The sequence below is a fragment of the Pipistrellus kuhlii genome, unplaced genomic scaffold (assembly GCF_014108245.1).
Source record: "Pipistrellus kuhlii isolate mPipKuh1 unplaced genomic scaffold, mPipKuh1.p scaffold_m20_p_3, whole genome shotgun sequence".
Taxonomy (NCBI): Eukaryota; Metazoa; Chordata; class Mammalia; order Chiroptera; family Vespertilionidae; genus Pipistrellus; species Pipistrellus kuhlii.
Genome location: NW_023425529.1, coordinates 16,839,007 through 16,983,185, shown reverse-complemented (window position 1 = coordinate 16,983,185; position 144,179 = coordinate 16,839,007). Strand labels below are relative to the sequence as shown.

Genomic DNA, 144,179 nt, shown 5'->3' with positions numbered 1-144,179 from the left:
GAGTCCCCAGTGTGGGGCATGCAGGAGGTAGCCAATCAATGACTCTCTCTTATCATTGATGTTTTTATCTCTCTCCCCCTCTCCATTCCTCTATGAAATCAATAAAAATATTTATTTATTTATTTATTTATTTATATTATTTTTTATAAACAAAAGCCAAGTTTATTTGTTAATTTCTTGCATTTGAAGTACTCCTCGATGATATCCTTTGCCTGAGACTCTTTGCCATAGTCCTTCACCACCACAAACTGCAGCCAACCACTTTACAGGGTTTTCCCTCCCTGTCGATTTTACAGAGGCCTACCCATTCCCCTAGTTTCTTGTTGTCAACCTTACTGAGGTGGATTTGGTGTTCAGCACAAAGAGCCTCCACCAACTTGACGTACATGGGCTCATCACAGTTGGATGCAAGTATATAAAGGTGGGCTTGGCGCTTGTCTAAGGCGTTGGCGGCTTCGTGAATTCCCCACGCGAGGCCGTCGTGGATGAGGGCGGTCTTCAGCACCTCTTGCAAAGCAGCGTTAACGTCCATTACAAGGCCTTCCTCGGCCACGCGGTGGGTTATGGGTAGAGCCGAATCTTGAACGCACCCAAGACTCCGCCTCCGCGCCACTCCGTGGCAGCAGAGAAAGAGCTAAAAATATTTTTTTTTAAAAAGAAGCAACTGGCTGAAACCGGTTTGGTTCAGTGGATAGAGCATCGGCCTGCGGACTGAAGGGTCCCAGGTTCAATTCCGGTCTAGGGCATGTACATTGGTTGTGGGAACATCCCTGGTAGGGGGTGTGCAAGAGGCAGCTGGTTGATATTTCTCGCTCATCAACGTTTCTAGCTCTCTATTCCCTCTCTCCTCCTCTATGTAAAAAAATCAATAAAATATATTTTAAAAAAAAGAAGAAGAAGAAGAAGCAACTGGATTCTAGATATATTTTGATGCCTAGTAAACAAAGATGGTTTTATGATTTTGGCCTGAGCAACTAAACAGACAGAATTTGTCATACACTGATGGAGAAGGCTATAGGAAGAACTTGTGTTCTTGGTGGTCATTGTGCGTCATAGTTACCAGTGGGACAGTCGGATTGTAGCACAGTTGCTTAGACTTTTATATATATAGATAGGATCAGAGTAATCCTAGTTCCCTGAAACTATTTCTCACATGTTCAGGGCTAACACTAAAGTGACAAAGGAATGACATGTTTTCATCAAAGTTTGCTTCTTCCTTTTCAATATGGGGAGGAATATTGGAAGTTTGGTTTGGAAATATTAATTTTGTGCTGCTTATTAGAAATTCAAGTGAAGATATTAAGTAAGGAGTTGGATGTATGAGACTTGAATAGGGGAATAGGTCTAGGATAAAGATATACATTTGAAAGTCCAAAGTATATGCTGTAGATGGCATTTAAAGTTCTATGGCAGAATGAGATCATCAATGTAGTGTGTGTAAATAGAAAAAAGGTTTGAGCCGAAACCGGTTTGGCTCAGTGGATAGAGCGTCGGTCTGCAGACTGAAGGGTCCCAGGTTCGATTCCGGTCGGGGGCATGTACATTGGTTGTAGGCACACCCCCAGTAGGGGGTGTGCAGGAGGCAGCTGGTCGATGTTTCTCTCTCATCGACGTTTCTAGCTCTCTATCCCTCTCCCTTCTTCTCTGTGGAAAATCAATAAAATATATTTAAAAGAAAAAAGGTTTGAGAACTAAACTTTTCAGTATATCGGGGATAAGGAGGAATCAGAAAGGAAACTCAGAGAGAACCACCAGGTTAGTAGGGGGAACATCAGGACTGCAGAATAACTACAAAAGGAGATTAAATTAAAGACTTACAGGTATTTTTTTACTCCTGGTCACTTCTTTACTTCTTGGGCCTCTCGACTATAATTTCAAAAAATAAGCAATAAATAAATAAATATCTCCTGGCCAATAGATGTTTGCTAAATCACAAAATATATATCCACATATGTGTGTACATATATCAGCCAGGAACTGTTAGTTACTTATTGAATGAGCTTAGTAGGTGGAGTGAAATAATGTAAAGAAGATAGACGTAGGATAAAGGGGCTCAATTGTACCAGTATGATGATGGATAGAAAATAGATTTTTGATAGTGAGCATGACATAAAACACATAGATGTTCAATTATAATGTTGAAGACCTGAACCTTGTGTACTGTTTTAAACCAATGTTACTTCAATAAAAAATAAATTTTTAAAGAATTTTAAAAATAGATTATGACTCGCTGAACACTCATATGATGGTTACCATTGTTAGCAAAAACGCATTTTACATTAATGTAAGTATACTGTATTTTGCATGGAATGCTATTGCACCCTTAACGGGTGACAGTGGCATAAATGTAACATTTATGTGCACTGAGAAACAAAAAAAAAATGTGTGTGACTCGTGTTCTTACGGTATTTGTTTCGTTGTGGCGGTCTGGAATGGTACCCCGCATTCTTTCCGATGTGTGCCCATATAAAACCTAAAATAAGGGTTTAATTGAGTCCCTTACACTCGCAGCCCTGGACTCTAGCACTTTGCAACACCCCCCTCCCCCCACCCATCCTGTCTACCCAAACAAACCCAAGGTCCCCGGCAGCTTCTGAAGCATTCTCTGCTTTATTCAAATTGCTTTCCTGGGCCAAGAATGTTGTAAGTCTGCCTTCTAGCTACCACCCCCTCCCTTTGTGGTTTTCATCCCGGAGGCTCTTGCACTGGATACAATGGAACCCGGGTCCGGGGGGTGGGGTAGGGTGGAGTAGGGTGGGGTGAATTTGTCCCCGGCTTTCTGGCAGAGACCCCCATCAACCAAGAACAAAGCTGCTGGTACCCGCAGTTTAGAGAGCTGCGGGAACATTAGGCCTGGTGGCCTTGATCGTGCTCATTTACCAAACTGCTAATGGAGAGCCAGGAAGTCAGGTGCTCCTCTTTATTTATTTTCCCCCTCCGTTTTATTGAGATGTAAACTGGCATATGACATTGAATTAGTTTAAAGTTTACAACATAATCATTTGATATATGTCCGTGTCACGAAATGATTACCATATTAAGTTAACATCTATTACCTCACATTCTCTTTTCTTAGAGAAACCCTACTTTTTTTTAAATGAGACACAGGCCATCTGCCTGAAGCACCATGTCTTTCTACACCCCCCACCCCACCCCCACCCCCTGTGTACTGGATTCCCCTATGCCTAACCTTCTTGCTCCAAAATAGTGGTCTGCAGAGACAAAGAAAGGTTACGAAGAATTTCCACCTCCTTGCTTGAATTCGGCAATATTTCTAGGCTCACAAATTGGCATCTTTGAATTGTGAGGGGGAAAAACAACAACAACAACAAAAAGCAAACAAACAAAAAACACCCAGCTTGCACACACTCAACACCAGCAGCTCTAGGTGGAGACCCATGTAGCAGAGTGCATGGGGCAATTAGTCAAGAGTTGTATTTTAGGAAAATAAATGCTTGCGATTCGCTAAGGGTTTATTGTAGGGGTGGGAGATTGAAAGGGGGAAAGAAATCTTAAATTTCTTGGATGTTGAGTTTGGAAATGGGGAGGAAAGTTGAAAGCTGTAGACTGTTATTATCGTTGTCATGAATGTACTAGTGCTGGAACCCAGCTCTACAGCCTGTCCCTTCGGAAGGCAAATGGAAAAGCACAGTGTGGGGAAGGAGTATGGGTTGGAGGACATGACCAGATTGCCAGGCCAGAGGAGAAAAAGCTGATTTAGAAAGAGCCATTGGAGAGGAAAGCCAGAAGATGATGACTGGGCAAAAGGAGTAGAGAGGAGAGCAACCATTGACTCTAAAAGGAACCTTTCAGAAACACTTCGGCAAGTCCACCATAGGACTATCCTTTGCCTACAGATTGTTCTTTATCTCCTTTCCATTGGGGTGGTCAATACATTTCGTTATTTTGCATTTAGTAATTCCCCAGGCAAAATTAAAAGGTGGAGCTCTCATTCTATCACCTTGCCTACTGGGTGAATATAAAAGGCGTGACCACAAAAGGTAATTTGATGTTGAAGGTCATGGGCGTAAGATCCTGCTGCAATTTCTATTAGCGGCCACCGTAATAGTGCATTTAGCATTTTATTTCCTTTAATTCTTACAACAGCACAAAGAAGGTACTTTCGTTCCTATTGATGGATAAGGAAACTGAGACTTTTTAAAGTCTCTGAACCAAGATTCTATCCAGGAACGCGTGTAAAGAAACAAAAAATCTTCCCTCGTCATAGTATGTGCACAGTTACTAACAGGGCACCAGAGTGTCTTAGCAGTTTGCAGCTTCTTTCCTCTGGCTTTTGGTGAGAACAGGACAGCACTCTAGTTGGGAAGACTAGGTCGGTCTTTCTGAAAGCTGAAAAACAAGAAGCAACTTCAGTGGAAGTTGCAGACGAGTACTATTTTTTGACATCCATTTAACACACAATGTGTGTTTTATTGTGGCCTCAGGGTGAGTCCAAGAGGAAGACGGAGCCGGTTGCAGCTTCTGCATATCTAGCCCAATTTCTAGGGGGTCTCGAGAGCAAGAAATTGATTGTCCTGGTGGGAGTTTCATTCACCTGAGGTGCATCTTTGATTTTAAAAGGTAGAAACGGGATGAACCCAGAAGCATAGGATTGTTGGGTTTATGGCCGTCGGTGGCCCCAGAGTCCTGGTTCCCCTCCCAGTCTGAGTTATTCCGCAGCTACCTTTTGCATTACAATGGCCGTGGTGAGCCTGGCAGACAGGATTAACTGAGAATTCGCTAGGGTGTGTGTGTGGGTGTGGGGCTGCCAGAGGGCGGGCCTACATTGGGTTGAGCCTCCTTTATAAATCCAGAGCCTCCAAAAGTTTTCATCTTTTTGCAAAATTGACTGGTTGGGTCCTGTCCCTGCAACACTGACCCATTTCCTCCTCCTTTTTTTTAATTTTAATTTTTATACTTTTATCTCTGGAGCTTTTCATATTTCTCTATGCTCTTCTAGCTAAATACTTAAGCCCGGCTCTTCCTTACAATCTACCTTTTTGGTGTTTTGTTTTGTTTTTCCTCTCTCCTTCCACTCAGCAACGTGAGTATGGATTCGGCATATCCCCGGAGCCTGCCCTGCTCCGAACCATCCGATTCTAGGGAGCCTGCACCAGTGCCTGAGACTTATGAGCCTGAAGAAAACTCTGCATCCGACTCCAGGGAGCCCTCACCAGTGCCTGAGAGTTATGAGCCTGAAGAAAACTCTGCATCCCACCCCAGGGAGCCCTCACCAGTGCCTGAGAGTTATGAGCCTGAAGAAAACTATGCATCCTTGCAAATATCATCTGCTGAAACATTCCACACGGAGACTGGTAAGGAAAAATGGAATCCTCAAAAGTCTTGAGTTCCTGAAGGGAGAGGGGAAGGAAGAAAGGGTGGCGGGTAAGGGTCATTCTTTTGCCTCTTGAGCAATCACAGCCCATTTATGTATAACTTATAGAGAGACAGGTGTCATTATCTACTAATCCTGGCAACTCCTCTTTTTCCGTGGTAACTTGGTGGTGCGCGCCCGTTCACCTGCGTGCCAGGTGTTGGCTTGTGGGATGCAACTGGGGACGTGGAGCTCAGATCAACTGTATACTGTACAGTTAAGCCTTCTTTATAAATCCGGAGCCTCTACTCCAGACTTTGTGAGCAGACACACAGCGAAAACAAATGTGTCAAGGTGGATAAGCTGATGTTTATGTCTTAACACACATTAAGAGTAAACACTACTAAGCGGTAACAGCACAGCTTGGGGTTTGGGGGGCAGGGTGTCTGCTGGCGAGCATCACCTCCCAGGCCCGTCTCCTCCTGGAATGCCAGGAATGGCGCGGCTCATTATACCAACGCCACCTGGTTGAAACATTTCCCCTTTCCACAGCTCTGTGAGCACAGGCGATGCTCCGATCTCCTCAGTCCCAGGGAAGTGTCCGTTCCTCTTTGTGGTGGATCATTTCAGGAGGTTTCGTTTAATCTGCTGACAGTCAAAGTGGCCAGAATTTGTAATTGATACCCAGTTTGGGTATCAATTAAAAACTTCAAAACCTGCCAGGACCGGTCTGGCTCAGTGGATAGAGTGTTGGCCTGCGGACTGAAGGGTCCTGGGTTCCGATTCCCGTCAAGGGCATGTGCCTGGGTTGCGGGCACATCCCCAGTGGGGAGTGTGTAGGAGGCAGCTGATGGATGATTCTCTCTCACTGATGTTTCTAACTTTCTATCCCTCTCTCTTCCTCTCTGTAAAAAATCAATAAAATATATATATATTTTTTAAAAAAAATTCAAAACCTGTACTCTAGCACACAGGCTTCTGAATAATGACTGCGAGCACTGGGGGATACTTAAAGCCAGTACCATTTTATTTTATTTTTTTAGAGATTAGTTTTTTAAAAATGAAAAAGTAAGCCAACTTTTACCCAAGAGTGCCACTTTTAACATAGTGCAAAACAATAGCTTAGCCTTGCCTTGCGTGTTCAGTGGTTAGAGCGTTCTGGTACCTGTAGGAGGCAACGGATCCATGTTTTTCTGTTGTTGTTTTTCTCCATGTCTCTCTCATCACTGAAGAATAAAAGTCTTTGAGTGAGGATTTAAAAAAATAAGAGCTTTAAAAACTGTAAGTGAGGGAGGAATAATTTTGGAAATGAGGTTTCAGAGCTAATAAAGAAGAGGGCAAATGAGGGGAAAAATCCAAGAAGACATCTGTAATACTTTCAACAATAAAGATACATTTTTAAAAAGGCCAAAGTCTGGGGATTGAAATGGAAGCCTATTGAAAGTCATGTCCTGGTAGTCCTAGTATTTAGACATGGTAAACTGTTGACTCTAGGATGGATTTTCAGAATTGAATCATCAGTTTATATTCTCATTTATTTTATTTTTTAGAATAAACCCCTGTACTACATGAGCTAAGATGGGAAGAAGGCTTTGTTTGCCTTTCTGAGTCTTGATTTTCCTCAGCGGCAGCTCCAGCTCCTGGCCCCCCAGCACGGAGCCTTCTGCGCGGCGCGCCTGCCTGCTCCTGGGGTGATGCGTGAGGAGCTGGCCTGCGGGAACCGCTCTCCGGAAGACTAAGATTCTGGCATTCTTTTTCCTTTCACCATGTTTCTTCTGCATTTCCTCTGATTGTGTCTTTTTAAAAATTCTCTTCCTCCTTAACGTGGCCCCCTAATTCCGGGTCCAGGGGCGGCGCCTAGGGGTACCCGTACCACTTGCCGTGTGAGGTGCTGTAGTGAGCACCGTGCATTTCTTCCCTAAGCTCTTGGTGTGTGGGTACCAGCTCCTTGGTGGGATGTGTTGTAGACGACATCAGTAATCCTTTGTTTTTCGCGTACAACACCCCGAGTCGCAGGAGAAGTTGCCCGTGTCCAGCCTCAAGGTGCGCACTTGCTGCTGCTGCTGCCTCCCCAGGTGGAGTGGTGTGTTTACTGCGGTGGGGTGGGGTGGGGAGGAGGCAATCTTAGTGCTGGCAGCAAGGCGTCTCAGCTCCTATTTTGACTTCCTATGGTGGAGCTTCCTCTTGCTTGCCCCCTGTCTTGGGGTGCTTGTGCACGTTGTCCTGAGAGATGTCCATGGCCCAGTGCTGGCTGGAAAGAGCTGATCATCAGTTTAAACAATTATGTAGATAATCATTAAAATTAGGAAAGGAAGGCCAAAGCCGGTTTGGCTCAGTGGATATAGAGCATCAGCCTGCGGACTGAAGTGTCCCCGGTTTGATTCCGTTCAAGGGCATGTACGTACCTTGGTTGCGGCCACATCCCCAGTGGGGGGCGGGGGGAGGTGCAGGAGGCAGCTGATCGATGTACTCTCTCATCAATATTTCTAACTATTCCTTTCCCTTCCTCTCTGCAAAAATCAATTAAAAATGTATTTAAAATTACAAAAGGAAGTTACCATGGGACATGTAGGTGGGAGTCAAGTAATCTGTTTTGACTTTTTTTTGAAGAGCCAGGGTGTTGTCAAAGAGGCTGGAGTCCCACTCTGTTCCCCGGCAATATTAGCCACGTCCTTCGTATTGGCCTTAGCCATGTCCACTGTGTGTATACGTGGTGACACTGGTAACACGTACTGGATTGTACAAAGGTTGGCAAGTTATTATTCAGGTTGCTTAGGAATTGTTATTAGCTCTGCGGTTGTGAGGACTTGGAAAATGCTTTGAAAATAATAAATTTGTCCTCAGCCAGTGTTGCTCGGTGGTTGAACATTGTTCTATGAACCTGGAGGTCATGATTCGATTCCCCGTCAGGGCACGTGTGCAGATTGTCGGCTTGATCCCAATATGGAATGTGCAGAAGGCAGCCGATCGATGATTCTCTCTTATCATTGCTGTTTCTATTTCTCCCTCTCCCTTCCTCTCTGAAATAAAAAAAATAAAAAAATAAAAATAAATTTGCATATTTAAGAAGCTTTAGAGGAAAGTGTCGTTTTTATTCCCAGCAGTCTCTCCTCTTCCTTCCTCCATGGACCTGCTTATTCAGAACAGCCCTGATTCTTCCACCAGTCCCAGCGCAACACTCCCCGCCTCTGCAGAGAACGGGGCCCGGAAGGAGGAGCAACCCCAGGCCAAGAAACAGAAGATCCGAACTGTCTTCTCACAGACCCAGCTCTGTGTGCTCAATGAGAGATTCCAAAGGCAGAAGTACCTCAGCCTCCAGCAGATGCAAGAACTTTCCAGCATCCTGAACCTCAGCTACAAACAGGTGAGGCTGTTTTGTTGTCTTTGCAATAAGAAATTTAAACACACACACACACACACACACACACACACACACACACACACTAATTTGCAGATAAGCATTGCTAACATCTTTCTATGCACTGTTTCTATGTAACCCCCTCCTCCCCAATAATTTAACATGAAAATGGGATTTTTTGGTAATAACCATCTTTCATTAAATAATCTACTGTGTAACTGTGTCTCAATTTATTTAATATTGTTCCCTGTTGCATAAATCAAAACATTGTGAGAATGTTTCCAATTTTGCCTTAATCAAAAGAGGCATAGACTCCCACCTTCCGGGTTAGGAGTCAACACTGGTTCTTATTAAAGTAAAAATTGCATCTTTTGTTTTTCATCTGTGTGCCTTAGGTTACTAATGAGATTTATCATTTTTCATACACTTCTATTTTTTCATACATTTATTGGTATTATATTCAGTGAAATTTTTTTTTTTTTTTTTTTTTTTTTTTACCATTGGTGCCATACTTTGAAAGTTGTCTATTCCATGATTTAATAACAGGTATATATATTCTTGTTCCTCTGTGATCTCATTTTCTAACTTAAGTTTATAAACAACATGGACATTTTAGTTTATTGTGTGCTGCAATATAATGGAGTGTTTTCTAAATAATTGCATGTTTCATAATTCTGAATTAAAATACCACTATTTTTTTTTTATTTTTTTTTTTTAAGGCTTCTGTGTGGGATGGTTGATCTTGAGCCTGCAGGGAGCAAGCTGGCTCCAGACTTCTCCAAGTCCACATTTCTTTGCCTCCAATTCTTACGTGTCCAAAGACAGGGAACCACAGACACGCCTTTGTAGGAGGGTTAAAATACCACTATTATGAACTATGTAATGTGCTCATATTGGGGGCACATTATATTACAAACAGATTACCATTAACTATAACCAATGGCATGGGTAAACCAAAGGGAGATGAATAGACCCTTAAAGGTGCATTGCACTTTCTGGTTTAGTAGTGTTGCACTCTGACTGGTTAGGTTTTGTTTTGTTTTTAAATATATTGTATTGATTTTTTACAGAGAGGAAAACAGAGGGATAGAGTTAGAAACATCAATGAGAGAGAATCATCGACCAGCTGCCTCCTGCACAACCCCCCACTGGGGATGTGCACGCAACCAAGGTACATGCACTTGACTAGAATTGAACCTGGGACCTTTCAGTCCATAGACCGACGCTCTATCCACTGAGCCAAACTGGTTTTGGCCTGGTTAGGTTTATAAATACAAAAAGCAACCAACTGATTTGAGGGGCATAGGATATTAGATTAGTTTATGATTTTTAAAAAGACACTAGAAATCCAAATTTTGTTTCTGAGCTTTAGGTGGTTGTAAATGTCAGGGGGGGAAATGTTAACAATATTCTTTGGTCCCTAGCCTTATCTGCATTATTATTATTTTATGCTTTTTTACAGATTAAGACGTGGTTCCAGAACCAGAGGATGAAATGTAAGAGGTGGCAGAAATACAACTGGCCAAAGTATAGCCACCGTATGTCCCAGGTAACAGGAAATGTTATTTATTCTGCTCTTTCCTTTCAATGGCTTTCTAGTTTTGTCTGTTGCTGAAACATAAAACTCCAGCCACAGACAATGCCGATGGCCCTGTACCCTTTCGGCTCACCCATCCTTCTCTTTCAGATGAACTCGGCAACTACAGAGTACCTGGGCCTCTCCTCCTGCCACCAGGGATGCTTGCTGAACACGAACGCTTCTGGGAACCTTTCCATATGGAGCAACCATTCCTGGACCAGCCCGTCTTGGAACTACCCTGCCTGGAATAGCCAGACCTGGTGTCCCCAATCCTGGAACAACCAGGCGTGGAACAACCAGGCCTGGAACAACCAGTTCTGTGGTTATGGAGAGGAATCCCTGCAGCCCCAGATCCAATTCCAGCAAAATCCTGTCAGTGATTTGGAGGCCTCCTTGGAAATGGCTGGGGAAGCCTATGATGCAATCCTGCAAGCCCCTATATATTATGGTGCCCAGCAGTCTGCGGATTTATTCTCAGATTTTTCTGTGAACATAGTGTGATGATGGGTGTATGACTCAATCTCGGTTTGGGCAGTGGCTGCATTACCTCTCTTAGGATTTTTCTAGGCATCTCTGCCTTGATATGCTGCTTCTCATTATGCCTACTGTGCCAATTGGAGGGTGGTGGGAGGGTTGGGTATGACTGGAGTCTTAAGTTAAAGAGGCTCCTAGAATCTTGCTGCTATTAGACAAATGATAAAAGATGCTTCTGGCTATAGATAATTAGATATAATACTAGATCTAGCATTTGGATGACGCTAGATCTAGAATCTTAACCTCAAAAATAGAAGGTAAAAGTACAAAGGTGTGTAATGAAGGATTCATGTTTCCTGGGGTTGGGAGGCTTGTTAAAAGCCTCAGTTCAGGTGAATGGTTAAGCTAGGATATGCTTCACTGATTTCCCTTTTGCTGTTTTACTACCTTTAATTTGTTTATTACTCAAGTATTTGTAAAAGATGTCTTTTGTACTTTGCTGACATGACAATAGTACCAGTTTGGCTGGTTGGTTTACAAGTTTACATTCAAATAAATAAAACGTCCATTTTACCATTAGTTGGCTCTACCCTGATTTCACCCAGTGGTCTAATAATTTGCTAAACGTGGGTATTTAATGGATTTTTTTATGGGGGGGAGGGGAGGTTTAACGGAAATCTTCTCTAGACCTTGGGGAGATTACCATCTTAGAAATGAGCAAAGGAAAGGCCATGAGGATATGATGCAGGGGCTGATTGATTAGACCTGAACAAACTTAGTCCTCCTTGTGTGTGAAACTACAATTTGTGGTCACTTTCAGTTATGAGAAGAGGGACCCATCTGGAACGTGATGAGCAGAGCTCCTGGGTCTGCAAAGGGCAGCAGAGGGGGGAGGCAAATGCTAGAATGTCAACTTGAAACGCATGAGTAGTTCTGTGATTGCTCTTCTGTGTAATTATACCCTGCCACAAATAAGTTTATATTTTTTAAAAATATATTTTTATTGATATCAGAAAAAAATAGAAAGAATCAATGATGAGAGACTCATTGATCTGCTGCCTCCTGCACACGCACACTAGGGATTGATCCTGAAACCTGGACATGTGCCTTGACAGGAAATTGAACCATGACCTCCTGGTTCATAGGTCGACACAACCACTGAGCCATGCCTGCCAGAAATAAGCTTATTTTTATTTTTTTTAAAAATATATATATTTTTAATTGTTTATTAAATTATTATCTTTGTACTTTTAAAATATATTGATTTTATACAGAGAGGAAGGGAGAGGGATAGAGAGCTAGAAAATCGATGAGAGAGAAACCTACCAGCTGCCTCTTGCACACCCCCTTTTGGGGATGTGCCTGCAACCAATGTACATGCCCTTGTCCGGAATCGAATCTGGGACCCTGGGGTCTGCAGACCGACGCTCTATTTACTGAGCCAAACTAGTTTAGGCTATAAGCTTATTTTTAAACATTTAAAAAATAAAGTGCTTTTGTCTATTTATTTTTGGTTAATCCTCACCTGAGAACATCCTTTCCATTGATTCCTAGAGAGAGCTGAAGGGAGAAAGAAACATCCATAGGTTGCCTGGTTCGAGGTAAGTGCCCTTGACTGCGACCTTCAGTCCATCTGCTGACACTAATCATTGAGCCAAATCAGATAAGGCAAAATACTTTTACCTGACTAAGGTTAAAGCACAATTTAACATGCCATTTTAATGTAAGGCTCTATAAGTGTATTGATAACACTGAAGAAAAAAGGATCAAAGACCAATAGATATGTAAATTCTAGGGCTAATTTGAAATAGATTATTTTTTCAGGTAAACTATGTTCTTGCCTTATAGGATCTAAGCAGGCCTCTAAAAAGTTTGCAGATAATCCCCCTTTTACTGTCCTTTTCCCATCCAGGCTTGCCCCAAGTTTATTGGTTAGGGGCACTTTCATTCACTACTCTGCCTTTTGCTCCTTGGAAACCTCCAGCTCTCTGAGGCATCAGAGATGCAGAGAATAGCCAGGGTAGTTTTCTTGATCATTTTCCTCGTGGTGTCCCCAATTGTCCAGTGTTCTCTAATCTCATCCAATCCAGTTGTCTAGACAATTGACAGAAGAAGGCAGGGATAATTAACTTCTGCCAAGACCTAAGGACAACACGCTATTCCTGTAAGCTGTCCGATTTTTTAGTTGTGTGCCAAGTGCTCTATTATGGACAAGGAGATAACTGAAATGGAAAGCATTCATTGGACAATGAAAATGCCATTCTCTAAGTTACTGCTACTCAAGCAGATTTTATTCTGACTTTGAAAATAATTGATCTGTTCCTGCCACCTGCCCTTTTCACTTATATCTTAGATGTATGAGTGAAGGGAAAAGATTAAACTAGAGCTTTTCTTTTAAAAGGCAATTTGTCGCTTAACATTTCTACAAAATTCTTGGCTCTAAATAAATGCACGTAATTTGAGGAAATACTGAAAGGTGAATTATAGTCTAGAAAATTGGGGAAATAGTTATTACAAAGTGATAGAGTCCAGTCAGGACGACATGGCTCAATGGTTGAGCATTGGTTGACCTATGAACCAAGAGGTCATGTTTTGATTCTGGATCCCCAATGTGTAGGAGTGGGAGGCAGCCAATCAATGATTCTCATCATGGATGTTCTATTTCTCTCCCCCCTCTCTCTTCCTCTCTGAAATCAATAAAAATACATTAAAAAAAAAATGTTAGAGCCCAGCACTAAACCATACCATGGGACAATTTTTTACACACACACACACACACACACACACACACACACACACACACACCTGTTTGCTTCTTGTGCTTGCTTGGGATTAAGTTGGGAATAAGCAAGAAATGGCTAAGAATTCAGGAAGATTTAGAGTGGCAAAAAGGACAGGAGCACCCATGAACTTCAAAGCATTGTGCTAGAAACTGAAGAAGAAAAAGGAAAGCAAGTAAGGGAGAAAAAGGAAATTAAAATTGAAAAGTAAGAAATAGACTGATTTCTGATGTTAATAGTTTGCTTCTGAAAATTAGCCATTTATGCCGAAACCGGTTTGGCTCAATGGATAGAGCGTCGGCTTGGGGACTGAAGGGTCCCAGGTTCGATTCCGGTCAAGGGCATGTACCTTGGTTGCGGGCATATCCCCAGTAGGGGGTGTGCAAGAGAAGAGGCAGCTGATCGATGACTCTCTCTCATCGATGTTTCTAACTCTCTATCTCTCTCCCTTCCTCTCTGTACCAAATCAATAAAATATATTTAAGAAAAAAAGAAAGAAAATTAGCCATTTATGGAAATGCCATTCATTTATTGTTTCTTATACCCAAAAGGTACATATTATTAGAGAAAGATGAAAAAACTTAAGGCAGAGAATAGTAAAAATCCACAGTCATCAAGGAACCAAAGAACATTTTTAAAAATTAATTAATTAATTAATTAATTTCTATATCTCGTTGACTTTTTTATAGAAAGGAAGGGAGGATAGAGAGTTAGAAACATTGATCAGCTGTCTCCTGCACACCCACCACTGGAAATGTTGCAGAATCCAACCAAGGTTGCAGAATCAAACCTGGGACCCTTGACCAGAATCAAACCTGGGACCCTTCAGTTTGCAGGCTGACACTCTATCCCCTGAGCCAAACCGGCTTCAGCTGATTTATTTTTTATAAAATCAGACATTCTGATCACAACACTAGAATTTGCGGTTAAAAACAATTTAAGCAATAGAGAAAATACATAATGAAGAGATTCTAGTGAAAATATCTATTCAGTGATAAACACTATTCCTACAGCTATTTTGTATATGGGTGATTTTACATGTGAATTTTAATGGATACATTATAACAGGATTATACCATATATTCTCTCTGTCTCTTTTTTTCTTTACTGATTTCAGAGGGAGAGAGAGAGAAACATTGATGTGAGAGAGATGGAACCTGTGACCTTTCTGGTGTATGAGAATGTGATCAATCAACTGAGCCACATACAATGTATACCCAGGTCATACATTCTTTTCTTCAAAACTTGTTTTCACTTAGCATCACATCTTCAACTTCTTTGCATGTTAGAATTTAGAAATACATTTATTTGAAAGAATCTAAGTATTGGTAATTACATTAAAAAATAGCAAGGTTCCCTATTTTCCCTAATTATATTAGCCAAGGTTGAGATGATTTCTTTCTCCAATATTCTCTACCAAAGCATTTCTGATATGAAGAAATGAGTGGAATTCAGGTAGCTAAAAAAGAGAAAGATTTAAGTTTTGGCTCTTCCTAACATCTCAGTGTGACTTAGTCATTCCCTTAAAACAAAGAACAAAAAGACAACTATTAACAAAATATTAAAACAAAACCATTACAGTTAACTTTGTTAACATGGTAACTTTGATATCTTTCCAGACATTTCATGCAAACACAGACATAAACAGAATTACAGCACTTCTCCCTATTCAAACATGGAATTATAGCATGCATTTTGTTCTACAACCTGCTTTTTCTTTTCTTTAAAGATATATTTTATTTTATTTTTTAAAAGAGGGACAGAGAGTTAGAAAAACATCATGAGAGAGAATCATGGACCAGCTGCCTCCTGCACAGCCCCTACCGGGCAAGCAAGGTACATGCCCTTAACTGGAATTGAACCTGGGACCCTTGAATCTGCAGACCGATGCTCTGAGTCTAGCCACTGAGCCAAACCAGTTCGGCTACAGCCTGCTTTTTCTACTACGAATATATCATAGCACAGCCCTGGCCAGGTAGCTCAGTTGGTAAGAGCATCATCCTGATATGCTAAAGTTGTGGCCTGGCACCTACAAGAATCAACCAATGAATGCATCAGTAATTGGAACAACAAATCAAATGTTCCACTGCCTTCATCTCACTCTCTAAAATCAATTAAAAATTTATGCCGAAGCCGGTTTGGCTCAGTGGTAGAGCATCGGTCTGCGGACTGAAAGGTCCCAGGTTCGATTCCGGTCAAGGGCATGTACATTGGTTGTGGGCACATCCCCTGTAGGGGGTGTGCAGGAGGCAGCTGGTCGATGTTTCTCTCTCATCGACATTTCTAGCTCTCTATCCCTCTCCCTTCCTCTCTGTAAAAAAATCAATAAAATATATTTTATAAAATCAATTAAAAATTTAAAAAATAATTTGTATAAAGAGTATATCATATTACAGATATAATACAACTTAAGCTGTTTCTTTTTTGCCACCAAAAATGTTTGTTTCTGCCACCGAAAATTATGTTGCTACTAACATTTTATCATTTTAAACAGACAGATGTTTTAAAATATAGAAAAACATTTCATAAATAATAGAAGTTGAAATTCGCCGATACCGGTTTGGCTCAGTGGATAGAGTGTCAGCCTGCGGACTGAAAGATCCCAGGTTCGATTCCGGTCAAGGGCATGTACCTTGGTTTTGAGCACATCTCCAATAGGGGGTGTGCAAGAGGCAGCTGTTAGATGATTCTCCCTCATCGGTGTTTCTAATTCTCTATCCCTCTCTCTTTCTCTCTGTAAAAAATCAATAAAATACGTATTTTTTATTAAAAAAAAGTTGAAATTCATACTTGAAATTGCACACTATTTTTGGATTGGCACTTTGTTCTTGCAGATTTCTTGGTTAAATGAGAGCTCATTAACTGGCTAATTTATTAAAGCACAATTCGGTCTATAAGTGTTTAAAAACTTAAACATTTATAGTTAATACCTAAGAAGGTTGATCATGCCGAAAGGTCCCGGGTTCGATCCCGGTCAAGGAAATGTACCTTGGTTGTGGGCACATCCCCAGTAGGGGTGTGCAGGAGGCAGCTGATTGATGTTTCTAACTGTCTATCCCTCTCCATTCCTCTCAGTAAAAAATCAATAAAATATACTATTTTTTTTTTTTTTAAAAAGGTTGCTCTCTGAGAATTAAGCTAAAAGATATTAGAGCCAAATTACTTACCATCTGGATAAGTAAGCCACCATAAAAACTGGAAGAGGCTGCCAAAATGAATTAGGAGAAATACAAAGCTTTTCAGTTTATCTCTTTTGGCCACAGATTTATCAATATAAACTAGTATAACAGGACACCAAGTGAACATAAAATTAATTATAAATTCACTTGCCATCCTCTCCCATCTTTTCACATCCTTTCTCTTCACAATATTGCTCTCCCGAATCTCCTCCCAAAAGGAGGTGGCTGTTTCTCCCACTGTCATATTTCAGCTACTTTATTATACAAGGTGGGGCCAAAGCAGATCGACAACTTTGACTATCTAAAACAGTTTATTCTTGGATTCTTACTTACTGTATTATTTTCCATACCAACCATTGTAAGTCTACTTTTGTCTCACCCTGTATTTTAGCTTTTAAAAATCACTTGGCCTTGCTTTTCAGCTCCTATCTCCGTTTCAGTTTGTACTTGAAGGAAACCAGCACACTGGATTGACTTGCCTCCAGGCGTCTTCTGACTTTCCTGGTTTGGATTCAAAGCTCAGCAGCGGAAAAGAATAAGTAGTTTGCTTAGTGAATTTCAGGCACCCAATTCTCCTGGTAAAGGACACGTTTAATTCTGTCCCGAATAATCGTGCTGTTCTTCAAAAGAGCTGGTGTCTGCGGGGAAGAGGTTGGCATCTGCAGGAAAAAGGGCGGTGACTGCAAACCCAGGGAAAAGGCAGACGACTGCCAGACGGAGGTGGGGAGGTGGGGGAGGGCCTGTCCCGCTCTAGGGGGCCCAGTGAGCTTAGCCTCCAGCCGGAGATAAAGGGAATTTGTTAAATAAAGAAGCCAGTGGGCGCAGACAAAAGCTTCAGGGGCAGGAAGTTGGTTGACTCAGGACAGCGAAATGTAGGCATTTGAATAGGGTTCCTCGGGGTGAGGTGGAAGTGAAAGCGGATTGAAAAGGAGCAGCAGCTGGTGGTCAGGGACTCCCGGTATCTGGGTGGTTGTTACCGACTCTGTGGTCCTAGAAGGATGTGCCCTTGAGAATTTTAAATGATCTTTTAAGTGACTTTAAAGATAGCATTGCCTCCCTGTACACTGCTACACCATCTATCGAACAAACAAAAATCTTTCTCACACACGCACGCACACACACACACACACACACACATCTCACAGATCAAACGTAAATGCGTGAAGCAGATTATTATTTTTTTAATAAAACACATCAGAATTTTATTGCTTGAAGAATAAGCATATGAAATGACAAGAATGTCCAAATGCAAAATCACTAGGCTTCAAACATATAATACATGATCAGATGCAGTAAAATATTAATTAACCTGAACTCTGCATCAGAAAAAAAAAGGTGTGAAAAAATATCTAAGTTGTTTACTTAAGAAACAAGTACTTAAAATAGTAAGTATAAGGATGCTACAGTACAAATTAGAAAAGCAACACTTATTAACTTACTGTGTCTCAGACCAGACTACCTTTGGTACGTAAACTTTAAAATAACACACAATCCCTTCTATGTTGTCCAAAGCACGTCATAGATACAATGTCAACTTCAACTTAAAACGTTCTGCAAAATTAACCTTTTTGAGGCATGGAGAAGTGTATTTAATAAATGTATAACAATATTTCATTTTCCTAAAAGTGCAAAATCTGATCCTTTAGAAATCTAATACTTGTAAACATTATTTAGCTCTCCAATTAAAATTGAAATCCAGACAGCCACAAATTATCCTTGGGCTTGGTGAATATAGAAATTTAAATAGTTTGACAACTGACAAAGGAATTTAGATTAGATTACCTCATACAATCTTAAGTGGCTTTTCCCATTGTTTTCAAAATACAAACAAGATGCCATTTCTTCAACACACTGGATTACTATATAAATCACTGCTATACTTTATGAGAACCAAATTAAAGCTTCCTCCCTTTGAATGAGCAAGTTGAAACTACTTTTTGTTTCATATAGGGCTAATTAGTTATGACATGCTTTTTAAAACAAAACAAACCCATTTAAAAATATATACAGTGTATATATTTTATTGATTTTTTACAGAGAGGAAGGTAGAGGGATAGAGAGCTAGAAACATAGATGAGAGAGAATCATCTATCAGCTGCCTCCTGCACACCCCCTACTGGGGATGTGCCCACAACCAAGGTACATGCCTTTGACCAGAATTGGACCTGGGACCCTTCAGTCCGCAGGCCTACGCTCTATCCACTGAGCCAACCCGGTTTCGGCACAAATCCATTTTTTAAATTAAATTAAATTTATTTATTTTTATTTTTTATTTATTTTTAGTTATTTCCCCCACCCCCACAAATCCATTTTTATTTATTTATTTATTTTTAATATATTTTATTGATTTTTTACAGAGAGGAAGAGAGAGGGAAAGAGAAACATCCATCAGTTGCCTCTTGCACACCCCCTACTGGGGATGTGCCTGCAACCAAGGTATATGCCCTTGACCGGAATCGAACCCGGCACCTTTCAGTCCGCAGGCCTACGCTCTATCAAACTGAGCCAAACCGGTTTCGGCAACAAATCCATTTTTAAAGCTATCACTCTAAGATGGAGATGATATCATTTCAAAAGGAAGCATTGGACACTGTAGGCCATCTAGTAAAAAAAACTTAAGAGTAATGTGAAAAACAAACAATAACTATAAGTTAAATTACAAAGAAAAGAAAAAAACCACCCTCTTTTACAGCAAGCATGCTCATTAACTTTCTTTCCCCCCAGGAAAGGTTTGAATATTCATTAACCTCAGTTAAACTAATAGAACCTAAGCAATTGTTTCACAAGTTCCAATAAAAATGGATGGAGTGAGCAAGTAATACTAATGACAATGAATGGAGTGAAATAGTAATAATCATGACAGTCCTCAAAACTGGGCAGTCTTTGAAATGTCATAGTTGTAGCTTAAGATGAATTAATGCCATAATAAACCATAGGTTTTACCTCTACATAAAACAAAAATAAAAAACATGACCCACCAAATTTGGAATATACCCTTCCTAGTTTTTGAATGTCTTATTTTGAAATTCTTTCAAATAAATATATTTATCTGAGTATATATATGTGTGTGCATGTCTATATCTATGTACGTAGATATACACACACAAACATTTATATATGTAGCATATACATATACTCATTTTTTTATATATATTTTTTATTGATTTTTACAGAGAGGAACGGAGAGAGACACAGAGCTAGAAACGTCAATGAGAGAGAAACATCCACCAGCTGCCTCCCGCACAGCCTCCAAAGGGGACATGCCCGCAACCAATGCACATGCCCCCAACCGGAATCAAACCCGGGACCCCCTAGTCCACAGACCGACGCTCCACCACTGAGCCAAACCGGCTTCGGCCATATACTCATTTTAAAAGACAAAAAAAAACACATACTACAGAAATGAATTAGTTCTTTTTAACCAATCTGGTCTAATGCCTACTGTATTACACAGCGCACGCCCCCCCCCCCAATAATTTAATATTCCCAATTTTTAGTTTAGTTAAAGGGAGAGGGGAAATGAAAATATACACATTTAGAGTTTCTGTCACACTGTTTATTGATCAATAAAGGACTCACTGCTACCTAAGAATTTCATAAACACCATTGAAAGCTCAAAATTGATATTATACCGAACCATACATTATCAATTGTTCAAAGAGACAGTTTTCACAGGAATAGCACACAACAGATGAAAACCAGTAGCAGACATCCCCAGGGTACCAGTGGCACATCCATCCAGATGCACACAAAGTTACAGATAAGCATTTCTTTCGCAGTTTCCTTGTGCAGAGGAAACAGAACCTCAGCTGGTGAATTTCAGATAGCATCATCATCATCATCGTCGTCTTCATCCTGAGAAGACCCTGCCTGGTTAGACGCACTGGCTGAGGCAGCCATGAGCTGTGCTTGCTGGGCAGCTTGCTGCATTTGAAGCCACTCCCGCTGGGCCAGTTCTGCTTGTTGCTGCCTAGCTTTTGAAAACAGTTCCTGCTGCTGCCTCAGTAACTCTTCTTCGGGAATGCCGAGGTTTTCCAAACGAGAACGGGCTTTCCTTCTTCTTTTTAACGATACCGTCTTGCAGTCTTGTAACACTTCTTTGACTTCGCTGATGTAAGAGCCAAAGCCCAAACTTTCTAGGGCTCGCATGACATGTTCTGGGGAGATGTTCTTCTTCGCCGATTCGTGGCAAATCTCATTGGCTTCCGAAGAGATGAGGTGAATGAATTCAGTGCAGCAGTTCACCACTAGCTCCCGGGCTTCGCTGGCCACCCGGACGTTGGGGAGCGTCTCTTTGATCATCTTGTTGACAGCAGCTCTGGGGAGAGTCAGGTCCTCGTCGTTGCCACAGGAGGAAGCCATCGTCTCTTCCTAGCTCTTTCACCTCAATTAAAAAAAAAAAAAAAAAATCCCCAGTCCTGGTCCACTCCTCCTCCAGGCAGGTTTTTCCAAAGGCCGCCCTCGGAGTGATCCAGGGGCGCTGAGGGAAGAGGGTGCAGACAGTGAAGGGGGACGGGCTGGCACCAGAGGAGGAGCTGCACCCGGTGTGAGACTCTGGGCGAGGTTGGGGAAAGTCAGGGAGCTGAGGGTTCTGGGCTCAGAGCTGCTGGGTGGGGTCGGGCAGGGAAAGAGAGGTGGTGAGGGGTCTCAGCACCAGGCACCACCTACGTGTATCCCCGGAGAGGAGGGCGCTGTCAGAACCCGGGAGTGCACCTGTGTGGGATCCCTTAACACAACCCGCTTGGTTCAGGGCCCACTCAGGGTCCGGTTTCTGGAGGAGGCCGCACACTAAAATGAAGAGACTGGAAAAAGAGAGTTAATTTGGAAAAATGGGGAGCCAGCCGGGAGTCAACCTCTACTGGGAAGACTACCACCAGGCTCTGGCCTGGCCATCCCTTTTATGGAGGCTGTGGGACACACCCATTCCCCTTAAGCAGCTTTGGGAGACACCCAAGGCCCTTAGGCAGGTAATAATGTGATTATCATATCAGTAAGGACTTACAGGATTACGAGATGGGGAAGTGGCCTCAGTTATTACCACTGTCTCCATTAGATAGGGAGTGGCTGGCTCTGACCTTTCAGAGCTTCAAGGTTGACCAGCCTTTTCCACCTTTCTGTTAGCGAGACAAGGATTGGTTTCGGGCACGCCTGCCAGCGACTAGGGGTAGAGTCAGACCCAAGGAAAAGGAAATGGCACTAGGGAGCCGCCATGGCCCTTCGGCCCGAACCCAGATCGTGGAAGCCACGAAACCTTGGCAACCATGGTCCCTTAAGAAGCCAGAGAAGGTTTTCGGGAAGCCTGTCCCCACACCCTTTTCTGCGTGAAGCAGATTAATTAAGCACAGGGCATGAAGCCTGGGGCCCGAGGTGGGTCATACGAATGCATAAGGTGCCAATGGGGTACAAAGGGTTCGAGGCTCTGATGACCCATCTCTCTGACATATGTGGGGTGACAAACACTGAGTGCAAGGTCTGAGGGCCAGAGCTTGAGGCTGGAGTAGGGCCAGTGTTCTGCAGAAGGAAGGTAAGCTGGACACAGCCACACAGGCTTGTACTATCAGAAACACCGAGGGCAAGTATTTTTGGCCACAGAAGGAGCTCTCCTTAGCTTGGTGAGGAGCAATGGAATTTGTTTTCACTAGTTGGTCAGAATCCTGTGAGCCTGGAATGGATGTCACCAATGGATGTCCAATGAAAGAGATATGGATTTTGAGCACTTCTATGAAGAAAAATCCTTGTTTAAATATCTGCTACAGCCGAAACCGGTTTGGCTCAGTGGATAGAGCATCGGTCTACAGACTGAAGGGTCCTGGGTTCAATTCCAGTCAAGGGCATGTACCTTGGTTGGGGGGACATCCCCAGTAGGGGGTGTGCAGGAGGCAGCTGATGGATGTCTCTCTCTCATCGACGTTTCTAGCTGACTATCCCTCTTCCTTCCTCTCTGTAGAAGATCAATAAAATATATTTTAAGAATAAAAATAAAAATAAATATCTGCTACAGCACTAGCCAGTTTGGCTCAGTGGTCGAGTGTCAGCCTATGAACCAGGAAGTCCACGGTTGAATTCCCAGTTCAGGCTCTATCCCCAGTGCGGGGAGTGCAGGAGGCAGCCAATCAATGATTCTGTCATCATTGATCTCTCTCTCTCTCCCTCTCTCTCTCTCTCTCTATCTCTCTCTTCCTTCCTCTCTGAAAATTATAAAAAATTTTTTTAAAGAAACTGCTTTATCTTCAATGCACTGCAATCTATTTTCTGTCCTTAACAAGCCATTGTAATCAAGCTAAAATTTTTAAATCACCTTAAAGTCATCCTTCATTAGTTCATTAAAAAACAAAACAAGCCAAAACTGGTTTGGTTCAGTGGATAGAGCATTGGCCTGGGACTGAAAGGTATCAGGTTCCATTTCAGTCAAGGGCATGTACATTGGTTGCGGGCACATCCCCGGTAGGGGGTGTGCAGGAGGCAGCTGGTCGATGTTTCTAACTATCTCTCTCCCTTCCTCTCTGTAAAAGATCAATAAAATATATTAAAAAAAAACCAAAAAAAACCCAAAAACTTGTTTTTCTCCATGTTGAGATGAGTAATATTTACTGCCTATCTTCTTAGAGATAACATAAAAGGTTCTATTTTTTTTGAAATATATGTTTTTTTATTTTAAGAAATTATTATTCATATTTATTTTACAGATAAGGAAACTGAGTTGCAGAATCAGGTTGGTATACTAGTAAATGCAGACACCAAGTGGGCAGACATATCTAGACTATAGGTGCTGCAAACTTTTATTTATTTATTTATTTTTTAAAATATATTTTATTGATTTTTCACAGAGAGGAAGGGAGAGAGATAGAGAGCCAGAAACGTCGATGAGAGAGAAACATCGACCAGCCGCCTCCTGCACACCCCCTACTGGGGATGCGTCTGCAACCAATGTACATGCCCTTGACTGGAATCGAACCTGGGACCCTTCAGTCTGTAGACCGATGCTCTATCCACTGAGCCAAACCAGTTTTGGCCAGTGCTGCAAACTTTTAAACTATAGATACATATTTGTGAACAGTCAGCCTAGACGTATGGAGATGCTAGTTAAAATTATACATTAAAAAAAGTGTGTATATATATATATTTTTTTTTTATTGATATATGATATGCTATAAGGGTTCCAATCTGGGTTATTGTGAATAATGCTGCTCTGAATATTTGTGAACAAGTTTTTTTGTGGACATATGTGTTTTTTTTCTTTTTAAAATATATTTTATTGATTTTTTACAGAGAGGAAGGGAGAGGGATAGAGAGTTAGAAACATCAATGAGAGAGAAACACTGATCAGCTGCCTCCTGCACACCCCCTACTGGGGATGTGCCCACAACCAAGGTCCATGCCCTTGACTAGAATCCAACCTGGGACCCTTCAGTCCGCAGGCCGACGCTCTATCCACTGAGCCAAACCGGTTTTGGCTCTATTTTTCTTGAATAAAAGGCTTAGGAGTGGAGTTGCTGGGTCACATGGTAACATTCTATAATAATAAAAGCATAATATGCTAATTAGATTGCAAGGACAACCTCATTGCCTGGGCTATGAGGGAAGCCCGGGTCCCAGGTGCCAGCAGCCCGGGGAAGGAAGGCTTACTCTTGCACAAATTTCGTGCATCAGGCCTCTAGTGTTATTTATAGACTCTTTTATTTTGTCTTGTTTTTTGTCCAAGACATATTCTTTTCAAAATATTCCTCATCCAATTTATTCAAATGACTCACAGATAAATAAATATAAATAGCTCCTAGCCATGTGGAAAAAACTCAATCTCCATTTAAAAAATGCAAACATAAAGGACAGGATCCCTTTCCCACTACAGCTTGATAAGGATTGAACGTTTGATAAAAACAAACAAACACATTTTGGTCTTTTGATAAAAGTGTGTCTAAACCGGCATCCTTGTAGCTTGTTGGCTACTTAACTTTTAACTTTATTGCAGTCCTTGAAGTGCCAGTTCCAGGTGAGAGAGATGGTGGGAGGGAGGGAGAGGGAAAGAAGGAGGAGGGGGGGAAGAGGGGAGGGAGGGAGGGAGAGATTGAGAGATTTGAAGAGAGAGACAGGGGGGAGAGAGAGAGAGGGGGAGAATTTGAATTTAATCTCTGAAACCTATCTTAACTCGGTGATTCAACCCTACCAATCAAGTCACAAAGCCTAGAGCAATTCAAGAAGGGAAAACTCACTTGGGAACAAAAAGGGCAGGAAAGACCTGCATTGGAAGGTTTGCTCCGTTCCAAAGGAGCCCTGGGTCAGAGGCAGAGATGGTTTTGGAGTCGCGGTCTGGAACAAAAACGGAGTGGCAGGTTCCTGGGAGTGAGGCTGCTAGGCTGGCGGGGACCAGCACCGCCCAGCCCGGCCCAGCCCGGCTCCCCGGTGCTGCGGTTCCGCCCGGACCCACGCCTCCGGCCACCGCGGGGCGGGGCGGGGCGGGCGGTCGCGCGCCTCGGGGTGCCCCGCGCTGTGCCCTCTGGCGGCCGCGGCCCAGGCTGGGACCGTGACCGCGCAGGCCCGGACCCGCGTGGCAGGACTCGTCTTTAGCGGCGCCCCTGCGGCCACGGTCCGCACCGAGGGCACAGGTTTGTTGTTAGATGCTTAGTTGGCAGGTTCTCCATGGTCCTTGGCGACAGGGGACGGTGCAAGGTCATCACGCAGCTCTGTGGCTCCAGTTTCTTTTTAAATATATTTTATTGGTTTCAGAGAGAGAAGGAGAGGACGAGAGAGATAGAAACATCAGTGATGAGAATCATTTTGCTGATCGGCTGCCCCCTACTGGGGATCGAGTGTGCAATCTGGATATGTGCCCTGTCTGGGAATCAAACCGTGATCTCTCGGTTCCTAGGTCAGCGCTCAACCACTGAGCCATTCCAGCTGGGCTCCAGTTTCTTTTTAAATATATTTTATTGAGTTCAGAGAGGAAAGGAAAGGAAGAGGGAGAAGCATCAATGATGAGAGACCATGGTTGTTTGGCTGCCTCCTGCCTCCTGCACGCCCCCTACTGGGGATCGTGCTGCAACCCAGGCCGGGAATCGAAACCCGGGACCCTTCAATCCACAGGCCAACACTCTATCCACTGGGCCAAACCAGCAAGGGTTAGCTTGATTTTTTTATAGTAAACATTCCATGTTTAAATCAATGTGTAATTCTGTTTTTCAAATAGGAGCCAGACTGATACACTTAATAAACATCAATTATATGTCAGGCAGTGTTCTAGGCATGAACAATGCAGATAAGGTACTTGCTTTTATGGAGCTTATATTCCACAGAGGTGGTGTTAACTAGGACCTAACTCACAAGATAGACAGCCATGCAAAATTTTTTAAAAATATATTTTTATTGATTTTTTAAATAATTCTTTTATTTTTAAAAAATAAATTTTATTGATTTTACACAGAGAGGAATTGAGAGGGATAGAGAGATAGAAACGTCGATGAGAGAGAAACATCGACCAGCTGCCCCCTGCACACCCCCCACTAAGGATGTGCCAGCAACCAATGTATCAATACATGCTCTTGACCGGAATCGAACCCGGGACCCTTCAGTCCCCAGGCCGACGCTCTTCCACTGAGCCAAACTGGCTTCCGCATATTTTTATTGATTTTTTACAGAGAGGACGGGAGAAGGATAGAGAGTTAGAAACATCAATGAGAGAGAAAGATTGATCAGCTGCCTCCTGCACAACCCCTACTGGGGATGTGCCTGCAACCAAGGTACATGCCCTTGACCAGAATTGTACCTGGAACCCCTGAGTCCCTAGACTGACTCTCTATCCACTGAGCCAAACCGATTTCGGCAACCATGCAAAATTTTGAGGCAGAATATTCCAAGCAAAAAGGGATAAGTTTAAATACCTAAGTGATAATGAATTTGATGTGCATGAGAACTAGAAAGATCAATGGGTCTAGACTTCAGTGAACAAGGAGAGCAACAAGAAATGAGGTTGAAAAAACAAGAAGGAAAAGAAACCAAGATGGCGGCATAGGGTAGACACCCGAATGCAGCCTACTACAACAAATTTGAATTTAGAACTGAAAAACAGGGGAAGCATTGCCCTGGAGCGCCAGAAGGCTGGCTGAGAGGAGGCTCTGCCATCTGGGAAGGAGAGAGAAGGCACGCTGAACCTCAGGAACTGTGAAGGTACGGAGAACTGTGTGCGCGAAAAGGCGCTGGCTTAATCCCAGTGCGGAGAGGAAGGGCCGGACCGAGATTGCTGCTGGTTTACTCCCTGCACGCAGAGAGGGCGGGCCGGGCTGAGTTCGCTACTGGCTTACTCCTGGCGCGGAGAGGGCGAACAGCTAATGCTGACTGGCTTTCTTGTCCGAGAGGAAAACAGAATCAGCCTATTGCTCTGATAAACGGCCCCAGACAGGGAGAGGCCAGACTGTCAGGCAGTGGGCAGAGATCTCTTGGAGGTGTGTGAAGCCAGAGGCCATTACTGCGGGACTTGGGGAGGAGCCGAAGGGAAAACAAAGTTTGTCTGCACCAACCCGAGACTCCGCCCTACCTGTGGCTGAGCACAGAAGCTCTCCCAAAGGCTGGCTTTCTCTAAGGAGGGACTTGCAGGAATCCAAAGCTTGTCTGTGCCTTTACCAAAGAGGTGCGCGCGCGCCTGCAACCAATCTTCCAAAACTCTCCACGAACAGGACTTTTCTAAGGCGAGACTGACAGGGAACCAAAGATTGTCTGCGCCACCCAGAGACCCCACCCTAATCAAGCAGAGTACGGAAACCCTCCTAGCTGAGACACTGCTGATCCTCACAGCCAAATGGCTTGGAGATCAACGCTTCCCAGTGATACCAACAATAAGCAAGGCTTAACAACAAGACTGCACACACAGCCCACAAAGGGCTACACCAAGACTGTCCACCGCAGGTAACTGGGAAGGCTGTGCTACTGGGCTCTACCAGAATACCTAGCACACAAAGCTATTCCATCAAATCAGGGAAACAACTAAAATGCAGACAAGAGAAAGGACACAAAGGAAGAAGATGGAGGAAAAGAAAAGATTGGACATTGAGTTCAAAACTACAGTTATAAGGTTATTCAACAATATCCTAAAAAAGGCCGATAAAATAAATGAGACCTATTAGGATATGAAAAGGGAGCAACTAGAAATAATAATGGATCAACAAGAAATGAAGAAAACATTGTCTGAAATAAAAAATATTATACAAAGTCCTAAAAACAGACTGGAAGATCGCAAGAATCAAGACAAAGATTTAGAACACAAAGAGCCAGAGGACACTCCTCTGCAGAAGGGAGAAGAGGGCAATGGAAGCTAAAGAGAAAATAAACAAATGGGACTACATCAGAATAAAAAGCTTTTTTACAGCAAAAGAAACCATCAACAAAACAACAAGAAAGCCCACAGTGTGGGAGAACATATTTGCAAATGATACCACTGATAAAGGTTTAATCTCCAACATCTACAAACAGCTTATACAACTAAATAAAAGGAAGATAAATAATCCAATTAAAAAATGGGCAATGGACCTAAATAGAACATTTTCAAAAGAAGACAGAAGGAAGGCCAAAAGGCACATGAAAACATGCTCAAAGTCACTAATTGTCTGAGAGATGCAAATCAAAACAACAATGCGGTACCATCTCACACCTGTCAGAATGGCCAACATCAACAAATCAACAAATGACAAGTGTTGGCGAGGTTGCGGAGAAAAAGGAACCCTCGTGCACTGCTGGTGGGAATGCAGACTGGTGCAACCACTGTGGAGAACAGTGTGCAGTTTCCTCAAAAAACTGAAAATGGAACTCCCATTTGACCCAGTAATCCCACTTCTAGGAATATATCCCAAGAAACTAGAAACACCAATCAGAAAGGATATATGCACCCCTATGTTCATAGCAGCACAATCTACAATAGCCAGAATTTGGAAACAGCCTAGGTGCCCATCAGCAGATGATTGGATCCAAAAACTATGGTACATCTACACAATGGAATACTATGCTGCCATAAAAAAGAAGGAATTCTCATCATTTGCAGCAACCTGGATGGAATTGGAGAACATCATGCTGAGTGAAATAAGCCAATCAATGAAAGAGAAACACCACATGACCTCACTCATTTGTGGATAATAAAGAGCATTATAAACTGATGAACCAAAAGATAGATATAGAGACAGTATATCAACAAGTAGACTGTCAAATTAAAGCGGGGAGGGGAGGAAGATCTGGGGGAGATAATACATCAACCGAAGGACTTTTATACATGCATATAAGTACAACCAAATGGACACAAAACTCTGGGGAGGGAGGGGATGTGTGGGAGGGAGGGGGGCAAAAAAAATCAATAAAATATATTAAAAAAAAATAAAAAATAAATAAATTATTATGTGTTAAAAAAATAAATAAATAAATACATAAAAAAAAAGGGAAAAAAAAAGAAATGAGGTTGACATAGCAAACCTTGTAGGTAACCACAGTTGTCAGGTTGTTTTGAGAATGCATGAAAGGAATATACTAAAAGTTACACCAGGGTAATAGGAGTAAACTGGGACTTATATAGTCACCCAATATAAAGGCCACAGTAAAGGAATCTGGATACTATTTTAAGTGTGATAAGATGTAATTGGAAGGCTTTAGGCAGGGAGTGACATGATCCAATTTTTATTTTTAAAAAATATATATTTATTTCAGAGAGGAAGGAAGAGGGGAAGAGAGAAACATCAATGATGAGAATCAGTGATTGGCTGCCTCCTTCATGTCCTCTATTGGGGATAGACCCTGAAACCCAGAGCATGTGGCCTTGACCAGAATTGAACCTGGGACCCTTTGGTCTATAGGCCATTGAGCCAAAACAGCTAGGGCATGATCTGATTTTTATTTTTTATTATTACTTTAAAAATCTTTATTGTTCAGATTATTACAGTTGATCCTCTCCCCTCCCACCCCCCCCCATAGCTTCTCTCCACCGGGTTCCCACCCCACCCCATGCCCTTACCCTGCTCATCCATAGGTGTACGATTTTTGTCCAGTCTCTTCCCACACCCTCCACACGCTCCCCCCCCCCCCCCCTTCAGGATTGTAAATCCACTCCCTTTCTATGCCCCTCATTCTATTATATTCACCAGATTATTCTATTCATCAGATTTTTTATTCACTTGATTTTTAGATTCACTTATTGATAGATATGTATTTGTTGTTCATAATTTTTATCTTTATCTTTTTCTTCTTTCTCTTCTTAAAGAATACCTTTCAGCATTTCATATAATACTGGTTTGCTGGTGATGAACTCCTTTAGCTTTTCCTTATATGTGAAGCTCTGTATCTGCTCTTCAATTCTGAATGATAACTTTGCTAGGTAATCTTGCTTGTAGGTTCTTGCTATTCATCACTGAATATTTCTTGCCATTCCTGTCTGGCCTGTATAGTTTCTGTTGAGAAATCAGCTGACAGTCATATGGGTGCTCCCTAGTAGGTAACTGTTTTTCTTTTGCTGCTTTCAAGATTCTTTGTCTTTTGCTCTTGGCATTTTAGTTATGATGTGTCTTGGTGTGGTCTTGTTTGGATTCCTTTTGTTTGGGGTTCTGTGTGCTTCCGGACTTGTAAGTCTATTTCTTTCAGCAAGTGGGGAAAGTTTTCTGTCATTATTTCTCCAAATAAGTTTTTAGTATCTTGCTCTCTCTCTTCTTCTGGAACCCCCACAATTCGGATGTTGATATACTTGAGGTTGTCCCAGAGGCTCCTTACACTATCTTCATATTTTTGGATTTTTTCTTTTCCGGTTGAGTGTTTTTTGCTTCTTTGTATTTCTAACCTTTCACTAGATTCTTGTGATCCTCTGTATGCTGTTAGATCTCTGTATAATATTTTTTATTTCAGTGTATGCTTAAATTTCTAGTTGGTCCTTTTTCATATCCTCGAGGGTCTCACTAAATTTATCATCCTTTTCTAGAAAATTCTTGAAAAACCTTATAACTGTGGTTATGAACTCTAAATCCAGTCATTTGCTGTCCTCCATTCCTTTCATTTGTGACCTGTTTCTTTGCCTCTGCATTTTCTCTGCTTCCCTGAGTTTATAGAGTGGCTTTGTGTGCTAGGTGTCCTATAGGGCCCAATGGCTCAGCCTCCCCAGTTACCGGAGGTGGGCACTCATAGTGTACCCCTTAGTGAGCTGTGTGCACAGTCTTAAGCCTTGATTGTTTTTATTATCACTGGGAGGAATTGACCTCCATGCCAATTGGCTGTGAGGATCAGCTGTGTGTACAATGGGAGAACTTCTGTGCTGCAGACACCCTTATGAGGCAAGACTTGTTTCAGTGGGGCTTGTTTCAAGACACTCAGTGCTCACTGAGTCTGCCCTGAGTGTGTTCCTTATAGATCTGATGAGTTATAATTTGGATGGTCTCACTCTGATCCCTCGGTACACTGGCTCTTGGATCTCCAAGGAGGTGCTAATTTAGCCTCTGCCTGAGGCCACCCAGCAGGAGTTATGGAGAGATCTGCAGATTCCTCTTTTTTGGGTTTTGAAGGTACCCAGATGAGGCCCAGCTGTGAAGCAATGCAAGCTGCTGTGGAGCCTTGGGCCTTCTTTTGGATGTTCTGAGTCTCTCTGACTCAGCTGCAATTTGTTAATTTTAGTTTTCAAAGAACCAGGCCATCCATATGCAAAAGCCTCTGCACACAGCTTGGATGAGGCTGAGTCTCAGGTGGAGCAAACAACAATGGCTTTCCATCAGCCCTGCCCTAAGAGGCCCCCAGGTCTAGTGTCGCTTGGTAATCACTGCAAGCACTTTTGAGAGAAAGCCGCCCTCCAGTTCTGCCCAATGCCAGACAGTCCAGTTTTTCCCCATATGAATCTGGGTCCCCAGAATCTCACCTGGAACTGGAGTTCAGAGCAGCAGTCGGGAGCCTGTGTCTCCCTGCAGATGGAAAAAGTCAGCTGGTACTCAGTTGCCAGCCCTCTCCGTGCACATGGCTCTGTATCTCTGCCTTTACTTCCGCAGCTCCTCTGATTCTCAATGTGCTTTTTTCTTCCCTTCTAGTTGGAGAATTTCCACTTTAGCCAGCCTTCCTGTGGTTCAGGGTGATGTCGATTTTGTCTTTTAGTTGTAGTTCTTAAGTGATTGTGCTAGGCAGCAAGTTCAGGTGTTTACCTATTCCACCATCTTGGTTTACCCCTCATGATCTGAAAAGCTCTCTCTGGTTACCTGAAGAATGAACTATAAGGAAGCAAAGGTGGGAAAAGGGAGTGAAGACAACAGTTATGAAGAATACTAGAGGTGCACGAAATTCAAGCACTCAGGGGATTCCCTCAGCCCCACCCATGCCCTCTCAGGAGTGGAAGCACTTAGGGTATGTCTGCCCTGGAGGTGGGAAGTCTCCCGCCACCACCAGTGTTCACCAGCCATGAGCCTGGCTTCTGGTGCACTGAACACCAGGGCTCCTGTGTTGAGTGTCTGCCCCATGGTGGTCAGTGTGCATCACAGCAATTGATCTTTCTGCTATTCAGTCAATTTGCATATTAGCCTTTTATTATATAGGATGGTATACTCAGTGAGGCCCTTTCCAGACAGTCAGGGGCAGTTAATTTTTTCATTCTAACATACAGAGTGCCATAGTGTGAAGGCATGGAGGTGTTAATGGTGCTGTAGTGAGTGAGGCATTTTCTTATCTAATTTGGAGCTAATCCTAGGAAATGCAGCAGGGACCTTGCATTGGAGTGGTTGTACCCACTATGGGGTGCAAGTTTTTTTCCCTAAAGTTGACTGAAATCTACTGGAGGGTTTTAAGGTGGATAGTGTTATTTATATCATATGGATGCCCTGACATCAGTGCAGGATGAATTTTAATGATCAAAGACTGAAGGAGAAATGAAGTAGGAAAGAACATAAAAGGGAAAAACAAAATTCTCACTGAGGAAAGAAAGCGACATAATTTTACTATGCAAAGTAATGCACTAAGACATTTTAATTTTATGTGCATAACAAACAAGGGACACTATTTTCATATGTTCAAGACTGTCTGGCAAGGTTAAAGTACTGAATGGCCACACTAGAATTTAAAGTGAATTTTGTTGAGGAAGAACAAAAACAAAACAAAACAAAAACACCCAACATGTACATTCAGAATTTTTATTTCAAAACAAAGAACCACAGTAACATTAGTAATATAAAACCTATTTGGAAATATTCACAATCTGGTCAGTGAGAAATGGGAAAACTTTTACTGCCACCCATGGTTTTGAGGAGCCAGAAGTGGAGGTGCAGTTGGAGGAAAGTCACCTGTCCCCACAAAGCCCCACGCACAGCTCTGGATTTTTATCCGAAGGCTCACGGACCAGAGGGAATGGTAAGAACCAAGAACTAAATATTGTCATAGGCAAGGATTTGGCTGAAGGGCCTCAAATGTATAAGCACCAAGGAGGGGATGGGAGGTCAGAGGTCAAGCAACAAATGGAAAAGGGAAAAGAGGGGGGGTGTCACCATTTATAAAAATACAGGGAACTAGGTAGTGGAGGTGTCTGTGACCTATGGCAAGTGTAAATACCTTCATCTCATCTAACTCTTTGAAACTTTCCAGATTTACAAGTCTTAGTGTATATCTCATCCCCTTGAAAAGAATGCCCCCTTCCCCACCAAGACTTCCTTCTAGCTCCCTTCGGAGGCCACATGTCCTCATTTCACACTCTCCTGCTCCCAATGTCTGAGTCTAGAGTGAGGCGGAGTTCTCTGTGTTAGGAAGAAAGCCACAGATGTGAATCCCACCCAGCAGAGGCAGTGCTACTTATGTACCCAGGGATAAACTTGAACACATTCCATCCAAAAGGGGGCTGGAGAAACACAGAGGAAACAAGTTACCAATAAACAGCTTCCACCCAGAGCAAAGTGACAGCGCACATACATTCATACCCTCTCAAGTGTGGCAACACTGCACCTTTACTCATACCATCTCAAATGTGGTCTACGGGAAAGACTCAAGTGCCCAGAGGGCACCTGACATAATACTATGGCAACATGATAACAAGAGTAACTTGACATGGAAACAGACAAAAACAGGCATGGGCTGACCCTAATGCAGTAACATATTTCAACTAGGTAACAGTCATTCAGGAAAAATCCTCTACCAATGCTGAGATTACAAATTCCAAGTTAGCTATGAACACTCTCCTCTGAATTCTTTTAAAGCTATGGCTTACAACAAAATAATAATAATAAAAAAATCTAAACATCTAAAAATTCCTAAAGAACAAAATACAGAAAAACCAAACCTTTACCAAGAACGAATTTTTAGGTAGCTCTCCCACCAGATAAATGGCAGGAGCACTTAAAAAAGAAAAGAAAAAAAAAGAAAAAAAAAGTGAGTCCACTATGAGAGGAAGATGATTTCTACAAACAATCTTCCCTTCCCTGGACTCCATCCAAAATCAGAACCCATCAACCACCATTAACTACAATGCCCACCTTAGTAATAATCCTAGATTTCAAGTAATACTACATATAATCTTAAACAAAGAAAAACGTTCCAAAGAAAACCAGTAGCTTCTTTACACAGGCACATGACTTTTCTGAGAAATTGAACTTGAGAATTTCCATCTAAAGGACAGAAATTGTTAAGAGGCAATCTGCAAACCTCACACACCTCATCATATACCTTCCAATAACGCATTACATCTCTGTGTAAATCTTCCCTTATTAAACTATAAACTTCTTCAGTATCAAATCTTCCACCCTATAAACTCTTTAAGTACCTCCCCTCTAACTTCAATTTCCTTATGTTTTCATTATTTGGTAAAATTACACTTAAAAAAATAAATATTTATGCAATAAAACCAGAAGGTAAAATAAATAAAACTCAAATTAATTTGCTCAGCAGAGCTGTATGGAAGTGAGGAAGGTGCTCTTATGTAATTCCTCTCTGCCTCCACACTCTCACGTCTATCTGTTTCCTGGTGAGTCTGAGGTTGGGGAACGCTTTCTCCCCTACATGCCCTCGTGGAGCAATATTAGAACTTAAAGGAGGGAGAGCTGGCAAAGTTGTCAAATGCCAAGCAGCCAACCCCTCCTGAAATGAAGGTCTCTTCCAAACAGAAGAGAATGTCCAAGAAATAAAATGTTTAAAAAGCCACTGAAGCTACAACTAACCCCAGCACTGGGGTCCTCTGACTGCTCATGGAGTGTGGGGATGAGAAAAGAATCAAGTAGCAGCATTCAGAAACAGTCCCGGGTTACAACCTGATGAGGTCTCTCCCCATTCAGGGAGAGGTTACTTTTATGTTGGGAGGGAGGTGGGAAGGATGCACGGCTTAGACGTTGGTGTCCTTGTCGGGCTGCATGCTGTTCATCTCAACGGCTTTCTCAGCTCTGCCAGCCATGTGCACCTGCCCTTCAAAGCCTCGTGTGATTTCCTCAAAAGTCCTGCCGCGGGTCTCAGGGACTTTAAAGAAGGTGAAGACTAAGAAGAGCACGAGGAAGCCGGTGAAGATAATAAACACGTAGGGTCCTAAATAGTACTACAAAAGGCGAAGAAAAAAAAAGAGGAGGAATGTTGGTATAAAAATCTGGTCACTGACAAACTTTTTTCTCACATCCATATTTCCAATAGGCTTCAAGCCATAACCCTTTCATTGTTTATGAAAACAGTTAAGTTTCTTCTGAGATTCACAGATGAACCCCACTGCTAACTTACTATATTTCTCTGCAGCTTTGTGTCACTCCTTTTTTGTTCTTTGAAATTAGCTGCTTCCAAATACCTACTGAGTATTTTAGGATTTTCAGTTATCACTGTTAAAAAGTAGGCTTATGAAAGACGCACAGAAATAAGAAATTACTGTAGATGCCCATTACAGATTCCTTTATCCAAATCAGCTCCAGGTCATTTTATAATAGAATCCACTCCTTTCATTAACATCCTATGCTTGGTGAGCCTTTAAGATCATGAAGCCAAAATGCTAATTCAAATGATGGATTTTAAGTATTAGTTTGAAATCCTTTGAAGCTTGGCTTATTACTATCATTTCAGACCAGTGGCCTTTTATTTTATTTAAAAAATATATATTTTATTGATTTTTTTTTTACAGAGGAAGGGAGTCAGAAACATCAATCAGCTGTCTCCTGCACAACCCCCACTGGAGATGTGCCCACAACCAAGGTACATGCCATTGACCAGAATCGAACCTGGGACCCTTCAGTCCACAGGCCGACACTCTATCCACTGAGCCAAACCGGTTTTGGCTATGTGGCCTTTTAGTTTTTATTTATTTATTTATTTTTTAAAAAATACACATATAGTTTATTGATTTTTTACAGAGAGGAAAGGGGAGGGATAGAGAGGAACATCGATGAGAGAGAAACATCAATCAGCTGCCTCCAGCATACCCGTCACTGGGGATGTGCCCATAACCAAAGTACATGCCCTTGACTGGAATTGAACCTGGGACCCTTGAGTCCGCAGGCCAATGCTCTATCCACTGAGCCAAACAGGTTAGGGCAAAAATACCACTTAAAAAAAAATAGTAGTAATAAAAATATGACTGAAAATAAAAATTTAATAATTAAAAAGGTAAAATCAAATGAGGAAAAAAGAAAAATATTAGTTTCCTAAGAAAAAGATGAAAAAAATAAAATAAAATTTGCAGCAATGAAGGTTATCACATCCTCTGTTGGTATGTTTGGCCCGCCTGTTTCCAAATCAGGACAGTTTTGCAGTTCCCTGCATTCTACTGCACCTCAGTGTTGTAAGCCAGTACTGATTTTTTTTCCTCATTTTTTTTTAATTAAGGTATTATAAGTGTACATATCTTACCAATCCCCCCCCCCCTCCCATACATGCCCTCCCTCTCCAGAGTTTTTCGTCCATTGGTTATGCTTATATGCATGCATACAAGTCTTTTGGTTGATCTCTTATCTTCCCCAGATCTCCCTCCCCTCCCCGCTGTAATTGGACAGTCTGTTTATTTTACTGTCTCTGTATCTATCTTTTTGTTCATCAGTTTATAATTGGAGAACATTATGCTGAGTGAAATAAGCCAGTCAATGAAAGAAAAACACCACATGATCTCACTCATTTATGGATAATAAGGAACATTACATGGCCTTTTAAAAGTTCCCAGTTTTATGCTCCTACTTTAGTCTTTTCTGCTTTCATTCCTTCTTTTTTTTAAATATATCATTAGAAATGGGGGGAGGGAGCCGAAACCGGTTTGGCTCAGTGGATAGAGCGTCTGCCTGCGGACTGAAAGGTCCCGGGTTTGATTCCAGTCAAGGTCATGTATACCTTGGTTGCAGGCACATCCCTAGTAGGGGGTGTGCAAGAGGCAGCTAGCTGATGGATGTTTCTCTCTCATTGGTGTTTCTAACTCTCTATCCCTCTCTAGCTTCCTCTCTGTGAAAAATCAATAAAATATATTAAAAAAAACAAAAAACAAAAAAAAGAAAGAAAGAAATGGGGGGAGGGAGACCTGGTTTAAAGCCCTTGAGATATAATCCTTCATTCATATTGTAAAATGGCTCACATGAGTTGATTTCAAAGTGAGTCATGCTTTAATTTACTTACTGCAGCTGAAGGGAAGAGCAGTCCGACCAAAAAGTTGGAGGTCCAGTTGGAACAGCCAGCCACCGCCATTGCAGACGGGCGGGGTCCCTGGCTGAAGAGTTCGGCCACAATAAACCAGGGAATGGGGCCTGGGCCAATCTCAAAGAAGGCCACGAACACCAAGATGGCCCCAATGCACACAAAGCTCATCCAGCTATACGAATCCTACGTGAGGAAGGAACAGAGGAAAGTTAATATTAAAGACAGCACCACAAGGCAGGATCTAGCTTCCCAGAGATGAGCACTGATGGACACTGAAAAGCCTTTTTGTCCTGGGGTATAAGGGAATAAAAATTTGAGGTTTTTGAAACCCAGCTTATATAATCACACATTTATCATTTTTACTGAGATCATTTTATCAATTGTAAAAGGAAATAGCCTCAAAATTACTTTCAGAATTAAACTGCATAATGTATTTTATAAGCTACATGTTACACAGATGTAAGGGTTATAGCAACTTAATTACCTATCGGTGGTGATCTACTTTTCTTAAAACTCTGGGCATGCTGCTTCTCCCAAATTGGACTTTATCAGCCTCCAGCCTCAACTATTCGCTGCTATCCCAGAGAGTCAACATAACCTCTCCCTCCCCCTACCTCCCTTTTCTTCAAAGAACACTCACCTTTAGTAACATGGAAATAGTCATCAGGATGGAGCAACAAGCCATTCCTCCAAGGCCAATCATATGCAGAGTCCTCCTTCCTGCCCTTTCCACCAGAAACAGCTAAAGGAAGAATATAGCATGACACCTCTGATTTCCTTTTCATGAAAACACTGTATAAGCTACCTGAATCTGCCTTAACTGTAGCAGAGTACTTGCTACAGTCACACTTCCTCTTTTCCAGTTCCAAATTTAATATATCCTGTATAAACCTTTCTATAACCCCCCCCTCTCCATCCATTCTATATTTGTTTGAAAAAAGTAAAGACTACTTATACCTGTCATTCATTATTTTCCCCCACCCAGCACCCCACCGAAGAGAAATTGAACAGAAAATTTAAATAATGGTAGGGAGCCCCGCCGGTGTGGCTCAGTGGTTGGGCAATGACCCATGCCTCAGGCAGTCACCGGTGTGATTCCCAATCAGGACGCATGCCCACGTTGCGGGCTCTATCCCCTGCGGAAGACATGTAGGAGGCAGCAGATCGATGTTTCTCTCTCTTACCTATGTTTCTAACTCTTTCTCTCTTCTCTCTCTCTCTCTAAAGTCAATAAAAAATAATAATGGTATGCCAAAACCGGTTTGGCTCAGTAGATAGAGCGTCGGCCTGTGGACTGAAAGGTCCCAGGTTCGATTCCAGTCAAGGGCACATCCCCAGTGGGGGGTGTGCAAGAGGCAACTGGTCGATGTGTCTTTCTCATCGACATTTCTAACTATCCCTCTCAATTCCTCTCTGTGTAAAATCAATAAAATATATTTAAAAAATAATAATAATGGTAGGGAGGTGGAAGTACTCACAACCTATCTTTGAACATCCTTAGCATGAATTCCTCTCCCCACTAACCCCCGGTTCCCAAAAATTATCAAACTATGCAACTTACAGACACTACAGTGAAGATGGTATTAACTACACCGGCACCAATGGTGGCATAGATCGGCTCCCGAACACCAGCATCTTTGAAGATTCCTGTTGAGTAATAGAACACCTACAAGGAAACAAAAGCCAAGGCATATAAATGCTCAGATAACTACTTTGGTTGTATGGCCTACATTGTCACTGATGACAGCGTATACAATAGATCAGAGTTAGAGAGGGCTGGAAATAAAAAAAATGAGTGGTCAAAAAAAAAAAAAAGTCTGTGTTGCCTTATATAGAGGAAAAAGCCTAGAAGAATATAAAAACTAACCATCTGTTCTAAGACAAAGGATAAAAATTCATTTTTATTTACTTTCTCATTTTTCCACATGGAAAACATGTACTATAAATATAAATTTAATAAAACCAAAACCAAATCAAAACTTGAATAGTCAACATTTTCTGAGTAGCTGCTATATGTCAAACATGTGAGGGGCTATGCAGGTAGGTGTTTTAAGTGAAATATTGAAGATGATATCTTGGACACAAAAAGTTAATACTCACAGCATTGATTCCAGAAAGTTGCTGAGAGAGCTGGAGCATGATGGAAATCATGATGGGCTGCTGGTAGCTCGGTGATCTGAAGAGCTCCAGCACAGTGGCTTGCTTTTCTTGTGACATCCTAACACTCTCATCTTTCATCTCCTGGATGTCCTGAGCCACGTCTTGGGTGCCCCACAACCGCTGGAGGACTGGTGAAGAGAACAAGAGGAAAGGATAAAGGTAAGGTGATATCCCAAATAAGTCAGCTAGGGAGAAGCCACCCATGATGAGCCCTAGACATGGCTAATCAATCAGCATCTTTGTTTTAACTTACCTCCTCACCTCATTCTAGGGGTTGAAAGTTCCTAACTTAGTAGTTATTAGGAAACTCTTCGCTTGATTCTGAGGGGTAGGGAAAGAAGGTAACAAAAATAGATGCAATATTCTCCCCCTAAAACAAACTACAACCCTACAATTCTTACAGTAAATGTGTGATGGATACTCACCCTTTCTAGCACTGTCCTCTTCCTTTTTGTTAATCAGCAAGAATCTAGGACTTTCTGGGCAAAATGGAAGGGCTACGATTTGTAGGAAAGACGGAAGGATGGTGAAGCCCAACAGCACGGGCCAAAGTTCTTCAGTTCCCAAGATGATTTTCAGACCAAAGATCTAGAAACCAGACAAAGGTAACACTGTAAATCCCATATTTAATATGCCACAAATTAAATGAAACAAATAAAAAATTCAGGAAATTATCCATTCTTTTACTATCCTGCTGCTTTTTCAGCTGTGAGCTGTAATATCTGAAACCTACATATAATTAAGTATGTGCCATTCTTTTGAGTACTTTACCTTTTAACTCTTTTAAATATTTTTATTGGTTTAAGAGAAGAAGGGAGAGGGAGATTGAGAAGGAATCATCAATAGGCTGCCTACTGCATGCCCCCCTGCAGGGCAACTGAGCTCCCAACCTGGGCGGGTACTCTGATCAGGAATCAAACCCATGATTTTCTGGTTCATAGGTCGATGTTCAACCACTACGCCACTCCAGCCAGGCTATTAAAACTTTTTAAAATTTTCATTAAAAATTTTGTTTTGTTTTGTTTAAAGTATTACATATATTAGTACATATATCTCCTCCCCCCTTCCCCATTTAGATATATTAGTACATATATCTCCTTCCCCCAGCCTCCCCTTCCCTGTCGCATGCCCTCATCCCACCTCTAAAAATTTCATTTTTAGGAGGGAGAAACATTGATGTAAGAGCTGCCTCCTGTACACCCCCTACTGGGGATGGAGCCCACAACTCGGGCATATGACCTGGCAAGGAACCAAACCAGCAACCTTTCTGATGCACAGGACAATGCCCAACCAAGGGAGTCACACCAGCGAGGGCTATGTTATCTCTGAATGAGTCTTAAAACTAACACTCGTTAAGTTCTAGCGTACCTGGGCTACCAGAATCCCGATAACGATGCCCAGCTGGTTCAGAGTGCCAAAGGCTCCCCGCAGGGCAGTAGGAGATATCTCTCCGATGTACATGGGCACAAAACCTGTGCAGAGTCCGCAGAAGAGGCCAATTATCAACCGGCCCAGGATCAGCATTGCAACTGACTCCGCTATTTTGCAGAATCCCATAAGGCAGCCACCAGTGATAGCCAATAGATTGACAATAAGCATTGAATTGCGCCTGAAAAATTAAAATAAAAACAAGTTAGCAGAACAATCCCAACTTTCCCCTTCTTTCCTTATTATTTGATTCCCCAAGATCAAACATCTTTAAAAATGGAGGCAGCTGGCCAATGTTTCTCTCTCATCAATGTTCTTAACTCTCTAACCCTCTCCCTTCCTCTCTGTAAAAAAAAAAAAAAAATCAATAAAATATATTTAAAAAGAAAAAGAGTATGGCCCTATACTCTTCTAAAAAAACAAAAACAAAAAAAAAACAAAACACACAAACACACACACAGTCACACAAAAAAACCCACCCTTGAATTTGGCCAGGCCAGTGTGGCTCAGTGGTTGAGCACTGACAAATGAACCAGGTCACAGTTCAATTCCTGGTCAGGATACATGCCCAGGTTTCGGGCTGAATCCCCAGTAGGGGGCATGCAGGAGGCAGCCAATGGATGATTTTCTCTCATCATTGATGTTTTCATTTTTCTCTCCCTCTCTCTGAAATCAATAAAACATACTTAAAAACAAAAACAAACTTGCATTCCATTTATGTTTCCAGAATATCTAATCAGCAATCTAAATGATTTTTTTTAAACTCAATCTTCATTGTTCATATTATTACAAAGGTTCCTCATTTCTTCCCCGCTCCACCGGGTTCCCACCCCACCCTCCGCCCCCTCCTCACCCCGCATTGTCCTCATCCATAGGTGCACAGTTTATGTTCAGTCTCTTCCTCCCTCCCTTTCCCGAGAACAGTCAGTCCACTCCCCTCCCATATCGCAGACTCTACTACAATGCTATTATTGTTCATCAGGTTTTTCAATCTCCTTTTTGTTGTTGATGTTTTTTTTTTAATTAATAAACTTTTACACTTCTAAGAATAAATTTTAAAATCTAATAATTTTAAACCTTGTTTTTTTTCTGTTCTGGGAATTGAGAGCAAAAATCCCCAAATTTTTAAAGAAAAGCAAACAACTGACCTTTTAAATAAAGTATGACTCCGAGAAACTTCAATGAACTTTATTTGAAAACAGAATTAGTGTAAAATGGACTGCAAAGCCAATCATTCCCAAGGCCCATCTTTGGATGGTTGGGTGGAAGCTATGCAGGACAGTAGAGCCTCAGCAAGAGTAGTCAGTGCCAGTTAGACTAGGTTTCCCTCCGTCAGAATTTGAGGTGCTCTCATTCAAATGTGTAATTACCACCACATCCTAATTCTCAATACATCCTCAGTGCACCCACAATAGCCCCCCTTCCTTGTCCAGTTTCTGGTCAATACCTGCCAAAGCGGTTGACAAAGAGTCCGACGGAGAAGGATCCAATCATGCCACCGACGGAGAAGATAGCCACAGACAAGGACCAGAGGGATGTCAGCAACACCTCACTGGGAAGGTTTTCTAACTGCTCTTCCAAAGTGTAATTGATAAAGTCCTTTATGATCTGCGAATTAAAATGGTTGGTGGGAGGGCAGATTGTTACAGTTGGATAAGAAAAGAGACTATTGGGGGGGGGGGGGGTCTGCTGCTTTATAGGTAGAGAACCAAGGCAATAACTAGATGGGGATGGAAAAGAGGTAACAGATTGGAGTTAATGTTTCTCTGAAAAGAATTTTTATTTGTTCTGGGCTGAAAATCCCAGTAGTAGTAGTAGTACTGATATTCAGTGAATATCCCATGTAGAATCCCTAAGGCTCCTCTCCTCAGAGCCTTCTTTTTTCTTTGTAATTAACCCCTAAGGGATAATAAAGGAAGTTTATTGCCGTAGGGTGAGAGGAAGAATGGGTACCGTGCAGGATATAGGGAGCAAATGAACTTTGTTTTAATGGCTCAAGTAGACTTCCTCACTAATAGTATTCTCCCTCCTTGGTTTTAGCTACTAAGCTAGATTTCAAGTTTGTCTGACATTCTTAATTCTTGAAACCCTACTTAAAGAAGTAATTTCCCTTTCACAAACGCTAACTCTAGTTGCCTGGTACTCACCACCTCCGGGGCATTGATGACTCCAGTGTTGTAGCCAAACTGGAAAGAGCCTATTGCAGCAATGGTGATGGCAAAGATCAGAGGTGCGGTGACCTGGGGGTGGGTAGGGGAGGGAGAAACAATACTTAAAACTCTTGATAATTGCCTCTTGTGAATTAAGGAGTTGTATTACAATAGCTTGTTCTAGGAGTGGTATAAAAAGAACAAGCCTGGCTGGTGTGAGCCTATGAACCAGGGATCACAAGTTCGATTCCCAATTGGGGCACATGCCCGGGTTGTGGGCTCCATCCTCAGTGTGGGGCGTGCAGGAGGCAACTGATGAATGATTCTCTGTCATTACTGATGTTTCCATCTCTTTCTTTCCCTCTCCCTTCCTCTCTGAAATAAATGAAAATGTATATATATTTTAAAAAGAAAAACTTAATGAGATTTAGGTAACAACTAGGAACACAAAAGAACAGGTTATAATTGAAGACCTTATCTTCAGTGAAGAAATATGTGGACAAGCATTGTAAACGTGGGAAAGAAGGCAAGAAAATTTAGGAAGTAAAAAGTTAAGAGGAACTGAATTAGCCAAGTTTGGAATTTAAAACATTGCCCCAGGTAAAAGCGGACAGCAGTGCCAGGAGGATGGAAAGAATTTAGGAGGATAGGGGTAAAGACATTTAGAATCCCTAAGATCAGATTATTTTGGAAATAGCTAGATCCAGTGCAGTCTCACTGAGATTCCACAGAAGCCCCAGAGAGGTGGTGGTGCAGATATCTTTTATCACTGAGCTGCTCTTTATCTCTCCCCGGATCAGGTAATCTATGGCATCTGCTCTACCCATTGTATCCTGGCCCCACTTGGAATCCTGCCAGTTTACTGTACTGCCATCCCCCACCCAGCAGGGGGAGAGCACAGCTCACTCTCAACCCAATATTATGACACATTTCTTGGGGGAAGGGGACAGAAATCAACTCAGTCATCTCTCAACTTCCCAGGAATAATTCAAGTGGGTGTTACCTTAAATTTCTTTCTTTTTTTTAAAATATATTTTATTGATTTTGTACAGAGAGGAAGGGAGAGAGATAGAGAGTTAGAAACATCGATGAGAGAGTCATAGATCAGCTGCCTCTTGCACACCCCCTACTGGGGATGTGCCCGCAACCAAGGTACATGCCCTTGACAGGAATCGAACCCGGGACCCTTCAGTCCCCAAGCCAACGCTCTATCCACTGAGCCAAACCGGTTTTGGCTGTTATCTTAAATTTCCACCTCAAAGTAGCTCAATATCTATGCCTGAGTCCATCCTCTACATCCCCCAACCATTTCTTCAAAACTCCTCTCCAGTCTGACAAGAATAGCAGGCTGAGAATTTCAGTTGCCCAAACTGACCTTGCCTCCCAGGCAACTAGGTATAAGGATTCCTGGGCCCCCTGCCACTGCATAGCTCTTTCTGATGAATTCTTTTCCCCTTAGTTAAAATCCCCCCCCCCCCCCCATCATACTATCATTGAGTGCCTTTTCTTCTTCACATTTTTCATCTTATCTTCCTTTATTTTCAATGTTTACCTTAATGAAAATTCCTTTCTCCCTAAATATACTGCATACATAATACACAATAATATATAACTGTATCGTGTGCTTACAGTCATAACCACACTAGGAAGAACAATGAAAATTCTCTCTCGTTAGTACCCAGAAAACTCCATAGGCCATAGAACAGACAGCTGGACATCAGGCCTTCAAACAAATCTCAGGTCTTTTCAAGGCTGAATGCTACCAGAGAAATACTCATATTATGCCTAGACCCACACTTGCAATCAACACAACTGAGCAGCCGCTGATCCCCTGTACACTCCATCGGCTCATCCTCAGTAGAGTGTAATTATACTAAATAAACCTGAGGAACAAACACAACTTCTCCAGGTGACTTTCCCTGAGACAGGAAGGTGATGGAGCTGGAATAAATCCTTTAAAGGACATGAAAATCAAAGAGAACTGGTGAAATCGTAGCACTGCAGGCTGGAGAAGAAGGGAGAGGGCCTGAAGATGGCTAGATGACAGAATAAAATAGAACACAGCAATCACCATTACGGTTTGCCTCTCAGAGTGTACCCCAAACATGCAAAAATAGCTGGTAATTGTGTCATCCTTACCTTCTGTGTCCCCATGGCTCTAATTTAATTCTCTTCGAATCTTCAAGAAAGATCTGGAGGGGATTCCACAGACCCCCTTGGAGGGGGATTCCAGAGAACCCTTTTCAGCCAACAAAACCTTCAAAATGTCCTTCTCTGGCAGCAAGTTTCTCTTCAGGTCCTCAGTATTGCTCTCCACCTCAGCCTCACAGTCACGCTTACCGTGTAAGTGCACACCAGTCACCAATTTATAATCCTGGAAAGGGTGGAGCCAGGAAGGGAGCCGAGCCCCCAGCCCTTCCCCCGCTCCGCCCCAAATAATCTCGTGATCTTGTAACATCGAATGCAGACCTCACCCTAGGCAGCAACTCCCTCTGCCCACTTAAAAAAACCCCACATCCTTTTCCATACCCACTACGTCTTATAGCCGTCCTTCCCTTTTCTAAAGCAGCTATAGCATCTTAGTTTCACAGACGAAATGCTACCAGAAAAGCCTGCAGGGAAGGGCAAATTCACTTTATTTTTGCTCCCACAACTGCTCAGAATAGGATCAATCTGTCAGGAGACAAAATGCCTTTCCCCTATATGTGTGTAAGTGGTGTATACGTAAGGCCAAGTGGAGTGGGTGTTATCTGAGAGTTAAGGTTGTTTGAAGGAGTGTAAGCAGAATTCACGATCCTATGAATTTATCAGCTGCTTTTTGATTGTGAATTGGGCCCGCAATCTTGAAGGGGAGGAAAGGACAGTCTGAGAGAAGAGAAGAGAGGGAAGAACTGAGCCAGTTTGTGGCTCTACTTATCCTCTAATTGGCTTAATTGCTCCAGAAAGGTGGAGACCTGAGCATCCAGTAAGTAGCTGGGTCTTCCGCCCTAAGCTGCAGGAAGGAGAAAATTAATTGCCTCTAGGATAAGATCCAAAGTCCTTTTGTTTTGTCTTGTGGTTATTGTTTTTGTTTTTATATTTTTGGGGATCCTAACACTTTAATATTGCATGCACCAAACACCCACTTTTAATTCTACCCTATCTGCAAGCTTTGCCTCTGGCCTCAGGTTTATAGCATGTAGTGATAGGACAATTAACAAATTCAGCTAAGCAGGTATTTGCTGATACTCTCCAAGGAACTGGAGATTCGTGAGTATACAGGACAAGAATCCTGGCCCTTAAGGAATTTATAGTGTTTCCCTTCTTCTTCCACTTAAAAAAGGGGGAAAGAGCACGGAGGGGACAAGACTGATTGATTTTTACACAACTGGTGATAATGATCAATATCCTATTAATTCTGGACTGGATTGTTTGAAAGACAAGTGTGAGATCAGTATCTCATTACGTATTCAGCAATACAAGAAAAATGGGCACATCAGTAGGAAAAAAACCCCATAAAAATGTGAAGAGAGGAAGGTGAAGGATAACAGAGAAAGAAGAGGCTCCAGTGTTGAGAGTAAACAAAGCAAAACAAACAAGTGGTTAAAGGTTGGGTAAGTGCGAGATACTTTCAGGGATTTGAGGGGGTTGGGGAGAGAAATACCATTGGTCAAATTCCTAATGCCCATTCTTTGTAGCCCAGCAACCTCTTAAGTATTGGGGGCGGGGCGGGGAAGGGGGAGGGAGTGAGTTGAGAGAAGCATAGTTTCTCTGGGTAAACCAAAGGAAAAGTATATTCCTTTGGGGGTTTGGGTTGAGGGCCTAGAATTCAAACTGAAACTACTGGACGTGAAACAGATCGCATTATGTTGTCTCCTTTCCTGGAATCAGGATATTTTCTAAAGCGGAGAGAACTGATGAGCAGTGAAACTCCATGTCTAAGGAAATGTTCCCTGTGGGTACGCCTCCCCTCCCCCATCTCATCCTGTTTTCCAGGAAACATGGAGCCTACAGGCCCCTTTAGTTACCACAGCAACTGAATTAGCAGGTGAAGGACAATGGATATCCCCTTTGGCAGCGCTAAATATAATTATTTACATAATTATATTTCTAAGTAGAAATATAATTATGTAAAATTATGTAATATTAAATTTTCTAGTAGCCACATTAAAATTTTTTAAAGAAACGAGAGAAATTGATTTTAATAATTATTCCACTTGACTCAATATATTCAAAATATTGTCATTTCAGCATGTAATCAATGCAAAATTAAGTTAATAATTTTTTCTGCCAAGTCTTCAGAATTCAGCGTATATTCTACGTTTATAAAACATCTCCATTTTAGACTTTTCTATAGTTCAAGTAATCTGTTTTTCTATCAAAACAATAAAGTTGTGTTTAATGGGAAAATTTTTTAATTGCTTCAATTTAAAATTAGTGATTCACTTCCTTAATCCCACTGGCCATGTGAAAGTACTCAACAGCTACCCGAGGCTCATGGCTGGACCTTGCAGCTAACAGTAAGACCAGCACTCTGCCTTCTTTCCCATAGGCTTTCCTCCATTTTTAAAAAAATCTTTGGCTTTTTAATATGTCTTACAATGTCATTCTCTTAAAAACATATATATTTTTTATTGATTTCAGAGAGGAGAAAGAGGGAGAGAGAGAAACATCAATGATGAGAATCACTGATTGGCTGCTTCCTGCATGTCCCCTACTAGGTTTAGAGCCCTCAACTGAGGTACCTGCCCTTGACAGGAATCAGACCTGGGGCCCACAGGCTAATGTTTATCCACTGAGCCAAACCAGCCAGGGCTCACAACGTTAGTCTTGCTTCTTAGTCACTTGTCTTTTCTTTCTCTTTCTCCCTATACTTAGAATAATGATTCTTTAGAGGGCCGATGCTCAAATCTTCGTGCAGTAGGCCTTCCTTTCCCTGGCTGCTGGATCAGTTTTCCTCCAGCATGTGGGACCCAAGCTTTAGCTCTTGCCACAGCAGAGAAGCCAAGCCTCTTCAGTCTTCAGTCTTCGCTCAGGCCGAGCCTTCAGTCATCCTCCTCACCTGCATATGCAAATTAACCAACCATCTTTGTTGGGCTAATTTGCATACCCACTCCTGATTGGTTGGTGGGTGTTGCAGGAAGATTTCTGCAATAGGGTTTCCTGCTATGGTCCCACCCGCCTTGCTTCCCTCTTTTCTCCCCACCCACCTGCTTCCCTCCCTTCTCCCCTGATAGCAGGGTCACCTTAGACCATCGGAAAACACAGATATTTATATTCCGATTCATAACAGTAGCAAAATTACAGTTATGACGTATCAACGAAAATAAGTTAATGGTTGGGGGTCACCACAACATGAGGAACTGTATTAAAGGGTTGCGGCATTAGAAAGGTTGAGAACCACTACTCTAGAGAAAGTGTGTCAGAGTATGCCAGCAAGGCAAATGTCCTAAAACATGTAGATTCCTGAGACATGTTCTTCCACTTTTACTGAAAACAAGAGGAACATTATGAAATTCCTACCTAGTAGTTAATGTAGGGCTTCTTAGAATAAAGACAATGAATGGACTAACAGTCTGAAATTCTTTTGATCCAAATGTAGATATCTGCATATATAAACCTTAATCCTAGTCATGTTACTCTGTGGGAGGATGTCTGCTAGTGTGATAAAGGCTGGGAAAACTGCCTCTATCACAGAACAATGTAAATGGCATTTCATGGCACACAAAAAGCTAGTAATGTCCTAAAGTCTGCCAAGGTTAATTCCACTCATTACTTGTATTTGTAATATTTTTATTTATTTATTTATTTATTTATTTATTTATTTAAAAATATATATTTTATTGATTTTTTACAGAGAGGAAGAGAGAGGGATAGAGAGTTAGAAACATCGATGAGAGAGAATCATTGATCAGTTGCCTCTTGCACACCCCCTACTGGGGATGTGCCCGCAACCAAAGTATATGGCTTTGACCGGAATTGAACCTGGGACCTTTCAGTCCGCAGGCTGACGCTCTATACATTGAGCCAAACCGGTTTTGGCTGTAATATTTTTTATAAAGAACAACTTTTGTTTCAGCATACTTAATCTTTTATTAGTTTAATTATAGGCAGAGTTCATACTGAATCTGAAAACACTAGAAAAGACACTGTCAGGGTGAAAATAAAAAGAGAGAAATGTTGGTTTTCCTGTCTAAACCGCTTTCAACTATTCATCACTCCAATTTACCCTGAGAGATGCAATCTCAGCTCCCAGACCTTTATCGCTTTCTAAAGTGTCTTCTCTCCTCCAATTCCTCCAAAAATTAATACATCACACTCAGTGTTAGGAAAACTATCTTAAATTATATTTTTAATTATATCAATTCCCCATGCAAAAATCTTCAATAGGTTTTGTTGTTTTTTAAATATTCACCCAAGGACATTTTCCCATTGATTTTTTGGAGAGAGTGGAAGAGAGAGGGAACAACAGAAATATTGATGTGAGAGAAACATATCGATTGGTTGCCTCCTGCATGAGCCCTGACCACGACCCAGGCCTGGGGGGACCTGCAACTAGCAACCTGCAACAGAGGTACATGTCCTTGACTGGAATCGAACCTGGGACTCTTTGGTCCACAGGCCGACACTCTAGCCACAGAGAACCGGCTAGGGCTTCAATGGTTATTGAATAAAGTCTAGATCAGTCCTGCACAGTAGCTACATAAGAAAAAGAAAGAAAACAAGTAAGTTGTTATTTATGTATTTATTTATTTTATCCTCACCAAAGGATATGTTTTATTGATTTTTAGAGAGAGAAGGACAGAGAGAGAGAAAGAGATGGGGGCGGGGGGAGAAAAAGAGAGAGAGAGAGAGAGAGAGAGAGAGAGAGAGAGAGAGAGAGAGAGAGAGAGAGATGCTTTCTGTACACACCTGAACTGGCTGGCATCTAACCTACAAGTTAGGTGTGTGCTCTGACCAGGAATCGAACCCACAACTTTTTGGTGTACAGGACAGGACTCCAACCAACTGAGCCACCTAGCCAATGCACAAGTTGTTAATTTTAACATATTTTATTTTACCTAATATATCACAATTTTTTTTCATTTCAGCATGTAATTAATGCAAAAATTATTGAGATATTTTTCTCTTTCTCGGTATTAGACCTTAAAAATCCAACCTGTATTTTACACTTAACAGCACATTTTAATTGAGGCATTAAATTTTCAAAGATAAAGTTGAAATGTTGTCCTATTAAAATAATAAAGTTTGTTTAACAAAAATATTTTATATTGCTTTAAATTTTTAAAATACAAACTTAAATGAATTAAAATATGATGAAATTAACAATTAAATTATGTAGTCACACTAGCCACATTTCAAGTGCTCAATAGCCACATGTGGCAAGTGACTTATCTATTGGACATGCAAATCTGGATTCCTTAGCATGATCTGGAACACAGACTCACCCAAGAAGTATCTCTCCCCTTTGCCCAAGCCAAAGTGAATTATTTGTCAATATAGACAGGCTCCATCTCCTGTCTCACAGTTTTTATTCTGCTACTGTCTCTCTTACAAATCTTATTTATTTATTAAATAAATCTTTATTGTTCAGAATATTACAATTGTTCCTCTTTTTTCCCCCATAGCTCCCCTCCACCCGGTTCCCACCTCGCCCTCTGCCCTTCCCCCCTCCCTCCATTGTCCTCATCCATAGGTGTACGATTTTCGTCCAGTCTCTTCCCACACCACCCACACCCTTCCCCCCCCTGAGGATTGTCAGTCCTCTCCCTTTCTATGCCCCTGATTCTATATATTCACCAGTTTATTGTGTTTATCAGATTTTTTTATGCACTTGATTTTTAGATTCACTTGTTGATAGATATGTATTTGTTGTTCATAATTTTTATCTTTACCTTTTTTTTCTTCTTCCTATTTAAAAAAAATATATATATTTTATTGATTTTTTTTACAGAGAGGAAGAGAGAGGGATAGAGAGTTAGAAACAACGATGAAAGAGAATCATCGATCAGCCGCCTCCTTCACACCCCCCACTGGGGATGTGCCCGAAATTATGGTACATGCCCCTGATCGGAATCAAACCCGGGACCCTTCAGTCCGCAGGCCAACGCTCTACCACTGAGCCAAACTAGTTAGGGATTTATTATTTAAATATGTTTTTATTGATTTCAGGGCAAGGAAGGGAGAAGGAGAGAGATAGAAACATCAATTATGACAGAGACTCACAGATCGGCTGCATCCTTTAAACCTCCCACTGGGAATTGAGCCTGCAACCAGGGCATGTGACCTGACTGGGAATCAAACCGTCACACCAGCCAGGTAGCAATAACTTTTTTTTTTTTTTAAATATATTTTATTGATTTTTACAGAGAGGAAGGGAGAGAGATAGAGAGCCAGAAACGTTGATGAGAGAGAAACATCGACCAGCTGCCTCCTGCCCACCCCCTACTGGGGATGTGCCCGCAACCAATGTACATGCCCCTGACCGGAATCGAACCCGGGACCTTTCAGTCCGCAGACTGACACTCTACCACTGAGCCAAACTGGTTTCGGCAGCAATAACTTCTTAGATACAACAACAAAGGCACAATCCAGAAAAGCACTAAACAGCTATTAGAAGGGCCAAAAATCTAGAACACTGACAGAATCAAACACTGGTGATGGTGTGGTATGACAGGAACTCTTATACATTGCTAGTGGGATTGTAAACTAGTACAGCCACTTTGGAAGACAGTTTGTTAGTTTTCTATCAATTTTTAAAATACAAACTTAAATGAATTAAAATATGATGAAATTAATATCTATCAATATAAAACTAAACATACTCTTACTATATAATCCAGCAATCATACTCCTTGATATTTACCCAGAGGAGTTGAAAACTTACACCCACACAAAGATGTTCATAGCAGCTTTATTCATAACTGCCAAAACTGGGAAGCAGCTGAGATATCTTCCAGTAGATGAATGCATAAACAAACTGTGGTATACCCAGACAATGGGATATTATTCAATCCTAAAAAGAAATGAGCTATAGCCCAGCCGACTTGACTCAGAGGTTGAAAGTTGACCTATGAACTAGGAGGTCACAGTTCAGTTCCTGGTCAGGGCACCTGCCCTGATTGCTGTGTCAATACACAGTTTGGGGCACACAGGAGATAGCCAATCAATGATTCTCTCTCATGTTTGATGTTTTTATTTCTCTTTTCCTCTTCCTTCCTCTCTGAAATGAATAAAAATATATTTAAAAAAAGAAATGAGCCAAAACTGGAAAGTCCCGGGTTGGATTCCGGTCAAGGGCATGTACATTGGTTGTGGGCACATCCCCAGTGGGGGATGTGCAGGAGGCAGCTGGTCAATGTTTCTCATTGATGTTTCTAGCTCTCTATCCCTCTCTATTCCTCTCTGAAAAAAAAAAAAAAAAAAAAAAAAATCAATAAAAATATATTAAAAAAAGAAAAGAAATGAGTTATAAGGTGATAAAAAGACATAGAAGATCTTTTTAAAAATATATATATTTTATTGATATTTTACAGAGAGGAAGGGAGAGAGATAGAGAGCTAGAAACATCGATGACAGAGGAACATCGACCAGCTGCCTCTTGCACACCCCCTACTGGGGATGTGCCTGCAACCAATGTACATGCCCTTGACTGGAATCGAACCTGGGACCTTTCAGTCCTCAGACCAATGCTCTACCACTGAGCCAAACCGGTTTCGGCAAGACATAGAAGACCCTTAAATGTATATTAGTAAGTGAAAGAAGACAATCTAAAAGGATATATACTGTAAGTTCCAACTATACAACATTCTGCAAAAGGCAAAAGTTCAGAGACAGGTAAAAAGCTCTCTGGTTGCCAGGGATTTGGATAGAGGTGGGAGGAGGGATAAAAAGGCAGAGCACAGAGGGTTTTTAGGGCAGTGAAACTATATATATTAAAGCCTAAGCAATTGTTTGACTGCTCAACCAGTAGTTATGATGCACACTGACCACAGGGGGCAGATACTCTGACAGTAGGTTACTGTGCTACTGGGGTCCAGCCGATAGGGACAGGGAGAGATGGCTGGACACACTCTAGAGCCCTCTTGCGGTCCCTCCTCGGCCCCAATCTTGCAACAGTGGGGACCCTTGATTGGCCTGTGCCCTCTTGCAATCTGGGATCCTTCAGGGGATGTCAGAAAGCCACAGGCCAGGCCGAGAGCCCCGGCGGGGCATGAATCCGTGCACCAGGCCTTCAGTTCTAGATGATGCTGAGATGACGAATGTATGTCCTACATACATGAATCCGTGCACCGGGCCTTCGGTTCTAGATGATGCTGAGATGACGAATGTATGTCCTGCATACATGAATCCGTGCACCGGGCCTTCGGTTCTAGATGATGCTGAGATGACGAATGTATGTCCTGCATACATGAATCCGTGCACCGGGCCTTCGGTTCTAGATGATGCTGAGATGACGAATGTATGTCCTGCATACATGAATCCGTGCACCGGGCCTTCGGTTCTAGATGATGCTGAGATGACGAATGTATGTCCTGCATACATGAATCCGTGCACCGGGCCTTCGGTTCTAGATGATGCTGAGATGACGAATGTATGTCCTGCATACATGAATCCGTGCACCGGGCCTTCGGTTCTAGATGATGCTGAGATGACGAATGTATGTCCTGCATACATGAATCCGTGCACCGGGCCTTCGGTTCTAGATGATGCTGAGATGACGAATGTATGTCCTGCATACATGAATCCGTGCACCGGGCCTTCGGTTCTAGATGATGCTGAGATGACGAATGTATGTCCTGCATACATGAATCCGTGCACCGGGCCTTCAGTTCTAGATGATGCTGAGATGACGAATGTATGTCCTGCATACATGAATCCGTGCACCGGGCCTTCAGTTCTAGATGATGCTGAGATGACGAATGTATGTCCTGCATACATGAATCCGTGCACCAGGCCTTCAGTTCTAGATGATGCTGAGATGACGAATGTATGTCCTGCATACATGAATCCGTGCACCAGGCCTTCAGTTCTAGATGATGCTGTGATGACGAATGTATGTCCTACATACATGAATCCGTGCACCAGGCCTTCAGTTCTATATACTGCTATGATGACGAATGTATGTCCTACATACATGAATCCGTGCACCAGGCCTTCAGTTCTATATACTGCTGTGATGACGAATGTATGTCCTACATACATGAATCCGTGCACCAGGCCTTCAGTTCTATATACTGCTGTGATGACGAATGTATGTCCTACATACATGAATCCGTGCACCAGGCCTTCAGTTCTAGATGATGCTGAGATGACGAATGTATGTCCTACATACATGAATCCGTGCACCAGGCCTTCAGTTCTATATACTGCTGTGATGACGAATGTATGTCCTACATACATGAATCCGTGCACCAGGCCTTCAGTTCTATATACTGCTGTGATGACGAATGTATGTCCTACATACATGAATCCGTGCACCAGGCCTTCAGTTCTAGATGATGCTGTGATCACGAATGTATGTCCTGCATACATGAATCCGTGCACCGGGCCTTCAGTTCTATATACTGCTGTGATGACGAATGTATGTCCTACATACATGAATCCGTGCACCAGGCCTTCAGTTCTAGATGATGCTGAGATGACGAATGTATGTCCTACATACATGAATCCGTGCACCAGGCCTTCAGTTCTATATACTGCTGTGATGACGAATGTATGTCCTACATACATGAATCCGTGCACCAGGCCTTCAGTTCTAGATGATGCTGAGATGACGAATGTATGTCCTGCATACATGAATCCGTGCACCGGGCCTTCAGTTCTATATACTGCTGTGATGACGAATGTATGTCCTACATACATGAATCCGTGCACCGGGCCTTCGGTTCTAGATGATGCTGAGATGACGAATGTATGTCCTGCATACATGAATCCGTGCACCAGGCCTTCAGTTCTAGATGATGCTGAGATGACGAATGTATGTCCTACATACATGAATCCGTGCACCGGGCCTTCAGTTCTATATACTGCTGTGATGACGAATGTATGTCCTACATACATGAATCCGTGCACCGGGCCTTCGGTTCTAGATGATGCTGAGATGACGAATGTATGTCCTGCATACATGAATCCGTGCACCAGGCCTTCAGTTCTAGATGATGCTGAGATGACGAATGTATGTCCTACATACATGAATCCGTGCACCGGGCCTTCGGTTCTAGATGATGCTGTGATGACGAATGTATGTCCTGCATACATGAATCCGTGCACCGGGCCTTCAGTTCTAGATGATGCTGAGATGACGAATGTATGTCCTGCATACATGAATCCGTGTACCGGGCCTTCGGTTCTAGATGATGCTGTGATGACGAATGTATGTCCTGCATACATGAATCCGTGCACCGGGCCTTCAGTTCTAGATGATGCTGAGATGACGAATGTATGTCCTGCATACATGAATCCGTGCACCGGGCCTTCGGTTCTAGATGATGCTGTGATGACGAATGTATGTCCTGCATACATGAATCCGTGCACCAGGCCTTCGGTTCTAGATGATGCTGAGATGACGAATGTATGTCCTACATACATGAATCCGTGCACCGGGCCTTCGGTTCTAGATGATGCTGAGATGACGAATGTATGTCCTACATACATGAATCCGTGCACCAGGCCTTCAGTTCTATATACTGCTGTGATGACGAATGTATGTCCTGCATACATGAATCCGTGCACCGGGCCTTCAGTTCTAGATGATGCTGTGATGACGAATGTATGTCCTACATACATGAATCCGTGCACCGGGCCTTCGGTTCTAGATGATGCTGAGATGACAAATGTATGTCCTACATACATGTGACCAAACCCATAGAGTGTACAAGACCAAGAGTGAACTCTAATGTAATGTCTAAGGGCTTTGGGTGATTATGATGTGTCAATGTAGGTTCATCAGTTGTAACAAGTGTACCATTCTGGTAGAAAATGTTTATAATGAGGAGCTTATGCTTATGTGGGGGCAACTGGTAAATGGGAAATCTCTAAAAAAAAAAAAAATCTGAAAAAAGAAAAAATGACCAATTTCCCTATACAAGCAATCTTCTCCAATCTTGGAAGCAGAGGCTGTGCTCATTTCATTTCTGTTCTCTTCATCTTCATTATCTCCTTTTAAAAAAATCTTTATAAATTAAAATGTGCATATATTTTATGTTAGAATGAGATATAATAGCAAGTTCAATAAAATCAAATTTGTATGAAGTCAAAACATTCTTCTTGACTCCTGGCTCTCTGCCTCCCCGGCCAGTCTGTCTTCCCTCAAAGCCACAGCTAGTCTCTCTCTTGCTTTCCTCACTCTGAAATTCTGTCTCTGGATGTCTCCACGGGTGACCTGTTGGCTGCCCAGAAGCTGTGGGCCGCAAAGATCTGCTCTTAGGATCATCTCTGCCCCAAATAACAATTGTGCTGTGCTGTGTAGAGACCCAGGACCCATTATCTCCTTCTTAATACTTGGCACATTATATTATTTAGAGTATTTACTTGATAAGCATTTTAGGGAAATTAAGTAATTTCATTTTGGAGGCAGACAGCTCTGTATGAGACAGAAGGTACTGATTGGACATAAACTCTTTATTCTTATTGGTAAACCAGAATGGCAATTAAATTTATAATATGCCTGGTGAATTTCACTAGCACAACTTGCCTTTTAAGCCCTAGCTAATCATTCAACTAGGCTTGCTCCTTGTCCCTCTTTAATAAAATCCAATTATTAATTTCTATTAATCAGTTTGAAAAACATCTTATGAAAAAAACAGTGAACTTTGCTATTTAATACCACACCCTAAACTTATTTGAATATGTGTCCTTATTTAGTGTTTATCTCCTTATAAATGAAGATACTCCATTTCATGCTTTTAAGTCTGTTTGCCAATTCCAAGTAATTATTTTTTGGGGGATCAAATCTCTTTAATACTTGGCAGAGATTAAATTGACTTACTAGGCCATAGCATTATGCAGCTTATACTTATTGTTAATAATCAATAACAATATGTCAAAATAATATCTAAAAGATAAGTAGGGCATTCTAGTTAAAAAGGAAAAAGCTAAAGAAAAGGGAAGAACCAGGTTACCCAGAGGGGGAAGTGAATCTCTATGTCACAATTTAAACTTAAAAAAAACTACCTTTTAGACAACAGCTGCCCACAGTTCAGCCCCATACTCTCCCCAATGTCTATATGCTAAACTATCTCTGAAGACCAGCACAGAGAAAAATCTTTGCGCTTATAGTTACAGACTCTCTCCAGTGTTTGTTTAACTGGTCTTCTTCCAGGGTCTGAGAAAGAAGTGGCAGAGCATCTCAGTGCTTTCCTGAATTTACCATCTCCCACTAAAGCAGAAGCTTCTCTGACACCTCCCTTACTGATCATACACTGACTGAGTGGCCTTGGATGTGGCACAGATATCCTCTCATTCACTCTATGTCCTTTCTAACACCCAGCAGAGACTTGGCATGATCTATTTCCTCTTATCATCAACACTAGGAAGAATAGTAATCAACTAAGCAGAGAATTGGAAGTAAAAAGAACAAAATCTGAGTCCCAGCTCTGGAACATGAATTAGAATTGAGATATCTGAACAGGTCATTTAATTTCTCTATCACTTTCAGTATTTAAATTGGAGGCTGTAATACAATGCTTATGGAATTATTATAAGAATTTAAACGAGCCGAAACCGGTTTGGCTCAGTGGATAGAGCGTCAGCCTGCGGACTGAAGGGTCCTGGGTTCAATTCCGGTCAAGGGCATGTACCTTGGTTGCGGGCACATCCCCAGTAGGGGGTGTGCATGAGGCAGCTGATCGATGATTCTCTCTCATCGATGTTTCTAACTGTCTATCCTTCTCTTTTCCTCTCTGTAAAAAATCAATAAAATATATTTAAAGAAAAAGAATTTAAATGAGATAATGCAAGTAAGAAACAAACAAACAAACCCTAGCTCAGCCTGCATGGCTCAGGGGTTGAATGGCTATCTATGAACTAGAAGGTCACATGCCCAGGTTATGGGCTCCATCCCTAGTGTGGGACGTGCAAGAGGCAGCAGATCAATAATTCTCATCATTGATGTTTCTATCTCCCTCTCCCTCTCCTTTCCTCTCTGAAATCAATAAAAATAAAATAAAAAAACTAAAGTCCTAGCAAATATTAATTCAGTTAGTTGGTCAGTTATTTATGCATTTTCATCAACTGCTTATTGAATTTTTCACCTACTGTATGCATGTTATAGTCCTAGGTACAGGCAATGCAAATGTCACTAAGAGAAAGTGCTTATCTGCATAGAGCTTACATTTTAATATGGAAGGCCTATGTGATGGTTAATTTTATGTGTCAACTTGGATCGGCCACCACAGTGCCTAGATACTTGTCAAATATTTTGTATGTGCAGGTGTTTTTGGATGAGATTTACATTTAAATCAGTGAGCTTTGAGTAAAGCAGATTGCTCTCTGTAATGTGGTGGGTCTTATTTAACCATATGAGGTCTGACTAGAACAAAACTCTGACATCCCCCTCTCCCCAAGCAAGAGGAATTCTGCCAGCAGACTGCCTTTCATTTCACCATGACATCAGCTTTTTCTGGGACTCTAGCCTGATAGTCTTTCTACTTGAACTACAGCATTGGCTCTTCCTGAGTCTCTAGTCTGCCAGCCCACCCTGCAGATTTTGGACTTGCTAGCCTCCACATTCAATTGAGAAAAATCCTTTACACACATACTATTGGTTCTGTTTCTCTGAAAAACCCTAACTAATACAGATTTTTGGTACAAAGAAATAGGGTTCTGCTCTGACAAATACCTAAAAATGTGGAGGTGGCTTTGGAACTGAGTAATGGTTAGAGGCTGGAAGAGTTTTGAGGTGCATCTGATGATACTCAGATGAGACTTTTGGCTTGGAATTGATGTTGGAATGAGATAAGACTTTTGGGATCGATTGGGATGGAGGTGAATGTATTTTGCCTGTGAGAAGAACATTAACTTTGAGAGGTGAGATCATGGGGTGTTATGCACCAAATTGTGTCCTTCTAAAATCATATTGGAAGCCCTAACCACCATCTTCAGTACCTTAGAATGTAACTGTATTTGGTGAATAAGGACTTTGTTACTTTTAAAATATATACATACATATACACACACACACACACACACACACACACACACACACACACACACACACATATATATATATATATATATATATATATATATATATATATATATATATTAGAGAGTAAAGGAGAAGGAGAGAGAGATAGAAACATCAATGATGAGAAAGAATTACAAATCAGCTGCCTCCCGCATGCCCCTCTCCCCCACTGGAAATCCAGCCTGCAACCTAAGCATGTGCCCTGATTGCAAACCAAACCGTGACCACCTGGATCACTGAGCCTGCCGGCTGGGCTGGAGACAAGGACTTTAACAAGGCTATTAAGGCCCAGTGGGTGTGACTCAGTGGTTGAGTGTCATGGTTTGACTCCAGTCAGGGCACATGCGTGGGTGGTAGGCTTGATCCGCAGTCGGGGGTATGCGGGAGGCAGCTGATCAATGACTCTCTCTCATTGATGTGCCCATCTCACTCATTCTCCCTTCCTCTCTGAAATCAATACAAATATATTTTACATTTTTAAAAAGGTTAAGTTTAAACGAGGTCATAGGAAATGACTGGTGTCCTTCTAAGCAGAGAGATACCAGGAATGTGCGCCCAGAAAAAAGGCCTGTGAGGACATAGTGACAAGGAAGCTGCCTGCAAGGACAGAGGTCTCAGGAGAATCCAGCCCTGCTGCAGCCTGATTTTCAACTTCCAGCCTTCAAAACTGTGAGAAAATACATGTTTTTGTCATTTAAGCCAGCCAGTCTGCGGTACTCTGTTATGGCAGCCCTGGCAGATCAATACAACAGATAACAAGCAAATAAACACAGAATGTCAAGTAACAAGAAGGGAGCACTTTGAAGAATAATATTGCCAAGTGAAGTGGGGAAGGAGAATTGTTTAAGGTATAGTGGTTAAGGTTGCTCTCAGTAGAGATGACTTTTGAACAGAAACCTGAATACCAAGAGGGAGTAAACTCTGAGAGCATTTGTGAGGACAGATTTAAAACAGAAGGCATGTAAAATACGACACCAAGAGAAGAATGTGTGCTTGGCCTGGTGCCAAAAAGGTTGATATTTGCAGGCTGGAATGAACCAGGGGCAGAGGGGCAGGCAATGATGTTGGATAGTGAGAGTCTGATCATGCAGAGCATCGAAAGTGATGGCCAGGATCTTGGATTATATTTTAAATGTGACAGAAAGCCCAGAAGCTACAAAGCCATTTTAGGTTTGGGGACAGAATGACATTAGTTGATTTGTGTTTTAAAAAAGGTATTTGCTGTTGAATGGAGAAGATACTGGAGTAGAGCAAGTGTGGAAACATAGAGACCAATTAGGAGGCTACTGGTTCAGGTGAGAAATGATGAGAGTAGGACTAGTGGAAGCAGTGAGTTGTTGGATTTAAAATATATTTTCAAGATAGAACCCATAGGGCTAACTGGAAGTGTAGATGTTGGGTATGAAAGAAAAATCAGTTAAGAACGACCTTAAGGATTTTGGCCTGAGCAGCTGGAGAACTGGAGTTGTCCTTCATTTCCATCAGGAAAGCATAGAGATAAGCAGGTTTGAGAGATCAAATCAAGACTTTCATTTTTTAAAATATATTGTTATTGATTTGAGAGAGAGAGAGAGAGAGAGAGAGAGAGAGAGAGAGAGAGAGAGAGAGAGAGAGAGAGAGAGAGAAAGAGAGGGAGAGAGAAAGAGAGAGAGAAGCCAGGCAAGAGTTTTGTTTTAGACATGGTAAGTCTGAGATATGGTTAGGGTATGCACTAATAAGAGAACACTTCTATTTCACCTCTAGATTTTGGTAATGAAAAGATACAAAAATATGGTTCTTGTCTTTAAGGTCTCATGGAAGGTGATAGAGATATATGAATTGTGGGTGTTTTTTAAAAATATATATATTTTATTGATTTTGTACAGAGAGGAAGGGAGAGAGATAGAGAGTTAGAGACATCGATGAGAGAGAGTCATTGATCAGCTGCCTCTTGCACACCCCCTACTGGGGATATGCCCGCAACCAAGGTACATGCCCTTGACCAGAATGGAACCCAGGATCCTTCAGTCTCCAAGCCGACGCTCTATCCATTGAGCCAAACTGGTCTCGGCAGAATTGTGGGTGTTTTATTTTTAAATTAATATACTTTATTTTGGGGTAGCAGTTTTAAATTTACAGAAAATTTGAGCGGAAAGTACATAGAGTTCCCATATACCACCTCAACTTCCCTATTATTAACATTTACATTAGTGTAGTGCATTTGTGACAATGGACGAACCTACATTGACACATCATAATCACCCAAATCCCACAGTTTACATTAGGGTTCATCCTTGGTCTTGTACATTCTATGGGTTTGAACAAATGTATAATGACGAGGACCTATCATTACAGTATCATATAGGATAGTTTCACTGCCCTAAAAATCCTCTGTGCTCTACCAATTAATCTCTCCTCTCCACCCCCAACTCACCCCCCACCGCCTGACAACAGTGTTTTTGCTGTTTCCATAGTTTTGTCTTTTGCAGAATGTCATACAGTTGGAATCGTGCAGTATGCATCCTTTTCAGATTGGCTTCTTTCACTTAGTAATATGCACTTAAGGGTCCTCTATGTCTTTCCATAGCTTTATATTTAGCACTGAATAACATTCCGTTGTCTGAATATACCAGAGTTTATCTCTTCACCTACGGAAGGACATCTTGATTGCTTCTAAGTTTTTGGAATAAAACTGCTGTAAACATTCATGTGCCAGTTTTGTGTGGACACAGGTTTTCATCTCATTTGGGTAATTACCAAGGAGTATGATTCCTGGATCATAAACAAGTATTTTATTTTATATTTTATTGATTTCAGAGAGAGAGGAAGGGGGGGTGGTGGATTGGTTGCCTCCCATACACAACCCGCCCAGGGATTAAATCTGAATCCTTAGAGTGTACACAAAGTTCCTACCAACTGAGCCACACTGGCCAGGGCCATAAACAAGCGTTTTAAATGGCAATACAAGTGCAAATAGAGAACAAAAACTATTGCTGTCAGGAAACAAAGAGCTTTCTCTGAGGTCCTTAAGTTTACTCTAGCAATGCTCTAAAACTGTAAATGTTTTCCTTCTCTGTGTGGCTATTAATTGGACCTTATCACCAAGACACCCTTTCCTGGCTCATTTCCAGAAAGACAGTTACTGAATACTGATAGCTGAAATGTTCACGCTGACTCACAACCACCCTTCTTTCAAAAAACCATAAGGGAGTGTCAATCTGCGGACTGAGGCAATGAGCAAAACCACATTTCAATGCAGCGTTTCACAACTAAAGGTCTGTGTTCTTGTAGCAGGTCTATGTTCTCTTCCCTAATGTTGGTGACCCTCTAGACCAGCAGAGACAAATCAGAGAAGAAGAAGAAAATCCATCAAGTTGTCCAGGAAGAAAAAGGCTATTTGAAGCTCTAGGGGGCTGTTCATTAACATGGGGTTCTAAGATGGACGAGGCAGAAGCACAAGCCCCCCTGAAAGTGATGTGAATGTATTTCAATGTACTTTTCCTAGGGGAAGGGGAACCCTAAGTTCTTACCACAGACTCAAAAATGAGGACAGGACCCAGAAAACAGCTAAAGGAGCTGCCAAAACATGGGTGGGTAGAAAGGGGGAGAAGGATCTGGCCCCTCTTGGGTCATCAGAAGAACTGTAGGGTGGAAACTACAAGTATTGTCTGCCTTCACAAAGCTTCTCCTCCCACTCTTAAGAGAGGGTCTGGGCTGCAGGTGGAATCACAAAGAACAAGCCCTTTTCAAGCCAGGAGGCTCTAATTCCCTCCTGGCAGGGGGGAGGATAAAGAGAGAGCAGTTCTTAGAACAGGGCATAATTTGAAGACACTAAAAATACTTCAGGCTTACTCATTCAAGTGGTAATATTTTAGCATTTGCCTTTAGTGCCTGGAAGAGGAAGAGATGTGAAGCAGTGGAGCACAGCTCTCTTGAGCTAAAGAAAGAACCATGTCTTCTCCTTTTCATAACTGTCCATCTACAAGTTTTATCAAATGCCCATTATGCACCACAGCGTTTTAGCCATTATATTTGCAAGAATTTTTACAAATACAAATAATTTTACAAATATAATAATATTGCAAATTTGTATAGTCTCCTCTATGTGCTTCACATACAAGTGCTATGTGACCTTTCTGTACAGTGAAAATATAAAATAAAAAAATCACCTCTCCTAATTTACACATCTTTCTCACAAATAACCATCGTCATTGGCTTTTCTATTTTCAGCCTCAAAATGAGTCACGAATTTTTGGATGAAGCGGGCCCAGAAACCAAAGAATTTCTTTTAAGTCGTGTGGACCCGGTAGGTTAGCTCCGCCTGTTTCGGGGGCTACGTAAGCTAGTGCAGACGTGCCTGGTAGAACGTCAGCCAAATCTCCTAAGCGACCAGTTCCATCACTCCGAGCGGACCAAAGGCTCTGGTCCCTTCGTTATTCTGCTGCCCCCGACTCCCCCACCCGCTCCCATAATTATTTTTATGACAATGCTACCCAGGGATACAGGCAATATTTCTATCTCCCTTACCCTGTTTATCCTCATCCTCTTTGGTTCTGGATCCCTATTTGACATGACTCATGATTTCATGGGTGTGTAAAACCCCGAGTGCTTCTTGTATGGCTGTATGCAAACTTATTGAATGACTATGTACCTATTTCAAAAGTATTGGCTTTGATGGCCTGACCATATAATTCTAGTATTGTAGAATTATATAACATAAATTATAAATCATATAATGGTTTAGTATTGAAATGTTGGGATATTACTTATTATAATCACAGTCTAAATTCTTCAAATATTGTTTCATGTGGATTTTAAAAATCCAATTTAATTCCAATTACATGTAAATAGGTGGGGTTTTTTTTGTTTGTAAATAGCTGTTTTAAGCTAATTATAAAAAAAACAAGTTTATACATGTTTTTACAAAATTAAGAAGGAACAGAATAGCCTTTAAATCTTGACAAATGGTCCTTTAAGAGCTGCTATCATCCCAGGTAACTGAAGTGTAATATAAACTAGTGTATGCTGGGCAGGGAGAAACCCAGCAAGGCCTGTTTGATCAAAGCCCTCTCTGGGTCCCATTGTTAAAGACAGCCGAGCAAACCTTATTTACCAAACGTTTGCTTTTCTGTCTCCATGTGAATTGTCTTCCTCACCTTTGAAGTCCTAAACGATAACTGCCCCCCTTCTCCTTAGCTCACGATGGTATATAAGCCTTAACTGCCCTATCGGCCCTGTGCCCCGTATTCTTTATTTTTTATTTATTTTTGCTATACTTACATTTTGCTTTGTTTATTTTTTCTGTAAACCCACACACATGCAAACATTATTAAAAAGATGGATTGTTTGTTTATATTGTTTAAGGTCTGCTTCATTTTCCAATAAGGCTAATCATTCTTTTATTTCTTTTTTGTTTTTGAGGGTCTGAAAAGATTGTTTTATTTTCCCCTTTTATTGAAAAGGGAAAACATTGGGATGACATTGGTTAACAAAAGTATACAGCTTTCAGGTGCACAATTCCACAACACATCATCTGTACATTGTATTGTATGTTCACCACCCGGTCAAGTCTCCATCCATCACCATAGACCCCCTAATAAACCCCATATTCTTACAGAACCCCTACATGCATGTAATAAGTTTGGTTATTTTCTCTGGTTACTCTGTCTGATATCAATTTAATCAAAGTAACTTCCCAACATTTGAACACTAAACAATTATAGAATTACTAGAGGCCCGGTCACAAAATTTATGCACTGGGGTTCGGGGGTCCCTCAGCCAGGCCTACACCCCCTCACAGTCCGGGACCCCTCAGAGAATGTCCAGCTATTGGCCTAGGCCCTATCCCACGAGGCAGGACCCCTTGGGGGATGTAGCAGTGCGCCAAGTGGCAGGCAGCCAGGGAGGAGCCCAAATTGGGCTGGGCAGGGCGCTGCTCACGTTCATCCCAGCTCGCTGCACCTGCTGCCACGAAGTCAGGACAAGCTCCTGCCATGGCAGCTGCACTTGCCAGTGGTGAGCCTGGCTTCTGGCTGAGCAGCACTCCCCCTGTGGAAGTGCACTGACCACTAGGGGGCAGTTCCTGCATTGAGCATCTGCCCCCTGGTGGTCAGTGCGCATCATAGTGACCGGTCGTTCCACCGTAACAGTAGCTCAGGTTTTTATTATTATATATAGATTAGAACAGCCAGAAGAACTGGAATCACAAAGAACAAGCCTTTCTCAAGCCAGAGGCTGTCTTTGTTTTCCCATTAGAATAGAAGGAAGATTATTTTTCCTGCCCCAAAGCTTGATATTCTTTGGCCTGCTCCCTCTCCTTTTCAATACTATAATAGTAACAACCAGCAACAGACCAACATACTGACAGCAAGAGTGAAGAAGAAAGATTTGGGGGGTGAGGACAAATATGTGATACTTTAATCAATGAAGAAATTTAAACAAACAAACAAAAAAACAAAACAACCCAAAACAAACAAACCAAAAAAAGAAGGAAGGCCAATGGCCTGGAAAATCCACAATGCTATCCAGATCTGGGTTAATCCATTTCTTCATTCATGCAGTTCTACTATGTTGCCGGGTCTGGTTTTCATTTTATTTTTTAAATTGATTTTTAAAAGAGAGAAAGGGAGATGGAGAGAGAGAAAGATCGACGAGAAAGAGAGAAACATCAATAGATTGCCTCCTGCACCTGGGATCGAACCCACAACCTGGATATGTGCCCTGACTAGGAATCAAACCGGTGACTTTTCAGTGCATGGGAGGACATGTTTTATTTGTTTAAATTTTTATTTATTGATTTTTAGAAAGAGAGGGAAGGAGAGGGAGAAACATCGATTTCTTGTTCCACATATTTATGCATTCATTGGTCAATTCTTAACATCAACCAACTGACCTACAGGCCAGGGTCAGGCCCAGTGTTAGATACTGAGGAGCCCGTGGGTGAAGGTGGTAGAAGAAATCCATTCCTTGATTGCATAGGACTTATATTCAAGTGGGTTAGGGTTACATGCACATTTTTATTTCTGTTTTTAAACTCTTTTAAAGCAAGTGTCATTAAAAGCACATATCTGGAGCCAGAGACCTTCTGGGTTTGAATCCTAGCTCTACTACTTACCTTGTGTGATCATTTAGCCTCATGTGCTTCTATTTCCTCAGTTGTAAAATGAAGGTAATGATAGAGTCTATCTTTTTCATTAGACTTGTTATGATGATTAAATTAAATCAGTTAGCCAAAATCGGTTTGGCTTGATGGACAGAGGGTCAGCCTGCGGACTCAAGGGTCCCAGGTTCGATTCCGATCAAGGGCATGTACATTGGTTGCCAGCACATTCCCTGTAGTGTGCAGGAGGCAACTGGTGAATGATTCTCTCTCATCGATGTTTCTAGCTATCTATCCCTCTCCCGTCCTCTCTGTGAAAAATCAATAAAATATATTTTTAAAAATGCGCAAAATACTTATAATAGTGCCTTATTATTACTGCTGCTACAGAGAATATTTATATAATGTTTGTTTGAACTTTCACATGTAATTGAAAACTTTTTAGAAAGTCTTTAGATTCTTACTAATAAAAAGAATGGGGATCTAGACTTAAATATATGACCAGTAGTAACTTCTTCATCTCTGAGCTTATATATTCAAATATAAAATCAGATAGTTATGGTTGCTTTTTTATTTATTTGACAAATAGTTGTCTGACACTTAATATATACGTTTATTCTCCTCTTTAACGACTCCACTAATAATTACTGCTCTCCCACTCTCTCATGCTGTGACTTTTCTCAGCCTCTTGATTGGTTCAAAATAATTGCTTTTCTACGCATCAACTATGTCCACTAACTACTCTTTCTCCCTTTTTTTCGAGCACATCCCGCTATTCAGTCTTTTCCCTATAATCCCTCCATCACTTTTCACTTTCATTCTTGTGCGCCTCTGCCTCCTTGGCTAAAATTGGCCTGACAGAGAGAGAGAGAGAGAGAGAGAGAGAGAGAGAGAGAGAGAGACAGAGAGAGAGAGACAGACAGAGAGAGAGAGAGACAGAGAGAGAGAGAGAGAGAGAGACAGAGAGAGAGACAGAGAGAGAGAGAGAGAGAGAGAGAGACAGACAGACAGACAGACAGACAGACAGACAGACAGACAGACACAGAGAGAGAGACAGAGAGAGAGACGGGCGGAGAAGTGTGTGCACGTGAGGAATGTAGGTCTGGACCAGCTGAGAGGGTTTCAGCGCAGGCACCGGGCGGGAGGGAACAGGATGCGAGCGCCGTGTCACTTTGCACGTCCTCAGAGGGTGACGGAAAGGCAACCATTACTCATCCGGGCAGCGGCCTCCGCCCGCCTCCCCCCGCGGGGACAGATGCGAGAGGAGCCCAGAGGGAACCCGTACGATCGCAGAGAGAAAGTTGCAGTTCCCAGGAATCCGAGGCATCTGCGGAGATGCGCAAGGTTATACACAGGGTTATGCCTCAAGGGCAAATATTTCTGTTCCAGGCAACTAATCCCCAAACGGCCCGCTGAAAGCACGACTCAGCAGTGTCAGTCCGCACCCCCAATGCTACCCCACAACCAGCCTGTTTAACCGGATCCTGTCTTCTCTTCTTTTGTCTCCCCTCCCTCTTCTCTATTCTACATTTCACCCCACATTTCACACTTCCACAGGGCCTCGGATCTTTACAACATCTTCCCGTTCTTTCTGCTATTTATTTTTTTTGTATAAAATGTATACAATAAAGTTCATGCGTTTTAGACTTAACAGCTAGATACATACCCCGCCCCACAGATTTGCACCTTTTCAGAAAGTTCCCTCGGCACCCGGATTCTTGCTGATGGTTACTCACCCGGATTCTTGCTGATGGTTACTCTGCCATTTTTGAATAATCCCTCATAGTTATATTCTCATGCACGCATCTTTTTTATATGTTGGCGACTATTTACTAAGGACCCTCTGTGAAGCATACACTGACGCCTTTACAGAAACACGTAAGAAATTAGAGCCATTCCGTTTAAAGGAAAGGCACATATCGTGTGACTCATGCTTTCTGCTCTCCCTCCACTTTTATATTTCTCATAATCCCTGATGTTAGTCCCTCAGACTACTTGTCAGCTGACTGATCCTTCCAGAGAAAGAGCTGTTTTGTTTAGTTTTGTTTTCCTAAGGAAGCCTGAGGGTGACTAAGACACTGTAGATCCAGAGCAGCCACTGGGAAGAATGCCGGGTGGGAAATGACTAAAAAAGGGATTTCCTGAAGGCCTGGAAGTGGACATGTCCAACTAGCGGGAATGTCACAGGAGCTGTTTTGAAAACAAGTAGGTAAAAGTCTGAGAATGAGGCTGTAAAGGCTCCTGGATGACTGCTTGGGCAGAGGGACCGGATGAGAGTCCCTGGAAAAGACTCCTAAGAGAAAATATCAGCACAGACTATTGGAGTTTAATGAGCTACATTGGAAAATATGGCACAGTAGACTACAGAGGAGAGATGAAGAAAATGTCAAGGCTCCCCTCCCTAAAAGGTTGGTTGCCCTGGCTGGTGTGGCTACATCAGTTGACTGTCATCTGGAACACTGAACGGTTGCCAGTTCAATTCCTGGTCTGGGCACACATCCAGGTTGCAGGTTCCAGCCCTCCTTGGAGTTCATATAAGAGACAACTAACTGGAACATCTGTCCCCTGGTGGTCAGTGCATGTCACAGCAACTGGTTGACCAGCTGACTGTCTGCCCCTGGTGGTCAGTGCACTGTGTCATAGAGAGCGGTTGAGCGGCCTTAGCATATGATTAGTATATTATGCTTTGATTGGTTGAACGGCTGACTGGACAACCAGACACTTAACATATTAGACTTTTATTATATAGGATACTCTTTTAGAGGACATAAAGTCTTTTGTGAAGAAAATTCACAGTCAAAAGATCATTTTGTATACAACTATTTCTTAAATTACAAGTTTCTTAAACTATTAATTTACAATAGCCAAGACATAGAAACAACCTAAATGTCCTTCCACCAATGATTGGATAAAAAAGATATGGAACACACACATACAATGGAATACTACTTAGTCATTAAAAAGATGAAATGTTGCCATTTACAACAACATGGATGGATTTTGAGAATATCATGTGAAGTGAAATAAGTCAGAAAAAAATAAGAACTATATGATTTCACTCATATGTGAGATATAAAATAAAAAGCAACAAATGAACACAACAAAATCATAGACACAGACAACCCTAGGGTGGTTACCAAAGGGGAAGGTGTTGGGGAGAGGATGAAGAGGGTAAAGGGGGTCTAATATATGGTGAAAAGAGGAGACTAAATTTTGGGTGGTGGGCACACAATGGATGTATTATAAATTTGTAAACCTGAAACTTATATAATGTTATCAACCACTGTTACCCCAATACATTTAATTTAAAACCATAAACTCCTATGAGATTTGGTCCATAAAAAAAAAAAAAAAAGAGACAACCAACTGATGTTTCTCTCTCCCTCTTCCTTCCCCTCTCTCTAAAAATGAGTAAAAACATTAAAAAAAAAAAAAAAGAAAGAAAAAAGAAAAAGTATGTTGTATGAGGGGAGAGTGAAAAAATCTAAGAAAAGTAGGACATGAAGATGAAAAATAAAGAGATTCATTGCAATGTTGATGTAAGCCTGGCCCTCTTCCTGAACCAGTGACACAGGGTTTCCACTTCCCTTATCATCAAGTTGCTCAAGTCTCTAAACCCGAGCTATCTGAGCACCAACTCTGAGTGAGGGGATGACTTCCAAGCCCACATATCAGGTGCTCACATTACAAAACTGAGCCTCTTCAATAGTGCGGGAACAAGTAGAATTCAAACATTTCAAGAATAAGAATTTGTCTCTTAGTGGTGTTAGAACTGCGGGTGAGTTCTTTCTTTTGTTTTTCTTTTTTTACTGAAGCAAAGCAGATAAAATGCACTAATGTTAAAGTGTAATGTGAAAGCTGGGTGAATATTTACATTTGTATTTACCTGTATAAACACTACCCAGACAGAGATCTAGATTCTAGAATACTCTTAGTTCCCCAGAAGGTTTCCGTGGGCCTGTTCCAATCCTTAGCCTCCCTCACCACTGGTAACCACTGTACTGACTTCTGTCACCATCAATTAATTTTATTGTTCTTGATTTATATAAAAATAAAATCATAGTATGTACTTTTATACCAGGATCACCCCCCCCCCCCCAACATAGTATCTATGAGGATTACTGTTATGTGTATCAGTGGTTCCTTCTTCATTATTGCTGAGTAGTATTCCATTTATTGATATGCCAAAATTTACTTATCCATTGTCCTGTTTTAGTTTTGAACTATTAAAAACATTCTTGTCATTTGCCACAATATGTGAATTTTTTTCTCTTGGGTGTATATTTAGGAATGAGATCACCAAGTTGCTAATCTTTGGTAATATATAACAAATTATAAATAAAAAACAAGTGTCTTGATCTTAACATATGTATGGAACTTAATGAAAATCTTTTATATACATTGTTTCCATTGATCTTCAAACATTTTTTGTGAAGTAAGTAGAGTAGGTAATTCCATCTCCATTTTATGGGCATAGAAACTGAAACAGAGAATTTACTGTAAATGCCCAATTTAAGTCATAACGCAATAAGTTGTGAATTAGGACTCGAAACTACATTTTCTGATTCCTATCCAAGTTCATTTTTTCTTTTTCTAGTACATTCCTCTTAGTTCACTGGCCTCATGAGATTGGAGAGGTCACCTTAATGTCCAGTTTGCCTGCGACTGTCCCAGTGTTAGCACTGAAAGGCCCTGGGAAAACTGGGATAGTTATTCCTCCCATAGAACCAAGAAAAAAGCCAAATGGATACCATGGCTTGAGAAAAACAAAACTTGTGTGATTTAGCCCTGGCTGATGTGGCTCAGTGGTTCAAGCATCAGGTTGTCAAGGGTACATATCTGGGTTGCAGGCTGCAGGTTCGATCCCAGGCCCAGTCGGACATGGGCACAGGCAACCAATACATGTATCTCTCACATTGATGTCTTTCTCACTCCTCTCTCTAATTTTTTCCTCTCTCTTTTTTTCTTCTCCCCTTCTCTCCCTCCCTCCCACTCTCTAAAACTCAATAAAAAACACCTGTCTGATATACCTCATACATGCTCTTCCATTCCCAAAGTAAAAGATATATATATATATATATATATATATATATATATATATATATATATATTATTGATTTTTTTACAGAGAGGAAGGAAGAGGGATAGAGAGCTAGAAACGTCGATGAGAGAGAAACATCAACCAGCTGCCCCTTGCACACTCCCTACCGGGGGATCTGCCTGCAGCCAAGGTACATGCCCTTGACCGGAATCGAACCCGGGACACCTTTCAGTCCACAGGCCAACGCTCTATCCATTGAGCCAAACCGGTTTCAGCAAGACATATATTTTAAAATATACATTTTTATTGATTTCAGAGAGGAAGGGAGAGGGAGAAAGAGATAGAAACATCAATGATGCGAGAAAATCATTGCTTGGCTGCCTCCTGCATGCCCTATACTGGGGATCAAGCCCACAAGGGCATGTGCACTTGGCTGAAATCAAACCTGAGACCCTTCAGTCTGCAGGCTGACACAGTATCCACTGAGCCAAACGGGCTAGGGCGAAAAATATATTGTATTTTTAGTTAAAGAACAATGGAGTAGCCACACATTTATGCTCTATGTATGTCAACTGTATTCCTTGATTTTGGAATTCCTCTAGACCAGTGTTTTTGCAAATTGTGGTCCGCGAACCAGCAGCAGCCGCATCTCCAGGGAGCCTGTTAGAAATGCAGATTCACTTTTTGTCCAACATCTTAGAGAGGGTGCAGTAGCGGCTGCTCTTCACATTCCTCTATGTCACCCAAGGAGGACAGAAGAAAGATGCTGGAAAGTCAGCCAAGAAAGACAAAGACCCAGTGAACAAATCTGGGCACAAGGCCAAGAAGAAGGGGAACAAAGGCAAAGATGGGGACAAGCTCAACAGCCTAGTCTTGTTTGACAAACTGACATTATGACAAATTCTGTAAGAAAGTTTCCAACTATGTTTATAACCACAGCTGTTGTCTCTGAGAGACTGAAGATCCCCAGTTCCCTGGCCGGAGCAGTCCTTCAGAAACTCCTTGGTAAAGAATTTATTAATTGGTTACAAAGCACAGAGCTCAAGATATTTACACCAGAAATAACAAGGGTGCAAATTCATACTGCTTCCACCTCCTCCCACTCCCAACCCCAGACCAACAGACTCATAGTCAGGAATGTGTTTAAAAAGTGCTGCAGGTTGAAGTCAAGGGCAGCAGTGGGAAAGGAGCTAAAGTTTGAGAAGCACTCATCTTTAAAACCAAATTCCTTTCCAGCTATATGGTTATCTATTGGTTTTAAAGGCCTTGGGACAGAATGATTACATTACTTCACTGAGTAAACTTTCTCTAGCTGAAACAAATTCCATTGTAGGTAAAATCTCTATCTGCTTATTGACTCTTTTATCTAGTATTCTAGTCTTAAAAGAGTACACAGTATCATTTCATAGTTGATTTTTTTCCTTTTTCTAAGGCCATTGCAAGTGTTCTCTATTATCACTTAAATTATGGTGTCCAGAATAAATCCTAGTGAAGGCAGGTCTTGCCCTAGCAGATTTGGCTCAATAGATAAGAGTGTTGGGTCCAAGGTTTGAATCCAATCAAGGGCACACGCCTGAGTTGTGGGCTCGATCCCCATTGGGGTCATGCAGGAGGCAGCCGATGGATGATCTTCTCTCATCATTGATGTTTTTATCTCTCTCTTCCTCTCCCTTCCTCTCTGAAATCAATTAAAAATATATATATATAGTCCGATCTTTTGGACTTTTTGTAATAAAACCCCAATATGCAAATCAACTGAACTCGGAACAACCAGTCCCTATGATGCACACTGACCACCAAGGGGCAGATGCAGGAGCTGCCTCTCTGGTGGTCAGTGCGCTCCCATCGGGGGAGTGCCACTCAGCCAGAAGGTGGGCTCACAGCTGGTGAGCACAGTGCTCTCCGGTGGCAGTGCTAAGGAGTAGTGAGCCAAGTGGAGCAGCAAGCAGGCTGGGCAGTAAGGAGTGAGGGGTCCTGGACTGCAAGAGGGATGTCTGCCTGCCGGCTGAGGTCCAATCCCCCCAAACATCCCATGACGGGTCTCGGATTGCAAGAGGGTGCAGGCCAGGCTGAGGGACTCCCCTAGTGCCTGAATTTGGTGCACTGGGCCTCTAGTACATGTATAAGAACCACGGAGCTTAGGAACAGAAAAAACAACAATAAATAGTTAATCTGGATCACCAGAGGGAAAAACGTGACAGATTGGTATAACACAGAAGGGACTGACTGAATAAGTTTTGCTAACAGGGACTGGATTTGTGCTCCCAATTTGTGCTCCCTTTAAGTTTTGTGTAGCTTGGCTGGCATCCATCTACATAGTTTGTCCCTACTGTTCCACGACTCAATCTTAAAGGTTGCTTTCCAATTCTAATCCAGCTTCTCATTGTCCATTTATTCTAGGCTCTCTCTTCCTTCTACTTCCCCTCATTCTTTCCCAGAAAGGGGAGGAAATCATATTAAGCCAGCTGATAAAGAAAAGCAGTGACAGAAGAAGAATGGGAGAGAGTGCAGAGAGAAAAATAAAAGACTAAAGTAACAGGCATAGCCATAGATGAGATTTAAGGCAGTCAAAGAGGAATTGCACAAATGACAGAATGCCATAAACAACTCTCAGAAATAGATGGAGACATATTGCTCACAGTTAGAGGAACAGAAGAGAAGAGGTACTTAAACAGCAGACATAAGCAAACCCAGGGACATGAAATATATGTAGAGACACTGGAGGGAGACACTATCAGGTGTTGAACCGTATCATACAGAATTCTGGAGAAAGCAGTTGCAGACAGAATCTTTTTAAAAAAATTATTTTAGAGAGAGTGAGAGAGAGAACATCAGTCGGTCACCTTCTGCATGCCTCTTGACAAGGGATTGAACCCATAATCTGAGCATGTGCCTGACTGGGAATCCAATCCGCTATCTTTTGGTGTGTATCCCATACATCAACAATCAACAGCCACACTGGCCAGGGCAGACAGAAAAAAAAAAAAAAAAAAAAAAAAAAAAAAAATATATATATATATATATATATATATATATATATATATATATATATATAAATATATAAATATATATCGTATATACACACACACATATGTATATATATATATATATTTTAAATAAATCTTTATTGTTCATATTATTACAAATGTTCCTCATTTCCCCCCCCTCCATTGTTCCCCTCTACCAGGTTCCCACTCCACCCTCTACCCTTTCCCCACCCCCCCATGTCCTCATCTATAGGTGCACAGTTTGTGTTCAGTCTCTTCCCACACACCCACTCCTCTTTTCCCTGAGAGTCAGTTCACTCCCCTTCCATACCTCTGATTCTATTATATTCAACAGTTAATATTGTTCATCAGATTTTTTAATTCCAAGTGGTTTTTAGATTCACTTGTTGATAGTTTTGTATTTGTTGATCACAATTTTTATCTTTATTTTCTTTCTCTTCTGAAAGAACCCCCTTCAGCAATTCATATAATCCTGGTTTGGCAGTGATGAACTCCTTTAGCTTTATTTTATTAGTGAAGCTCTTTATCTGGCCTTTGATTCTGAGTGATAGCTTTGCTGGGTAGATTAGGTTCTTGCTATTCATCACCTTGAATATTTCTTGCCATTCCCGTCTGGTCTGCATGGTTTCTGTTGAGAAGTCAGCTGACAATCGTATGGGTGCTCCTTTATAGGTAACTACCTGCTTTGCTCTTGCTGCTTTTAATATTCTCTCTTTGTCTTTTGCTCTTGGAATTTTAATTATGATGTGTCTTGGTGTGGTCCTCTTTGGATTCCTTTTGTTTGGGGTTCTGTGCGCTTCCTGGACTTGTAAGTCTATTTCTTTCCCCAGGTGGGGGAAGTTTTCTGTCACTATTTCTTTCAATATGTTTTTGGTATCTTGCTGTCTGTCATCTTCTGGGACCCCCATAATTCTGATGTTGGTTTGCTTGAAGTTGTCCCAGAGGTTTCTTACATTATCTTCAACTTTCTGGATTCTCTTGTCTTCTTGCTTCTGTGGAGGAGTGTCTTCTGGCTCTTTATGTTCCAAATCTTTGACTTGAGTCTTGTGATCTTCTATTCTGTTTTTAGGACTCTGTATAATATTTTTTATTTCAGACAATGTATTCTTTATTTCTAGTTGATCCCTTTTTATTTCTAGTTGATCCCTTATCATATCCCCATAGGTCTCATTTATTTTATTGGCCTTTTCTAGCAAATTCTTGAAAAACCTTATGTGTGGTTTTGAACTCTATATCCAGTCGCTTTTTGTTCTCCATTTCTTTCGTTTGTGATCTGTTTTCTTGTCTTGGCATTTTTGCTGCTTCCCTGAATTGGTAGGGTGGCTTTATGTGCTAAGATGTCCTATACGGTTCAGTGGGTCAGTCTCCCACTTACCTGAGGTGGACACTCTTGGTGCCCCCTTTTGTGGGCTATGTGTACAGCCTTGTTATAGTTAAGTCTTGATTGTTGTTGGTATTATTCGGAGGAACTGACCTCCAGGCCAATTGGCTGTGAAGATCAGCTATGTCTATGCCAGGAGACAGCCTTATTTGACCACTTGGAAAACTGTAAAAGCCTCTGTGCTCAGCTTGGATGGGGAGGAGTTTCAGGGTGGAACCTACAGCCTTGGATTCTAGTCAGCCCTGCCCTATGAGGCTCCTGAGTCTCAGTGTTCCTCAGGGTCCTTTGGTACTTGCTGCAAGCAACTCTGAGAGAAAGGTGCCCTCGAGTTTCGCCCTCTACCAAACAGTCTAGGCTCTCCCCAATGAGCCCGGAACTGGGGTTCAGTGCGGTTGGAAGTGGGGTTCAGAGCAGACTGGAGCTTTTGTCTCCTTCATGCTAGGGCAATCCCGTGGTACAGTCAACACTCCATTCTCTGCGCATAATGTGAGCGCCTCCAGGACTTCCTTTTGCCACTCCCCTGAGTTTCGCCTTACAGACTCTCTCTGTATGGCCCTGGGTCCCCAGGGTCTGGCCTAGAACTGGGATTCAGTGCAGTCAGAACTGGGCTCAACACAGTCCAGAGCTTTTGTCTCCTTCTCACTAGGACAATCTAGCAGCAGAGTCAACAGTCCGTCCTCTGTGCTAAATGTGCGCGCCTCTGGGACTGCCTTTTGCTGCTACCCTGAGCTTTCACCTTACAGCCCAGACTCCCTCCATATGAGCCTGGGTTCCCAGGGTCTGGCCTAGAACTGGGGTTCAGTGCTGTCGGAGCTGAGGTTTAGCACAGTCCAGAGCTTTTATCTCCTTCCCGCTAGGGAACGCCAGCCAGGCACTCAGCCTCCCCATCCTCTCCGGCTCCGTCCTCTCAGCGTGTGCAACGTGTCTCCATACCTTAGGCTTTTACAGCTCCTCTGCTTTTCCTTCTGGTTTTCTCTTTCCTTCTAGTTGTAGAATTTCCAGTTAACTTTCCTGTAGTTCTAGATAATGTCCAATTTGTATTTTAGTTGTGTTTTTGAAATTGTTGTGTGAGGTTGCAGTTAGGTGTTTACCTATGCCACCATCTTGGTTTCTCTGGATTTCCCCTTTCTCCAGAATATTTTTAAAAAATATTTTTTATTTTTTGAATTTTTATAAGAGTTTGAGCTAAATTTATGACATTTTCCAGGAAGCAAGATTTTAAATGTTTTAGCAGATGGAATCTTGCTAAGAACAGAATTTGAAGGAAATCTTTATTTATCCTATTTCCAAGGAAGAGACCAGTGGGTGCTTATCAAGAGCCAATTTCTAAATTGTGTTTCACTTCCTTTTCTTGCCTGTGGTCATTTGAAGTGCAAGGAAAGGAACATCCCAAAGACAACCAAAGGAATTTTCCTTCGACACAATCCTTTTCATCTCTTGACTATTCCTCCTTCCATCTTTTTAATATTTGTATTCAGTATTTCTACAATTTTTCTTTCTTTTTTTTTTTTTTTTAAAAAAATATATTTTATTGATTTTTTTACAGAGAGGAAGAGAGAGAGATAGAGAATCAGAAACATCAATCAGTTGCCTCTTGCACACCCCCCAATGGAGATGTGCCCACAACCAAGGTACATGACTCCAACCGGAATCGAACCTGGGACCTTTCAGTCCACAGGCCAACACTCTATCCACTGAGCCAAACCGGTTTCGGCTACAATTTTCCTTTCTTGGTCCTTTTTCTTTTGTTTCCATTTCCTCCAAGTTATAAGTCAGCATCTTTTTAAAAAATTTTAATCCTCACCTGAGGACATGCTCAGAGAGATGAAGGAGAGAGAGGGAGAGGGAGAGGGAGAGGGAGAGGGAGAGAAAGAGGGAGAGGGAGAGAAAGAGGGAGAGGGAGAGAGAGAGGGAGAGGAAGAGGGAGAGGGAGAGGGAGAGGGAGAGGGAGAGGGAGAGGGAGAGGGAGAAGAGGAGGAGGAGGAAGAGGAGGAGGAGGGAGGGGAAAGGAGGAGGAGAGGAAAGGAGGAGGCGAGGAGGAGTAGAGGAGAGGAGAGGGGAAAGGAGGAGGAGAGGAAAGGAGGAGAGGAGGAGGAGAGGAGAGAAGAGGAGCAAGAGAGGAAAGGAGAGGAGAGGAGGAGAAGAGGGAAGGGGAGGGGAGGGAAGGGACGGGAGGGGAGGAGGAGGAGAGGAGAGGAGAGGAGAGGAGAGGAGAGGAGAGGAGAGGAGAGGAGAGGAGAGGAGGAAGGAGGAGAGGAGGAGGACAGGAGGAGGACAGGAGAGGAGAGGAGGAGGAGAGGAGAGGAGAGGAAGAGGAGAGGGAGAGGAGGAGGAGAGGAGAGGAGAGAGGAGAGGAGAGGAGAGGAGAGGAGAGGAGAGGAGGAGAGGAGGAGGAGAGAGGAGAGGAGAGGAGGAGGAAAGGAGAGGAGAGAGGAGAGGAGAGGAGAAAAGGAAAGGAGAGGGAGAGACTTTTGTGAGAGAAAATCATTGATTGGTTGTCTTTTTTAAAAAAAATATATTTTTATTAATTTTGTACAGAGAGGAAGGGAGAGAGATAGAGAGTTAGAAACATCAATGAGAGAGAGTCATTGATCAGCTGCCTTTTGCACACCCCCTACTGGGGATATGCCCGAAACCAAGGTACATGCCCTTGACCGGAATCGAACCTGGGACACTTCAGTCCCCAAGCCGACGCTCTATTCACTGAGCCAAACCGGTCTCGGCTGATTGGTTGTCTTTTGTACCCACAATCTAGGTATATACTCTGACCATAAATTGAACCAGCAACCTTTCGGTGCACAGGATGATGTTCCAACCAACTGAGCTGCTTTGGCCGGGCTATAATTCACCATCTGCCTAACTATTCTCTTTTCCAATATCTGCCTTAATCTAAAGTCATACTTGTCCCCACATTCTAGTCTGAAACTTGGTTTCTTACAATTCCATTTTTGCCCATTAGCTGCATTCTTACTTGAATCTCTCAATCTTTGGATTATATCCAATAAAAGCAAAAAGGAAAACAACAGTTTTCTAAACCCAGAAAGATTTTAATGAGTTTTTTAAAAAGGGAATGTAGAGAAAATTTAAAATATATGAAGAGAGCCTATAAAATACACAACACTTTGCGGAACAACGGAGAGGACCCAAAGTCCCTGCCCTCAAGGTGATTGTTAACAAAGTGCTGAGGAAAGCCAGAGAATGAAGACTTTATTCAAGTGGGAACAATCCAGAAAGGCTTCATGAAGTTAGAATTTGGGATGGATCTTGAAAGATAAGTAGGATAAGAGATAGGCAAAGATTAGAGAAGGGCCTCTCAGGGAGATTAAGTGGCCTGGGCAAAGGCACGGTGGTAAGAAATTTGTATGGAAGGTTGGGGAAGAATGCTTTGTCCAATTTAGCTGAAGAGTAGGGTGCTCATGGGAGTCTATTAAGAGGTGGTACTGGAAAAGCAAGTTGGGGGTATGCTGCAGAAGTCTTTGAACACCAGATCTACTATCTGAAGTGTGAACCCTTAGGTGGGGAATGAAGTAAAACCTTACTGCATATTTTTCTTTTCCATAGCAATGTACCACCTGTACTGGAGAGAGACCAAATACATCACTTTTACCTTACATGCTTTGCCTTAACTAAAATCTTCTCCCTGTTCTGTGCTTTTATTTATCTCCCCTTTCCATAGCTTTCCTCAGCCTCAATCCTGAACCCCAACCTCTGTTGCTTCACTTCATTATCTTACACATTGCTTCAGTCAGAAGGCTTTCTGGATAGACATCAACTTGGTAAAATGGTAGAAAGTATTCTGTGCAAACGACCTTCTCTCACTTCTATTTTTATAATAAAGACAAGTCTAAAACTTAGAAAACTCTCAAGTGTCAGCTCAGACTAAGGTACTGACTTGCTGTGTTACATGCTAATAATTAAGTTATTAAATCTGTGTCTCAGTTCTCTAATTTGAAAAAGTGATCTTAGGGCTGAAGGAGAAAGGACCTTAGCTGTTTTATTCTCTGCAATCTCAAGGGTCCCCACAAATACTCTGTCCCCACAAGTAATTAGTACATGGAAAGCAATCATTACTCCTGTAAAAAAGATAATTATATGAAAAATTTCACTATGAATTGGGTATTCATTATCAATCCTTCTAAAATATACACATGAAATTTTAAAAAATTTAGATGCTTTCCCCAATTTATTCATATGCCTGATACATAAATAAATATTTGATGAGTGAATTAATCTTCAGTTTTCAACAGAAAGGTATAGGGGAATGGTTCTTTTTGCCCCTAGGTTCTTAGTGGTGTCACAGTGGAATGTGAAAAATTAGAAGCATCTGAAAAGACCCACCTAGTTGCTGTTTCTGGGTATGGCCGAGGAAAGAATTTGTTTTTCCCCTTTCACTTCAATCCCCATCAGAACTGGCTCCTGTCAGGTACCCCGAGAATGAAGCTATTTACTCCTGCCTCATTTCTTCCTCTTTGATCTTGACAGCTGCAGTCAATTCAAAGAAATGAAACAGCCCCAGGGAAAGACTCACTTGGAGGATGTGCAGTCAACAGCATTCTTCTTTGTCCCCCACACCTCTGCCTCTAAGTACAACCAGTGATTGGATGGTGGCTTCCACCTCCACCTATCTCCCTTGTAATAAACTACAGAGCATTGTTAGGATAGCCACATCCCAAAATAGCTGCGTGCCTCACAGAGGCACCTGCAAGATAAGGGGAGCAGACAGTGTGGTCATGTTGTATGGCATTTATCTAATATTGAGAGATGACAGAAGAAAAGCAGGATTATTACTCTTCTCAAGAAACATGACCTTTCAATTGAGAGAATGAACACAATGTGGAGAGGAAAAACCAAAGGCCAGAAAGGAGAGAGAGACAGGAAAGAGTATAATTTTGCTATAAATATAAGCATTTGAAAATAATATCCAAATTTGATCACTGAACACTGTTAATATTCTAAAAATCGTGGAGATTGGAATACATGACAGAAAAGTAGACCCATGGTACCATTTTTTAATTGAAAAAATTAGTGCTTCTTTATTTCCCTATTAAATTATAAGATTATTAACAGATGGTTGGCATGTAATAAAAGGAGAGAGTGATTATTTGGAAGCAGGATTAATTCATTAAGTTTTAATTGTGTTGATTTTTTCATATTAGATTGTACTCACTTTTTTCAATAAGGACAGTAAACAAAATCAGGGAAATACAACAGTTCAGGGTTTCTAAATTTAGGTACTATTAACATTTGGGCCAGATGATTCTTTGTTATTGGGGCTTGAAGGATGTCTACCCACAAATGTGCATTGTAGGATGTCTACCCACAGATGCCAGTAGCATTCTCTTTGCCACAAATCACCACGACCAAATATGCCTGCAGAAAATGCCAAATGTCCCTGGAAAGCAAAATCACTGCTGGTTGAGAACCACCGCCTTAGCCTGAGAAAATCTCGATCGAGATCTTTGTGTAAAAGATTGAAATACCTCACCCATCTGGAACTGAGCTATTTGAAAAACTTATTTTGAATATATGTTAGAAAAACAAAGTAAAAAAAAGTATTTTTTTCACTAGAGTTTAAAGCTGTTCTTAGGAGGACTCCATTGCCCCCCTTTTAAAAAATTATTATAAAATATTTCAAATGTTTGATACAGATCATAACTTGGTTATTTTATTTTCAAATCAACAACAGATTAAATAAAAATGAGAAGAGATATTGTATACCACAGGCAGGCACTCTAACAAATAAAAGCAAAAAAACCCCAACGCACCAATTATAAAAAGTGAACATATTTCTGAAAAAAATAATACATCAGAGGGGTAATAGTCCTACCTTTCCGGTGTGTTATTCAGATCACTTTAGTCCTTGGCATCTTACTTCAAAAAAGATATGGCCACCCCCCACCCCCGCTTCCCCCCCAAAAAAGGATATAACCAGGATGATAATGGCAACAAGGTCATGAAGGGCAGCTGCAGAACTAGGATTACTGAGCTTAGTGAAGAAAGGTATTGGGGGAGAACATAACTTCCTTCAAATATTTAATGTATTCCTAAAAATGTATTTTTCAGCAACCCCAGGTGGAAATGGGAATCACATTTATATTACATTTGCAGACATCTCAAATTCAGCATTACAAAATGGAAGTCCCAGTTTCTCTACCCCCACCCCACCCCCCATTTTTTCTTTCCTTAGTCTTCTCTCTCTCAGTAAATGTTATCACTATTCAAAAGCCAAAATACTAAGAGCTGTTTAGGATTTCTGTTTCCCACATCTAATTAAACAAGTACTGTTAGCTTTACCGACAAAATATTCCCAGATTCCTTCCACTCTCCCATCTCCACTAAATTAGGCTCCTGGGCCCAATTCTGCTACGGTGTTTGGGGGGAGGAGTTTCTCCACAACAACAAACAATTCTCTGACACATGCAGTGTGTCAAAGAATTTAACTTAATTCCCAGAGATAGCATCAGATTCCACAGGTTAAGGTTCAGTCCTATAACACTGCTTTCCCCACTCACATTCTTCAGATGCCAGATGCAAGCCCAGAACAATGGCCCCAGATTGGAGATAACAAGGACCCCCTCCAATTCAGAATGCCAATCACAAGTCTAGGTTGTCACCTATACTTCTGAACAACTGGCTATAAATCAAAGGTTCCCACAACCCTCTCCTTATGTTTAATTTGCTAGAATGGCTCATAGAACTCAGATTGTAAAAGGATATAACACAGGGACAGCCAGATGAAAGAGATTCTTAAGGACAGGTATGCAGAAAGGGGCGTGGAGCTTCCATTCCCTCTCCAGGTGTGCCACTCTCCCCCAATTTTCATATGTTCACCAATTAGAAAGCTCTCCAAACTCCATTTAAAAAAATATATTTTTATTGATTTCAGAGAGGAAGGGAGAGGGAGAGGGAGGGAGAGAAACATCAATGATAAGAAAGAATCACTGATTGATTGCCTCCTGCACACCCCCAACTGGGGATAGAGCCTGTAACCCAGGCATGTGCCCTGGGCCAGAATCAAACCCAGGAGTCCTCAGTCTGGAGGTCCATGCTATATTCACTGAGCCAAACCAGCTAGGGCCAAACTCATTTTTTTAAAAAAAGTATATTTTATTGATTTTTTACAGAGAGGAAGGGAGAGATATAGAGAGCTAGAAACGTCGATGAGAGAGAAACATCGACCAGCTGCCTCTTGCACACCCCCTACTGGGGATGTGCCCGCAACTCAGGTACATGCCCTTGGCTGGAATTGAACCTGGGACCTTTCAGTCCGCAGACCGATGCTCTACCACTGAGCCAAACCGGTTTCGGCCAAACTCAATTTTTAAGTGCTTTCCAAAAAGCACCTTATTAACATAAGATACCCTTTTCACTCTCAACACTTACATAATTCCAAGCATTCAGGGAGTTTAGAGTCAGAAATTGTGGATGAAGATCAAATATATGTGAGAAATATATTTTGGTCAGGTGAATCTGATCACAGGTCACAAGCACTTTTAAAACCATCTTCATTTGTCACATCACCTGTTGCCATAGTTGTTATGCTCACCTGAGGATACTGATTTTTACAGAGAGGGGAAGGTGAAGAGAGAGACACACAGAGAGAAACATCAATGTAAGAGAGACCTCGATTGGTTGCTTCCTGCACACGCCCACACCCGACCAGAGCCTGCAACCAAGGTACGTGCCCTTAACTGGAATTGAACTCGGGCCAACTCTATTCCCTGAGAAAATCTGGCTAGGACTATTGCCATAGTCTTTTAATTAGTCTTTATTAATAACTTCATTTTTATTTTTCTACAACTCTTTTTTCACAGAAGGACCAAAACTGTCTCTCTCCTTGCTGCCTTATTGTCTACCACTGTTCTCTTGACTCATTAAGCTCCAGCCATATAGGAATTTTTCTGTCTCTATTAAATCAAGTTCATTTCTGATACCGAGCCTGCCTGGAGATGTGTACCAGTACACAAGATCTTGAAATGCCTGATTCCGTGTAGTCAGTCAGGTCTGAGCTCAAAGCCACTTCCTCAGAGAAGCCTCGTGTCAGGCTATCTATGTTGCCTTTCACCACTTATCACATTTCCCCATTTTAATTTTTTCCATAGGTCTTATCACTATCTGCAATTGTTTCTTTAGTTGTTGTCTGATCCCATTATAACAGGGACCTTGTCTACTGACATATTTGTCACACATATTTAATGTCACTTAAGTTGTATGAGTTCTTTTTATATTTTGGATGTTATCATTAGATAATATCTTCTCCCATTCAGTAGACTGCTTTTTCATTTTGTTGATTGTTTCCTTTGCAGTGTAAAAGTTTCTTAGTTTGATGTATTCCCATTCAAAAAATTTTTTTGCTTTTGTTGCCTTTACCCTAGGAGACATAGCCAAGAAATATATATATTGTTAACAATTACATAAAATAGTTTTTTCTTCCAGGACTCGATGGTTTCTGGTCTTAAATGTAAGTCTTTAATCCATTTTGAGTTTATTTTTGTGTGGTTTAAGAAAGTGGCCCAGTTTTCCCATCACTATTGTTGTTTTTTTTTAAAAATATGTATATATATTTTATTGATTTCAGAGAGGAGGAGAGAGGGAGAGAGATAGAAATATTAATGATGAGAATCATTGATTGGCTGCCTCGTGCATGCCCCATACAGGAGATAAGCCTGCAAACTGGGGCATGAACCCTGACCGGGAATCTAACTGTGACCTCCTGATTCATAGGTCGATGCTCAACCACTGAGCCATGCCAGCGGGCCCCACTGGTTTTTATAGCCCAAAGTTATGGGAACTTTTCTTGGGGCTGGGACCCCTTGCTTCTCAAGTAGATCTCCACAGCCAAGATATCCCTCCCAATCAAGAAAAATGCCACACATGGTTATCAGACCAGCCCGGTAGGGTTTCTGCCTCTCCTACCAGTCTCAATGTGGTTTCTTTAATTCTCTAGTTGTAGGACTTCCATTCAGCCAGATTTCAGACAGTTCTGAATGACAGTTGTTCTATAGTTTAGTTGTAATTTTGATGTTGTGAATGTCAGTGCTATGTTTACCTATGCTGCCATCTTGACTGAAGTCCCCCTCACCATTACTTTAAAAAAGGCAGTGGCCAAAAGTACTGTTAGAATGATCTCATTCCTTCTTTTTAAAAATCCTTACCAGAGGACATTTTCATTGACTTTTAGGAGAGAGAGAAAAAAAATTCATCAGCTGCTTCCAGTATCCCCTCCCCAAACTGGGGCTGGAGATTGAATCCTGCAACCCAGGCACATGCCCCCTCTGGGAATCAAACCCAAGATCTTTTGGTGCACAGGATGACACTCCCACCAACTGAGCCATATGGGCCAGGACAGAACGATCTTTCTTCTAAATAAACAATTTATATATAAACACATGCACATGTACACAGAGAAAAATATGGAGCATTATACCAAATGATGAACTCTAGAGAGTGAGATTATAGAGAACTTTCACCTTATATGATATGTACTTTTCTATGAGAAATTTTTTTTTTAAATTTTATTTATTGATTTTTTTTTCTTTTTTTTTTTTTTTAGTTTTTGAAAAAGAGGGAAGGGAAAAAGAGAGAAACATAATTTGTTGTCCACTCATTTATGCATTCACTGGTTGCTTCTTTTAAGTACCCTGATCAGAGATCAAACCCTTAACCTTGGCATATCAGGACAATATTCTAACCAACTGAGCTACCAACCCAGGCTGAAATATATATTAAAAAAAAGAAGAAGAAAAAAAGCATGCTTTGTTTTATAGCGAAAAATATTTTTAAACACAGATCTAATTATATCATTGTTATGCTCAAAACTCAATAATATGCTGCCTACAGAGTAAAATTCATAATAAAACCTCAAGGCAATACACAATTAACTTAGTTTCTATCCTCCTCATTTATGCCTATTTAATCTGGTCACACAGATTACCTTTAGACTTTATTTTTATTTCCTCTGCTTGAAATATAATTATTTCATTTTCTGACTATTGCCTTACCTCCAAGGCCCAGTTTAAATATCCCTCCCCTTGAGCTCTTTCCAGTCCTAGAAACAATTAATGATATTCCCCTGAATGCTTACGCAGTAACGTCAAAAAATATATTTTTAATTGATTTCAGAAAGAGGAAGGGAGAGGGAGAGAGAAACATGGATGTGAGAGAGAAGTAACTATGGGCTACCTCCTTCACCTCTTCTCCTGGGCACATGCTCCACCCGGGAATTGGACCTGGGACTTTTTGGTGCATGGGACCACACTCAACCAACTGAGCAACGCTGGCCAGGGCAAGATCCAACTATAATCTCATTACATATTGTAGTTGAGTACAAACATTAAATCCTTTATTTCTCTTTTGTCTTCTTCTAACACTCAGTAGAGGGCCTAGAATTATAAAGGTTGAAGTTATGGGGGCGGGAGGAGAACAGGCAATGTCACTACAGAGTATTAAAGACAGAGCATGGGAGACTTATGGGACTCATAAAGTACAGTGGGGACACCACTTAACATTGTGCAGATTGCATCTGCACAGAGTTTATAGGAACGGTGCTCCCCGGTAACCTGGTGGTGCACAACTTCCTGTCTTGCACAGGGTGAGGGCGGGGAATCGGGTAAAGAAACCAAATTCAGGCCGGAGGAAGGGGTGTGGTAGTGTCGGGAAGGCTTCCTCTTTGAGAAGGAAAGTTGAGAAACACCTGAAGGCTTTGTGGTAGTTGCCCTGACAAAGTAGGAGGTAGAGAGCTTGACTGGTGTGGCTGGCTCAGTGGTTGAGCACTGACCTATGGACCAGGAGGTCACAGTTTGATTCCTGGTCAGGGCACCTGCTGGGTTGCAGCTCAATCCCCAGTGGGGGGCATGCAGGAGGCAGCCAATCAATGATTCTCTCTCATTAATATTTTTATCTTTCCCTCTCCCTTCCTCAATAAAATCAATTAAAGATTTTTTTTTTCCTAAAAAGTAGGAGATAGGCTAAGAGGAGACCATAGTTGTTTTTAAAAAAATATATTTTATTGATTTTTTTACAGAGAGGAAAAGAGAGGGAGTTTGAAACATCGATCTAGCTGCACACCTCCTATTGGGGATGTGCCTGCAACCAAGGTACGGTCCTTGACCAGAATCGGACCTGGGACCTTTCAGTCTGCAGGCTGCTGCTCTATCCACTGAGCCAAACCAGTTGGGGCAGAACATAGTCTTTTAGGTTGTATAGAAAGGCTTGATCCTACAAAAATTTCAGTATAGCTGAAGTATAGAGGTGAGAAGCCAGGACTTAAGCAGAGATCATATCACAAATGGCCTAATATGCTAGGTTGAGTTTGGACTTTATTCTGAGTACAACAGAGAACTAGTAGGTTTAGCATATTAATAACACAAGCAGATTGGAATTTTCAAAAGATTACTGACTGCACTAAAACTAGTCAGAGGCTTTTATACTAATAGGTGGCAATGACTTGGGATTGTACTGGCAGTAATCTCAGAATATTAGGTATCAAAAGGACTTTTAAAAAAGTGCACATAGTCCTGGCCAGTTTGGCTCAGTGGATAGAGCATTGGTTATTGGGACTAAGGGGTCTCAGGTTTGATTTCAGTCAAGGGCATATATCTTGGTTGCAGGCTGGTCAGGGCACGTACAGGAGGCAACCAATCGGTGTGTCTCTCTCACATGATGTTTCTCCCCTCCTCCCACTCTCTCTAAAAATAAATGGAAAAATATCCTCAGGTGAGGATTAACAACCACAAAAAAATAATACATCTAAGGTAAACCTCTATGTTTGAGTAAATTTCCTTGAGAGGCAGATGTCATGATTTCTTATTTGATTTTGTTTTTTCTACACTAACGATGGGAAAAAATGAGACACAGAAATCGTGACAAAGCAGGAAAAATAATTACAGAAACTAACCTTGGGGTATTCACTCAGTAAACATTTCTTGAGCAACTACTCTACACTAGGCCCTCTTGGTACAATTCTCTGTATACCCACAAAGATATCATGTTGTTATGGCTCAAAGCCACTGCTAAGCTTCTAGATATGTGCTATTTGATCTTGGATAAGTGCCTTTCTCAGGCTGGTGGCCCTTCCTGTAGAAGGGTCATTTAGAAAATGTTTCAGCTAATCTCTGTTTCTCCAGAACAAAAGCAAGGTTACATATTCATTAGAAAATCAGGTACTTACTAACATGGTATTTGTTCCTCTTTACATTCTTGACCTTGGATTCTATTGGTTTTACCAGAATAACCTTATGTTTCTCCACTGCAAGAAGCCTGTGTGGGTTAACCTTTCCCTTCCTTTCTCTCATGTTGAAATGAACTATTGTTCCTCTGGCCCTTCACAATTTTCACTAAGAGGCTTTTCCCATGTTTAGGGCTTGCTCATTTCCATTGCTACGTTTGTTTCATATTACTTCTCTTGCTTGACTCTTATTACCACCACTTTGGACTCACAGATACAACACTTTATAACCTAAGAACAAAAGATATTTGGAATAATGGGTAGTCAGACAAGAAGAAGTATCTGGGAGGGAGCACAAACAAAAAAAGGGGAAAGGTGGGGAAGGCTCACCTTAACCCTCCTGGAATGGATACAGGAATCCCCCTCAACAAAGTACTCTCATTGCCTGGAGACCCCAGTTCTTGGTTAACATTCAGAGTTAGATTCTGGGAACTTTAAGAATTAGGTAATCTCTAAAGTAGCTTCTAGTTTAAAAATTTTATAATTCTTGTAAGATTTCATGAACGTGCCCTAACTGGTTTGGCTTAGTGGATAGAGCATTGGCCTGTGGACTCAAGGTTCCCAGGTTCGATTCCGGGCAAGGGCCTGTACCTTGGTTGGGGGCACATCCCCAGTAGGGAGTGTGCAGGAGGCAGCTGATTGATGATTCTCTCTCATCAATGTTTCTAACTCTCTATCCCTCTTCCTTCCTCTCTGTAAAAAAATCAATAAAATATATATTTTTAAAAATAAAAAGATTTCATGAATGTATCTACCGTGTTTCCCCGAAAATAAGACATCCTCCGAAAATAAGACCTACTTACAGGTTTCCTTCTGAGTGAAATATAAGGCATCCCCCCAAAAAAATAAGGCCCCCCCTAGGCTAAACATGAGAGATTTGGTCCACTGATTCTGAAAGAAATGGAGTCACAAGAAATTCACCAGGAAATTCAGGAATTGGATTGTTATGATGATGTTCCAGAAGATGATGACATGATTGTCATTGAATAAATGAGTAAATTCTTGATACTGTAGGATTCACAGATTGTCTGGTTTGTTGTTGACAACTACTGTACTACCGTACCATATACAGGTAATAAATTTCCTTTATTTTCATTTAACAATAAATGTGTACTGTATTCTTCTTCATGGAAAAATAAGACATCCCCTGAAAATAAGTCCTAGTGCATCTTTGGGAGCAAAAATTAATATAAGACACTGTCTTATTTTTGGGGAAACAGGGTATTCACAAGGTTGATTTTAGGACTGAGGACTTGAGACTCAGATACATTTGGGAATACTAGAAGTTAAATTTATGGGATTGCCTATAATTCCTTCAGTAGAGTCCCATAATAATTATCCAAAACATTAGCAGCCTTTATAGTTCAAGCATCATCTATAAGACAAGAATATTAGCTGGGGAATTTAAGTTGTGCAATGTATTTTGAAAAAAAGTAATTTATTCTTCATATGAGGGAATAAAAGAAACAGGTATAGTTGCCAGATTTAGCAAAAATAAACAAACAGAATGCCATTAAATTTGCATTTCAGATTAACAATGAATAATTTTTTTGCCCTAGCCGGTGTGGCTCAGTGGAGTGGATAGAGCATCTGCCTGTGGACTGATGGGTCTCAGGTTCAATTCCGGTCAGGGCACATGCCCAGGTTGCGGGACCAATCTTCAGTAGGAGACGTGCAGAAGGCAGCTGATCCATGATCCTCTCTCATCATTGATGTTTCTATCTCTACCTCTCCCTTCCTCTCTGAAATCAATTAAAAAAATATATTTTAAAAAACACACAAATGAATACTTTTTAGTATAAATACAGTAATTTCCCATTATCCATGGCTTAATTTTCCTCAGTTTCAGTTATCTGTGGGTAATGGAGGTCCAAAGAAATGAAAAATTCCAAAATAGACAACTCATAGGTTTAAAATTGTCTGCGATTCTGAGTAGCATAATGAATCTCATACTATCTCAATCAGCCCCACCTGGGGCATAGGGGCATGAATCATCCTTTTGTCCAGTATATTCACACTATATATGTTACCTGCCTGTTAGACAGTTAATAGCAGTCTAGGTTATCAAGTTGGTCATGAGAGAGAATATTCACATAACTTTTATTTTAGTATATTGCTATAATTGTTTTATTTTATTATAAGTTTTAAATTTCTTACTATGACCAATTTATATATTGTTTAGGAAAAATATATAGTATATATAGGATTTGGTGCCATCTGCAGTTTCAGGCATCCTCTGAGGATAAGGTGGGCAGGGGAGGATTGCTTGCAATGTTTTGCACACCTATACCAAAAATTTATTTTATCTGACAACCCTAAACAGAGTTCTGTCCCATCTCCTAGGTTGTTTGGAGGATTAAATCAGATAAAGTAGAGGAAGGACTTAATAAAATATTAGTAAGTGTTAAGGAATATGATATTGATAATTTTCAAAACATATGTTGGTTGTCCATAAAAAAGTTAAATCTCAGTCACCTAGCATACTTTTGGTTCATTTTTCCCTATTGTACATCTGGATTAACTATAGAAATGAAAAAAGAAAATACTTAGTATTGGATAAAACATGATTAGGAAGGGAGATCTATAGGATACTGAAAATTTCATAAATTGCAGTTTAGTCATACAATAGCTTCCATTAGTACAAAATATTGGCTTTTATTGGGCAGCTTCAGCTATTACCCTGTTTCTCCGAAAATAAGACAGTGTCTTATATTAATTTTTTCTCCCAAAGTTGCGCTAGATCTTATTTCCAGGGGATGTCTTATCTTTCCATGTGTTAGGTCTTATTTTCAGAGGATGTCTTATTTTTTTGGAAACATGATAGAAAGAATCTATACTAATAAAAGGTAATATGCTAATTAGATCAGACATCTTCCTGACATCCATCCAGACATCCTTCCAGACAAAGCCACAGTGATGGGGGCCAAGGCAGAGGCAGTTAGGGGCAACCATCCAGCAGGGGAGAGCAGGTAGGGGTGATTAAGCCAGCAGGCAGAGGCAGTTAGGGGCAATTGGGTTAGCAGGCAGAGTGGTTAGGGGCAATCAGGCAGGCAGGCAGGTGAGCAGTTAGGAGCCATCAGTCCCGGATTACAAGAGGGATGTCCAACTGCCAGTTATCCCCTGAGGGGTCTCAGATTGAAGAGGGTGCAGGCTGGGCTGAAGAACCTTCTCTCCCCATGCACAATTTCATGCACCAGGCCTCTAGTTCATTATATAAAGTGAAAGGTCTACTACAAGCTGCATACTTTGGCCAAGTTGTGCTTTATGGCTCAGATCTGCAGAATGGTGATAGGCATTGAGTTATTAGGAGGATTAGCTAATAGATGTTAATGTTCTTTGGAAATTGTGAAGTACCATATTTTTCGGACCATAAGACGCTCCGGACCATAAGACGCACCAGTTTTTAGAGAAGGGAAATGAAGAAAAAAAGATTCTGAAACAAATAGTGTCCTAAAATATTTTATGTGCATTAAAACCCAACATCACAGTCATAAACACATGTAATCAACCCTGTAAAGTAAACAGCAGCATTTAGAACCATTTTAGAGCCAGGCAAGCACACAGAAACCACACAGAGCCGGGCAAGTAAAAAAACTTTTTTTTTAAAGTATATGTGTAGGCTATATTTGGACCATAAGACCCAGGGACTTTTCCCCCCCCCCCGACTTCTGGGGGAAAAAAAGTGCGTCTTATGGTCCGAAAAATACGGTACTAAGTTGCTATTGCTCTGAGTCCACACAATATAGAAAGAGAGGATTTTTAAACTGAGTCATGCAATAGCTCATTCTACAGGCAGACTTTCCTCAAAGACATTTCAGTTTATGTGTAGATGGGGAAATCAATGAGTGTCATTTGCCCAGTAAAATGACTTCATTGCTTACCAGGGTAATCTCTTAACTCCCAATCCAGACATTAGGCAACCTATTTTTACATCCTCTTAAGACAGTATGTCAATTTCAGTCTCTATTTGTTTTGTGAAGACTGTCCCTGCCTTGCTCCCCAAATGTTGGGACAATAAGAAGAAATCTGCCAAAACCGGTTTGGCTCAGTGGATAGAGCGTCAGCCTGCGGACTGAAAGGTCCTGGGTTCGATTCCGGTGAAGGGCATGTACCTTGGTTGCGGGCACATCCTCAGTGGGGGGTGTGCAAGAGGCAGCTGATCAATGATTCTCTCTCATTGATGATTCCGACTCTCTATCCCTCTCTCTTCCTCTCTGTAAAATATTAATAAAATATATTTAAAAAAAAAAAAGAAGAAATCTAAATATGTCATGTAATACACAAACAGCTTTATGTCCTCCCTCAGATTGTGATGGCTTCCTTACTTTAAACTTTTACCATTGTTCCTTCCAATCCACAAATGCTCCTCCTTAATGTACTAGTCTAATTAACATAAAAATACTTATATGCTATACCATTTTGATATATGCGTATACACATACACAAACATATACACACACACACACACACACACATATCCTATCTAATAAAAGAGTAATATGCAAATTGACCATCATTCCAACACATAAGATGGCTGCGCCCATGTGGACACGAGATGGCTGCCACAAGATGGTCCATCCTAACTTCCCTCCCCTTTTTCCTGCCAGTATGATCATCCCCTAACCACTCCCATGCCAGCCTGATTGATGTCTAACTGCCCGTTTGCCCCCAATTTCCCTCCTTTGCTGGCCTGGTCACCCCTAACTGCCCTCCCCTGCAAGATTGATCGCCTTCAACTGCCCTCCCTCGAAGGCCTAGTGCCTCCCAACTGCCCTCCCCTACTTGCCTGATCACCCACAACTGCCCTCCCTTGCAAGCCTGGTCCCTCCCATTTTCCCTCCCCTGCTGGCCATCTTGTGTCCACATAGGGGCAGGATCTTTGACCACATGGGGGCAGCCATATTGTGTGTTGGAGTGATGGTCAATCTGCATATTACTCTTTTATTAGATAGGATAAAGACCTGGTGCACGGGAGGGGGCCAGCTAGTTGGTGTCCCGGATCAAGGTGGGGGTTCCCTTAGGGTGTGGGGTGGCCTGGGTGAGGGGCCTTTGGTGGTTTGCAGGTCGACCATGCCCCCCAGCAACCCAAGCAGAGGCCCTGGTATCTGGGATATATTTATTTTCTACAATTGAAACTTTGTAGCCCGGAGCAGAGCCAAGCCTCCTGCTCCCCGTGGAGGCAGCCGGTTCTGTTTGGATTTGTTTACCTTCTATAATTGAAACTTTGTAGCCTTGAGCGGAGGCCTACAAGGGCAGGTGGAAAGCTTGGCTTCCTCCGTTGCCAGGGAAACGCCTCCCTCCTTCTCTCTGTGGCTGTAGCCATCTTATTTGGGTTTATTTGCATACACGCTCTGATGGGCTGGTGGGCGTGACTGGTGGGTGCGGCTTGTGGAGTGGAGTGATGGCTAATTTGCATATTACTCTTTTATTAGGTAGGATTATAGTATCATACAGTGTCGTTTCACTGTTCTAAAAATCCTTTATACTCTACCTGCTGCTCCTCTCACCCATTTTTAATAATTTTTCAGATCTTAAACTTTGTGTTCCCTTCCTAAAATATTCTTATAAATACACCTAGCTTGCTCCTTTCTCTCTCCCATCTTTCCTTTCACTGCTTTCTCATACTTCACACACAAAAAAGCTGATCTCTAACCCATCTTAAATTTTTACTATGGTGCAATAGGCACAATTTGAGAGTGCATAGTCCCTGAGTGAGAGTGCTATGACAGTCAGTACAGCACTGGTGAGCAGTATTTAAAGGGCAACACCATATTTTATCCAGTGCCATTCAAAGTGTAATCATCCATGGCTGGATAACATCAGCATCTCCTGGAAGCTTATTAGGCAAGCAAATTTTCAGGTCCATTCCAGATCTCCTGAGTCAGAGTCTCTGCAGGGTGGGACCAAGAAATCTCTATTAACAAGCTTCCAAGTGATTCTTAAAAATATAAATTGATTGATTTTAGAGAGAGAGAGAGGAAGGGAGACAGAAACATTGATTTGTTGTTCTACTAATTCATGCATTCATTAGTTAATTCTTGTGTGTGCCCTGGCTGGGGATCAAATCCACAACCATGGCATATCAGCACGATGCTCTAACCAAATGAGCTATGTGGCCAGGGCCAAGTGACTCTTAATTGTTCTAAATTCTTAAAGTTTTAAAAACATCATCTGGTAAAGAAACCCTAAGCAAAGGTATAGCATCTCTATATGTTAGAATTTAGAAGATATTTACAGTTTTAGTTGAAATAAAAAAGAAACTTAGGCCCTAGCTAGTTTTGCTCAATGGTTAGATTATCAGTCTGCAGACTAACAGGTCTTGGGTTCAATTCCAGTCAAAGGCATATACTTATAGGCTGGATCCCAGCCCTGGTTGGGGCACCTGCGGGAGGCAGCCAATCAATGTGTTTCACATTGATGTTTCTCTATGTCTCTCCCTCTCCCTTCCACTCTAAAGATAAATCAATGTAAAAAAAAAAAAAAATCCTTGGGTGAGAATTAATAAAAAAATAAACAAAAAAGGAAACAAGTTTTTTGTGTTCTTTTTTTGACAGAAAGGAAGTCTGATTCAAGCTTACTGGTTTGTCCATGAACTTTGGTTTTGTCATTTCATGTATATTTCCACAAATTGAATGAGTTATAGCTGTTTTCAAAGGTTTTTACACACACACACACACACACACACACACACACACACACGTCTACAAAAGTTTTGTGTGTGGTTGTACAGTTTAAGGGCTAACTGAAGGCTGAAACCTAGTTGTGCAGTTTCTCGGGAGAAGTGGGAGCTGAAATACGCTCGTCAGGCCTGTTCTTCAACCAAGAGGGGCACCTTTTTCTTTGCACAAGGGTCCTGAGGGTTTGCCATCCCCAAATATGCCTTTTTAGATTATTATTTTAAGCTGGTTATTTTTAAGAAACAAAAGTCTCAGAAAAAAAACAAACAAACCAAAAACACAAAGCTTTGACTGTCTCCCCTTAACTGCATAAAAGAATGTAGGTGGTCTCTTTCTCTGCAGCTCCTTCTTTGGGCCTTTACTCACAAACCCCATCTCACCCCTATCCTGAGACAGCTTTCTTTTTACCTTCTTCCTCATCTTTTGCCTAAATGTTCTCAAGCTCATTCTCTTCTCTTGAGGGTTTTGTCACTTCATTGCTGGGATGATGACAACACTTCCTGGCCTAACTAAATACACCAATCCACACCTCCCTTACCTAACCTCAGAGCGCGCTATGGCAGTCTCATTTCCTGCCACCACAAACTGGCAGTACTAGGAAGGATGCCTCAAAGATATGCACTGCCACCTGGTGGCCTACTGCTAAAGAGACCTGACGACACCAGGATGTTATTCGCAACAGCAACAAAGGCACTAGAAGTGGGTGGAACCCACAGTGTTAGCTTCCTCTTCTTTGGTAATAGCGTTTTTCTCTGACTGAAAATATCTTCCCAAATCTACTTCTCTCAAAATTATTTTCAGCTTTTGGACTTCAGTGTAAATGCCTATTTCCCCCTGACACCACTTTCTGATTTCCCAAGTTAGAGTATCTCACTTCTCTAAAAGTACTGAAGTTCAGCATTCCATTTATAACTCTTGTGGAGTTTGTTATTGCCTATTCCAAACTTTTTCTTATTCTCTAGTCCTTCAAAGACTCTTTTGAAGTACAGGCATCATCTGCTGACCTCCTGAGTCACTTCCCCTCATTCCCTGGAAATTTAAAAATCCTGATTAATTCTCTTAGTTATTCCACTCCTACTGTTATCATTCTTGGTGACTTCATCATCCATGGAAACAATTCGTCCCATATGCTGGTCTCTCCGTTTCTTGTCCACTCATTTCCAATATCTTGTTTTCCAGTCAACCTCAGTAATTATTCCCATGGTGACACCCTCATCCTGGTCATTAATAATAAATGCACTCCTTCTAAAACCTCTATTGCTTGCAATTCACACTGATTATCACATCGTTTCCAACAAGTTGATGGAAGTAGGATCTCTAAGCTATTAAACATATAAAATTTTCACTGCCTATTACCCTTCAGTTTTTACTTTCCATATCACCCAACTTAAATTCTTTGATTCATCACTCTAAACACTCATTTGCATAAACTTGTAACTCTTGCATTTCTTTGCCTCTTGTTATATTAGTAAAACCCAACCTCATTAGATCCAACTCAACTTACTCTGCTTACACTCACTAACTATATAACTAATACATTGTAGCTGGAGAAAAGTCCACAAATGTTCTAACTGGTCTCACATTAAATTTGGATGATAATTTCCAGTGTACTCTGAGCAATGTTCTGAAAAGCTCTATTTTCTCAAATCACCTATTTTCCCAAATCACCTATTCTCCAAGAAAACATTTCACACCCTTTTCTCTCCTCAGATTTCCAATATCTCCTCTTCTTTTTCACAATCTCATTTCTTATTTCCTTGGAACACCTAGAGAGAGAAATTTTGCATGTTCCTTCTGCTAATTTGACTGTATCCACCAACTCACATCCCCTCCTATTGAAATGGATAATTGTCTCCTGTTCCCAACTCAACACCAGCCCCTCCACTAGAGATCTGGATCCCTTTCCCTCTCACCTTATTCAAGAATTTTTACCTACCAATTACTGCACGTGCACACATCATAAGGAAAATACAGAGAAGAACAAAGAAAGCCAAGCAAAGAAAGGAAAGGGAGCAGAATGAGGTTGAAGAAATAACTTCTAGGTGATTGAGGGAAAAGGGAAAAAATTTGTTAGAAATTTGTTTAGGATCCAGGTGATTTGTTTATTTTTGTTATCACTTAATTTGTAATTTTTGTTTCAGAAGCAAATGTTTATGTTGTATAAATTTCTGATTGTTCTTGATGCAGAGACTGGTAGGGAAAGAATGATGGGTTTGATGTTTTTATCAAATCATCAGCTATGGAAAAATATATTTTAGAAGTGTTAAAATAAACATTTGTACTGTATATTTAAAATGCAGTTAGAACCAGTTTGGCTCAGTGGATAGAGCGTTGGCCTGCAGACTGAAGGGTCCCAGATTCGATTCCGGTTAAGGGCATGTACCTTGGTTGTGGGCATATCCCCAGTAAGGGTGTGCAGGAGGAAGCTGGTCAATGTTTCTCTCTCATCGATATTTCTGACTGTCCCTTTCCCTTCCCCTCTGTAAAAAATCAATAAAATATATTTTAAAAATATAAAATTATCTCTTAATTGGAAAAAAATGCAAATAAAAAAAGAATTTTGTCCTAAAAGTATCTCCCTTATATCATTAAAATTTCCTTTCTACCAAATCCATACCATAATGTCTGCACAAGACTTCAAAACTTCCCCTTAAACAAAGACAAAAATTGACAGTTCTGGCATGATAAGATTCTAGAGGAGAATATTTAAGATTCTATTTCTCAAGCAGAGTGGAAGGTATCAAGGTATTCAAGAATTCTTGCTTTTTTCACAAAAACGGTGCTGAAAGCAAAGAAGGAAGCCCCTTGCCTTTCCTAACATTAAAGCCAAAACAAAGGCTTTGAAGGTCAGGTAAGCAGAGCTGAAAGGTGTCTACACTCTGTGGCTTTGAAGACACCCCCAAATCCTCAAATGTACCCATGAGAACAAGCTTGACTACTAGGCCATCATCAGATTCCCCCTGACCACCATGAAGAAGTCAGCCATGAAGAGGACAGAAGACAACAATTGTATTCATTATGGATGTCTAGACCAACAAATGCCACATCAGAAAGGTTGTGAAGAAACTCTATTACAGCCCTGGAGAGTGTGACTCAGTTAGCTGAGCTTCATCCCATGCACCAAGAGGTCATAGTAAGGGCACATACCCAAGTGTCAGATCCTTGGTCCTTGGTCCATCCTATAGGAAGCGACAATGTTTCTCTCCCTTCTCCCCTTCCCCACTCCCTTCCACTCTCTTAGACTCAGTGGGAGCATATTCTTGGGTAAGAATTAAAAATAAACTCAAAACACACACACACACACACACAAACCTATGACATTGATGTGGCTAAAGTCAATATCCTTGATCAGGTTTGATGGAGAGAAGTCATATGTTCAACTGGCTCCTGACCATAATGCTTTGGATGTTGTCAACAAAATTGAGATCATCTAAATTGAGCCCAGCTGCCTCTTTCTAAGTGTAAATTTTTCATCAGTGGCCTTCCACTATTATAGAAAATAATGTAAATATCTCATCATGGAAAACTAGGCTTTACATGACCTGGCTCTGGGCTGCCTCCCCAGCCTCATTCCTATCACTCTTCTTGATGCACCCACCATACTACTTCCCTGCTGTTGTTTGAGTGGTGTGTCAGCAAAATGCAGCCTACCATTTTATATTGTTACTAGAAGCCTGGTGCACAAAATTGTGCACTGGTGGGTGGTGGTTTCTCAGCCCAGCCTGTGCCCTTTTGCAGTCCGGGACCCCTCGCTTCTTACCAACCATCTGCTCGCTGCTCCTTAGCTCTGCCACAAAGGTGGGAGAGGCTTCTGCCACTGCTCTGTGCTTGCCAGCTGTAAACACGGCTCAGGGCTTCTGGCTGAGCAGCACTCCCCCTGTGGGAGAGCACTGACCACCAGGGGGCAGCTCCTGCTTTAAGCGTCTGCCCTCTGGTGGTTAGTGTGCATCACAGCGACCAGTTGTTCCATGTTTGGTCACTTTGCATATTAGTCTTTTATTATATAGGAGGATGTGTTTGTTGTTTTAACTTTTTATTTTGAAACAATTACAGACTCACATGTAGTTATAAGAAACAATGTACAAATACTAGATAGGCATATAAATAATACAGAGATCCCATATACTCTTCACCTGGCTTTCCAATGGCAATATGTTGCACAACACAGCACAATATCACAATCAGAAAATTGATATTGATAAATATACTCATTTTAATTTTACCAGTTTTATATGCACTCACTTATATGTGTATGTGTAGTCCTTGCAAATTTTTAAAATATATTTTTTACTGATTTTAGAGAGGAAGGGAAAGAGAGAGAAACATCAATGATGAGAGAGAACCATTGATTGGCTGCCTTTTGCATGTCCACACTGGGAATCAAGCCTGCAATCTAGGCATGTGCCCTTGACCAGAATCAAACTTTGGACCCTTCAGCCCACAGGCCAATGCTCTATCAACTGAGCAAAACCAGATAGGGCAGTTCTATGCAATTTCATCACATGTGTACATTCATTCATATCATGGGCAAGATACAAAACAGTTCTATCAGAAGGATACTTCGAAAGCAAAACAAGGATCTTTTGCATTTCCCTTTTATAGCCAGTCATCTCTCCCCCTATCCCAACTAGTGGCAATCATTAATCTTTTCTCCATTTAGTCATAAAAAAATGTTATATAGAACTGGCCAGTGTAGCTAAGTTGGATAAGCATAGTCTCATGCACTAAAAGGTTGCTGGTTCAATTCCTGGTTGGGGCACATGCCTGGATTGTGGACTTGATCCCCAATGAGGGTTGTGAAGGAGGCAGCCAATCAATGTTTCTCTCACACATCAATGTTTCTCTCTCTCCCTTTACCTTCCCTTCTTTCTAAAATCAATTAAAAATATTAGAAAAAAATATTATCTCTGTTTGGGCTGCTATAATACACATAATACAATACCATAGGCTGAGTGATTTAACAACAGTTAGTTCTCACAGATCTGAAGGTTGGAAGTCCAAGAACAGGGTGCCAGCATGGTTGGGTTTGGCACTCTGGTTTACAGACAGCCATTTTCTGTAAACCACTTCCTGGTTTACAGACAGCCATTTTCTCATTGCATCTCCATTTTCTCATTGTATCTTCACAAGGTGGAGAGAAAGCAAACTAGCTCTCTGGCCTCTTCTTACAAGAGCACTAACCTTACTCAAGAGGACTTCACCCTTATGACCTAATTACTTTCCAAAGGCCCCACCTCCAAATGCTATCACATTGGGGGTTAGGTTTAAATATATGAATTTTGTCATATTTTTTAGATCACCTTTTTCTACTTAGCTTAATTCGCTTGAGATCCATCCAAATTGTATGTATCAATAGTTTGTTCTTTTTAAATGCTGAGTAATGTTCTATGGTATAAATGTATTATAGTATGTTTTATCATTCATCTGTTAAAGGACAATAGTTTCTTGCTAAAACAAATAAAGCTATTGTGGCCCTGGTCAGGTAGCTCAGCTGGTTGGAGCATCATCCTTATATGCCAAGGTTGCAGGTTCAATCCCTGGTCAGAACACATACAAGAATCAACCAATGAATTAATCAATAAGTGGAACAAGGAATTGATGTTTTTCTCTCTCCCCAAGATCAGTAATTTTTTTCTAAAAAAAGCTGCTATGAAGACTGAATTACAAGTTTTTATATGATTATGTTTTCATTTTTCTGGGGATGTAATTGCTGAGTCATATGGTAAGTGTATGATTTATAAGAAGCTGTTATATTCTTTACTAGAGTGACAATTATACATTTCACCATTAATGTATGAAGTAGTCAGTGTATTGCATCTTTGCCAGCAAATGAAGCTTATTTGTCATCTGTGTATCTTCAGTGAAATTTCTGTTCATGTCTTTTGCCCATTTTTTTTATCTATAGAGAATTTTAAATAATAGTTGTATTCAGACACTAGAGGCTCATTGCATGAAGGTTCATGCAAGAATAGTCCTTCCTTCCCTTGACTGCCAGCACCAGTTTTCCTCCGGCACCTGGGACCCAGGCCTTTGCTTTGGCCGCTGCCTTCTGCCTCCAGTGTTCACTCCACCAGAGCCTTCAATGTTTGTTGCTGTAGCTCCCTCTGTTGCCCCCTCCCCCCTTTCAAGCAGGCATCCTCCCCCACCCTGTTGCTCGGTGCCTGCTTATGCAAATTAACCTGCCATCTTTTTTGGGTTAATTTGCACACATATATACTGGCTGGTGGGTGTCACAGATGCATGGTCAATTTGCATATTTCTTTTATTAGTATAGATAACTCACATACTATACAATCTACCATTTAAAGTGTACAATTCAGTGGTTTTTATTTTAGTATTAGAGGCCTGGTCCACAAAATTCATGGATGGGTAGGGTTCCTAGGCCTGGTCGGTGATCAGGGCCAATCAGCGGGGTGTCAGGTGGGGCAATCAAGGAGGCCCCCACTAGCACCCGCCTTGGCCATCCTGGCACTGCCTGCCCACTGGCCCTGCCCACCACTGCTGCTGCTGCCACTGCTAGTAGCCTCACTCTGCAGGGTGACCAGCGGGGCAATTGGGGGTGCCCCCACTGGCACCCGCCTTGGCTAGCCTGAGGTCTGCAGGCTGGGGATAACTCCTGTGTTGAGCATCTGCCCTTAATAGTCAGTGCGTGACATAGTGACCAGTTGTTCCACCGGTTGTTCCCCTGTTTGGTCTATTTGCATATTAGGCTTTTATTATATAGGATATTCACAGAGTTGTGCAACCACCACCACAATCAATTTTGGAACAATTTTGTACCATACCTATTAGCAGGCACTCCAATTTCCCCCAAATTCCCAGTCCTAGGCAGCCATTAATTTACTTAAAACTTAAAAAAACCATCTGAGCTTATGTTCTTATTGGTTTCAGAGAGAAAGGAAGGGAAAAGGGAAGGGAGGGAGGGAGGAGAGACAGAGAGGGAGAGGAAAGGAGGGAGGGAAGACAGAGAGAGAGACCATATGGCCCACAAAGCCTAAAATATATACTATCTGGATCTTGACAGAAGAGTTTGTTGACCACTTGCTCTAATCTGATAAGCCTCAGGGCCTATACATATGTTGCCCCTCTGTCTAAAACACTCTTTCCTTAGATCTTCTCATGGCTGAGTTCTTACTGTCATTCTGGTTTCTGCTTACACACTCACCTTAGAGAGGCCTTTTCTGACCACATCATTTAGAATATTCAACTCTCCCTCAAATTCTACCATTTGTGTGCTTACCTTGCTTTATTTTTCTTCATAGAATTTACCACTTCTTTCACTAGACTATAAGATCCATGATGCTATTCCCTGGTACCAATAAAGCCTGTCTTACAATAGCACTCAAGAAATATTTGAATGAATAAGTGTGTCATAGAGAACTATCACACCTTTCCAGATAAAATAATCCTATTTATTACCCACAAGTTATTTTGTTAGAGGACTTGAATAAAAAAATATGTCTGATTCCCATCATGATTTGTAGAAGTGATATTTGTCATTTACCTCCATATCCCCTAACATATCAAACTTAGAAATTACACAGGGCTAGAGAGCAACAATGATTGAAAGCATTTAGATTTGGCCTGGCTGGCATGGCTCAGTGGTTGAGTATCCACCTATGAACCAGGAGGTCATGGTTAGAATCCTGGTCAGGGCACATGCCTAAGTTACAGGTTCAATCCTCAGTGTGGGGTGTGCAGGAGGCAGCTGATTGATCATTCTCTCTCATCCTTGATGTCTCATCTCTCTTTCCTCTCCTTTCCTCTCTGAAATCAATAAAAATACATGAAAAAAAGAGAAAATATTTAGATTTGTTTTCTAACTCTGTATTCCTTTCTGACCTCTTGAACTAAAACTGAAACAATGAGTGAATGAAAATGTGGGTTATCTTTTTCAAATTATAATTGACTGCTCCTAATCCTCTGAGTTTTAACCCTCTCAATCTACTAGGGGAACAGGATAGAACAGAGGAAAGGAAAGAGAACTTTGATATAAAAACATTGGTCATAGGTCAGCTCTAGCACTCATTAGTTATGTGACCTTAATAACTTATGTCAAGATCTTAAACCTTGATTTCAAATATCTGCATCACAAACTGATGTATGTAAATAATAATAAATTCCAAATTATTAAACATCTTTTATGTGTAAATATGAGATAATAGAAAATATATTGTTCTCTGCACCACCTGGCTCAAGCTCCTAAAATCCTTGTAATTTCCTAAATGATCAGACACTAGGAGCATCTATTATTCTAATATTTGTCTTTGATCCCATCCCTGACACAAGGCTTCTGAAACCCTTATAAATTTCCAAGTGAGGAGAGCACTAGAACCATCTTTTGTTATAATGAGGTGACTCTGGGTGGGCTCCTGGATGGCTCCTAGATGGGGGGCTGATCACCAGAAAAACCAAGCTATGATTATTAGAAGCTTGGAATTTTTAGCCCTGCTACCTGTCTTTCCGAGAAGAGGGGTTGGATATGAAGTAAATTATTGATCAAACCTACATGAGAAAGCACCCATAAAATCACAATGGTATGGGGTTCAGAGAGCTTCCAGTGAACATATCCACACCAGGAGTATTGACATATCTCATCTCCATGGGGACAGCAGCTCCTTGCAGACCTCACCTTTCAACTGGCTGTTCATCTGTATCTTTATCATATCTCTTAATAAATTGGAAAATATAAGTGTTCTGTGAGCCTCTCTAGCAAATTAAGAGAACTCAAGGAGGGGGTCGTTGAAACCTCCAATCTTTAGCTGGTTGATCAAGAGGAAGCATACGTGATAACATGAACTTGTGACTGGCATCTGAGCATGCATGTGGGGCAGGGGCGGGGATTGGAGGGTAGAGGGGAAGAAGTTTTGTGGGTTGAGCCCTTGACCTCTGAGATCTGATACTATCTCTGAGTGGAGAGTGTCAGAATTGAATTAATGGCAGGACACCTAGCCGGTGTCACAGAGAATTGCTGAGTATGAGGAAATACCTCCACACATTTGGTGAGAAGTATTTTGTGTTAGTAACAGAGACTCACAGGAGAGAAACACAATAGGGAAGCACTTGGTTTTTCCTTTCATTAAGAAAAAAATGTGAGTTTCTTCCTTTACACCAAATACTTTGCTAAGTGCTTAGAATACAGAGGTGGGCAAAAGTAAGCTTATAGTTGTTTGTATGGAAAATAATACAATAATTAATACAAAATAACCTATTTTGCATACTCACAACTGTATACCTACTTTTGCCTACCCCATCTTAGCAACAACCATCTTAACCTTTACTTATCCTTAATTCCCAATATATGTATTTTTAAATATATATTTTATTGATTTTTTTACAGAGAGTAGGAGAGAGTGATAGAGAGCTAGAAACATCGATGAGAGAGAAACATCGACCAGCTGCCTCTTGCACACCCCCTACCGGGGATGTGCCCGCAACCACGGTATATATGCCCTTGACTGAAATTGAACCTGGGACCTTTCAGTCCGCAGACCGACACTTTACCACTGAGCCAAACCGGTTTCGGCGTAATTCCCAATATTTTGCCAGGGCAATCTGTCCTTTAATTTCTGTATTATTGAGATGTTTCACAGAATTTTAAAATAAAACAATTATATATCTTGATAATAATAAGGTTGGCATAATTAGGAAGCTCACAAATAACAGAAATATGGTTTTTTGAAGTGAAAAACAAAATAACTACTACTCTTAAGTAGTTACATCTAATGAGTAAATAAAAATGCAGCAGGGGGAGCCGGGAGTAGCTAGGGAGCATAGTGGCTTTGCTCTTGATTGGCAGAGGAGAGAACACATTTTAAAAAGGACCACTGACTAATTTGTTTCTTATCTCACTCTTTCTGTGCTTCCTCTAAACAACTTTCTAAAATAGTCTTAATAATGTCACTCAAAAGTATCATCTTTAAAAGTGTGTTGTCTCATTGAAACCGGTTTGGCTCAGTGGATAGAGCGTCGGCCTGCGGACTGAAAGGTCCCGGGCTCAATTCTGGTCAAGGACATGTACCTTGGTTGTGAGCACATCCCCAGTAGGAGATTTGTGAGAGGCAGATGGTCGATGATTCTCTCTCATCGATGTTTCTAACTCTCTATCCCTCTCTTTTCCTCTCTGTGAAAAATCAATAAAATATATATATTAAAAAAAAAGTGTGTCATCTCTTTAGATTTTTAAAAAGATGCATCTTTTGCATTTTGGAAAACATGTTAAGAGCAATTGCACCCTCTGCTCCCCCTATATGGACCTTTAAATTCAGGAAAAAGATCGACAGTCTGAAATGACAGGCATTCAAGATACCAGTGAGTTCTCAAAGAAAAACTCATTTAAAGTCTTTCTCGATATGATCATGTCATGTTGGTAAACCTTTGATTTCAGACAATACATGATTTAGCTACCAGATGATGCCTACCCTGCTCCTATCTCATTCCAAAAGCTCATATATTTCTTAAAAATACCTTTCTGTGGCTCTTCATCACAATGCTTTGTAAGCTATATGACTCACTCTCTAGACTAGGGGTGTCGAACTCAATCAGAGAAGGGGCCAAAATCTAAAATCCAGCCTAAATCTCGGGCCGAATGGTTTACTGAACAGTCATAAACTGTCATTGTGATGGAAACGCAGCGGAGTGCAGTGATGACAGCGCGGCGCGGGCCACATTGCAAGGCCTGGCGGGACGGATTTGGCCCGCGGGCCTTGTGTTCGACACATGTGCTCTAGACTCTGCTCTATAAAAATAGTTATTAGTGTGCACATTCATATATCACTCCAGATGACTCTTCACATTTATATGCCATGGCTCTTTTCAAGGAGATTACCTCAAGGGCACTTGTGCATAATTTAACTGCAGTTCACAACAGTGAGCATGGTTATTTTGTCATTCTTATCATGCTTGATAACATTATAGCACAAAATGCCACAGATGGCTAATACTAAATTAAATGTGAATAGAAGGGTGGAAAGGTACATACCGGTATTCTATTGGCTGCAATAGTCTCACCACCTTTTATGTGTATGTTATACATTATTCAAGAGAACCAAAGCTTAGGGAGAGGATAGATATTGTGATTATTAACATACCCATGTCAAAAACAATTTGATTTCAATCTGACATTTGCTCTTAATACTCACATCCTGTTTGGACCTCTCCATTTCTCTGCTATACTAAGAATTGGCTCTCCCTCCAAGTCCTCTTCAAGGTACTGCTGCCTGTAAATTGCAATTAATTGGTTATTTATTTGCTCTACTTACTACTCTCCTTAAGGGGCTGTGACCTAGCCCCCTAACCAATGGGCAAACCAGTAATACTCGTGGAAGAAGGTAAAACCTCCTACAACTCTAATGATGTCTGAGTTTAACTCAATTCTGGGGTCCTCAACAAAGCTCTTTCCACTTGTTCAGTAACCATTGCCAACAATGTTATCAAGTTCAGGGTTGTGGGGAAAGAAAGAGCTGACTATGTTGAAAACAGAATCCCTACGTTGAGTCACTGCTCTGTCATCAATAGCACAGTCTCCCCATTAGCAAAATGAACAGGGATCAAGTTAGGTGATCCTGGTGATATAAAATTCTGCAATTTAATGCGGCTCGTTTTGCCATATACAATTTAAAACGTTTTATATAAGCCATCTCCTCATTGCTTCACCTTAGCCTACACTACCTCAGTGAGCTGTGAGGAGTAGGAGATCATGATTCTGTTTAAGTTCTCAAGCCTCAGTGTTTCCTTCCTCTGTCAGCTCCCCTGGCGTGGGCGGGCAGTTCTGAGGAGCACCTGCTGGGATGCTGTATGCTGAAGCACTGGTATTATTTCCTGAGTTTATTTGGAGGAGAAGAATCAGGATGGGCTATTCCTTAGCCTCCCTGTTACCATTTCCTTTTCCTCATTTGGGAAAAACAATCACTCCCTCCCTCCCTCAATTCTTTTAACTAAAATAAATACACTTTTTTTTTTTTAAAGGGAGATGTTATTTAGTGATTTGTACAATTAATTCGATGAAGTCTTCGTGAAAACCAATGGAAATGACAAATTTAGGCAACCTATTAAACGGGGACAACGTTCATAACAATGTTTTGCCAGAAGTACTTGGGTTTAACCCCCCCCCCCCCCCCAACCTCTTCTCTCACACTTCAGGAATAAAGAACCGCAGGAATCCAGCACTGAATGAAGAAGGAATGATTCCTCACTTTTTAAAGAGAGCTCCACTTTCCACCTGGCAAAAACCTGCAAAGCTCATCTCATCTGCCCAGCACTTCAGCTCCTGGCAGACACCTCGGAAGGCCAGCGCAGTTCTCTCTTCCATGGTCCAGGTCCCTCTGCCTGCATCCTCCTCCTGTGGCCGCCCCACCTCCCCAGGTCCCGGGTCAAAAGGACTTCTCAGACCCCCCGCCCCCCTCTTCTTCCCCCAAAGGTGATCACCCGTCCCTCCCCTTCCCTACCCCCTCCTTCCTAAGCTGGGTCTCTGCCTGGCACTTCAGGAGATGCCGCTGCATCTTCTCCTCTGTCCCTGACCTAGGCCGCCCGGGGAAGGCAGGGCCTGGCCCACCGCCTTCCCGGTGGGACCCCCGCAGCCAGGGCAGCGCTGGGGGCCCGGCAGGAGCTCCGGAGAGAACTGTTCTCCCCGGTACCCCGGCTCCGGGCTAGTTTGTCCGGAGTCTCTGGACCCGTTTCCCCTAGCCCGGCCCGGCACGCAGTCACCACCCGCCTCCACCCGAGCCGGCTCGGATGCAGGATGGAGGCTCGGATGCTGGAGGCTGGATGCTCGGAGGCCCCGAGGCTCGGCCCCCCGCAGCGCCCCCACCGCCCGCACCGGGCCCCGCGGCGCCGCCCGCCGCCCAGCCCGGGGCCGCCCGCACCTGCGCCGCGTCCAGGCCGCCGCCGGCAGACACAGCGACGGCGCCCTGCCGAGGCTCCGGCCGCCCGTTGAGCAGCCGTTGGGCCCCGCGCCGCTCCGAAAGGCCAAGGTTCAGTTTCGAACGGTCCGTTGACCCGGAGCAGAGACGTGACTCGGTTTATCTGCGCCTCCGTTAGCCGGGGGGCGCATGCGCCGCGCGCGCCCGAGCCAGGGGGCTGCTCGTGGCCCCCCCCCCCCCCCCCCGCGCCCCCTGGCCGCGCACCTTCGCCCCCAACTGCCCGGGCCCCGGTCCCGCCGGCGCCGCACCCGCCTCTGCGCGCGGGAAGGGCGCGGGACCCTTTAGGGGGACCCTGTTAAAGAGGGGGTGCATTGTGCTGTCACAGGTGCCCGCCCCCCCTCACCGCCTCCCGGTCGGGCTGAGAAGGCCCAGGGCAATGTCTGGCCGTGCTTGGCCCCGGTAGCTCTTTGGTGATGAAAACCCAGCGCCTGTCCCTCCAGCTCCCGGACCGGGCTCTCCAGTTTGAGGGTCGGGAGTATACAGGGAGGGGAGCCCCCCAACAGGGCCCAGGGATGTTTTGAAGGGTTCGTTCTCCTCTGAACCCAACTATTTGAAGCCCTATCCGGAGAGCCTGGCCTTCGGTAAAGGGTTGAGTCCATAGTGACAAGGTTTTTGTTGATATATATAATATCATATATATATATTGATTTCAGAGAGGAAGGGAGAGAGGGAGAAACATCAATGGTGAGGGAAAATCATTGATGCGCTGCCTCCTGCACACCCCACACTGGGGGTCAAACCCACAACCCCCGCAGGTGCCTTGACTGAGAATTGAGCCGTGACACCTCGTAGTTCATAGGTGGGAGCTCAGCCACTGAGCCTTGCCAGCTGGGCTGCGTTGCTTTTGCCTGAGCTCCAAGGGCCCTTCTTCAGCTTCTGTAACTTGTTTTCTGGGCCTATGCACTTCTACTACCTTGGTAACTTTCTTTCTTCCTTTTAAAAAATATATTTTATTGATTTTTTACAGAGAGGAAAAGAGAGAGATAGTTAGAAACATCGATCAGCTGCCTCCTGCACACCCTCTACTGGGGATGTGCCTGCAACCAAGGTACATGCCCTTGACCGGAATCGAACCTGGTACCTTTCAGTTCGCAGGCTGACGCTCTATCCACTGAGCCAAACCGGTTTCGGCAGTCTTGGCAACTTTTTAAATACATTTTATTATTTGAAAAGAAAAGAAAAGAAAAGAAGAGACCATATTGAATGATTCCATTTCTATAAAGGTCCAAAACAGGCAAACTAATTTATGTTGTCATACATCTAGATTGTAGTTACCCTTTGGGGTCTTGTGACTGGGAAGGGGCACCAGGGCTTCTGAAGTGTGTTCTGCGATTAGGTCTGGGTGCTGCTAGCTTTGTAAAAACCATCATCCAATGAAACATTTTCCCCATATGTCTTCTACTTTAAGAAGTTTTTTAGAAAAGAAAAAAAACAACAACTTGAAGTATTAATTTGTCCTAGTTACCCACTATTCAAGCTACATTCACTCATTTTATTTATTTATTTTTAATTCTCACCAGAGGATATTTTCCCATTGCTTTTTAGAGAGGGGAAGACAGAGAGAAATATTGATGTGGGAGAAACGCATTGATTGGTTGCCTTCTGCATGTACTCTGACCAGGGGCCCGAGGCCGGGGAGGAGCCTGCAAAGGAGGCCTTGACCAGAATAAAACCGGGGACCCTTCAGTCCACAGGCCGATGCTCTATCCACTGAGTCAAACCGGCAAGGGCAGCACACGTTCGTTTTGTAATCATGCTATGTAAGGCACTGACAGGCACTGTGGAGTCCTGGAAAGATGTTTGTGCTTTCAGGAGTTCGTGATTGAAGAGGTGGCACAAACATAAAAGCCATTGCTTGGGCACAGCCTTTGATACTATTCTCTTTGTTAGGGAAGTCCAAATTGATTACTTTGGAAGAACGTTGGGGGAAAGCATATGCATCTAGGTAGAGTTTCCGAGTTAGAAGAGATTTATTTATTTATTTTTAGAAGGGATCTTACTCCTCATGACTTACAGGCAGCAGTAGGGTGATCAGCTGCCTCAGTGTCCCAGGATTGAGAGGTTTCTTGGAACAGGTGACTTTTAGTGTTAACCCTAAGATAATACTGGGAAACCTGGGATGGGCGGTCACTCTAGCAGGGGCTGAGCCTGATACATCTTTGAATGTATCCAATTATCTAACAAAGGCTTACACATAAAAATAAAAAAAAAAGGAGAAAAAAAAAGTCTTACACATAAAAGATGCTCAATAAGCTCAATGTTATATTTGTTGAAATGAAATAGGGGAAAGTGCCCGGCCAGTGTGGCTCAGTGCTTGAGTGTTGACCTATGAATCAGGAGGTCATGGTTTGATTCCTGGTCAGGGCACATCCCCAGATTGCAGGCTCAATCCCCAGTAGGGGGCATGCTGGAGGCAACCACTTAATGATTGTCATCATTGATGTTTCTATCTCTCCCTCTCCCTTCCTCTCTGAAAGTAATAACAGAAATAAGGCTACCTATTCAAGTGATGCCAGTCGTTTTAGGGGTGAGCAGAGAATTGTGAAAAATGTGGGTTAGGATTAGGTTGAGGAGGATGTGAATCCAGACTGAATAGTATTTTATTGGCAAATGGTAGCGATGGGATGCTTTTGAACAAATGGTGTGACATGGGTGGGTGGGGGGAAATGTTTTTCCTTATTAAATCTGGGAAACAAGTTGGTGTAAGTGAGAGTATACAAGCTGAAGTTCAACTAAAAATCCAGAAAACAAGTAAAATAATAGATTTTGAACTAGGAGGTCCACTAACCTAAATGCTTTTCCTGTTATACTGGTATGTTCCTTTTAGAAACTGTTTAAATGTTAGTATTTATTTGTCCTACTAACTTTAGTTAGCAATAAGTGAAGGCCCAGTGGTAATGTCACTTCTCCAAGGTTATTCAGCAAGTGCTAAGCAAGGTTGGGCAAGGAGCTAAGTTTCTTCTCTGCAAGGGCCATGACCTTGCACTTATTCAGTGGTTTCGTAGCCCTGCCACACTGGAGCAGTGTGTTCACTGGGAAAAGAAAGGAAAAGGTAGTATTTTTCTTGAAGTTTAATGTATCAGTCATTTGTTTATTTACTTATTTACTTATTTACTTATCTTCACATGAGGATATTTTTTCCATTGATTTTTAGAGAGAGTGGAAGGTGGGGAGAAATGGGGAGACAGATTTAAAGAAAATTGATGTGAGAAAGAGACACACACATTGACTGGTTGCCAGAGGTCAAACCTGCCACCCAGGTATTACACATGCCCTGGACCAGGAATCAAACCAGCCACCCTTTAATGCAAGGGCCGGTCTCTAACTGTTAAGTAACATTGGCCAGGATGAGTTTATCCAGTTTTTAAATTCTGAGATTATAATCTTCCCACCTTTTTGGTGTTACAAATGTGACTTCTTTTATGAAGTGATGGTTATAGTAAAGAGTAACTGGTAATGTCCTTAGTGTGACCATATAAAAAATCCCTGCTCCCCTTATGTCCCAGTTGGTTTATAAAATGAAAAAAAAAAAAAAAAAAAAAAAAAAATCTGAAACTTTTGCTTCATTCTTATGCTATTCCTGGCTCAGAATCCTTTCTCTCTACTTATTACCAAGGAAATTTTAAAAGTGTAGATTCATAAACACTTGTGATGGATATGGCTGACTCACATACTATCTCCTTTAAAAATATATATATATTTTACTGATTTTTTATAGAGAGGAAGGGAGAGGGACAGAGTCAGAAACATCAATGAGAGAGAAACATCAATCACTGCCTCTTGCACACCCCCCATTGGGAATGTGCCTGCAACTAAGGCACATGTCCTTGACTGGAATCGAACTTGGGACCCTTCAGTCTGCAGGCTGACGCTCTATCCACTGAGCCAAACCGGTTAGGGCTTGTTTTTGTTTTTTAATCCTCACCTGGGAATATGTGTAATGATTTTAGAGAAAGGGGAAAGGAGAGAGGGAGAGAGAGAGAGAGAGGGGGGGGGGGAGGGAGAAAGAAACAGACCAGGTGCCTCCCATATGCACAGTGCTCTGATCAGGAATCAAAGTTCCAGTCTTTTGGGATAGGAGACTATGCTCCAACCAATTGAGCCATACTGGCCACAGAGAGGCACTGTGTTCTTAAACACAACGGTTTCAGCAATAAGTCTTCATTCCTCCCCTTTCTGAAGCTTCCCTGGTGAGAGGGTTTAGTAGTCTCCTTCTTGGAGTCATTTCTGGGACACAGCAGAGATGCTGCTTCTCCAATCCTTCAAAGGACTTTTTAAAGGACCTATATCTCCGTATTAAGGCATTTTCTGCTGAAAATAAAGTGGCTTCTGTTTACTGCACCCAAGGCCGACAGAATACCTGACTGGCAGTAGTAAGCACATTGTCCCTTCTACACCTCTATCAGCCCCTCCTATACCTCTGCCTTCCCTTTCCCTCTTCTTTTCATAAATGCCAAATGTAGTTTTCATCTTGGTCTTTCAAAGCCTTGTAGCTGTTCCTTGGGTCTTTAGAAAGAAACTTAAAAAAAAAGTTTTTATTGATTTTAGAAAGGGAGAGGGAGAGGGAGAGTGAGCGAGTGAGAGGGAAATATCAACTTGTTGTTCCACTTATTTACTCATTGGTTGATTCTTGTACGTGCCCTGTCCGGGACTGAACCTACATCCTTGGCATTTTGGGACGATGCTCTATTAATTGAGCTACCTGACCACACAATTATTATTATTATTTATTTTTTAAATATGTTTTAATGATTTTTAGAGAGAGTAAGGGAGAGGGAGAGAGAAACATCCATGAAAGAGAAAGTCATCTCCCTCCTGCACGCCCCCTATTGGGGATCAAGCTTGAAACCTAGCCATGTACCATGACCCAGAATCAATCAGTGACCTCTGCATGCAAGGGTCAGTCCTCAACAAACTGAGCCGTACCGGCTGAGCCAGGGTCAGAAACTTTTGATTACTGTCTCACAGGAGGGTGGAGGGTCGGAAGAGGAAGGAGCAGCTAGGCTCCAGGAGAGTGAGGATATCTCTAAGGTCAAAGATTCCATCTCCTCTCTGACTCAGTGTCTCATGTTCTTGCCAATCAAGATGCCGCCGGTTTATTTTGTCACGCAAGAAAGGCCCGAACCTGTAGAGAATTTTCATAAGAGTTTATTTGAGCCAAACTGACAACATATGCTGGGGATCAAGATTAAAAAAATGCTTTCCCAAAATGACAGCTTTTCAACTTCTTTTGTGTATTTAACATTAAAGAGGGAATTGTAATGAAGATTACATTGAAGCAGGAAAAATCAAGGCAGCGATTGGATTACAGGAAGTTAACAAGATTACATTCTCTCTTGAGGATGGTTACGGTTTTATTTCAAAGGCGTGTTAACCTAGATGCACAGATGCAATGGGTGGGCCTTTCTTAAGTTACGGTATATGCCTGGGTGTGACTATCCACCATGACCTGCCCAGTTAGGAATTTATGATCACATCACCCTATGAGGTTACTTTCCATAGAGCTCATGTTTACATCCATGATCTTTACATGCTGGAGGGCTTGGGTCTGTGATTAGGAACAATGGTAGGTTGTTGTGTTTTTTTCTTCCTTAGACTTAGTGCTGGGCTCTAAGTTGCCTCAGAGACCATTTCTGCTCTGGCTTATTGGGCATCATCAAAGGGAAAGTGACAGTGCTGTCAGTGTATGAATTATGAACCTAAAGATCATTTTGTACATTTCCACATAATTCAGATGACATGAGGAATGTGGGTAAAAAAATGGGGTTCTCTGGAAAGGAACATCACAGGGTCATCTAATCATACATCCCTAACTGGCCAGGTCATGGTGGATAGTCATGCTTAGGGATATAACTTCTCCGGTAAAAAGCTTATCTTTGTCTTGAACAAGCCCTGTCCGTTGTTCCTGTGTGCCTAGGTTAACACACCTTTGAAATTCCTCTTTGAATATCCTTCATTCTAAAGCATGACCACCATCAAGAGAGCACATAATTTTAACTCTCCTGTTCAAGAAAGCACATAATATATGAGGCCTGGTGCATGAAATTCGTGCATGGGGGGTGATGGTGTACCTCAGCCCAGCCTGCACCCTCTCCATTCTGGGACCCCTCAGGGGATGTCTGACTTCTGGACATCCCTCTCATAATCTGGGATCACTGACTCCTAACTGCTCACTTATCTGCCTGCCTGGTTGCCCCTAACTGTCCTCCCTGGCTGGCCTGGTCGCCACTAGCCACCTCTCCCTTAGCCCCCACCACTGTGACTTTTTCTGGAAGGATGTCCAGAAGATGTCTGGTCTAATTAGCATGTTACCCTTTTATTAGTATAGAAATGCTTATTGATTTCAGAGAGGAAGGGAGAGGGAGAGAGAGAAACATCAGTGATGAGAGAGAAGCACTGATCTGTTGTCTCCTGCATGTCCCCTCACTGGGATCAAGCTTGCCCCCACAACCTAAACTCAGGTATGTGCTCTGACTAGGAATCAAAACTTGACCTCCTGATTCATAGGTTGATGCTCAACTACTGAGTCACACCAGACAGAAAGCACATAATCTTAACCTGTAATCGATCCTTGCCTTGCTTTCTCCCACCTTCCTATAATCTTCCTTATAGTTCCCTCCTTAACTTCAAATGCATAAAATAAATTTATTCTCCCCAGCATATGTTGTTCCCCAGTATATATTGTTAGTTTGGCTCAAATAAATTCTTGTAAAAATTCTCTACAGGTTTGGCCGTTTCTTATGCTGACAGGAACAAAATGCACTTTTCTCTCATGAACATAATTGAAAATTTTCTTTAAAAAAAACCCAAACCCTCCTTCAAGGATGTGTTTCTTACTGATTTGAGAGAAACATCGATTCCTTATATGCCTGCACTGGGGATGGACCCTAAAACCTAGGTATGTGCCCTGATTGGAAATCAAATTGACAATTTATTATTATTATTATTTTTGGTCTTCAAAACACAAAATTTTATTTTTAAATTAAATCTTTATTGTTGAAAGAATTACATATGTTCCCCTTTCCCCCCCATTGATCCCTTCTAGCCCTCCTCCCCCCAGGCCGTCACCACCCTATAGTCTATTCCATGGGTTATTCATATACGTATAGTAAGTTCTTTGACCATTTCTCCCACCTCCCCTCTGAGATTCAGCAGTCTGTTTTATGTTTCTAAGTCTCTGGATCTATTTTGTCAGCTTATTTTGTTCATTAGATTCCATATATGAGTGAGATCATATGATACTTGTCTTTCTCTGAATGGCTTATTTTGTTTAGCATAATACTCTCCAGGTCCCTCCATGCTGTCTCAAAGGAAAAGAGACCCTTCTTTTTTCACTGCTGCATAGTATTCCATTGTGTAGATGCATCACAACTGTTTTTATCCACTCACCTACTGATGGGCACTTTGGCTGTTTCCAGATCTTAGCTATTATAAATTGTGCTGGTATGGACATAGCTTCTTTCTGATTGGTGTTTTGGGTCTCTTTGGGTATATTCCCAGAAGTTGGATCACTGAGTCAAATGGCAATTCCATACTTAATTTTTTGAGGAAACTTCATACTGTTTTCCTTATAGCTGCAGCAGTCTGCATTCCCACCAGCAGGGTACTAGGGTTCCTCTTTCTCCACATTCTCAGCAGCATTTTTTATTTGTTGATGATAGCCATTCTGACAGGAATGAGGTGATATCTCATTGTTGTTTTAATTTACATCTCTCTGATGGCCAGTGACTTTGAGCATTTTCTCATATGTGTCCTGGTCATCAGTATGTGCACTATGGAGAAGTGTCTATTTAGATCCTTTGCAAACTGGCAACTTTTTGGTGCACGGGATAATGCTCTAACAACTGAGCCACACTGTCTAGGACGGAAATTTTTCTTAAAATCTCCCCTTGCCCTTTGGCGTAAGCAACATATACCTTATGCTAGAATTATATATAGCCTAGTAATTTTCCTATGATACTTTCATTACTGCAAATATAGTTGCCTCCTGTTCCTCCTCTTATTTGTAAACTATTGCTATAATGATACTGAAGAGCCATTATGATACACTATCTTGTAAATTATTTGGTCTAGAAGATCCCAGAGGGAAGGGGAAAAATGTGAGATAGCTTCTGTTAAACAAAAGGTATTTATTTATTTATTTATCTTGACCAAAAGCCCTGCAGGGTCCTGCAGTAGGGATAGGTACAATACTAGTGGGAAGTTCTTGCACCACTCCCTCAGTTTCAGAGCACAGTTTTGTTTTGTGTGTGTGTGTGTGTGTGTGTGTGTATATATATATATATATATATATATATATATATATATAATATTTTATTGATTTTTTTTTTTTTTTTTTTTTTACAGAGAGGGAGAAGGATAGAGTTAGAAACATCGATGAGAAACATCCATCAGCTGCCTCCTGCACACCCCCTACTGGGGATGTACCCACAACCAAGGTACATACCCTTGACTGGAATCGAACCTGGGACCTTTCAGTCCGCAGGCCGACGCTCTATCCACTGAGCCAAATCGGTTTCGGCTATATATATATATATTTTTATTTCAAAGAGGAAGGGAGAGGGAAAGAGATAGAAACATCGATGATGAGAATCATTGATTGGCTGCCTCCTGCACACCCCCTACTGGAGATGGAGCCTGCAACCTGGGCATGTGCCCTTGACTGGAATCAAACTGGGGACACTTCAGTCTGCAGGCTGATGCTCTATCCACTGAGCCAAACTGGCAAGTGCCAGAGCACAGTTTTTATGCCATGTTAAAGCATTGCTGAAATCTAGCTATACGAAAAAATGTGGCCTGGCCACAGTTGGCTAGAGTGCTCAGGTTGCAGGTTCAATTCCTGGTCAGGGCACATATAAAAATCAACCAATGAATGCATAAATATGTGGAACAACAAGTCGACATCTCTCTTTTACTCTCTCTTGTAAGGTCAATAAATAAAACATAAAAATATAAAAAAGAAAAAATCTGGACTCAGATAAATGTGAACACTTGTGCTGGAAAGCAAGTGACTCCATAATTTATAGTATAGCTGGTATCTTTCAACACTCATATAGTAAATCCTTCCTACCTGGAATCTCAGATAGTAGGTTAAAGACTTTATTTTCCACTCACTGCATGTGGAGGATATCTTTCCATCTATTACCATCTATCTTTTCAATCGTTCTAGGAAGGCAGGTTGATGGGAAGTTTGCTTTCAATTTTAAAGGCCTTAGGGTAGGGGTGTCGAACTCAATCAGAGAAGGGGCCAAAATCTAAAATCCAGCCTAAATCGCGGGCCGAATGGTTTACTGAACAGTCATAAACTGTCATTGTGATGGAAACGCAGCGGAGTGCAGTGATGACAGCGCGGTGCGGGCCACATTGCAAGGCCTGGCGGGACGGATTTGGCCCGCGGGCCTTGTGTTTGACACATGTGCCTTAGGGTAAGGAGAAAATGGTAGTATTTTTGCAGGTAGGCAGCTTCCCATGTGAGCCTGGGAAGTATATCTACATCTCAATTTAAGGCTGGATTAACTCAAGGGGTGAGTGTAAAACATTTTTCCAGGATCATACAATTGGCACAGAAAAGTTGTGACATGTTTAGAATTTGTTCAGCACCCTTTACAAAAGTTTATCTTTATGGTTTGGTTCCCATCACCTACTATGTATCAGACAATGCCAGGCACCAGAGATCCAAGGATGAATAAAAACATACTCTCTCCTCAAGGTATTTGTATATAATTATTGCCATTCCTTCAGATACATCTTTGCAGTTCTCTTCCCCTCCACCCACCCTCTCCAATTATTTCATGAATGGTTTCTGTAGGAATCCACCTGCTTGGATACTGTTATCCAGGGTCATCCTTAGCTTCCCCCAGGAGAGCCTCAGAGTTCCTATCTTTCCCTAAACACCCTCGCTTTCCCCTGCCATTCATTTTTTTTTTTTTTTTTTTAGGTAAGGAAATGGGAAGTCTGAGACCAATGGCTCCTAAGACTTGCATTTTCACGTCTATTCCAGAAAGCCAGGGGGACACGCAGACTTGGTGGAGTCAACAGGAAACTATCGATCCCGTGCAGGAAATGACCTACTCCGAGGGCAACCGAGGTGCCGCGGATTTTCCCCTCTCTCTTCCCTCAGTTCCCGGTGAAACTCATTTCCGGGTCTCGATCACTCAGGTCCTCTGCGGCCAGCACAGAGTCCGGCAGGCCCCGCCCAGCCCCACCGCAGGCGGCGGCCCATAGGCCCTTCCCTCCGGGGGCACTTCACGCCTCGCTTCACGTCGCTGCAAGCCTCGACCAATCAGTAGCGGGGGGAGGCGGTACCAAAATAGTCCCCACTTCCTCCCCAAACAGCCGCCTCGCGTTGCGTCATCCTGATGGATGACTCAGGCAGCCAATCAACAAGCAGCCTCGGTCCCAGCCTACCTTAAACCCAATCAATTAAAACGAAGAAGGGGGAATCGGGGCGGAGAATGGAAAACTTGCCCCTCTTTTGGAAATGGCTTGAAAAGGTGCGTCCGGACTGCGTGAACTTATTATTTTTTTTTTTTTAAACTAGGGGTCACTGCCTACTGTCTATCTCCTAAGCCCCAGTTCTGTCCCCTTCGACTCCACCCCACGATGAGCCCCACCCCTCACTTCTCCTCCCCAGTTTGGTGGAGCACATCCCCACCCCGAGCGCCCCGGGGAAGAGCCGAACCCCAGCGCCCGGCGCCTTCCACGCTCCTCCCCGGGCGGGTAGAGTCGGGGGAAGGAGAGACCCCCGCAGCCCCGGCGCCAATCTTTCCATTCGGTGCGTGTCTCCCCCCCGGCCCCACGTTCCCGGGTCGGGGCTGACACGGGAGTGGGCGGAGCCGGGCGCCCGCTGGTTGCGGGAGCGGCCGAAGCTCCTTAAGGTGGAACGGAACTGTTAGGTGGCCGGGGCCTCCAGATACCTGCTTCTCAACCTTGCTTCCCATACCGTTTCTCATGGCTGTCCCCTAGCCTTAGTTTTAGACGACCCCCCCCCCCCCCAAGAATAAACAGGTTTGGTAGAGGATATAAAGTTAAATTAGTAAAACTTAATAGTTGTGTAAAGGAAATACAAATGGCGGAGAGGGCTTTTTTCCCCTTATGATTTAATCTCTTCTGCGAGGTTCTGTTCTTCTGAGAGTGCCTTTTACAGTAGCAGCTAGGACTCTTCCTGATGTGCAAATGAGAGCTCCACTTTTGCCTGATAAGTCTTCCTAAATGAATCATTTTGTATCTTATGTTTATTCTCTCCCGACTAGATCTGACTACAGCCACTGAGGAAACAAGGACCTTGTGCCAGTGGCTGAGGGTACCTCCGATCCTTTTACCACGAGTCCCCTATAGCTGGCAGAATGGAGGTGGTATATTTCCTGGGCTTGCAGTCTGGTCTCTGGCTCAGTCTTCTCACTTATCAAGTGGGCATAATCATACCTACCTTCTAGGTTTAGTGCGAATACCTGAAGACGTAATGTATTATTAAATGAAAACACGTAATCTGAAAGGTATAAAGGAAGAGTAGATAATATGAATACAAAGCATATAATAATAGTAAAGATTTACAACATCCTTATGTTCCAGCACTTTTTTTATAGTTTGTGTGTGTGTGTTTTAATATATTTTATTGATTTTTTTCAGAGAGGAAGAAAGAGGGATAGAGAGTTAGAAACATCGATGAGAGAGAATCATCGATCAGCTGCTTCTTGCACATCCCCTTCTGGGGATGTGTCCACAGCCAAGGTACATGCCCTTGACCGGAATCGAACCTGGAACTTTTCAGTTCGCAGGCTGACGCTCTATCCACTGAGCCAAACCAATTTCGGCTGTCCCAGTACTTTTAAAGACAAGTTATTTTGTACAACTTCAGACACAAAAGTAGAGAGAATAGTAGTAAAAGACAAAACAACAATGGGCAAATTTTTCATCATTTATGCCATCACTTTATTATTTTGAAGCAAATTTTAGGCATTTCATGACTAAATACTTCTGTATACATTTTTGAAAGATAAAGATTCTTAAATAATAGCAACTTCATTAGCACATCTAAAATATAACAATAATTTCTTAATATCACCATGGTCAGGATTGAAATGTCACCAACTGCTTCATAATATTTGTTCCAGCTGCTTTTTTCAAATCAGGACTTCCCCCCAAAACTCCACAAATTGTATTTCACGGATATGTTTCTTGATCCATATATGCTTGCATTTGGTCAATATGTTTTAAGCCTCTTTCATTCTCTAGGTTCCCCTTTCCTCATGCACTTATTTATGCATTACATTCAAGAAGTAGGAATTATTATTATCTTCCCCGTTTACTGATGAGATTCTGAGGAACAGAGCAGTTTAATGACTTAAGTTTTTAGTTATTGAGTGCTAAAGTTGGGATTTGAATACATGAATCATATCACTATATTTTGTTACATAGTTTCATATAATACATAGCTCTTTAATGCTTCTGAAATGTATTACTTACTAATATTATGAAGAAGCATTTAAAAAATATATTTTATTGCTTTTTTACAGAGAGGAAGAGAGAGGGATAGAGAGTTATAAACATCGATGAGAGAGAATCATCGATCAGCTGCCTCTTGCACACCCCCTACTGGGGATGTGCCCGCAACCAATGTACATGCCCTTGACTGGAATCGAACCTGGAACCTTCCAGTCCGAAGGCTGATGCTCTATCCACTGAGCCAAACTGGTTTCGGCTGAAGAAGCATTTTGCTCATGAAGAATTACACAATATGTTCTATTATATAGAAGGGTGGATCCTTTCCTGAGAAACATCTATGTGAGAGAGAGAGAGAGAGAGAGACACACACACACGGATTGGTTGCCTCCCACATGTGGCTGGGGATTTAGTCTGCAACTGAGGTTGTGCTCTTGACCAGAATCGAACCTGGGACCTTTCAGTCTTTAGGCTGACACTCTATCCACTGAGCCACATTCAGGGGTCCTCAAACTTTTTAAAGTGGGGGCCAGATCACGGTCCCTCAGAGAGCTGGAGGGCCGGACTATATGAACTACTAATTCCTACTGTAACACCTCGGCTGCGCTCACTGCCCAAAAAACCTGGCGGGCCGGATCAGACTCCTCTGCGGGCCGCATGTGGCCCGCGGGCCCTAGTTTGAAGACGCCTGATAGGGTGAGACATCCATTAGTTGTTCCACTTATTTATGCATTCATTGGTTGATTCTTGTATGGGCCCTGACCGAGGATAGAACCGGCAACCTTGGCACATCAGGACGACATTCTAACCAATTGAGCATGCTGGCCAGGGCTTGTTTCTATTTTTTGAAGTTACAAATAATGCTGCAGCAAATATCTTGTATATTACAAATAATTCTTGAGCTTTTAATTTTTCTGAATTTACTGAAAAAGTCTAATCCTTCCCTAGCTTTTCAATGTTTAATATTTTTACACCTGCTTCCCAAATTCCATTTACATACATAGAAAATGTAAAAAAAAAGTTTGAAAAAAGAAGCATAATAAATATCGAACTCACACCAAAAAACGTTTGATGGCAAATTATCTTTGTGTGGGGGGATGAGTTAATGTTGTGTGTGTGTATGGGGGGGGGGGGGGCGTACCTGGATATTAGAAGGGTACAGAGAAAGAAAAGACTCCCCAGGTCTTCACTTCTTTTAAGTTTAAAGATGACTTTAAAAAAAATAAAGGTTGACTTTTAATTCTGACAGCTCTGGACAATGGAATAGAAATTATGAGCTGGATCCTTAGAGTCATTTGGATTTGTTCATTTAAGTCCTGACTTTGCTACTTATTAATCATGAGAACTTAGACATAGTCAATATCTGTTAGTCATAGTGTTCTCATCTGTAAAATAGGTATAGTTACAGATTATGGGACTTCTAGAAGAATTAAATGTGATAACATATGCAGAGTGCTAAGCTCAATGCATGGCACATTGTAAATATAATGTAATTTTATATATGTACTACCGTAGTAGCACAGTGCATGGATTTGGGCACATTGAAAGGAAATCTATTAGAAGAAATATTTTAATATCACTGTTCGCCCTTTCTCTATAATAGAAGTGTCAACCAAATTCATAGTCAACAATGACATATTGAGACACATGCGTGCAATTGGTAGCAGTGAGAGCTTTATATGTTTCAGGCATGCATGAGTCAACTTAGCCTTTTATATATGTAGAATAAATTAGATCTTGCTTAATTAGACCTGCTTTCTGATTTAGCTAAACTTTTTCCAGCTCATATTAAATATTATGAAGCACCCCAACTTCTCTTTCAGGTAATTGTTAGCAACACAGCTGTAAATATCAACATGAAGCAGATTATTGTAGATCACACAGAAGAACAAAGGGTAAAATATTTAACTGCAGCAGTGTTTAACTATATTCTGTGCAGTAAGAAAACCTGAAATCATTTTCAAGGTCCACCATTTCTTACATCTTTTCAGCCAGGTCAAGTTTCTAGGCTTTCTAAATCTCTGTTTTCTGGTTAATGAAAATAAAATAGGATTCCTCTGACTCTCCTATTTACCTACTCCAGGACTTCTGTGAAGATCAAATGAGATGAGGCACCAGAAAACGCTTCACAGACATTTGGTTAAAGTGTCAAATGTTTCCACCTGGCTATAAAGCAAGTCATGTTCCTGGGCTGAAGAAACTCCAAGGAGGCTAGTCGCTGGGGAGAGGAAGCTAGGTGTTGCTATGTGACATCATTACCCTGCACCCACAGCCACATTTCCAGGCCGGGCTGGGCTGTGGACCTCATTTTGTGCCATCGCAGCATTGGTTGTGATTTGGTGGGGTGTTGCTCCGGGGTGGTGGCAGGGCCTGTGTCCCACTTGGGGTAATCCAAGTGTTGCTTTGTCAGTGCCAGGTCTGTGCTGCTGTTTCTCTGTAAATGGCCAGTGTGCATCATGGCAGCTCCTGCATTGAGAGTCTGTCCCCTGGTGGTCAGTGTGCATCATAGCAACTGATCAGACGGTGGAGGGACACTGAGCATATTAGCCTTTTATGTATATAGATAGTTTATTTTTAATATATATATTTTATTGACTTTTTACAGAGAGGAAGGGAGAGAGAGAGCTAGAAACGTCGATGAGAGAGAAACATGACCAGCTGCCTCTTGCACACCCACTACTGAGTATGTGCCCGCAACCAACGTACATGCCCTTGACCGGAATCGAACCTGGGACCTTTCAGTCCGCAGACTGACGCTCTACCGCTGAGCCAAACCGGTTTCGGCAGATAGTTTATTTTTAAATATATATATTTTATTGATTTTAGTGAGGAAGGGAGGAGAAAGAGATAGAAACATCAATGATGAGAGAGAATCATTGATTGGCTGACTCCTGCAGGCCCCCTAGTGGGGATCAAGCTGGAAACCCAAGCATGTGCCCTTGCCTGGAATCAAACCTGGGACCCTTCAGTCCACAGGCTGATGCTCTATCCATTGAGCCAAAGCAACCAGGGATATATAGATAATTTAAATAGAATATAGTATCATATTTAGCAAGAGGACAAAACACTAGTGTTTAAATGTGAAATGCAGTCTTCAAGCTGTAATCTTAGGTATGCAGGCTTTTTTTTTTGAGCAATTAAAATAATTCATGGATGTTTTTGCTTTCATATTATTTTATGTGATAGAAAGTAGAGTAGATTTAGAAAAGCTTAATAGGCCAGAGGATGAAACATATAAGAATCTGCAAAGAAATATGACTCCGGGAGGAAAAGTGTCGGGTAGCTTCCCGGGTGTGGCATTGTCTTTTTTTAAAAAAATAAAAATATATTTTATTGATTTTTTTTAGAGAGGAAGGGAGAGATATAGAGAGTTAGAAACATAATGAGAAACATTGATCAGCTGCTTCCTGCACAAGCGAACCAGAGAGTCCTATTTTGTATACCGTACAATTTAAAAAGCAGCCTGTATTGGGTAGGCACGGTGAGTATCAAGGGCCTCTCTTTGGTGACCGGTTCCATAGTACAGATTTATAATGCTAGGCTTCCTTATGCTCAGTCCAGAGTTTTCTCAGTTACACGCTCACTTACCTCTTTATACGCTCACTTACCCAACAAGCATCTATTGAACTCCAGGATGTTATCAGGGTAACACCTTAACTTCACCCTAATCCCCATGACCCTATATAGACTATCTCGGGGGACAGAGAAGCCCATCACAGATACTCCTGAGAAAAACGGGCATGCTCATCTGCCTGTGGAACACACCAGCATGAGAAAAGGCCAGCGACACAGAATTTGCTGTGCACTTGACAGCTCGGGTCCGGTGTGAACGAGGAGAGGCGGCCTCCCGGAGGATGGAGAGCCGTGGATGGGAGGATGGCGAGCGGCGCCGAGCAGCGGGGTCCAGGCCGAAAGCGAGGCTCTGCGCCCGGCCCGGGCTGCGAGCGGCGGCAGCGTCGCCCCGGGGGACCGGAGGGCGCAGCGGCGCGGCCTCTCCGGGCGCAGCGCCCCCCGGCGGCGCAACCCGGCCCGCGGCCCGGCGCCGCCCGCCCGCCCGCTCCTCCTTAACCCGCGCGGGAGGCGGCGGCGGCGGCGGCCCGGCGGGCGGGGGCGGGGGAGGGGCCGCAGCGCGGCGCGGAGGCCGGGGAGGAGCCGGGGCCTGCAGCGGAGCCGAGCCGAGCCCGAGCCCGAGCCGAGCCCCGGCACCGTCCGTCCGCCCGCCTTCTGGCTCCGGGGAGCCCGGCCCGGCCGCGCGGGGAGCGGTGGCAGCGCGGGGAGCCCCACGCGCCGAGGGAGCGCACCGGCCGGGACGGGGCCGGGGAGGCGCTGGCGCCGCCGTAGCCGGTGCCCGGGGTGCGGAGCCGCGGCCTCCCGGACCCCGCTGCCCGCCCAGGCCGCCCGGGGCGAGCGGGGAGCACGAGAACCCCACCCTCCGGGGCACCCCGGAGCGGGGACCGGGCGCCTCGCCCGGTGGAGGAGGAGACCCTTGCCGTCCGCGCGCGCGCGGGGGAAAGGAGAGGACACCCCGGTCGGGGACGCGTCCCCCCACTTCTTGGAGGCGAGCAAGATCCCCGTTCCGGCCGGCCGGGGACGCACCTCCGAAGGAGAAGGGGGCGATCCCTGCGGAGGAAGCGGAGTGGGGCCGCCCCATCCGCACGCACACTCTCCGCACTTCGGGACTTTGGAGCGAAAGGGGGTGCGCTGACGGCGCAGGCACCCCTCCATCCTCCCCGGTACTCACAGGAGCAGAGGACACCCCGGGGGGAGGAGAGGGCAGAGCTGCCCCCTCGCCTTCCTGGTGCCTAGACGGTGGAACGGGGCCGAGCCCCTCCGCTCCGGTCTCCGGCGGACGGGAGGAGCCCTCCACTCCCGAAAGAGCCAGCTTGGGGGGGAGGGGGACTCCCCCAAGGGGGAGGAGACAGCTCCTGGTTGGGAGAGGCTCCTCCCCTCCTCCCCGGCGTCACAGGCAGGGTGTGGGGGGTGTGCCACCTTCCCCAGGTGGGACCCCCTTCCCCTCCTCCTCCCTCGGCTCCTCATCCTCAGGGGACCCAGATCCCCTCCCCAGCTCGGGAGGCTCAGCCAAGAACCGGAAGAGCCACAGAGGATGAGACGCCTCAGCCGCCTTTGAAGAGGGGAGTCCCTCCGACCCCACACTCCAGTACCAGGTGGTTCCCTCCCCTGGCTGGGGGAACCTCGGAGACAGGTTAGTGCATTCTTTCATCTTCTCTCCGACGTCAGCTTTAGGCAGTGGTGGGTGCAGGGGTCTGATGAGATGGTGGCTCTTGGGTTTGATCCCTGGGAAAGGTTAGAAGGATAACTCAAGAGACGTGTGTTCTGAAGGGACGCCTGGATTCGAGAACCCACACCTTGCTCTGTGCTGGGGCTCTGAGAAGTGGGCTTCTTAGTGTTTAGGGATGGGATTCACCTGGGAAGTGTATGTTTCCAGGCTGACAGCAAAGGGCTATGGGAAAACACCTGCATTTTCGGTGTCATCCATCCAAACTGTGTAACAGTGATGGACACATCCCAACTAGACTCCCATGTCACCCTGCACCCCTGGGCCGTCTCCCCTGGACAGCGGGCCCTCTCACCTGCAGAGGGCCCTCACTCAAGTCATGGTGGCATCGCATGGCCTGCCCTTGTTTGGGGCTGCCGCGGGTATGACCTTTTCTTATCTGTAGCCCTAATTTGTCTTTATGTCCCGTCCCTGTGATGACCGCTCCCTTGAAAGAAAAAGCACGCGGTCCCCACTCACTGTGCCTCAGCCACCTAGAGGCCTCCTGTCCCGATATTCCCGCCATCTGTCCAACTCCTGTCCTTGGCTGACGGTCCCTCCGGAAAAATCAGGTCCTGCATGGGAAGAAGGGACCTGTTCAGCCTCCTTCCAGCTTCTCCTCTCAAGAAGCTGGCCCACCGGGGAGATGTGACTTCTCAGGAGTTCCCTTCCCTAAAAGCACCTGAGTCTCTCATCTCCTCCCCTTCCCGTTTCTTGTTCGGTTCCGAGTCTCTGGAATAGGGGTGTCGAACTCAATCAGAGAAGGGGCCAAAATCTAAAATCCAGCCTAAATCGCGGGCCGAATGGTTTACTGAACAGTCATAAACTGTCATTGTGATGGAAACGCAGCGGAGTGCAGTGATGACAGCGCGGTGCGGGCCACATTGCAAGGCCTGGCGGGACGGATTTGGCCCGCGGGCCTTGTGTTTGACACATGTGCTCTGGAACCTTGTATTTCAGTGTTTCTTTGTAAGGTTGGAGTAAGGACTCATCCAAGTCCAGAGTCTTTAGAAAAACGCGGGGAAAAGGCGCCAGGAAATTCTTCTAGCTGAGCCCAGGCTGGTGTTTAGGGGAGCTCTGCCCTTCGGCCTGGGATCACGAACGAGAGTGGGACACCTGCCTTCCTGCCTTGTCACTAGGGCATGTCTTCTGTCAGGGGTATTGCAGCCCATGGCACGTCCAGGTGGGAGGCTTTACCACTTTGGGATTTTGTGTTTCTTCTTTCTCTCTTTGGCCCACGGATGGGCTGTCTGAGTCCCTACGAGCATCCACTTGGGCCCGGGGTCTGCCTGTCAGTCGTGCTCTATAGGAGTAGAGGAGACAGAACCACAATCCAGGGTTGTATGGCTGTGCTTTAGTAGGGGTGTCGAACTCAATCAGAGAAGGGGCCAAAATCTAAAATCCAGCCTAAATCGCGGGCCGAATGGTTTACTGAACAGTCATAAACTGTCATTGTGATGGAAACGCAGCGGAGTGCAGTGATGACAGCGCGGTGTGGGCCACATTGCAAGGCCTGGCGGGACGGATTTGGCCCGCGGGCCTTGTGTTTGACACATGTGCTTTAGAGCAATGTGGCGCATATGTTTCTTCGTTCCCGGTGAGTGTGGCTCGATCTGACCTCTGTCTGTGCTTCAAGTGGGTGTGCTTCTGGAGACAGGTACAGGTGTGCGTTTCAGACCCAGAATTGTATGTTTCCAGAAGGCTCTGAAAGCAGGTCCCCCTGTGCAGTGTGACCCGGGGAGGGTTCTGGTGAGGATGCCTGGCGGGAAGGAAAGGCTGGGCCTCCCCTGGCCCGCGGGAGCCCTCAAGCGCGGCTGCAGCCCGAGCAGCAGGGCAGCCCAGCCTCAGGCTGGGGTCGCCTCTGTAGGACTAACAAGAGAGCTTCATTCCTGGTGTCTCCAGGCTCAAGAGCATGAGGATCTTTCGGCTCTTAGTCCGAGAACTCCTTCCCTGACTTTTGAAAAACGGCTCTGGTGTAACAGCAGTTTATTTCTTCCAAAGTACTTTACCAGATGCTGGAATGCAACTTGTTGAGCGGTAACACCTCCAGGTGTACCGCCACCACACGGCCGCCCAGGCCCTGCTTGCCCAGAGTGTTCCAGTCCCTGCCTCTGTGGAGTCAGTCAGAAGCACAGGGCTCTGGGCTGAACGGACTGTGATTTAGAGAGTGCTGTTTTCCGGGTCATGTCTTATGGCCAGACCTAGGCCACCCCCCTCTTCCCACCCCACCCCCTTCCCCCCACTGAAAAATAAGAGATGACATTCTCCCATTCCTTCATCCCCGGAGTTTGCTGGGTCCTGACATGGATCAGGGATACTATCTCCCCCGCCCCCCCCCCCCCCCCAAAAAAAAGCTTGAGATTCTGATATCTTGCGAATGATTGCAAACTCAGTGTGCAGGCTTTGCAGTATAAACCATCGCCGGCTTTCTGCTCCCAGTCTTACCTCTATGATCTGTCAGTTTTCTAATTTTTAATGTCTAATGTTCTTTTTCCCCCATTCAGAAAAAAAAAAAAATAATAGTTACACTTACTAAGTGCTTTAAGGTATTAAGGTACGGGGCGGGGACAGGAGCGGGGTGCAGGGAGTCAAGGGGGTGGGGGGGGGAGAAGGGGGACATCTGTAACACTTTCAACAATAAAGTTAATTAAAAAAAAAAGTATTAAGGTAATCTTCATGACAACCTTATGTAGGTATAGTTATCATCTTTAATTTACAGATGCAGAAACTACAACACACAGGGGTTAAGTAACTTGCCTGAGGTTGCAAGGCCAGTAGGTAGTGGAGTCAGGACTGAAGTCCAGGCAGCCCACTGGTAATTGGTAATGTGGTTAACTTGGCCATTGCTCTATTATGTGCAAAGCAGGAAACGATCGCTCCTTAATGCCTGGCCTTGGCACCATACGGAGAATAATTACTGGCCTTGCAGATAAAATGGGAAGAAAACCGTGCCTGTAATTTTGGGTCTGACATGTCTCATCCAGAATCAGCCTTCCACTCCAACAGAGCGTCTTTCTGTTTTCCTCTGCCTCTCTCCCCGCACTGGAGTCTTCCTCAGACGCCCTGTGGATGTGATGGAGCCTGCCCTTTGGCTGCCTTTCCCAGTTTCTGTGGGTATTTCCTTTCAGTCTTCCAGCGCGCAGAGAAGAATGTGGCCTGACTCAGGTTCTGCCCGAGCCCCGTGGCACCAGGCCCACCTGGAGAGAGAGGTCTGGGGAACTAGGTTGGTTGGACTGAGAAATGGAAGTACCTCTTGTTTGCCTTTCTAATAATAGCCCTGCACGCCAGCCTCATGCCATTATTTTGGGGAGCGTGGAATGTGTGGCAGCCACGAGCTCATTAAGCTTCATTCACTTCCCTCCAGGGGATGAAGCCTTGGCAGTGTTTAGGACCTCGTCCCTCTTATTAGCAGGGGAAACTGAGGCATGGAGACTTGAGGGAGCAAGGGGTGGTTAGGGATGTTTACTGAGTCAGTGTCAAGGTTGGGAATGGGACACAGGAACCTCCCGCGTCTGAGCTTTTTCACACTGGGTTGCCCTTCAAGAATGGGGAAGTGACGGGAGTGAGGAAGTGGGATGGGTGGAAGGCGAACGGTGCTGAAAGATCAGGAGGACCTTTTGCTGCAAGCTTCTTGCAGCTGATGAGACTGGAATATATTTTGAGTGCTGGGGCATATCTGGAGGGCTGACCGGGAGGGTGCTGGAGAAAGGTTAAAGTTTACCCCCGTGTCCTAAACCTGGTGCCGGGGTAAGGATAGGGAAGGGCGCAGAACAACCAGCGACAGGCTGAGAGTGCTTCCCTTCCCGGAAGTCACCCTGATTGGCATGTGCCCAATGGGTTCTGTAAGCCCTCTGACCATCTACCCTCATGCTCCTGTCCAATGTGGGGGGTGAGTTTCAAATGAAATATCCACTAAAGGCTTAAGATTTCCTCGGGATCTTTAGCAGGAGGTCCTAGGGAGTAGGGTAGACTTTCTTCACAGACCTTCCCTGTGGTCACCGAGTACCTGCTCATTGTCTAGTATTGTCCAGCTGGGATAAGCCGGCCATGGGACCCGGTTACTGCCCAAACAGCCCTGCTTTACCACAGGGGCTGTGGTGCTCTGATTTAGGATAGTGCCAGGAGGTCTGAGACTTCCTGGGATGATTCAATATCCCTATCAGTGTCCAAGTTTCTGTGGGTGGTGGGAGAGAAGATAGGAATAAAAGGAAAACCCCTCTATAAAACTATTTATAAATGTGATCTCCCCCCCCCCCCCCAAATCCCCCAAATCCCCTTCTCTTGTCAGCAATGCTTGGGTTGCAATTGGATCTCTGGCTGCCTGGGCCCCTGAGGCACTAAGGTGTTTCCTTCGTCCTTGTAGAGTGGGCGTGCTGCTGGTGACGAGCTCAGGGCTGGGTGCCCGTGTGTTTGTGCAAAGACGGGAGGGACGGTGTAGGTGGGGACCTTGCGGGGGAGAGAGATGACCACGAATGCTGACGTTTAGGAGAAAGGGGTGAGTGTCAAGGGGGCTGGGGGGAGAGTCAAGAGCGACGGATAGCCTGGAAGAGGGATTGGAAATGGGAGAGGGGGAGGCAGCTATAGCTAGGACTGAGCTCTGGATGGCTAAGTGTGTGGACTTGTGTGTAGTTGTACGTATGTGCGTGTGTACAGTATCTGTGCGTGGATTTAAGAGGTCACACACATAATGCGTTTCTGTCCAGGATTCTGAAATCCGAGGCGTGCTAGAGAATTGCCCTGGCGGGGCTGTCTGCAGGGACAGGGAGGAAGAAATACTAGTTGGAATCTGGAGGCTGTGCAGGCACAAACCTGTCAGGCAGCAAGGGCTTAGGGGGTTGCTGGCACCAGCTCTAGGGGAGTTGCCAAATGGCTACCACGCGGTTCCTGCCGGCCTTGCTAGACCCTGCGACACAGATGTCCCCCACCGTTCTCCTCCTTCCCCCACCGAGGTGTCACTCTAGCTACACCTCCCTGCCAGTAAGAGCGCCCAGGCAGTGTGGGTGGCAGCTGGGCGTGCACACAGCAGGCGTGGGCGGTTTGGCAGCACCAAGAAGTTTGCATGAAGGTGCAGCGAGCGAGCGTGCGTGCCTGGCTGGGAAGGAAGGAGAGAGGAGGAGGAGGAGGGCGGGAGAAGGGGAGCCAGTTCTTAGCCCCAGAGTGGCTATTTTTAGCCAGGCTATCTGATTGTTAGCGGTGTGCACCCAGCTGGGTGTCTCCCTGGCTTAGTGAAGCCCAGCAGGCCGAGAGAGGTGGGAGGTCCCTGCTGATGACTTCCTCCTGGTGGAGGTGTCTGTGGGCCGAGCTTGCAGAAGGGGTAGCTTTCAAGGTGCGAGGGCAGCAGAGCTCAGGAGCTGTTACCTCTCTGTGTGTGTGACTTCGTGCTGTGTTGGTAAGGTATGCAGTATAGCTAATCGTGATCTCTGTTTACGTTTCTGTCTTACATCTGTCCTTTGCTGGTGGTAGTCGTATGTAATGTATGCTTGGTATATATTTGATATGCCTCATGCACATGTATGTGGGCTAAAAGGGGCCGATGCTCACTCTTTCTAGCATTTGGTGTATGCTTCATCGGTGTATATTTCTGTTTAGAGTGTTTTTCTTCACATGCTCACTTGTGCTGTCGGTATATGTTGTATGTAAATTACAGCAAGTGTCACATAATTGAGGAATAGACTTTGGCAGATGTTTCCTGCTATCTAAGTGTATTTAAAAAAAAATTATTTTGTACAGCCGAAACCGGTTTGGCTCAGTGGCTAGAGTGTTGGCCTGCGGACTGAAGGGTCCTGGGTTTGATTCCGATCAAGGGCATATACCTTGGTTGCAGGCACATCCCCAGTAGGGGGTGTGCAGGAGGCAGCTGATCAATGATTCTCTCTCATCGATGTTTCCAACTCTTTATTCCTCTCTCTTCCTCTCTGTAAAGAAATCAATAAAAAATATATTAAAAATTTATTTCGTACATACTTTAAAGATATTATGTTGTAGGGCTTTCAGTAAGGAGAACAGAGGGAATAGCTTAGTTGGGTGGTTTGATCTCACTTTTAGTCATACATGAAGGGGGAGACCTCTAGGTTATGTTTCACATTCAGATGTAGATGTAAGTACCAGCCAGTCTGTCATCTGGTAGATGATTGGTGATAGATGCACGTGGTTCTAGGACCACGTGGAGGGCTGTCTCTCAGAGAAGTTGACTGAGGGGATGTAGAAGAAAGAAACTATTTCCTTTATTTTTTTTAATTTATTTTTTATTTTTTTAAAAATATATATATATTTTATTGATTTTGTACAGAGAGGAAGGGAGAGAGATAGAGAGTTAGAAACATCAATGAGAGAGAGTCATTGATCAGCTGCCTCTTGCACACCCCCTACTGGGGATATGCCCGCAACCAAGGTACATGCCCTTGACCGGAATCGAACCCGGGACCCTTCAGTCCCCAAGCCGACGCTCTCTATCCATTGAGCCAAACTGGTCTCGGCAGAAACTATCTCCTTTAAAGCACTGGGATTCGGGTATTACCTGTCACCTGTCACCAGAGGTAACACTCATTTTTCTGTTTCCTTTGTCCATTTCTCTCCAGAACCCAGAAGAGCCATGGCTTCTGATCTGGAGAGCAGCCTCACCTCCATAGACTGGCTCCCCCAGCTGACCCTCCGGGCTACCATCGAGAAGCTGGGGAGTGCTTCCCAGGCCGGCACGCCGGGGGGCAGCCGCAAGTGTCCGCCAGGCTCGCCCACAGACCCTAACGCCACGCTGAGCAAGGATGAGGCGGCAGTCCACCAGGACGGCAAGCCACGCTACAGCTACGCCACCCTCATCACCTACGCCATCAACTCCTCCCCGGCCAAGAAGATGACCCTCAGCGAGATCTACCGCTGGATCTGCGACAACTTCCCCTATTACAAGAATGCTGGCATCGGCTGGAAGGTGGGATGGCTTCTGTCACCAGCGGTTATTTTCAGCCTTTGACAACTTTTTTTTCCCCCCTCCCTACTTTTGTTTCTTTAATCTGGCCCAATTGACTGACCTGCCTCAGGCATGTGGTATATACTTCCATCAGCTACATCAGGGAAACGCCAGTGATAGGGAGCCTCTAAGTATAGTTGCGGGGCTAGTAGGATGTTGTTGTTACGCATTATTCCCTCTTATCTTCTCATTCCTCAAAAAGAATATCCACTCATTTCACAGGTATTTATTGCCACTCCACTGTGTTCAAGTCACTGTGCAAGGGATAGCACTGCTTCTTCCTACGTGGTCTTGGAATCCCATCACATTTCCAAAGCTTCATTGCACATAGTCATCATCTTTTTAAAAACTGTCCACCAGGAAAAAATACATAATTAGGTCCTTTACCAACAGCTCATCGACCAAGCAAGTAATGAGAGGATAAGTCACTTGGCTGGAGATTAAAAAAAGAAGGGGACTCCTCTTCCGAGCTAGGAAGGAAGATGGATGGTGTCCGTCCTTTGGAGTACCAGTTCATTTGGCCACTGTAGTGCAGAATGGGGTTTTAATGGAGTTCTCGCCCTGAATGAATCACCAGTTGATATACAAACCAGATGATGAGCTGAAGACTGTTGAAAGCATTCAGTTTTTCTTTTCCTTTATGCATATGCCCCTGCTAGCTACCAAATCTCCGACACATTTACAAAAACGGCAATATTTCTTTCCTTCAGATGTGTCCCATCTATGGGCTGTTGAGAAAACAAAGGTGAACTGTGCCTTTGTTTTACCCATAACTTGTATTTATTATCATGAATAGAAACAGTTTTAAAATTGTTTGTAAACAGTTTTTGTTGTCAGTCTTCACCTGAGGATATTTTCCATTAATTTTTAGAGACAGTGAAGGGTATGAGGGAGACAGAGAGAGAGAGAGAGAGAGAGAGAGAGAGAGAGAGAGACAGACAGACATTGATATGAGAGAGACACATTGCTTATGCTCCAACCAGGGCCAGAGTTATTTCTAGCTTACAACCGAGGTACGTGTTATTGCCCAGAATTGATCCCAGGACTCTTTAATCCGCAGGCCAACACTTTTATCTACTGAGCCAAACTGGCAAAGGCTAAAACTTTTTTTTTTCTTCTTAATCTATATTTAGAATGGTATGGAAATTGGGCAGATGTGATTTTGAGGCATTCATATATACTTATCATCAATTGGGTGGGAAGATTGAAAAACTACATAAACAGCTTTCCCGAAGCACTTGGTAGCCACATTTATAGCCAACACTGCTCATCCATATAATTTCTGCATTTTTTCTTAGTTCATTGTTCTTGCCATCTGTTAGGTGTGCTCCTTCATCAGTAAGGCTGAGCGGTGCTGCGTTTACTCTGACACTTGAACTTTGTTTTGTGTTATGTCCTTTGGTGTCCCTGTGTGTCCTATTGATTGGAAAATGCTCTGCTTTGCACAATGCTCAAATCTAACTGGTTTCTGTGTTTTCCCAGAACTCAATTCGGCACAACCTTTCTCTCAACAAGTGCTTCCGGAAGGTGCCCAGGCCCCGGGATGACCCTGGGAAGGTGAGATTCTGCTCGCTGTAAGCACTGAAGGAGGAACAGGAAGGAGAGAGAAGTAGCTGACAGCCCAAACTCTTGTGGTTGTTTTATTTAGCCAGAAGAGGAAATCATGTTAGAGAAGCAGCTTTATTTTTTTCTCAATGGAAGAGCTTGGCAATCAAGCTTGTAGGGCCCCACTAAAATGAGTGACTAAGGAAGATTGTAAAATCTTTTTTTTTCTTTTAATATTCGTAGTGATTTTAGAGAGGAAGGGAGAAGGAGAGAGAGAGAGAAATGGAAACATCAGTGATGAGAGGGAATCATTGATCGCCTGCCTCCTGCACCCACTTCGCTGGGGATTAAGCCCACAACCTGGGCATGTGCCCTGATCAGGAATCGAATCATGACCTCCTAGTTCATAGGTCGATGCTCAACCACTGAGCAACACCCGCGAGGTGTGAAATCTTATAAAAAATAGAAATAGTTATGTTAAAGTTGACTTTGCTGCCCTGTGGGTTTGTGTGTGTGTGTGTGTGTGTGTGTGTGTGTGTGTGTAGCACTCATTCTAGATGTAAAAGGTGGTCTTAATAACCTTTTAAGAACTTTTTATCTTTTAAAAGAAGAGGTAGGTCATTCTCTTTGTTTGACAGATTTGGATGCTAAAGCCCAGGAGAGTCTTGCCTCAGATCACATGGAAGAGTAGCTATTTGAACTAGATATTGTTCTATCCCTCCAGAACAAGAGGTCTGAGTTTACACCATATGGGATATCTCTGATACCCCCTATTAGGACAAACTTACTCCTCAAAATTAACTAGTATCCTCAAGCTTCTGTGTGAATTTTCAGTCATATATATATATATATTTTTTTGCTCCACTTTACTTAATACATAGAACTGTTACTTTATGAGAAAAATCCTCCCAAATATCTGCTTTCCCAAAGGTGAGACTTTTCATTGAAAATGGTTTTGTTGGTGCTGGTTCTCCTTCTAGGGCTCTTACTGGACCATCGACACTTGTCCCGACATCTCCCGAAAAAGGAGACACCCACCAGACGATGATGTAAGTCCCCACCTTGTGGAGAGATGTCTTTTCTGAGCCAGTTGCTCCTTCCACACTCTTTCCCGAGTTCTCAGGCTTTTTATATATTGGGGCAAAGGCCAAATACCAGCAGAGGTGAAGCCATGGGTCTTGGGAGGAAGGTTAGCTTCTGCTTATGGATTTCTATTTCACACCCCTCAGCTATCCCAGGACTCACCAGAACAGGAGGCAAGCAAGAGCCCTCGGGGAGGCGTTCCAGGGGGCGGAGAAGCCTCACTGCCTCCAGAAGGGAATCCTCAGATGTCGCTGCAGAGCCCCACATCTATCACCAGCTACAGCCAGGTAGGAAGGAGAGGTGGCAGGGGGAATAGAGGGAGATGGATGGATGGATGAGTTGGTGGCTGGGTGAATGGGTGGATAGGTGATTGGGTGGTTACATAGAGTCATCTATCTTTCAGTTCAAAAGTATTGAGTACCTGTGATACAGTAGGCAGATAAATTGGTCATGAAGGGGGGAGCAAAAGAGGGAAGCTGAGAGAGAGAGAATGAGAACAGAAACCTGAGAAAGATTAGGAAAAAAAGGGATGAGAAGAAGGGGGCAAAAAAAAGTTTATAAGAGAAATAAGTGCATGGAAGTAGCACAGGGAAAGCACAAGAGGCTACATCAAAATATGAACATATGCTCATTCGTTGCAAAGTTGGTAGAGGACGAAGACAGGCAGGAGAGCTTGGGGAGCACTAAAGGGGTGGTACTGGTCCCTCCTTGGGGATGCGGATCAAGTCTTTCTTCTGTTTGTAGGGCACAGGATCTGTGGATGGTGGAGCTGTGGCTGCAGGGGCTCCAGGCCGAGAAAGTGCTGAGGGCCCCCCTCCCTTGTATAACACCAACCAGGACTTCAAATTCTCCTACTCAGAGATCAATTTTCAGGATCTGAGCTGGTCCTTCCGCAACCTCTACAAATCCATGCTGGAGAAGTCCTCCTCCTCTTCTCAGCATGGTGAGTCTGAAGGTGGGACGGGAGCATGGGCATCCTTGTGTTTTTGAATAGATGGTGACATTCTCTTTTCTCCCTTCTTTCTTATTTTTAACACAAGGAGAGGTTGATCACTGGTCAGGGGATGCATGTCATGAATCAGTACTGTTTGGAGTTGAGCTCTTCTGTCTTAGTTCTGAAGGACAGCTGTTTCAGCACACGGTCTGGGTTATTAGCTTCAGGAAGTGAGCTGGAAGCATCCCCTTTCTAGAGGGAAGGGGGATTTTATTGCTGTAACAAGTCATTTAGAGAATGACCACTAGGGGGCAGCAGTTCTCTTTCCTTAATAGTCAGTACTCCTCTCCCTACTCCCCCAACCCCAAAACCCTTCCCCCTACTTTTCTTTGTGAGAACAATTTAATCTTATTTTTTAGCATATTTATATTTGTTAATTTTTTATTAGTAAAAATTTCAAACAGATGTAAAAATAGAGAAAATAGTATTATAAACCCTCATGTTTCCATCTCCCAACTTAAACAGTTACCAATATTTTGTTAAGCTTGTTTCATTCACCGCTCAGCTTTTTTTCTTCTTCCCATCACCTTTTATCCCCCTTGATGCCCTCTTCTACCTCCACGATCCCCTTCTTTTTAATTGGAGTATTTTGATGCAATTTTCAGACATGTCATCTACCTGTAAATATCATTTCAACATGCATCCTTAACAAAAAAGACATTTTTTTGTTATTTATATATATTAACCCACCACAATTTAATGTAAAGTTTATATCTTGTTCATACTCAACTTCCTGATTTGAGAATGATTTAAAGTCCTTATTGGGAGACTCAATCTGGTTCAGCCCTCTGGAATTCCTCTTTTGTTGTTCTGTTTTGTTTTTAAATAAATTAGAGGTAGTGGTAAAATCAAGACTTCTCGATGAGGGGATGGGTAGAAATGGAAGAGGGTATATGGGGATAAATGGTGATGGAAAAATAAATAAAACAAAATGTAAAAAATAAAAGACATTAGGTGAATCATTAGATCTTCTTGTTCTATACTCTGGCCTTGTACAGACATCAGGAGATGAATGGAATGATTAAAAGTAGTTAGGACTTACTGTTTGGAAATTTTATATTAATTGTCATGAATTTCTTTTAGAAAATATTTTTATTGATTTCAGAGAGGAAGGGAGAGGGAGAGACAGAAACATCAAATATGAGAGAGAATCACTGATTCTCCCTGGGCTTATGCCCTGATCTGGAATTGAATCCATGATCTGCTTCATAGGTCGACGCTCAACTACTGAGCCACACAGCCTGGGGATTTGAATCTAGAGTTGTGTTCTAAAATTGTAGCATTTGCATGAGAAATTAATCCAACTCAGGTGATTGGTTGATTGGAAGGGAAGAACATGGAGGAGCTTTCAGAAACAAAGTAAAAAGTTATATTGGTGAGGACAGCAAAGTGTTCGCTGAATTTTAATGTTGGCCTAAAGCCACTAGCCTCAGTCTCTAATTCTCTTCTGCCTAATTTGTTTGAGAAATTCATCAATTCCTCACTGAAGCTCCATTTGTTGGTAGTGAATACAGTAGAAGGGTGTAGAGACAATAAGGAAGAGGAGAGAATAGACTCCTGTGGCTTTATTTTATTTATGATTTACTTTTTATATATATATATTTATATATATATATTAAACATCATCTGCATATTTATTTATTTATTTATTTTTATATATTTTATTGATATTTTACAGAGAGGAAAGGAGAGAGATAGAGAGCTAGAAACGTCGATGAGAGAGAAATATCGACCAGTTGCCTCTTGCACACCCCTATCGGGAATGTGCCCGCAACCAATGTACATGCGGAATCGAACTTGGGACCTTTCAGTCTTCAGACCGATGCTCTACCACTGAGCCAAACCGGTTTCGGCTGATTTACTTTATATATATATATATATATAATTTTTAAAAAAATATTTTATTGATTTTTTACAGAGAGGAAGGAAGAGGAATAGAGAGTTAGAAACATCGATGAGAGAGGAAATATCGATCAGCTGCCTCCTGCACACCCCCTACTGGGAATGTGCTCGCAACCAAGGTACATGCCCTTGACTGGAATTGAACCTGGGATCTTTCAGTCTGCAGGCCGATGCTTTATCCACTGAGCCAAACCGGTTAGGGCTTATGATTTACTTTTAAAACTTGACCTGATGTCTGATGTCTTTCGAAACTATGATTAAAGCCTACACTCAAATCCTTGTACAAAAGCATAGAAAGGGCCCTAACCTGTTTGGCTCAGTGGATAAAGCGTCAGTCTGTGGAATGAAGGGTCCCAAGTTCAATTCCAGTCAAGGGGGTATGCATGAGGCAGCTGACGGATGTTTCTAATTTTCTATCCCACTTTGTAAAAAAAAATCAATAAAATATATATTTTTAAAAAGCATAAAAAGGTACATGCTGACCTAAAATTTCAGTGGTCACCACACTGTCAAGGCCTTCCCTCTGCTTTACCAATGAGGGGCCAGTGCCATCCCTGCTGTCCCAGATCACCCTTGTCTTTGGAGTCTGTGGTTTCCATGTGAGGCTGCCACCAGTGGAAATCCTGTGGAGTGAAAATGCATTGCCCAAGTGACTCGCCTGCTTCCTCCCACCCTGCAGGCTTTTCCTCTCTCCTGGGGGACATGCCACCCTCTAACAACTACTACATGTACCAGCAGCAGCAGCCGCCTCCTCAACAGCAGCAGCAGCAGCAGCAACAGCAGCAGCAGCAGCAGCAGCAGCAGCAGCAGCAGCCGCCACCACAGCCACAGCCCCAACAGTCACAGGCACAGCAGCAGCAGGCACCAGCCCAGGGCCCCTCAACCGTAGCGGGTGCTCCTCCACTGCACACCCCAAGCCCAGATGGATGTACCCCACCGGGGGGCAAGCAGGCTGGGGCTGAAGGCTATGGGCCTCCCTCTGTGATGGCCATGCATCCACCCCCACTGCAGCATGGAGTCTTCCACCCTCATCAGCACCATCCCCACACCCACCCTGCCCAGCAGCCGCCGCCTCCGCCGCAGCCACAGGCACAAGGCCAGGCTCCTATCAATAGTACTGGTTTTGGTGAGTAAGGATGGTTCAGGGATATGCTGGGGGGATGCTGGGGGGGGGGGGTGTTTGAATGACCCCTTTTTCTGACTCCGGCATGGAGGTCCAATTAATTGGTGAGGAGGTAAATACCGAGTCCAGCCTCTCCTTCGCGAGAGCTCATCTGAACTAACTCGCTGCTACTGGAGCTCTGATTTAGAGAAATTGTAGATAAACTGGGATTGTTTTTCAGTATATTCTCCTGCCTATGAGCTGAGCTGTCAATACCTAATGCATAGATAGCTTTGCTTGTCCCAAATCTCCAGGGAGGGAGATTCTAAAATTGTCTCGGTAATGCAATCGATCGTCTGTATGGATGCAAGAATCGTACATGTGGTCAGTCTGCTGCTAATGAGCTGACGGCCGTCTTACACCTGGCTCTCTCTTATGCCCCACTCTGTCCTCTTTACAGCCTTTCCTCCTGACTGGTGCTCCAATATCGACTCCTTAAAGGAAAGCTTCAAGATGGTGAATCGGCTCAATTGGTCCAGCATTGAGCAGTCACAGTTCTCAGGTTAGTGATGACGGAAGAGAGGAGGGAGCTAGTTGGAGTAGACAAACCCAATAGAAATCAGAACTAGAAGGGAATGGTTAAGTGGCTTGAAGATTTCATTGTTTTCCCTCCGTATTTTAAAAAAACGTATATTTTATTGATTTTTTTTACAGAGAGGAAGGGAGAGGGATAGAGAGTCAGAAACATCATTGAGAGAGAAACATCAATTCAGCTGCCTCCTACACACTCCCCACTGGGGATGTGCCTGCAACCAAGGTACATGCCCTTGACCAGACTCAAACCTGGGACCCTTCATTCCGCAGGCCGACGCTCTATCTACTGAGCCAAACCTGTTAGGGCTTCCCTCCATATTTCACAAGGTAGATGATATTGATATGATTTGCAAATTAAGTTCCATAAATTTAGCCTTATCTCAAAACATGAGAGTGGTTTATCCTAGCCAATTCTTTCTCTGGGAGAGAGGAAAGGCTCTCAGAAATTCAGAAAACCTGGACCAGTGGTTTGAATTTTTGTCACCATTTGCTGACAGTGTGACCCTGGCTCATTCCTTCAGCTACTTTGAAACTTTGTTTCACTCATCAGTAAGATCAAAGTGATAACACGAATTTCATAACAAACAAGTAGAATGAGAGTTTGAAAACGTAGAGCTCTAATGGAATGCCAGTTATAATGGATAATGCATTTATTGGGTGGTATTGATTTGTGATGTGGTTGGAACAGTGAGATGGGGTAGATCCGATAGGGGCTCTGGGCCTCTGCAAGGTTAGCCTTTCTTGCTTCTCTGCTTGCAGAACTGATGGAGAGTCTGCGACAGGCAGAGCAGAAAAACTGGAGCCTGGACCAGCATCACATTGCCAATCTGTGCGACTCCCTCAACCACTTCCTTACTCAGACTGGTCACGTGCCCCCTCAGGGGCCATCCCACCGGCCACCAGCCCCTGCCCGAATTGCTGACTCCTGTGCCCTCACCAGCTGCAAACAAGAGCCAGCCCTAAACCAAGGTAGGAACAAAGCTAGTGGCCAAGGAGGTGGAGACTCTGATGAAAAGGGAGGGGGAGGAGGAGGACAGAAGGAAATGGAGAGAAATCATCTAATGGGCAGGGATCCAAACTGAGCAGCAGGACAAGTTTGTTCACCACATTGTCTGAACATTTATCTGTAAAGTCCTGAAGAATGCCAAAGAAACAGGCCGTGTGATTCCTGGACATGGAAGATGAACATTATGTAAGAAAAGGGAGGAGAAAGTCTCCATTCCAAATCTGTGCTCAGTAACCCATACCTGAATCATAGCAGGTGAAGGCTTGGTTCTCTGCACTTGTATGATCATCAAACCAGTGACAGACAGATTCAGTGATCCTATTTCTTTTTTTCTTTTATTGATTCCTCCCCCCACCCCGTCCCCCCCACTCCAGGAGGAAGAGAGAGGGATTGAGAGTTAGAAACATCGATGAGAGAGAAACATCGATCAGCTGCCTCTTGCACACCCCCTACTGGGGATGTGCCCGCAACCAAGGTATATGCCCTTGACTGGAATAGAACTCGGGACCTTTCAGTCTGCAGGCCGACGCTCTATCCACTGAGCCAAGCAGGTTTCGGCAGTGATCCTATTTCTATATTTGTCATCCTTCTAATACATGACTATGTTCTTTCACAGTTCTCCTGTTGGGGTCCTTTATACCCTCCGTGGTGAGGATTGATAGCTCCCGCAGAAAGCCTTCATGCCCTTGGAGGCTGTAGAACAGAGTAGGGGAGGGGAAGGGAAAAGGAGGGAGGGGACTGTTTTCCCCCTTCTCTGTGGGACCCTGCTGCATTGAGTAGAATGATCCCACTCAAGTAACTGTTCCCCTGTTTGGCAGTGAACTCTTACGGGCACCCACAAGCCCCGCACCTATACCCTGGCCCGTCTCCGATGTATCCAATCCCCACCCAGGACTCAGCAGGATACAATCGCCCAGGTAAGAGCCAGCAAACTTGTTTGACCGCCAAGCACTCTCTTCCCTGACCAGATGTTTCACTTTCTTCTGTATCTGGGTCTTCATTCCCTGCACCTTCTGGCAGGAACGAGCCTTCATGATTCTAAAGGCCGGAGTTGGGTCACCTGAGGCGTATGTCATGGGAGACTAGACACTTACTTTGAAATTATCTGGTCCTTGCGATAACGAAAGGCAGTAAAAGCATGACTGTAAATAAAAGATGGATAACGTAGAATATTTATGTCTAACTTACGGAGCTGAGAGATATACTCAGGCAAATAAATGAACATGATATGCAAAACATAAAACATAGCTGCTTTGTGTCCCTGGCTACTTTCCTGTTGCCTGACCTCTGGAATCAGGGGCCTGGGATTAAATGATCTCAGATGGTAGGAGTGCCAGGGGACACCCAAGGTTATCAGAAACAGTACAAAATGAACTATTTCACCTGAAATCCATTTTAGAAAAAATCCTGCCAAGCCATAAGCGTTTTCAATTGTGGGAGTGACATTGGAATCTTTGTCCATGTATTCCTTACCATATAATACACACATTTCTGTGCTGCTTTTCAAATACTATTGATAGTACATTCTGTATGTTGTTTGTCATTATTACCTAGTCTTTGTAAGTGTAAGTGTGATGGCTGCAAACTGTTATATTGGCATGGAAGCTGGTTTGGTCTAGTTTATTTCCTGGGGCCTCATTGAAGTTGTGGCTGGCCACAAAAATAACTCAGGGATGATAAGAACAATAGGTTCACCGGACATTCCTTGTGGTTTATGGGGGCTGAGCACTGGCCATCTAACGGATAGAATAGCTTCCTGTCTATTCCCCTTTTAATGTCTTTCTCTCTTCCTGATAGCACACCACATGGTCCCCCGGCCGCCGGTTCCACATCCTGGTGCCAACGAGGAGATCCCCGATGACTTCGACTGGGACTTGATCACTTAGTGCATCACAGAGTGTGACTCTCAGCCCAGGGCCGGGCGGTGAAGCCTGGCAGTGGGGAAAGAGCAGCCCCAGCCCATCCCTTCCCCCACTGCCTGTATATAGATATATATCCTCTTGTTTTTGTTCTTTCTCTGTCAGAGAAATCACCGCAAGATGCTGCCGAAGATAACCCCTTTTCCCTGCCTCCTTCCTCCTTCTTCTTGTTTCCCCCCTGATTCTTTTATTCTTATTATGTTACTGTTATGCGTATTGGTTATATGCGGTCCCCTGTCTCCCATCTCTATACCATCAACCATGTGCACCCCTTGCTAATTTAAAGTCATCTGGCTGGAAGGCGAGGCCGTGATAGCTGCAGAGAAAGGTTTCCAACTCGGATTTACCTTTCACTCTGAGACGTTCAATGCTGACCTTACCTTTCGACCTTAAATTGTTTTCTGTTCCTGTCAGTTCAGTCCAGGACTGGAAAGGCCACATTACCAAGTAGAAGGACCTCAGACACTGCTTGGCAGCCAGGACTTTGCAGGTTTTACTCAATGGTGCTAATTTTGGCCTCTGAGCTCTTCCCTGTCCCTTCATATTTTCAGTCCTTACTTCTGTTGGTCCTCATTCCCCACTAAGGGTAAGAGTGATGGTGGTGGTGCCCAAAGGTGACAGCAGAACCCTGGTGGAATAGGAGGCCTGGGTTGGGTGGTGTAGAATACTGCAGCGGGGCAATGAAATGTAAAACATCCAGCGATCTTACCTAATAATAGACAAACATGTAAATTGACCATACCTCCGCTAAGCCACCAGACAGTCAGGAGTGATATGCAAAATAACCCAACAAAAGTGGCCGAGTGACGGGCGGGATGCTCAGGGACTCTGGGCAGTGTCGGAAGGCGGGGTTGGAGCTGGAAAGAGGCAGCTCCGGGGCCTGAGTGGAAAGGGGCTGGGCCAAAGTGGAAAGATGGTGCCGGCATCCAGGGAAAGGAAAGCCCATTCTAGCACGAATCTTCGTGCATCATGCTTCTAGTTGGTATATAATACTCTTATCAAATCAACATCCATTGGCTTGTTCCTAAGCCATTCTCGAAGGGGGTCAGAACTCTGTTGCTATGTAGGAATGAGGACAACTATTCAGCATAGGCTCAGCTTTTTGGAGATGTTTTCAGTGTAACCGTTTTGGCTTTTGAAACATTAAAATTTTCTCTGGAAATGTACTGTGGCTCTTACCTGCATTTACAGATTAGTCTTCCATCCTCTTTCCCACTCAGCAAATACTATGTTGTCTTCCTTTTGGTTATTGGTTCAACTCCCCTACTCACCTTATTTTCTCCCCTCATTTTCTGGCATTCTCATGATAGAAAAGTAACCCATTATCACTCTTCGTGTCCTCATGTCCCAGGACAGGATGGGAATCCCTTTCCCACCGATCATAGCTGAACCAACCTGAATTGGTGGTAGGAGGGTGGGCGAAGGAAAATGGAGCTGGCATCGACACAGGAAAGAACTCTTTCAAGTTCTTTCATTATATAGGCAAATGCTCTGTTGGAATCCAGACCCTTGGGGCTGTAACGTTTACAGTGGCCTTTGGAGGGGGTGAAGGAGCTTGGCAGCGTGGGGTAAATAATCTAGAAGGAAGAGTTCAATGAGAGAACCAAGGGAGACCCCCTCAGGAAAAGGTATACAGATAACTTCTCTCCTTTAACAAGGGGTGGCCATGATTTATTGCTGCAGAGTACTCAGAGTATATTGATATTCATTGTTGAATTGTAGTTATGGGGAGGGAAGAACAGTTTTACTACCGTTTTTCTCTGAATGTTTAGTTTCTGAAAGCTACAGGATATAATGTATGGACTGGACAGGGCCACTCTCTCAGTGATTTCTGTTTTGTTTTGTTTTGTTCATATTTCTTTATTTACTGATGATTT

General features: G+C 42.9%; 4 protein-coding genes, 1 non-coding gene and 1 pseudogene across 7 annotated transcripts; 2 read left to right on the top strand and 4 right to left on the bottom strand.

Annotated features, from left to right (window-relative positions):
- Positions 1-139: 139 nt before the first annotated feature.
- LOC118730323 lies at positions 140-611 on the bottom strand (annotated as a pseudogene).
- Positions 612-3,584: 2,973 nt separating this feature from the next.
- NANOG (Nanog homeobox) lies at positions 3,585-10,752 on the top strand. Its single transcript, XM_036455330.1, has 6 exons — positions 3,585-3,696; positions 4,974-5,116; positions 5,228-5,315; positions 8,419-8,678; positions 10,135-10,221; positions 10,360-10,752. Exons 1-6 carry the CDS (start codon positions 3,585-3,587, stop codon positions 10,750-10,752), a joined length of 1,083 nt encoding a protein of 360 aa, XP_036311223.1.
- Positions 9,396-9,526, bottom strand: LOC118731072. The gene has a single exon (XR_004991771.1). It is a non-coding gene; the product is annotated as a small nucleolar RNA SNORA38 (small nucleolar RNA).
- Positions 10,753-20,370: 9,618 nt separating the features above from the next.
- On the bottom strand, positions 20,371-21,046 carry LOC118728616 (protein Dr1-like). The gene has a single exon (XM_036455316.2). It carries the CDS (start codon positions 21,044-21,046, stop codon positions 20,504-20,506), a length of 543 nt encoding a protein of 180 aa, XP_036311209.1. The 3' UTR covers positions 20,371-20,503.
- An 11,739-nt stretch (positions 21,047-32,785) lies between these two features.
- On the bottom strand, positions 32,786-107,581 carry SLC2A3 (solute carrier family 2 member 3). Of its 2 annotated transcripts, XM_045587719.1 has the most exons (11): positions 107,421-107,581; positions 105,699-105,776; positions 42,976-43,068; positions 42,276-42,436; positions 40,769-41,009; positions 39,826-39,988; positions 39,341-39,528; positions 38,802-38,906; positions 37,881-37,982; positions 37,220-37,423; positions 32,786-35,177 (listed from the first exon to the last, which is right to left on the bottom strand). In XM_045587719.1, exons 2-11 carry the CDS (start codon positions 105,717-105,719, stop codon positions 34,971-34,973), a joined length of 1,485 nt encoding a protein of 494 aa, XP_045443675.1. In that variant the 5' UTR covers positions 105,720-105,776; positions 107,421-107,581; the 3' UTR covers positions 32,786-34,970. The 2 variants fall into 2 exon arrangements, with proteins under 2 accessions (XP_045443675.1, XP_036313156.1); XM_036457263.2 differs by lacking the exons at positions 105,699-105,776; positions 107,421-107,581 and adding an exon at positions 45,118-45,497.
- Positions 107,582-124,703: 17,122 nt separating this feature from the next.
- On the top strand, positions 124,704-143,924 carry FOXJ2 (forkhead box J2). 2 transcript variants are annotated; one of them, XM_036456090.2, is made up of 11 exons: positions 124,954-125,121; positions 131,772-132,118; positions 133,640-133,714; positions 134,683-134,751; positions 134,932-135,072; positions 135,530-135,728; positions 138,361-138,807; positions 139,244-139,345; positions 140,137-140,346; positions 141,202-141,300; positions 142,181-143,924. In XM_036456090.2, exons 2-11 carry the CDS (start codon positions 131,786-131,788, stop codon positions 142,267-142,269), a joined length of 1,764 nt encoding a protein of 587 aa, XP_036311983.1. In that variant the 5' UTR covers positions 124,954-125,121; positions 131,772-131,785; the 3' UTR covers positions 142,270-143,924. The 2 variants fall into 2 exon arrangements, with proteins under 2 accessions (XP_045443674.1, XP_036311983.1); XM_045587718.1 differs by lacking the exon at positions 140,137-140,346 and having other exon boundaries at positions 124,704-125,121.
- Positions 143,925-144,179: the final 255 nt, after the last annotated feature.

Bases quoted from the DNA above. Each gene is read 5' to 3' on its own strand.
- NANOG (XM_036455330.1), top strand. From the start codon at position 3,585: ATGAATGTACTAGTGCTGGAACCCAGCTCTACAGCCTGTCCCTTCGGA. The intron at 3,697-4,973 runs GCCAGAGGAGAA...TAAATACTTAAG, and splicing joins GGACATGACCAGATTGCCAG to CCCGGCTCTTCCTTACAATC. The intron at 8,679-10,134 runs GTGAGGCTGTTT...GCTTTTTTACAG, and splicing joins TGAACCTCAGCTACAAACAG to ATTAAGACGTGGTTCCAGAA.
- LOC118728616 (XM_036455316.2), bottom strand. From the start codon at position 21,046: ATGGCTTCCTCCTGTGGCAACGACGAGGACCTGACTCTCCCCAGAGCT.
- SLC2A3 (XM_045587719.1), bottom strand. From the start codon at position 105,719: ATGGAGAGGTCCAAACAGGAT. The intron at 43,069-105,698 runs GTGAGTATTAAG...ACCCACCCCCAG, and splicing joins TGGAGAGGTCCAAACAGGAT to GTCACCGCACCTCTGATCTT. The intron at 39,989-40,768 runs GTACGCTAGAAC...TCTGGTTTCTAG, and splicing joins TCGGGATTCTGGTAGCCCAG to ATCTTTGGTCTGAAAATCAT.
- FOXJ2 (XM_036456090.2), top strand. From the start codon at position 131,786: ATGGCTTCTGATCTGGAGAGCAGCCTCACCTCCATAGACTGGCTCCCC. The intron at 133,715-134,682 runs GTGAGATTCTGC...TTCTCCTTCTAG, and splicing joins CCCGGGATGACCCTGGGAAG to GGCTCTTACTGGACCATCGA. The intron at 139,346-140,136 runs GTTAGTGATGAC...CTCTGCTTGCAG, and splicing joins TGAGCAGTCACAGTTCTCAG to AACTGATGGAGAGTCTGCGA.